General features: G+C 39.6%; 4 protein-coding genes and 1 long non-coding RNA gene across 8 annotated transcripts; 3 read left to right on the forward strand and 2 right to left on the reverse strand.

The window, feature by feature from the left end:
* Positions 1-42,489: 42,489 nt before the first annotated feature.
* On the reverse strand, positions 42,490-52,546 carry LOC147645166 (uncharacterized). The gene is made up of 2 exons (XM_086841063.1): positions 52,483-52,546; positions 42,490-43,460 (listed from the first exon to the last, which is right to left on the reverse strand). The coding sequence occupies exon 2, from the start codon at positions 43,309-43,311 to the stop codon at positions 42,754-42,756; it is 558 nt and encodes a 185-aa protein (XP_086697189.1). The 5' UTR covers positions 43,312-43,460; positions 52,483-52,546; the 3' UTR covers positions 42,490-42,753.
* On the forward strand, positions 51,656-58,732 carry LOC110176797 (glutamate receptor 2-like). 4 transcript variants are annotated; one of them, XM_086841050.1, is made up of 7 exons: positions 51,656-51,711; positions 51,927-52,016; positions 54,064-54,311; positions 54,796-54,931; positions 56,982-57,601; positions 57,668-57,782; positions 57,835-58,732. In XM_086841050.1, exons 2-7 carry the CDS (start codon positions 51,974-51,976, stop codon positions 58,254-58,256), a joined length of 1,584 nt encoding a protein of 527 aa, XP_086697176.1. In that variant the 5' UTR covers positions 51,656-51,711; positions 51,927-51,973; the 3' UTR covers positions 58,257-58,732. The 4 variants fall into 4 exon arrangements, with proteins under 4 accessions (XP_086697176.1, XP_086697178.1, XP_086697180.1 ...); XM_086841058.1 differs by lacking the exons at positions 51,656-51,711; positions 51,927-52,016 and adding exons at positions 53,554-53,788; positions 53,857-54,013; XM_086841052.1 differs by lacking the exon at positions 51,656-51,711 and having other exon boundaries at positions 51,921-52,016.
* Positions 58,733-73,427: 14,695 nt separating this feature from the next.
* Positions 73,428-74,116, forward strand: LOC110189681 (uncharacterized). Its single transcript, XR_015273520.1, has 2 exons — positions 73,428-73,637; positions 73,714-74,116. It is a non-coding gene; the product is annotated as an uncharacterized LOC110189681 (long non-coding RNA).
* A 10,830-nt stretch (positions 74,117-84,946) lies between these two features.
* LOC110189553 (guanine nucleotide exchange factor DBS-like) lies at positions 84,947-108,786 on the reverse strand. Its single transcript, XM_086841070.1, has 8 exons — positions 108,690-108,786; positions 99,121-99,216; positions 95,764-95,949; positions 95,387-95,704; positions 95,127-95,324; positions 94,612-95,073; positions 85,388-85,514; positions 84,947-85,285 (listed from the first exon to the last, which is right to left on the reverse strand). The coding sequence occupies exons 1-8, from the start codon at positions 108,756-108,758 to the stop codon at positions 85,218-85,220; spliced, it is 1,524 nt and encodes a 507-aa protein (XP_086697196.1). The 5' UTR covers positions 108,759-108,786; the 3' UTR covers positions 84,947-85,217.
* Positions 108,787-134,540: 25,754 nt separating this feature from the next.
* Positions 134,541-142,286, forward strand: LOC147645167 (uncharacterized). The gene is made up of 6 exons (XM_086841080.1): positions 134,541-134,637; positions 134,688-134,935; positions 138,983-139,094; positions 141,144-141,631; positions 141,698-141,812; positions 141,865-142,286. Exons 1-6 carry the CDS (start codon positions 134,541-134,543, stop codon positions 142,284-142,286), a joined length of 1,482 nt encoding a protein of 493 aa, XP_086697206.1.
* Positions 142,287-144,179: the final 1,893 nt, after the last annotated feature.

A 144,179-nucleotide genomic window follows, 5' to 3' on the forward strand; every position in this document is an offset into this window, starting at 1 on the left:
AAGTCGTCTCTGATTTGTCCACCAAGGTATTTCTTGCACCACTCAAACGGATGATCGCCCGGCGGTCAATTGCAACAGACAACTACTACTATCGGAACCAACATCGTCGGAGCTGCCAACCATCTTCAAGAACTACGAAACTTCCTTGAAAGTCATTTCATCTTATTTGTCAACCGATTTCATAACCTTCCGTTTCATCCCTCTCAGAGTTGCTCATTTTGGAGGTCTTTGTGAAGCGGCAGTAAAAAGCGCAAAAGGCCTGCTCTACAGAACGTTAATGAATTCAAGACTCAACTTCGAGAAAGTCTGCACCATAACTGCCGAAATTAAAGCGATTTTTAACTCGCGTTCGTTGTCTCCGTTATATCCACATCTGAACGAGTTTTGTGCACTAACCCCAGGGCACTTTCTGGTTGAGAAATCTCTTTGCGCCCTTCCAGAAAGGCCTGTCTCGTCAACACATGCGTCCAGTCTGGAACGGTTCGACGCCGTGTCCGCAAGAAAACAAGAGTTTTGGCGACGGTGGTCATTCGACTACTTACAAAAACTGCGCTCAAACCAAATAGACAACACCATCGGCAAACATCAAGGCAAACACCATGATTATCATCTACGACAACAATCTTTTTCGTCAGTGATTGAAGATAGGGCGCATCGAGACCGTTATTCCCAGACAGAATGGGCTATTCCGAGAGGCCCACTTCGAACTGACACTGGTGTATGCTGTCTACCAGTGCAGAAGCTGGCAGTACTACCCACATCTCATTGTTGAAAAATAATACTTTCAAGGCGGCCGGGATGTTCGGTCAAACTCTTTAAGTTTGCATCTCCCGAACTGTTTCTCATTGACTGTACAATGTTATCAAAAGCTCATTAGCATGCATTTACTGCTGCTGTTAATAAAGAGCAACTGTTTATGTTAGATTCTTTGAAACGGTTGTCGTTTGGCCGTTGTTTAATGAATTGAAATTAGATTATGTACCTCCCAATCTGATATCTCATGCAGCACAAAAAACTCTTTGTGCATTAAACAGTTGCCTTTATATTGCTTCTAGGCAACCAATTAAAAAACTAATACACATTTTGTTTGCTATTGAAAACAGCCAAGCTATTTCTTTTAGCAGTAATCTATATATAAATTATGTTTAAGTGTGTTCCGGTGCTGTTCCCACGCAGCTGTCGCGGAGGGGACGGAGTGTGATAGGGCTTGCCGTCTTGTCTTCCAACTGGAGTTGTACAGAGTACGGAATATGATGAGAGAACTTCTCTCCGTTGTTATCTGCATTTAAAGGGAGATAACCAATTCGATATAAAGATTACAAACAGCGTTAGCTGGAGTTGGATTCGTGAGCTTCTGCTCTTTATTATAATTCAACCAAAACTAAAGGTTATTAGGTCAAGTTAAGCGTGACCGGCAAGTCGGCCGCTCGTCAGAGCAAAGTACTGCAATAGCAAAAAAAGCATATACCTCAATACCGGGAACTAATGGGATCTAGGCACGGCCCTTAAAGGCGTTCATGCTGAATTTGTATATAAATTACTAGGGTGATTCAATAATCACCCAAGACATATACCATCTCATAGCTACTTGTTAATTGTGTTAACTACACTCCCCTCAGAAGTATGATCGTCCTCGGTCATCTGAAACTTGTCAATGAGGATGAGGATGCTGATTCCCAATCCAACCGCGAATCAGATCTCTGTAGTTCCAGCCGATTTTACTTCCTTAAGCCCTTGAATAAGTTTTTTTTTTTAGTTAGGGCTGATCATGTTTAGCAACGGGGATGCCTCCATGCTCGGGTTTTTCTTAATATTTTTACGCTGGTTGGAATACTTCGGTGTTATTGATGAAAGCCACTCGCTCAAATGTTATTAGAAGTAAGCCGTTGGTAAATATTTCGGAGCCATCGTCAGTGCTAGCTTTTAGCGGGGGCACTCGTTGATTATTATTACCCCATCGTCTACCAATGTGATGGGGCTTAAACGACTGGCTTGTGTTTTACATATTGCTGTACCCCCAGCATGAAGTCCTCGGGGGCAAATATCGTGGTCTGCCAGATTGCAGAACGATGCGATACTTGTTAAAACGCAATCCGTTACTGCTACGCCATCATTTTTACATTCGGTTACTACATTGTCCTGTAGTTGCAGGATGGTGTGTTGGTGTGATACGGGAAAGATTGTGACCTAGCACATGAATGATAGTATCGGACTGAAAAACTAATATTGGATGCCTCAATTAGGCTTATGATAGTAACTTATGTGGGGTGATCAATTAATACAGACTTCAAAACATTGTTATTAAAAATAGCTGCGTTTAAAATATTGGCTTTTGCAAAAGTGTCAGTAAGCATTTGAAGGTCAGATGCATCGGGGGTCCCCGATTTTAAGCTCCTGGAAATTATAAGGTGTACTTTTAATACGGACAATAAATCTCTAATATAGTCTGTGTCAACGTCCAACAGCTTTCGCATATGCGATTCTGGGAATTACTCGGACAACCTAGCAGTTTTTTCTATCATCATTGAAAACTCTGAGATTACTTAAGTATCGCAAGAATTTTCTGTTTCCACACAAGTGCGACTCCTTCAGTAATGGGGATGTATTGGGCGTACGAGTAGTCGATCACCCTAGCGTTGACTATGGCTAACCTTATCAATATGATTGCCGCAATCCTGTAAGAAAGCCAAAGATTAAATCTATTATGCACATAATAGGGTACGTATGCCCAAGTGTAAGATGCGTGTAAAAAATGGTAACAAAAATAATGGGGACCTTATCTGAGGTTGTCCTGATGGACCACCCTACCTCTAATGAGGACAGACGTTTCTATTCTACTGTTAGTTTATTCCCTAACCTTTTGTTATTTTTAAGGTACACCTTTTTGCCCATCTTAAAAATTCGGCTTTATCTAGTTGTTTTGTACTTTCCTAGATTAGGCTTTTGCGCCTTTTCAATACTTATTGCCAATTTTTGTTCATTGTGCATGGCCTCTTTTGTTGCAGGTTGGTGACTGAGTGCAATGTTTTATTAAACTACCATAGCTCTCATGACGAGCTCAACGGTGTCGACAACTTTTTTGTCAATTTTAATACATTTAGCCATCTCTGTTAGGGTGCTGTAAAATCGCTCCACCCGCACATTGTATAGAGGGTGAGTTAACAATGTCTATGTCATATTGGATATGCTTCCGTGTTCTGCCAGCTTCGAGCAGTGCTAGCTTTTCCATTTTCCTCATTCTCCGGCCAAATTAAATCAGCGGTATGACAAAATGTAAATCGCCGGTCAAAAATAATGCCTCGTTTCCAGCAATAATGCACTTAAATTATATACTGGTTAAAAAGTAGGGAAATGAGCCCCGTCCGAGTTGGCCTGAAGGAAGAGGCAGCAGGCGCGATCGCCATTTAATTTTCAATTCAACCTTTTATTTTGCATCATAATTATTTCTGAGATCCAATGTCAAAAAGTTATTGGCAGCTCACCAAACAATTTTTATTAACATTGGCTAACTAAATTTAAGCATTCAGGAAGAGGGCTAAAATTTCGGTAGGATAGGAGTAACATTTTTCTTTACAGCCTCCTCATCAACAGCTCTACGCAGGAAAGCGCTCTCTTCGATAATTACTGGGTGAGTTAGGAAGTGTTATGGCTCGACGCCATTAATTTGTAATTACGGCCCAAAGGCGCCTATAAAGCCCACCTAGAATTAGAGTCCCAGTTCCGTATAAAAGAAAAAAACCAAGAATGCAAGCTTAAAGTAAGAAAGGGAAAAAATATTCAAAAGCCTAAAATTGAAACCTAATTTAGAGGTTCACAACTCTTTGCGAGCCTCGATCTGTCCCCTAAGCTTTTGATCTCTACACTGGTGGAGCGACGAGATCGCCGATCTGAGATCCACCTGAGATCCACCACGAGCTCTGGAGTGTAGAGAGGCCTGCAAAATTGCGAGGAAGCTCCTCAAGACGGCCATAAGAGGCGCAAAGAGGAACCGCTTCCTGCAGCTCTGTGAAGAGGCGTAGGACGACCCCTGGGGCGGAGCGTTCCGGATGGTGGTCAAGGGCCTGAGAGCTGGGAGCACAGCTCCATCGGACCCGAGGAGCTGGATGGCATCGTGCGAGTGTCGTTCCCGAGTGGAGCTCCGGTGACCGTGGAGCCGAGTGCGGACCGCCACCTCAATGTCGCCCTCAAAGTCTCGGAAGAGGAGGTGATCCGGTTGGGAAGGAGCGTGCGCCATAAGAAGGCTCCGGGGCCGGATGCTATACCCAACAGGGCATTAAAGATATCCATCGCACTTCACCCGTAGGGGTGTACTCCAAGTGTCTGGAGAAGGGAAATCTTTCCGGAGAGGGGGAAAAGGCAGAAGCTACTTCTGCTCTCCAAGCCCGGCAAGCCGCCGGGGGAGTCATCCTCCTATAGGCCGATCTGCCTAACCGACACCACTGGCAAGGTGTTCGAGAAGATCGTGGCAGCCAGACTGGCTGTTGCCATCGAGGAGTCCGGAGGTCTTTTCCCGATCCAGTTCGGTTTCCGGAGAGGGAGGTCCACGCTCGATGCCATCGAGATGGTCAAGGACATAGCCCGTTCGGCCATCCCGGGCAAGAGGTGGAAAGGCGGCTCCAAGAGTTACTGTCTTGTGGTAACGCTGGACATAAGGAACGCCTTCAACACCGCGGACTGGAACCGAACACTGGAGTCTCTCGTCGCCCTAAATATCCCAGGGTACTTACTAAAAGTAGTAAGAAGCTACTTTAGTGACAGATTGTTCTCAGTGGCGTCAGCTATGGGTTCCAGAGCACACGAAGTCTCAGCCGGAGTCCCTCAGGGCTCCGTTTTGGGACCCCTGCTCTAGAACACCATGTACGACGGGGTTCTGCGACTCCCAATGCGACGCTGATGACATGGCAGTGGTCGTAACCGCCAGGGAGCGCACCGCATCGGGGGACTTGGCGAACGAATCGATCGAGGCATGGCTTACGAGCGCTGGCCTGGAACTAGCGGGGCACAAGACAGAATCAGTCCTGATCTCGAGCAGGAAAGCGGTGGAAACGGGCGAGATCCGAGTCGGTGGAGCCGTGATTAGCGTGATTGGCGTTCTAATCGACATACGGCTGTCATTCCGGGAGCATCTGGAGTGTGCCCAGAAGAAGGCCAGTGGGACGGCAGGAAGTCTCGCCCGCATACTGCTCAACACAAGAAGTCCCAAGCAGATCATCAGGAAGCTGCTGACGAGCGTCGTAACTTCCCAGATTCTGTATGCGGCGCCGGTGTGGGCGGAAGCAGCCGAGACAGACTGTGCGCTGTTAGGGTGGCAAGCGCATTTAGGACGGTCTCGGACGACGCCGTTCTGGTGATAGCCGGCATGGTCCCCCTGAGAGAGCTAATCCGCGAGAAGGTAGAGATTCGGTGCGCGCTGCGAGGACACGAAGGACCAGGAGGCGGAGCTAAGGCCGAGGCGAAAAGCGCGGCTAGAAGAAGGAGCTATGAAGGGCGATGGACGCACAGGCTGGTCCCCAACATAGAGGCCTGGATGGAGAGGAAACATGGGCAAATGGATTTCTACTTGACCCAGGTATTGAGCGGACATGGCTGGTTCCGTAGCTAACTCAAGAGGCTCGGCCATGATGATGAGGATGGTTGCCCGGAGTGCGGATCTGGAGTTGCTGAGGATGTGCACCTCGTAGTGTTCGAGTGCCGCCGATTCGACGATGAGAGGGCCGCCCTAGAGGAGGTAGCACGAGCAGAGATCAGGGCGGATACCCTAGTGCCGCTGATGATCGAGACTCCCAGGATGTGGGAAGCGACAGCGGCTTTCTCTGCAAATGTGCTGAAGGCTTTAAGAGTACTGGAGAGGGGTAGAACGGAACGGATGGGCTAAGAGGCCTACAACTGCGCGAAGCATTGCCTTGCGGCCGTACCACACAATATGGTTCCTTGCCCCGTTCCTAGTTATAAGCATTTATGTTAATTTAGGTGTTTTTCCAATCTAACATAACATAAATAAAGTCAAATATAAAAAAAAGAACACATACACACTTCGTTGTTCTGTGTTTACTCATACATGCAAACGGAATCCTTTTTTAGATATTTACGCTCTCAACTTTGTGAGAGCTGGGAGAGCGCCATTGTCGTTTGAATCAAAAAATTAGACTCATATTACAAAACGAATGTATGGTCGTGAGGCATCTTGTAAATTGTATAGTCTTTGCTGGCACCCTCGCAAAAATTGCTTAGCTGTGACAAATTTAAGGACCTCAGTCCAATCGCGCGTTTTATTTCGTTTAATTACATCGTCTCTGCCTGAATTGCCTGTGTAGTGGTCACCAACTCTCGAGCTGCCCTTCAAAAAATAGCTGTCGCACTTGCCACAAGGCACATCATACCTTATTGTACAACATCCATTCACTGAACTTGTCTCACTCGCATTAACTCGTCCCAACCGCACCACCGTTGGAAGCAGCAGCCCACTCACATTCTGGCCCGAAATCACTGGTTTTACTTGCCACTTCTCGTAACGGATGCATTTGGAACCTATAGACCTGGGAAAGCTCTTCTTGATTCTCGTTAAGGAGGATTTCGCACAGCGGCTTCGTCTACGAAGAGAAAGACATGCAGTGCAAATCCGAAGCTTCCACTCGCAAACAGATATTAAATGTCTATCAAATCTCGCATATCATCTTTCGTACTCTCCGCAGATCTTTTTATTACGCCACAAATCTCATATCAGCCTGATCTCGCCATTGACGTTTCGTCTTGAAAGATGCCAGAAAACACGGCGCTCGCTGATGAAAAACTCTACCAGGCTCGTCACGTCGACATGCTACTTGAAACCGAAGCCTTCTTCGACGTCTTGTCATTAGGGCAAATAAGGCTGGGTCGTAACTAGACGACTTCAATAAATCGGGTCAATAGAAGCTTCCACGGGCATGGCTTTAAACGCAAGTTCAATTGATGCCAGTCTCAAACGTCTATGGGAGCTGGAAGCGGTCGACACGCCCCCTCTGCAGAAGCTGGAACATTCCAGTTAAGAGAAACAGTCCGAAAAGACCACTCGCCTAGACAGCACTGGTAGGATTGTCGTCCAACTCCCATTCAAGGTTGATTCAAGCAGATTGGGAAATTCTTTTGATATCGCCCATCGTCGGTTTCTGAGCATGGAACGTCGTCTTCGTCAGCAATATTGCGACTTTATGGAGAAGTATACAAAATGGGTCACATGTCTCCAGTTAGTTATCCTAAACTACACGAGCCGCACTACTACATTCCACGTCACTGCGTCCTTATACCCAGCATTGAGTCTACCAAGCTCAGAGTAGTATTTGACGCCTCATGCCGGACTTCAAATCAAACATCGCTTAACGATTTGCTATGCGTCGCCCAACACTCCAGGAGGAGTTGTACCAGCAGCTTCTTAAGTTCAGACTTTATCGTTACGTAATCATTGCAGATGTGACCAAGATGTGACCAAGATGTACAGGCAAGTAAATCTTGACATTATTGATCGCAAATACAACTACATCCTTTGGAGAGCATATCCAGAAACACGATGCGCACGTATCTATTAAATACAGTGACCTACGGCACTGCAAACTAAACCAAACTAAACCATCTCGCCGATGTTCACCGAATCGACTTTCCCATCGGCGCCACCATCATAATGTCGTCATTTTATGTTGATGACCTACTCACGGGTGCAGATGACCTAGTGACACTTCGCATTATCAAGGTTCTAGTCAAAAAAATTCTTCGTTGAGGACATTCCCGCTCAACAAATGGCATTCGAACCACGCTGGATTTATTGAAAATCACGCAACTAAGGAGCTCTGTTCGTGTGGTGATAGATTAGCCAGCGTTCTTGGCGTGAACTGGAATCAGCACATGGATACATCCGTCTTCAGGTTCATACCGAAGAACCAGTCATTGAGAATCACCAAAATAAGTATTTTGTTTATCGCATCCACCTTGTTCGACCCATTAGATTTCAAGCACCGCTTGTCGCAAAAATACTTCTTCAAGAACTTTTGCTCGCTGGCCTGCAATGGGACGTGCCAGAATACATTCACACGGCCTGGAGCAAATGCCTAGAGTCATTTCAGACAGTCTCAATTTTGTCGATTCCCTGCTACTGTCTCCAACACAAGATTTGATCACTTCAACTTTATGGATTTTGTGATTCATCAATCAAACCTTACGGATGCTGCTTTTATCTACGGTCTGCAACGTCGACGGGAGCTATCGTAATGCATCTACTGACTGGCAAGTCGAGAGTGACTCCTGTTGTGCGGAGCACATTTGCTAGGCCAATTGTATGCGAAACTGAAACCGCCATTAGCAAACAGAAAATATTTTTTGATGAACTCGCAAATTGTGCTGCACTGTCTAAAACAGCACTCAGTCACATTGTCGGCTTTCGTAGGAAACCGAATCTCAAAAATTCAAGAAAGGACCGCAGATGGCCAGTGGAAATTTGAGCCGGGTGTGAGATACTCGGCAGATATTGTTTCGCGTGGAACTACTACAGCCGAGCTGGCCTCTTCGATGTGATTCACAGGCCCACAGTTCTTGACCCAACCAACGTTCCAGTGGCCAACCACACCGCAAATCATCGATATCGATCCAGCTACTGTCAAGGCAGAGGAACGAAGGAACACATTCAGCACTACTGTGATCAACAATTATGTTCTCCAACGCAGGACCGAAAGCTCTAGTGGTGCTCACCCGTCTGGAGTACTGGATCATCAATGCCAGGGACCTAGCTTGTCGGGTGGTAGAACGAGTTCTACTGCAGCATCCGTTTCAGAAGTGTGGCGTCGACTTTTGCGGACCGTTCAAGACGTATCTTCGGATCAGAGAAAAGGGTCCAACAAAGTCATACCTCGCAGTCTTTACTTGTTTGGCATCTAAAGCAGTCCATATTAAGTCGTCTCTGATTTGTCCACCAAGGTATTTCTTGCACCACTCAAACGGATGATCGCCCGGCGGTCAATTGCAACAGACAACTACTACTATCGGAACCAACATCGTCGGAGCTGCCAACCATCTTCAAGAACTACGAAACTTCCTTGAAAGTCATTTCATCTTATTTGTCAACCGATTTCATAACCTTCCGTTTCATCCCTCTCAGAGTTGCTCATTTTGGAGGTCTTTGTGAAGCGGCAGTAAAAAGCGCAAAAGGCCTGCTCTACAGAACGTTAATGAATTCAAGATTCAACTTCGAGAAAGTCTGCACCATAACTGCCGAAATTAAAGCGATTTTTAACTCGCGTTCGTTGTCTCCGTTATATCCACATCTGAACGAGTTTTGTGCACTAACCCCAGGGCACTTTCTGGTTGAGAAATCTCTTTGCGCCCTTCCAGAAAGGCCTGTCTCGTCAACACATGCGTCCAGTCTGGAACGGTTCGACGCCGTGTCCGCAAGAAAACAAGAGTTTTGGCGACGGTGGTCATTCGACTACTTACAAAAACTGCGCTCAAACCAAATAGACAACACCATCGGCAAACATCAAGGCAAACACCATGATTATCATCTACGACAACAATCTTTTTCGTCAGTGATTGAAGATAGGGCGCATCGAGACCGTTATTCCCAGACAGAATGGGCTATTCCGAGAGGCCCACTTCGAACTGACACTGGTGTATGCTGTCTACCAGTGCAGAAGCTGGCAGTACTACCCACATCTCATTGTTGAAAAATAATACTTTCAAGGCGGCCGGGATGTTCGGTCAAACTCTTTAAGTTTGCATCTCCCGAACTGTTTCTCATTGACTGTACAATGTTATCAAAAGCTCATTAGCATGCATTTACTGCTGCTGTTAATAAAGAGCAACTGTTTATGTTAGATTCTTTGAAACGGTTTTCGTTTGGCCGTTGTTTAATGAATTGAAATTAGATTATGTACCTCCCAATCTGATATCTCATGCAGCACAAAAAACTCTTTGTGCATTAAACAGTTGCCTTTATATTGCTTCTAGGCAACCAATTAAAAAACTAATACACATTTTGTTTGCTATTGAAAACAGCCAAGCTATTTCTTTTAGCAGTAATCTATATATAAATTATGTTTAAGTGTGTTCCGGTGCTGTTCCCACGCAGCTGTCGCGGAGGGGACGGAGTGTGATAGGGCTTGCCGTCTTGTCTTCCAACTGGAGTTGTACAGAGTACGGAATATGATGAGAGAACTTCTCTCCGTTGTTATCTGCATTTAAAGGGAGATAACCAATTCGATATAAAGATTACAAACAGCGTTAGCTGGAGTTGGATTCGTGAGCTTCTGCTCTTTATTATAATTCAACCAAAACTAAAGGTTATTAGGTCAAGTTAAGCGTGACCGGCAAGTCGGCCGCTCGTCAGAGCAAAGTACTGCAATAGCAAAAAAAGCATATACCTCAATACCGGGAACTAATGGGATCTAGGCACGGCCCTTAAAGGCGTTCATGCTGAATTTGTATATAAATTACTAGGGTGATTCAATAATCACCCAAGACATATACCATCTCATAGCTACTTGTTAATTGTGTTAACTACACTCCCCTCAGAAGTATGATCGTCCTCGGTCATCTGAAACTTGTCAATGAGGATGAGGATGCTGATTCCCAATCCAACCGCGAATCAGATCTCTGTAGTTCCAGCCGATTTTACTTCCTTAAGCCCTTGAATAAGTTTTTTTTTTTAGTTAGGGCTGATCATGTTTAGCAACGGGGATGCCTCCATGCTCGGGTTTTTCTTAATATTTTTACGCTGGTTGGAATACTTCGGTGTTATTGATGAAAGCCACTCGCTCAAATGTTATTAGAAGTAAGCCGTTGGTAAATATTTCGGAGCCATCGTCAGTGCTAGCTTTTAGCGGGGGCACTCGTTGATTATTATTACCCCATCGTCTACCAATGTGATGGGGCTTAAACGACTGGCTTGTGTTTTACATATTGCTGTACCCCCAGCATGAAGTCCTCGGGGGCAAATATCGTGGTCTGCCAGATTGCAGAACGATGCGATACTTGTTAAAACGCAATCCGTTACTGCTACGCCATCATTTTTACATTCGGTTACTACATTGTCCTGTAGTTGCAGGATGGTGTGTTGGTGTGATACGGGAAAGATTGTGACCTAGCACATGAATGATAGTATCGGACTGAAAAACTAATATTGGATGCCTCAATTAGGCTTATGATAGTAACTTATGTGGGGTGATCAATTAATACAGACTTCAAAACATTGTTATTAAAAATAGCTGCGTTTAAAATATTGGCTTTTGCAAAAGTGTCAGTAAGCATTTGAAGGTCAGATGCATCGGGGGTCCCCGATTTAAAGCTCCTGGAAATTATAAGGTGTACTTTTAATACGGACAATAAATCTCTAATATAGTCTGTGTCAACGTCCAACAGCTTTCGCATATGCGATTCTGGGAATTACTCGGACAACCTAGCAGTTTTTTCTATCATCATTGAAAACTCTGAGATTACTTAAGTATCGCAAGAATTTTCTGTTTCCACACAAGTGCGACTCCTTCAGTAATGGGGATGTATTGGGCGTACGAGTAGTCGATCACCCTAGCGTTGACTATGGCTAACCTTATCAATATGATTGCCGCAATCCTGTAAGAAAGCCAAAGATTAAATCTATTATGCACATAATAGGGTACGTATGCCCAAGTGTAAGATGCGTGTAAAAAATGGTAACAAAAATAATGGGGACCTTATCTGAGGTTGTCCTGATGGACCACCCTACCTCTAATGAGGACAGACGTTTCTATTCTACTGTTAGTTTATTCCCTAACCTTTTGTTATTTTTAAGGTACACCTTTTTGCCCATCTTAAAAATTCGGCTTTATCTAGTTGTTTTGTACTTTCCTAGATTAGGCTTTTGCGCCTTTTCAATACTTATTGCCAATTTTTGTTCATTGTGCATGGCCTCTTTTGTTGCAGGTTGGTGACTGAGTGCAATGTTTTATTAAACTACCATAGCTCTCATGACGAGCTCAACGGTGTCGACAACTTTTTTGTCAATTTTAATACATTTAGCCATCTCTGTTAGGGTGCTGTAAAATCGCTCCACCCGCACATTGTATAGAGGGTGAGTTAACAATGTCTATGTCATATTGGATATGCTTCCGTGTTCTGCCAGCTTCGAGCAGTGCTAGCTTTTCCATTTTCCTCATTCTCCGGCCAAATTAAATCAGCGGTATGACAAAATGTAAATCGCCGGTCAAAAATAATGCCTCGTTTCCAGCAATAATGCACTTAAATTATATACTGGTTAAAAAGTAGGGAAATGAGCCCCGTCCGAGTTGGCCTGAAGGAAGAGGCAGCAGGCGCGATCGCCATTTAATTTTCAATTCAACCTTTTATTTTGCATCATAATTATTTCTGAGATCCAATGTCAAAAAGTTATTGGCAGCTCACCAAACAATTTTTATTAACATTGGCTAACTAAATTTAAGCATTCAGGAAGAGGGCTAAAATTTCGGTAGGATAGGAGTAACATTTTTCTTTACAGCCTCCTCATCAACAGCTCTACGCAGGAAAGCGCTCTCTTCGATAATTACTGGGTGAGTTAGGAAGTGTTATGGCTCGACGCCATTAATTTGTAATTACGGCCCAAAGGCGCCTATAAAGCCCACCTAGAATTAGAGTCCCAGTTCCGTATAAAAGAAAAAAACCAAGAATGCAAGCTTAAAGTAAGAAAGGGAAAAAATATTCAAAAGCCTAAAATTGAAACCTAATTTAGAGGTTCACAACTCTTTGCGAGCCTCGATCTGTCCCCTAAGCTTTTGATCTCTACACTGAGAGAATTAGTGTTTTTGTTCACAAATGCGAATGTTTGCAGAAGATACATTTTTTTTTTATATTTATATCGCTTCACGTGTAAAACACCATCATTGTCGCTCAATTTCTAAATAGTTTAAGTTTTGATATAAGTTTTATGGAGAATGTTTAATAAGGACTTTAGAGTTTTGAATTTGATGTCAGTTTTAGATCGTAAGGAATAAACTTTTAATGAGGTAAACAGCAGTTTTCAATTTGTCTTCAGCAAGCCAACCTTCCTTAGGGATGCCTTTAGCCGACGAGCCCGAGCGGGGACAAGAAGCGTGCGCCGACCTAAGTACAACTACATTCGCCACGATCGTTACTATTATAATTTATTTATCTGTTTGATAATTTAGAATCTTATAGTTTCTGGCGCCCAACGCATGTGTATGTATATATGTATGTGGCCAAATAAGTTTGCAAAAGCTGCATTCAGATGCGGTCTGCAAAAAAATTCACATTTACACACTCAACACACTTAGTTACTTTTAGCGGCATAGGCTCTGGAGTGGGCTTTAGAAGCTAGTACGTTTGTATACGCTTATGCAAGCCACGGTGGCTCCATCGCGCGTAGCTAGTTAGTATCTAGTTTCATTAGCCAGCTTTGAATAAGAATTAGCCGCATAGGAAATACGGGATATCAAGCTGCCAGCAGCGATAACCCGGCCACGGCTTAGCATTAGTCAGAAGTGGGCGACTGTAGCGATCCTACAGTTGAGGGATCGGCAGTTACGACTTGGATATTGCTTTATAAATACAGGGATGCTCGGCTATTAGTAGTCTATCTCTTGGCCACGGTCATTAAGTCTCAACGAGGGTCCATCAGTAATACTGATTCAGTATCCATAATATGATCAGGGAAAAATTTTTGACATTAAACGCTTGGATTTACAGATCAGTCTTTTTAGAAGGGTTGACTGGCCAGTCATGATGTGATGGACAAAGTAATAGGCCCGATCACAATAGTGGAGGGTGCAGAGGAGAATGAAAGAATACCGAAAAAACTGAGGAGCGTTTTGGTTAGCCATAAGCGCTGCAGAGCAGATAGACCTTCGATGACTAGGAATCCATACGGTATAAATTATATATGTATATTTATGTTAAAAACAATGAAGTAATACTAGCTTTCATTTCATTCACCTATACATATTATATTTGCAGTTTTATATTCACAGATTTGCAATTTTCCTCCACATCTAATGATCGTTTGTGTATATGATATAATCGTTCGATTTTCATTAAAGTTGAGCTATGGGAGCTATATGATATAGTAGTCCGATATTAATAATTTTACATAAAATTTTAAAGTAATATAAAAAGGCTATATCTCCAATTTGATGAAATTCTCTTGAAAACTGAAAATGTTATAATTTTTTTGTAAAAAATTTCCGATCACTCTTATGGCAGCTGTATGATATAGTCGTCCGATCCGGCCCGTTTCGACATATATACGAGTGAGAGTATATAGAAGGGTAACTGCAAAGTTTCATTCAGATAGTTTCAAAACTGAGAGACTAGTTTGCGTAGCAACGGACAGACCGACAGACGGACAGAAGGACAGACGGACATGGCTAGATCGACTCGACTGTTGATTCTGATCAAGAATATATATACTTTATATGTTCGGAGGTGCCTCCTGCACTGCGTTGCAAACTTTTGACTGAAATTATAATACTCTGCAAGGGTATAAAAATAATAAGAAAATTTTAAGTTCATAATAAATATATATTGGCTTAAATCATTTCTACACCACTATAGAGGTAGACTTTCTGACCCGTTTTATATATTATGTTATCCCCAATAGGCCTAGTCCACATTCATTTATCAAATTTTCAAAATCGTTTCCGTTTATTATCAGCAATCACAGTCCACTTACAATGCTTAAAAAGTAAAACTTTTCCAAGTTTATTTAAGAGATCTATCATACGTACATAACATTAATTATTTATATCAAACCATAATGAGTAATCAATACTTTCATTTTCTAATATTAATTTGTTGTTTATTATTTTTGAAAATATTTTCAAAGACCTTTATGTGGATTTTACAGACATTAAAAAATATATCAGATGGTGCTTTTAATTTTCCAAAGTCCGAGTCGCTCGAGTAGTATTATGTCAATTACGTCAACTGAGAATTGTATGTTAAATTTTTTTTATTGCAACTTCATCACAAGATATTATGGTTTTTTTTTTCCAGATTCTGTCATTTCCTTCATAGTGTCTTTAAGGGCTGAGTACAAACATTCGTTGTCTCCCGGTTGTAATTTTTTTATGCTGTTCCAGATGTCTTGCTGTTCTTGATGTCTCCTGCCAGTCGGACTTACAAACAAATTTCAATAATTTTCAAACTTGGTGCCGTGTATTTATGTTATTAAACTTAAGCGGTTCGAAATGCAAGCTAATGACATTTTCTTGTGTCGTTCCTAGGCATACTTACACGCTGAACTGCTGCTCTTTGGAAAGAATTAACTCAGTTGATGATTTGGGAGTCTGCTTGGACCCAAAACTTGACTTTATTGGTCATACTTCGTCTATGGGGAATAGAGCTTGTGTGTGTGCTTGGATTTATTAAACGGTGGTCAAAGGAATGCCACTAAATCCTTATATACCTCTTTAGTTCGTCCTAGCCTAAAATATGAATGTTGCGTTTGGAGCCCTCAGTACGGCGTCCGTAGTAAACGCAACGAGTCGGTTCAAAAGAACTTTTTACTATTACCTCTACGCGTCTTAAATTGGGATGCAACCCAAAGATTGCCTTCCTATTCAAATAGACTCCTTTTAAGGGGGTAGACCCCCTGTTATTAACTTATTAAGAACACAACTTTTAATTTATTAGTACATAAAAGTACATTTGTTTAACTAAAAGAATACTTATTAAAAGATAAAAAAATTTACGAGTGACAGAGATATAGCCAGTATGTACAAAAACAAAAACAAAACAACCAAAGGAACAGCTTTAAAGCAACAACAAATGAGTTTACACATTTTTGGCACTGTCAAGAAACTCTTTACACACTTTAGTTTTTCATCCTGTTTTGATGTTGAAAAAAAACGGTACTTTATTGTTACCTATGCTTTTGCTCGCATCGACATGGATGCATTCTTTTCATTTTATTGTGAAATTTGCAAAGCACAGACCAAAAGGCGACAATATCAATTTTTAAAAATGCCTGGAGCTAGGTTGACCTTTGACGTGGTCTATTTGGTGTATTATAACCACCAACTTGGAAAATCTGCAACTGAGTTGGCCGACATGTTTCGGGTATCCCGGAAAACTATATACAATGTTTTAAATCGGACTAAAATTGAAGGAAGGCTGGAAGAAAAGTCTGGAGGAGGTAGGAAGTTGAAGAAAGACAAACGGGCAGAACGCCTTATCATGCGTAAGGTGCGTCATAACCCCCAAATCTGGAGCAGAACCCTTGCCAAGGAGTTGGGGGAAGAATGTGGCGTAGTCGTTTCGCACGAAACCGTGCGCCAATTGATTCTATGGAACAAATACTCATCAAGAGTTGCGCGAAAAAAACCGCTGCTATCCGTAGTGAACATTCAGAAGCGGTATTCTCTCGCTATGGAGATGATCAGCAAGCCGGAAAATTACTGGGATGACGTCATCTTTTGCGACGAAACTAAAATTATGCTGTATTCCAGAGTATGGCGCAGGCCGTTAACCGCATTAAGCCAGCGCAACATTGTGCCTACCGTAAAATTTGGCAAATTATCGGTTATGGTTTGGGGGTGTATTAGCAGCAAGAAAGTCGGGGAGCTCGCATTCATAGAAAGCACTATGAATGCTGAGCAGTATCTCTCCATACTCCAATCAAATTTGAGGCAGAGTGCTAAAAAATTTGGCTTAATGGACGAAAAAAAGCCGAAATTCAAATTTTACCAAGATAATGACCCCAAACATAAGGAGCAAACTGTGCGGACATGGCTCCTGTATAACATCCAAAAGGTTATAGATATACCTCCACAGGAACCCCATTGAAAATTTGTGGGTTTATTTAAAGAAAAAAGTGGCTAAAAGGCAACCGAGGAATCGAGCTGACCTCAAAACTGCAGTGCTAGAAGAGTGGCAGAGGATTCCATTGGAATATGACATGGAAAAGCTAATCAATTCCATGAAAAAAACGCATCCAGTATGTAGTAAATGCTAAGGGGGGGCACACAAAGTAATAAAATTAATAAACTATTGTTTAAGTTGTTAAATATATCATTTTAGCTGTAAGTTTTGTATATTGTGTAAAAAGTTTATTGACAGTGTCAAAAATGTGAAAAGTTATTTTTTGTTAATTTTTTGTTAGATCTTATATATATTTTTTTTTATGTTTTTAAATATTATCATTAAGAATTATCCAATAAATAGATATCCATTGAAAAAAAAAAAACCTTACTAAAAGCGTTACATTTGCATGCAGTCAAAAAATATTTTAAATTTTCAGTGTGTAAACAGTTTCTTGACATACTGTATAGTCGTCCGATTTTCATAAAATTTGACACAAAATTGTTGAGTAATATAAAATGGTTATATCTCACCTTTTTTTTAAATCTGTTGAAAACTAAAAAAGTTATAATTTTTAATTGTATTAATTTCTCGATCGTTCCTATGGGAGCTATATGATATATGATAGTAGTCCGATTTTTATAAAATTATACACAAAACTATTAAGTATTATAAAACGGCTATATATCAAATTTGATCAAATTCTGGTAAAAACTGAAAATGTTATACATTTTTTTTTTTAATTTTCCGATCATTCCTATGGAAGCTATATGATATAGTCGTCCGATCCGGCCCGTTCCGACTAATATACGAGTGAGAGTACATAAAAGACTAACTAAAAAGTTTCATTCAGATAGCTTCAAAACTGAGAGACTAGTTTGCGTAGAAACGGACAAACTGGCAGACGGACTGTCGGACAGAAGGACAGACGGACAGACGGACATGGCTAGATCGACTAGGCTTTTGATCCTGATCAAGAATATATACACTTTATATGGTCGGAGGTGCCTCCTTCACTGCGTTGCAAACTTCTGACTGAAATTATTAAACCCTGCAAGGGTATAAAAATAAAATAAAATAAATGTAAAAATATGTAATGAACTCAATCGCAAAATCGGTATTTTATAGCACGCCATGTCGCTGTATGCACGAGAGAGCGGCTGGCTCTAGAGCGATCTCTCGCTGGCTTTTGAACGAAATGTGAGAAAGGCTTAAGCCAGTTCAAAAGCCAGCAAGAAAAAATCGTGTGCAAAAAAATCGTATCCTTTAATTTGGTTTTTAATACGCTTTTATTAGTTCGGGATGTATGTATGTATATTTTTGTCTCGCGGCTCTCCCCCGATCAAACATCGGAATATGTTCTCGCCTTTATACATGGCAAAACCAGAGCCGAAAAAATTAAGATAAAGGTGGAAAAGTTTAAATTTTCTTACGCTAGGGACATTTCATCTTTCAAAATAAATGTCCCTAACGAGCTCTTTAACACTATTTGCTCTCCCAACTTCTGGCCAGAGTACATCGTTGTTAAGGAGTTCGAGGCGAAGAAAAAGAAAAAGCGGCCTGTAGGAATAACTCTTCCCAGGCCTGATCATACCACTGCGCCTTCTACGTCTTCCAATCCCGACCCAAAAAACTAACCTAATCTCTAGGTCTTTCCTATCAGACGCGGGGGTGGAGTTCTTATAGCGGTGGACTCCTCACTCATGTCAGAATTATTAACCTTCAAAGAATGCAACGATGTTGAATTCCTCTGTGTGAAGCTATCTATCAAAGGTAGCTCCATTTTTATTACCTGTTCCTACATACCTCTACTGTCGGAACTTCATATTTATTGGAATCACCTTTCCGCTATTCAGATTGTTTCTAGTAAACTTTTAGGTAGGGACCAGTTGGTAGTCCTAGGAGATTTTAATATCCCTGGTGCTATTTGGTGCTCAAATAATTCCAACAATACTCTCCATACCTACACAACATGACTTTATCGCTGGCTTGTTGGACATTTCGCTGTCTCAAGTCAACCATGTGCGAAATTCCTTACAGCGCTTGCTTGATCCTTGCTTCGTCTCTGATCCTGCGAGAGTCAGTTTAGCAATGGTGGCGCCTCTGACGTAGCCCGAAGATCCTTATCATCCGACTTTCGATGTGACTCTTGATATTGGGTGTGACGTACAGAATATTTCTGACCGTCCAGCCAATAAAGTCCTATGTTTTAGCAAAACGGACTTTGAACGGCTGAATAATTTTATAAACGAGTTCAATTGATCCGATCTATACATGTGCACTGACATGGCAGTTGCCGTGGACATTTTTTACAGTGCCATGAATTCATTTTTTACTGGATATGTTCCGTTATATTATTCGCCAAGCTCGAATAAACCGCCGTGGTTTACTAAAGAGTTGAACCGACTTAAAAATAAAAAATCTAGACTGTATTCTAAAATTAAAGTCACCGGTTCTCAATCTGCCCTTTCATCTTATTTAACAGCTCGGTTAAACTTTACCGTGTTAAACGCGCAGTGTTATGAAAACTATTTAACTCGTTGTAGGGCCCAGTTCTCACAGGACCCAAAACAGTTTTATAATTTCGTCAACACTAAACGTAAGCCTAAAACAAATCGCTTTCATTTGAAAATACTACCGAAAATAATGATCAGGCAATAGCCGATCTATTTTTGCAGTTTTTTCAAACAACCTATTCAAATTTAATTTTCTGTCCTATCCTAAATGAAAGCTCTCTTCTTTTAGATCTTCATCGTGTCAAGCCAGTTTATTCGCCAGGCCCCGACGGAATTCCTGGCTGTGTGCTCAGGTATTGTGCCGACGCCCTGTGCTATCCCCTTCTGAAATTGTTTACCTTGTCCTTAGACAAGTCCACTTTCCCCTTATTTGGAAGGAATCGTTTATTATTCCTCTCCACAAAAAAGGTAGCAAATTGGTTGCCAGCAATTATAGAAGAATCTCTAAGTTGTCGGCTATACCTAAATTATTTGAAAACATTATCACCCCTCACTTACAGCACCTTTGTAGATCGGTTATTTCTCCATGTCAACATGGTTTTATTAAGCGAAGATCAACAACAACAAATCTTTTGGAGCTCTCTTCCTATATTAAAAAGGGCTTCCATAATAATTGCCAGACAGATGTAATCTATACTGATTTCAGTAAAGCATTTGACTCTGTTAACCATTCTCTCCTCGTTAGAAAACTCGATTCAATGGGTTTTCCAAGTGATCTTCCTAATTGGATCTCAAGATATTTGAATGGCAGGACGCAAAAGGTCCTCTTTAAGAATAATTTATCCAATGTTCTAAGGGTTACATCTGGCGTCCCGCAAAGAAGAAATTTGGGACCCTTATTGTTTACATTATTTATAAATGACCTGCCCAAAGTCTTGACTAACTCCAGAGTGCTTATGTACGCGGATGAGGTCAAGCTTTGCGTGCAATACAATGACGTTGCCTGCCAGTCGGATTACCAAACAGATCTTAATAATTTTTAAACTTGGTGCCGTGTAAACTTATTAAACTTAAATGGCTCGAAATGCAAGCTAATGACATTCTCTCGTGCCGTTCCTAAGCTTGCTACTTAGACGCTGAACTGCTGCTCTTTGAAAAGAATTAATTCTGTTGACGATTTGGGCGTTTGCTTGGACCCAAAACTTGACTTTATTGATCATATTTCGTCTATGATGAATGCACCAGGGGTGTGCTTTAACCAAAATTTGCAAGAAGCTCAAAGAAATAATCCACTTAATTATAATCATAACAGTAATATACCAAACCAGCCTTACAAACGTGTACGGGAAAGTAAAAGCGATTCACAAAAAATGCAGGTTGATGAAAATTATCAACAAATAGAAAACAATGGCCAGTTCTACTATGAACAACGTGGTTTTAATAACAATAGCGAGTATCAAAATGCTCAACAAAACGAACCAATGTTACATGAAAATTTTCCAATGAGAGCCTACGAACAAATCAATACAAAGAAATCATGAATAATAATCGACTATACAGGTGTTTAGTTGACACGGGGTCCTCAATAAATTTAATGAGGGAACATTTTTTTTATTTACCAAATTTAGTGAAACAAATTTCTGTAAGAACTATGGAAGGAGTTACAAAATTAAAGGAGCGTGTATCTATTGCACCAAGTAATCTTTTTAGACAAGATCAGATATTCTACATACATGACTTTTCACCCCACTATGACATGCTTTTAGGTAGAAACCTGTTATTGGTAAACAATGCCATTATCGATTATTCCTTGAGAACAGTATTAATAAATAAAAAAACATTTAAAATAAGAGAATTTTTGAGGGATCCAAATGCAGAAAAAACATGTGAATCATTTTTAAAACCAGAAAACTATACAGAAGAAATTAATCACGCAATAAAAAATGAGATAGAAGGGGGACAGAAATATCGACTCGATCATTTAAATAAAGAAGAAAAAATTTAACTACTTAATTTACTAAAAAGTTTCAATGACACTCAATATCGTGAAGGAGACAATTTGACTTTCACGAGTGTCGTTAAGCATGAAACTAATACACAACACGAAAACCCAATTTACAGAAAACAATATGGTTACTCTTTTGCTTTCGAACAGGAAGTTGAGAAACAAAGAAAAAAAATGTGGGGTCAGAAAATTATTCGGCACAGCCAATCACCCTACAGTAGTCCATTGTGTTTAGAATCGTAATCGACTATAGAGGACTATATGAGATAACTATAAGCGATAGATTTCCCATCCCTAATATGGATTAAATACTCGGCAAACTAGGACATTGCCAATATTTTACAACAATTGATTTATCCAAAGGCTTTCATAAAATTGAAATAGACGAGAAATCCATAAAAAAAACCGTATTTTCGACTAAATATGGTCATTTTGAGTACCCACGTATGCCGTTCGGAGTGAAAAATGCCCCAGCCCAAGATGTATGAATCACATACTTAAAGATTTAATAAATAAACATTGTTTAGTATATCTCGATGATATCATAATATTTTCTGCGTCACTTGACGAACATTTAAACTCTTTATGGGAAGTATTTAACAAATTAAGAGATGCAAATCTTAAACTACAATTGAATAAATGCGAATTTATGAGAAGAGAGGCAGTTTTTCTTGGTCACAAAATTGGACCAGATGGTGTCAAACCAAATCCAGACAAGGTCCAGGCCATAATAAAATTTCCCATTCCAAAAACACAAAAGCATATAAAATAATTTCTTGGCCTTTGTGGCTATAGCCAAACCAAAGTCACAGTGTTTGAAAAAAGGAGCTAAAATAAAAGCATTCAATAAATTAAAACAATTAATAATTAATGATCCTCTACTTATTTGCCCAGATTTCAATAACAAGTTTCAACTAACTACTGACGCTAGCAATGTTGCTTTAGGAGCAGTGCTTTCTCAAGAAAACAAACTCATTAGTTATATTAGCCGCACATTAAATGAACCCGAAGAAAACTACAGCACAATTAAGAAAGAGTTATTGGCCATAGTATGGGCAACAAAGGTGTTGAGGCCCCACCTTTACGGACGAAAATTTGAGATATTAAGTGATCATAAACCATTGGTTTGGCTCAGCAACATTAAAGAACGCTATATGAAGTTGCAAAGGTGGAAAATAAAATTGTGTGATTTTGACTTTGACGGCCGTCAGCCGATAGGGTGCACAGGGGGATCAACGGATGACTGTGTCATTTGCCGTTACTGTGTACATCATCGGTAGTGCGACTATACTCTCCAAGGGAGGGCGGCTGGAAGCAGGTCCCTAATTTAGGTTCGACCAGGGATGCTGACCAATTGTAGTCGGGCGGACTTAGGCAAGTCTTTAATCAGCCTCAGTGTGACGCGACCCGTGCACACTGACTTCCAGGTCCGCAGCTGAGGGGTTAATCCAGCTGTTTCTGCACGGAGCCTTCCCAGGGCCGGGCAACCCTGGATCGTAAGTGGCCTTGCTCAGTTTTGGGGCGAAGCTGCGGTCGACCTGACTTCAAAGCCCCAAACCTCTCTGGCCCTCGAGCAAAGCGGGCGTTCATAAAATGAAATGAATACTACAAACCGAGCTTCGGAACTCCCGGGAGAGGATAAACCCTAAAAACTGTCAACAACGACAGGTTGGTTAGCATGCCGACCTGTCCCATCCCCTCCTTCGACTCCTCAGACGTGGTCAGAGGCACCCGGTTATCAGGTGTGACGGGTTCTTCGAAGCCCGAAGCTTCCTGGCGGAGTATGTGGCTAAGATCAGCGACACATGGGCTGGCCTTAAGATTAGGCTAGTCCACGCCAGGGAGATCCCAAGGAGACCCAGAGCTCGCATCTGGTTACCAAAGGGGCAAACTGACCATGATGATTTCCTGTCTGAGGGCCCAGAACCCAGACGTCCATACAGAGGACTGGACCATCCTCAGAGCGTAGCAGGAAATGAAGGCGAGATAGTCTTTTCTCCTGCTGATGAACCAGCGCTGCCTGCCTCAGCTGGAGGCCAATGACCACAAGGTCCGGTACGGCATCAGGAAATCCAAGATAAAGGTCTTCATGGCCGAGCCGGACGAGATATTGGAGGAGGTCGATGACACCAACAAACTGTTGGACGACATGGTCATCGACAAGAAATCTCCCCCACCAACATCGATGTCGAAAATCGTGCAGATTAATCTAAAGCGCAGCTCGCACGCTTCAGCTAATCTCACGATCCTTCTAAGGGAGAGGGATATCGACATCATTGATACAGGAGCCTTGGACCAGGGACGGGCAAGTCGCTGGACTGAGAATCCAAAGATTCACACTACTGTGCACAATCTCGAATGGTAGGTCGAGAGCTTGCATAGTAATTTAAAATCATTTTAATGCTTTTCTCTGTCCCAATCTCAGCACACCTGACCTAGCAGTGGCCAGATTCGTAGCGGCGAATGGGAGCGGAGTCACCATTGCATCGGCATACATGGCCAATGACGAACCGGCCCCGCCTGAGCCGGTAGTCAAGCTGCTGCAATGGGCGGAAGTGATAAAGACGACCCTGGTGCTCGGGTGTGATGCGAATGCGAGGCACACGCTCTGGGGGAGTTCGGAGACTAACGAAAGAGGTGAGTCACTCTTTGACAATATTATTTGTAAAAATGTTACGATATGTAATAAGGAAGCACGGAAAATTTTCAAGGTTGGGAAGAGGTGTTAGACCTCACCTTACATATAGAACAGAACAATTACAGGGTCGAGAACTGGAGGGTATCGACAGAACACTCCTTCTCAGACCATTGATAAATTTTCTTTGAAATAACGACACCAGTTAAGAAACAGGTGCCAAGAAGAAACCCCCGTGGAACAATTTTCAGCGAAAAGGCACTCGATAGGGAGGTGAAGGAGCCTAACAAATATTCTAAACAATGCCTTCAAAAAGTCTTTTAAGCTAACATTCTCGAAGAAGCAATACCCACCAGGATGGACAAAATAACTAAGCGAGCTCAGAAAGAGCGCGAGAAACTCTTTCAACAACAGCTACTATGTAACCCGGGATTAGGGAACATACAAAGAACCACAAAAAATTTACAAGAAAGCAGAATACAAGGCCAAGAAAGAGTTCTGGCAAAACTATTGCGAGTCACTAGAAGGCATTAAGGACACGGCGAGAGTAAGCAAAATTCTCGCCAAAGGGCACATAAGCTCTACCGTGATCAACAGAGCAGACGGATCTCCTACGACGACAATTGAGGAGTTACAAGAGCTACTAGTTGACACCCACTTCCCAGGAAGCCTAAGAGTGAGCTCGGAACCCGAGGAGGAAACAATCGCTCAAATGAACACGCAAAAGAAAGACATCATTGCCACTGAGCGAATTCAGTGGGCAATAGATTCTTTCGATAAGTACAAAAACCTGGGCCCAGACGGCTTAATACCGGCAATGCTACAATCAGTCAAGGATAGTATTTGCAAATGACTAAAAGCCAATTACGATGCTTGTATAAGACTGACGCACACCCCACTCATATTTATACCGAAACCGGACCGAAGGGGGTATATCCTAGCAAAGGATTATAGATAAACAGCGCTACACGTAGTTGTACACCATGTCGAGAAGAAATTACAACACAAGCAATACACAATGGCCGCCTTCGATGCCATGCCAGGTATAAACGGCATGGCTCTCACGGAAAGAAAACATTGCAGAAAGAGTAAGGAAAGCAAGCATTGCATTCTACTCCTGCAGGAAAATGTTACAACAGAACGAAGCTCACACGGATACAACGGGCAGCGAGTTCGGAGGCCGTGGGTGCAATGCGCTCATGCCCCGCGGCTGCCCTCAACGATATCCTAAATATAATGCCGAAAGAACTGTTCGTGAAGGATATTGCAGCACAGAGCGCAATAAGACTGAAGGCAAGCAATTGCTGGAGGGAATACGGCGCCGGGAAAGGCAAGATTCTTGGGAGCAGCGGCATAAATACAAACGTTAAGACCGACTACATTATTGCAGAGATGACATTCAGGAACGCATTCTCGACCTCATACCCATCAAGGGAAGACTAGAGTAGGGACAGTGTAATAGTGGAGAACGAGGTGTCCCTCTACACCGATGGCTCAAAAATGAGCTGCGGCGTAGGGGCTGGGATCTACGCTGAAAATTGGGGAATTGAAAAGACTTTCAATCTCTCTAACTCAGCGACGGTCCTTCAGGCTGAGTTACTAGCCATAAGGGAAGCAGTCGAACTTTCCTTACGGCAGGACCTTAGGGGCAACAGAGTGCGAATCTACTCGGATAGCCAAGCGGCTATAAAATCCCTATCTGCCGTGAAAACGAACTCACGACTAGTGGCAGAATGCAAGAAGGCCCTTAACAGACTTGCTGACAAAAATAATGTACAAGTAACATGGGTACCGAGACACAATTAGATCCCAGGAAATGAGAAGGCAGATCAACTAGCCCATGCAGGCTCGGCAGGGCTAAGTACAGACTTCGAATTACCGATCTCCCTAAACGCGATCCAGACAAGGATTCATGACCTCTTTAAGCAGATAGCTATCAAAGAATGGCTAAGTGAGAGCGATCACAGAAGGTCAAGGGAATGTTGGCCGAGGTACGATAAAAAACGAACCGGTGGACTGCTATCCAACAGCGAGCGGGATATTAGCAGGATCACGGAACATTCAAAGAAATCATTAATTCAAAAAGAACTCAGTTATTAAAAACTAATATAAAACTAAGAAACATTGAAAGTTACGGAGAATTCAAGGAATTTATTTTAAGCAACCATAGAAAATTGTTGCATTTAGGAATCGAGAAAATGGTCAGGCTTTTCAAAGAAACCTATTACTACCCAGATTTTCAAAAACTTAATATCGCTCTACCCGGTTTAAATTGGAATGCAAACCAAAGATTACCTTCCTGCTCTAGTAGACTCCTATTAATAAATTTGCCGTCCTTACACCAATCGTAGAACGATGCTAGGGATAACCTTTATTTTTAACATACATGGTGATGTGGAAAGTGCTGACTTGTTGAGTCAGCTTAATTTCCATGAACCATGTAGAACTACTATATTCTATATCCCATTAGTGTTGCGCCACTGTAGATCCTCCTTTGAACTGCATGAACTTTTTAGAGTGTTATGTGCAAATTATAATGATTTGTACACACTAATTTCTAACGTAGATACCCTTCCCAAATTAAAATCTTTAATACTAACACACTTAGTTAGCATGCAAGCTAACAATCTGTCAGAACGCCGGTAGTCAATTTCCTCGTATTCTGTCCTATATTTTCCATCGCGCCTACTAACACTTAACCCAAACAGGCACGTGCCTGGTGTCATACGGGCCACTTGAATGTACTGACCTTAGTGCTTCAACGTCCATATTAAAACATAATTAACGAATGTGATGTTTGTAATCATGCCAAGATCTAGCACAGAGATACATCACACACATTGAACATTACACCAGAAGTGGAAAATTTCTATATTTACACAATAAGAAATCAAAATTATCTGACATGCATTGACCTGTACTAAAAATTTGCTAGTGCAGTTGAATTAGATGGCAAGGATTGGATGGAAGTCCGAAGAGGACTCATCTGAATATTTAATAATATGGAAAAACCAATAATACTAAAAACAGAAAGAGATAGCGCTTTTATGAGTATTGCACTTAATGAATGGTTAGATAAAGAGGGCGTTGAACTGCAATTAACAACAAGCAAGAATGGTATAGCAGAGGTAGAACGGTTTCACAAAACTCTTAATGAGAAAATTCGCATAATCAATACCGATGAAAATTAAGAAAATCGTCTAATGAAGATGGAAATAATAATGTACACATATAACCATAAAATAAAACACAATTTCACTGGCAGAACTCCAGCTGACATTTTTATTTACGCAGGTACACCCAGTTATGATAATCAACAAATAAAAGAATCTAGAATTCAAAATATCAATAGAAATAGAAAAGAATTCGAAGTAAATACTAAATTCAGAAAGGCACCCCTAATTCATGGTAAACTCGATAACCCATTTAAGCCTACTGGCCGAATAGAGCAGATTAATAGAGACCATTTTGAAGAAACTTACAGAGGTCGTAAGATAGAACACTACAAATCAAACTTCCAAAAACAAAAGAAATTCAATAAAAGTAAATACTTGCAGGAGGATCGAATTTAAAAATAGGCTCCTTAAGTCTCGTATTTTTTATACTATTGACATCAGCGCTATTACCAGGAGGCGATCCCCAGTTCATGGACGTTAACCCAATAAAATCTAATAACGGCTACCTATTATTTAAGATTGGTGCGATTAATTTTCCCAATGACTATGAATACCATTGTCTTACAATAAATTTAACTAAAACTGAAGATACATACGATAAATTACTACAAGAAGCAGGTAACTTTCGTGAAATAATTCAAATCCAATATTTAATTGAAAAATTACAAAGAGAAATGTATGTAATTAGAATAGTCAGAAGAAACAAACTTTGTAAGAACAATGTATAAGTACTTATTCGGAACCCTAGATAATAATGACAAAGAAGAACTTGAACAAAAAATAAATTCAAAATAGTGTCCAGATGAATGAAATCAATCACGTAATTGAAACAATCAAGCAGGGCCTGGAAATTATAAACAGAGGACCAGTAAATACAGAGAAATCTAAACTACTTCAATAACTAGTGTTCAATTTGGAACATTTTACAGAGTACATAGAAGATTTGGAAATGGGTATGCAAATGAGCAGACTAGGAATCTTTAATCCAAACTATACAGTAAGGATACAAAACAACTAAATACTAATACATGCTAATTTGGCATCATTAAACAAGCTAACACTACCTGTAGGTATACTAAAACACATTCAACTTCACAAACTAATTACATTGAACCAAATATAATAATAACTTGGAATTTACCGAAAGACAATATTATAATTGAGGGAAACAATCTATTAAGAATTCACAACTGTTCTGTAATTTTGAATGAAATATCAGTATCTAGTACAAGCCTAGAATACGCACAAAATGTTTACGTAAGCAATAATGTCACAAAATTAAAATCCTTTATCGTATATTGAAACGAAAGAAATTATTTTTGAACACAACCATGAACACAGAGTTTACAAAATAACAGTTGTTATAACATGTTCCATTTTAATTTTAAGTATAATAACAATTTTAATGTGTAAATTTAAGATACTGGAAACGAAAAGAAAACATTGTAACAAAAGAAGAACAACCACAAGAACAACTACAAGAATTACCACAACTATACCCTGTGCTGTCATGAGGACATGACTTTATCTTAAGCGGGGAGGAATGACATTTCCATCTTCCGACACCCCAGCCTCCTTACTTAATTACACAGCACTTGATATTTAAGAAATTCTACCCAAGCACTTAACGTAAACATAAACAGTCATAGCACTTTGCAGCGCTTTGATACAAACAAAAGATCCAGCTCAATATTGTAAGCAAAGATTGGTAGCTGATGCAATGAGGGCAAAATTCTCAAAATTATTCAGTGCCGCCGAGGCTTCATACAGAATTGTAAAAAACTTAGATTTTAGTCTTAAACGAATATCCATTTTGAGCAGAATAAAAATCTTGTGAAATATAAACCCAAATAATTTTATTCAAACGAGAAGCTTGTTAATATATAACTATAAACAAGATCAATAATTCAGAGTAAAAAGCGTGGTGTGCATCTATAATAAATGCATTGAAATTTGAACTTTAAGGGCTTAAAACTAAAAAACTACTGCATTTAATGCAACAAATTTATTTTTTCAACTAAAATCAATCAAAAAATTTATTTTAGAAGTTACAGAATTTTGGCCAAAATATGAACTTTCTGGCCCATAGTGCAATGTTACAATTATTCTAAGGGCAACCATCTGTAAGGGCAACTATGAGAATGTAGAAAAAACCTACAAATAACAGTTTCACTGTACAATGTCTCGCCAAGTACATGTTTAACTATTGTTACAAACAATGATAAATGTATTTCTGTAAACATATAAAAAAAAATATAAAAGAAAATCTCTGATATTTACAAAAAAATTATTAGATTAACAAAAACAGTGTGGGGTATCTCGTCACGTATTTATTTAAACGCTGTGCTTACTGACAGCATTATGTATATCAGTCAAATGACAAATCCATAGCAATAGTCGATTGATTGATATAATTAATAATTAATGTCTCAGGATGCACCCCACGCTTTTAAATCTGAATTTAGTGATCTTGTTTATAATTATATACTACTAGCTGTACCCTGCCACGTTTCTCTGTGGCATATTGTGGTTGCACGCATGCGTGATGAAATTTTTCCGTTGAGATTTTTCAAATACTGGAAAGACCTGGGACCGGCCACATTCACCAACAGCATGCGAAGGAAGAAACATTCATCTTGATTAGGATGCACTGTATAGGGTCTACCGATTGTATTCTCTTTGAAGATGCCAGGTTGTCCTTCGACGGGCTCGTCTCGTTATCGTCGCGCGAACACTAATAAGAGGGCACTTCTGAATACATCAAGGTTCTGGCAAAAGCATCTTCCTGGCATAAGGTGAAGAAGGCAGTCAGAGTTGTCGCAGGCGGATTCAGGACTCTTTCTTGCACATTTAGTTCTGTAAAATAGACACGTTGACCATTCTCCAAATGGACTGCCAAGTGAACTACAGCTGGATAGCGTTCATGAATTGGGAACGAAAAAATTCGCCATGCAGCCTCGTTGCTGCTTATGTATCTTTCAGCCTGGTATTGAGAGATTTCATCGACAACTCGTACTGCATTGCTGTCACCATTTTCTGCCTGAACACCAAAAACTGCCATATCGCTGCCTTTATTCACGTACTTGCAGATATATTTAATCGATTTCACGGAATTGCAATATTCTACGTTGATGTGCGCTTTGTATGATTTTGACAATAGGGGTGAGTATGGAACCACCCAACGATTGTCTACCTCAATATCACCAATTCTCATGTTTAAAGTTGTCGAAGTCCCGCCATCTTCAGTTGACCGTCTCCTATACAGAGGATATCCATCGTCCCCTGTTACGGTGTTGGCTGCAAATGCTCGAGGATATCGCTTGGACCACTTCCTGTCTACCATACATGGTGAACTTGGGTTGAGGGTACCACATGGGCCATGGATTATGTTCTTGATGACAACTGCATGCAAATCCGTATCAACCTCTGCCCGTGGAATCTCAGCGCATATCACATCGTCAATTTCGTCTTGAGTAATTTTATCATACAGCCAAATCAGTATGTGCGCATGCGGCAATCCTCTCTTCTGCCATTCTACTGAATACATCCGCACAGATCCAAAAACTCCATGTTTCACATTGAAATCCATCAGTGACTTGAGCTTTTGTCTGAAAACACGGGCTGTGATGTCATGCCTATCCTTAGACGATTGTCCAAGAAATATCAGCTGCACTATCTCGTCCCAAGCTGGATTGCAGGTGATAAATAAGTCTGAACGGCCGTAGCAACGAATATATGCAATGGAATCTTGGGCATATTCCTGCATGTGGCGTGGACTACCTATGTATGAGGATGGCAAAATCGTGAGCTTTCCAACGTTGGTTGTATTACGGTCATTCATCACAGCATCCCGCAAATGGATATATTCCTCGGACCGAAGTTTCGTCTGATTCAATCGGAGGAACAGCAAACGTTCTGTTGCAATTTTTGTATACATATCGACAATGTACTGATTAAACAACTGACGACATTTCAATATATGATTGTCATCGGTCCTAAGAACCATTAATCGGTATGAGTAAAAGTTCATCGCGCTGCACTTTTTATTCGTTTCTACACCATTGACTGGATCTACCATCCTCACATTGAAATGGTATCCATCGGCACCATCCCAGAAGATGAGTGGATACTGCAAAGCATCGTAACAACGGTAAGTTTCTGCGACGTTTACCAATCGATCGTTTCGTCGATGGAGAATAATATCTCGAGGTTGGAACTTATCCCCGACTATGACAATTGCCACTTCGTCTATAGTTGGAGCATTATATCTCCTGATATGTTATCTGATATGTTTGTCTGCATGAATGACAATTTTATGGGTGTCCGAAGGCATCATATCGATTGCTGTTTTGAACAAACTTACCAAATTGTTCCTTTCGTGAAAAAGCTTCTGTAGCTGCGAAATAATGTGCCTCTTCAGCGAGGTATTGATTCCATAACGTGCATCTACTTCATCTCCATCATCACCAATGTAGTACATTTGAAGAAATTTGTGTTCGCTGTCTGGGAACGGAAGCAGGGAACCTGCTTTGTGATAGATTTGTGCTTTGATTTTAAAAGTTGGCATGAATTGCGCATTTATAATTTCCGCACCAACTGACGTCGTTTGGAAGCAAGAGTTGTATTTCCTAATGTTCGACAGGAAATGCTTTGATTCAGCAGTAGATCCAGCGAATAGAGAGTGCAGAGGCTCTGGTGGTGCTTCAAGTTGAGGCAATTTCACTTTCCCGAAAGCGCAACACAATCCTTTTGGTTCGTTTTTGAATTTGAGAGCCTGACAGTATGTGCACACCTGATGCATCCGGCCAATAACGACATTGCGATTCGAGCTATAATCAACAGTTGTATTATATCGGAATGCAAGACGATTGTATTGCAGGTTTTGATCTTCTGCAAGCTTTAAACGCGCTTCAGCTACCCTTGCCCTGTCGCGTTCATTATTTTGAGAGTGAATCAAATCGATTGCTGCAGAACGCGACTGCCTAACTTTCAATCGTTTTCTCTTAAGCCTATCTGCTCGTCTTTCTGCTGATTCCGCTTTGTGCATCTGCATTGCTCTCAGCCGCTCTCGGATGGAGGCCCGCTCTTCGTCAGTCATATTCGTAATCGTACGTCTTTTTGCTTCTGTATTGCGAGTACGACGACCCAAACTAGACTTCGTGGGTGGCATGACTTCGTTTCTTACTAAAACTGAACAAAAAAAAAAATTGTAATCTCCTATTTCTTCTTTCAATATTTTTGGGATGTTTGACAGGAAATGCTACGATTCAGCTGGCTGCCTGTAGAGGGCGCAGCAGTAGGGGCACGGGGAAACGCGAAAAAAAACTGATATATTCGCAAACGCAGATAAGCTATCAACATCAAAACTAGACAATAACCGAGCTGGAACCTTAACGCATGTTGTGTCAAAATTTCGGCTTAAACGGTTCAGAACTTTTCAAGTCTATAAAGGAAGTAGACACGAACAGAGCATTTATATATATATAGATTGATCTGAATTTAATAATTATTAAAAATTAAATTAATAAAATCGTGTTTTTTTAGTTTTTTTTTAAGCTATTATTTATTTATATATTATTATTATTATTATTATTATTATTATTATTATTTATTTATAATAGTGACCGCTTGGAATTTAGCGGTAATGCTCGGATATGGTTTAAATAATTCATAGGCATCAGTCGCAGATTGCTTCCATGCCACGTTTTCGTCTTGTATGCCCGTAAAATATGGTATGCCACAGTGTTTTACATTCGGCACTACCCTTACCCTCTTATAGGGTTCAATTTCTGGCGCCTCTACGCCCAAACTTTTTAATTGTTCGTTAACTGCTGATTTTCCCTTCAAATTAAGCTTTTCTGCCTGATGAGCCGCGTTCATTGTGCACAAATAATGTACTTTTGGCTGCACTGACTGATACCTTTGGGGCTATTGGTCCCGGTCGGCTTTACTATCACTTTCGAATTCGCGTCTAATACCTGGGCCTGGAAAATTCATAGGGCCACAGAATGATTAACAATTTATTGCATGGCCGAACATTTTTTTTTTTTTTTTTTGAAAGCTTTCCATCGTATGTCATCGTTTACAATGAAACTTTAATTTGGAATATTAAATGCACTTGTTGTTCGTTTTAATTTATGGTGTTTAGGGATTTTTATTTTATTTCTCCGTGCGTTTATTTCTCCGTATGTATTGAAGTTTGTATTAGAATTGACAAAACCATTTACATATTTTTCTCTGTGGGGATTCTATCTATATTGGCTGTCGCGGAGGGGATGAGTTTTCTAGAGTAAGGTTTATGATGAGGGGAGTTCTGTCTGTTATTAACTGCTCTTAAGGCGAGAAACTCAATTCAGGATAAAGATTACAAACTGCGTTAGCTGAAGTTGGTTTAAGTTATTAAGTGCACGGATACAGGCACGGTCCAAAAGGCGTTTATGATAAATTTGCATATATAACACTAGTGTGGTTAAATAATCACTTACGACATATACCGACTAATAGCTACTCATTAAGTGGTAACTTATAAACAATTGTGTCAATTCTTACATTAGTTGAGAGCGACTGATTCAATTTGAGTGAATTTTTTTTTGCAATTGTTTAAAATTGTTGCTAAACAAAGTTGATAAACTTTCCAGAAAACTTTTTAGGGCCTCAACTTTTCTTTTTCTTTTCTTTCTTCGGACGATATCTAATCTCTCGAATACAGTCATTTCGAGGAAACGGGGACATATATGTATGTATATATGGACGTTGATGCACTACGGTCAGTACATACAAGTGTCCCGTATGAAACCAGGCACGTACCGGTTGAGTTAAGTGTTAGTAGGCGCGATAGGAAATATAAAAAAGAGGACGAGGAAATTATCTACTGGCGACCTGCCAAATTGCTTGCCTGCATGTCTACTAAGTGGGTTTGAATTAAAGTTTTTAGTTTTGGAAGGCTATCTACGTTTGAGATTAATGTGTAAAAATCATTATAATTTGCACATAATACTCTTAAAGGCTCATAAAATTCAAAGGAGGTTCGACACTGGAACACTAAAGAAATATAGGATCTAGTATTTATTTCTACATGAGAGCTACGTGAGCTGACTTAAGTCAGCACTTTCCACGTCACCATGAAAGAGGCTATAGATAAAGGTATTGCCAAGCATAGTTCTACGGTTGGCTAAGGATGGTAAGTTAATTAGGCGGAGTCTATTAGTTTAAGAAGGTAATCTTTGGTTTGCATCCCAATTTAAGACACGTAGAGGTAAAAGAAAAAAGTTCTTTTGAACCGACTCGTTGCGTTTACTATGGACGAAATACTGAGGGCTCCAAACGCAGCATCCATATTCTAAGATAGGACAAACTAAAGATGTACATAAGGATTTAGTGACATAGGGGTCATTGAATTCCTTCGACCACCGTTTAATAAATCCAAGCACACCCCTATCTCTATTCACCCTAGACGAAATATGATCGATAAAATCATATTTAGGGTCCAAGCGGACGCCCAAATCATTAACTGAATTAATTCTTTCCAAAGAGCAGCAGTTCAGCGAGTACAAAGGTAGTCAAAATTATTTACACATCGACCATTTTCATAGCCAAATTTCTTTAAGTTGTTATTCTTGTTGTTGTTGACCGTTTTCCCTGAAATTTTCTTTATTGTGTAGATTGAGTTATGCAGGAGCAAGCCAAATAGGAATTCGAAAGTTAACGGTTAATAGAAAAATGGTATAAGTAAAATAATAGATGAACCTACAGTGTTATATTTACACATAATTTGTTTTCGTCTTAGGTTATGATATTAAATTTTAATATTATTAAGTGACAATCTCATAAGTTACTTTATTAATAGTTAAAATTTGCTTAGGTATAGATGAAGGCTTTCAATTGGTTGCAATTGAGTTTATTAAGCTATATCCAAAATAAATAGACATATTTTCTTTTGCTTTTAACATCGTCATATGAACCGTTATCTTTTGTTTTCGTTTCGTGCTTGTTTCTGAATAGATCAATTAATGCGACAATTTAATTCAACACGTTTTCCTTTGTGATTCCTGTCTGATTCTACTCAGAATTCCGCTACGATTACTACCTGATTCCGTCTGGAGTTCCTGGCTGATTCCGCTCAGAATTTTGTTTTAAATTCTCTTCTGAATCAGGGGTAATTCGTGTCGAAATTCACAACAAATACCTGATAGAATTCCAGATGGGTTGTATGAAAATTCCTTTAAGATTCAGAATGGAGGCGTCTCCAATTCAACTTGGTTCAGAGCTAAATCCAAAAGGAATGGAACAGAACATTGGTCACGATTTGTGGATGTATCCCGCAATAAATAATTAATTATTTAATTACTGATTTAGGAAATTATTAGTCGCAAGTAATTAATTATTGTCAAATTTATTTATTACGGATTCGAAATGGTCGAAATAAACCCTTGACTTTAGTTCGGGAGAAAAAAACTCAGTGGGTTATGTGGGGGACTCAAGAGAACCAAACGGCAAGAACAACAATACTGCCGCTGCTGCCGTTGTGTTGAAAAATTGGCTTAAATTGAAACTTTGGATCTATTGGCGGGTGTTGAATTTTTCAATTAAGAAAATTATAAGCCGCAGATATTTAATTATTTTAGTGCAGTCAGAAAGGTGGAATTAAAAACCTCGGCTTTTTTTCGCGAAGAAAAAGCCTACTACTACAAAGAACTAAACGGCATCAACAACAACATGGCCGCTGCGGCGGCTAAGTTTAAAACAATTTAAAACACTTTCTTTTGCGTTTGTGTTATATCGCTGTTTTTTTTTCTCACTTAAATATTTTAAATTATATTTTCAGAGGTTAGTTTCTAGAATCGGAAGCAGAAAAAAATGGGAAAATATATGGGCTTGCATGTATATATGAACAAATATGTTGGTGGTTAGGCCATGTATTGGCACAGTGGAGCAGAGAGGGGTGGACTTACACCAGAAACAAATATCGCGGCAGCGGTGTTCTGTTCGACGAACACGAAAACCTCGCGAAGTACATATGTATGTATGTGCACACCTGCTGGCTGATATTAATGATTTCCCACAACACAATTTCTCTCTTAACGGCGAATTTTTTCTGCACGGAAATATATGTATGTACAACTTTAGAAGGCGTGTGTGTATGGTGTTGCACATTAGGCCTCGACCATTGGCAAGTGGTTGAACATTGAGAAACCGAAAGAAACGGCGAGGAATCTGGCGGCGAACACAAAATGGACACTGATGGAAATTTTTGACAATCGAAGACCATGAGAAATATGAAATTCTATACTGCCGTTGTGTCAGAAAAACTCGGACTTGCAGTTGGCACGAACAAAAAAGTAAACCCGTAGAGGTTAAAAAAAAGAAGTCGGGGGAATCGTGGGGTAATTCGAGACAAAAAAAAATTCCAATACCATAACGCATTGCATTCCATAATGAAAACAGCAGCAGTTAAAAATGAAAAAAAAAAGAAAAATCATATTGCAATAGAATGTTGATTTTTCGTTTGGAGTCCTCAGTATGCCGTCTGTTTGTCGCTTAAAGGTCTTAAATCAAAGGATACCTTTTTAACACCTTCTAATTAACTTACCTTTCCTTTCCAACCGAAGAAAACAAAGATATAACCTTATTTATTGCACCGCTGTAGGAAATCTATTAAATTGCATTGTTTAGGTGAGGGGTCACCTTGTTTGCCGAAGATTTTTTATTCAAATTTTTTTTTGCTGTATCCATACAAATTTTGTGGTTCGAGGAATTCAAGACAGTCCACGTCCCTTACATATACACCGATTAACTTGTGTATGCATTCCCATATATTGTGTGATATTTTCTGCCTCCGTTTCCTATTATAAGATTATTAAAAGGAAAGCTAAAGTGAGCAAAACAATCACCAACAAAACCCAAAAGCAAACGCTAGTGTTTTAAATTATTTTCAACTTAGCCGTCGTGTTGTTGTTGTTTTTGCCGTTTAATTCTTTGGTCATATGCATCGCTCGCCGTCGGCATAACTCAGCAAGCTTTTTCTCGGTCAGCTACACAAATGGCTAAAAATTCGATACATGCGCTCTCGAATGCTTCATTGCCACATCAGACCGGGTTAGTCAATTCGAGGCTAATATCCACACTCCGGGCCCCCCGGAGACTGAAAGATTCTCCCTCTATATGTGCCAGGTTCATAGGGCCCTGTGGGAAAAGATGGAGAATAGTTATGTGAGCTGCTCCGACGGCACGGCCAGAGTCGCGCTGAGTTGCAAGGCACCAACCAAAGCTGCCTGACAGCTCTAGAGATGTCCTCTTTTCAAGTTGGAACTTGGCTTGTCTTTCGATATATATGGTTTCCCCAAAGCTTCCCAAAACATCTCTTTCTCTGTGCGAGCATTTCATCCACAACAAGGCCGAAATTCAAACCTGGAAGGAGTTAGAAGCCTTTTTTACAGAGCGTCATTGTACTCTGCAGGCCACCGACCTGAGTGGTTCCAGCCCCCAAGGGGCGCGATCTCTGTTCCCTTGAGAACCACCCCGTCCTCTTATGTCCGCGAGAGAGCAGCTTTGCCTGAACTGTTTTCCACGAGGGCATCAGCAACGGGACTGCTCCAGTGCCCACAGCTGCTCCATCAGCGATAGCCGGCATCGCACCCTCCTACACCCTAGTTTTCCTTCCCCAATCGCTCCAAGTTCGTTGGAGTCGATAAGGGCCCGACCCGCTCCTATTCCCAGAGGCACGGGTGCTTTAGAGGAACACTTAGATATGCAAGTGTGTTTCGCTTCCGGCTCCGTCCTGTTGGGCACCGCCCTCATTAACGCGTGCTATCTGGGGTGCAGTTTCCAAGCGCGACCCTTAATAGACTCGGGGGCCGAGGCGACCTTTATCACTGAGCGGTTGTTCAACCTGGTCCGTATCGGTTCAGTCTACTTAATTGTTCAATTTTTCTATTTGATTCTGCGGGAGCTTCCCAAGGGGCTTCCCGACGTCCTCCTGGCTAACCCCAAGTTTTTTGAGAGCTCCCGAATCGACGTATTGATAGGAGCTGATATTTTCCCGTCGGTCCATACTTAGCAACTCCAAAGCTAACATCTACGGGTTGCTACTTGGCCAGGAGACCATTTTTGGATGGGTATTGATAGGGCCTTTGTCTCCAGCGACTCCCCGCACTGTGTCTGCCTTCTCCACCCGAGTGACCTGAGGCCTCGGCGACTTGCTGGATCAGCTCCTAACCAAATTCTGGGAGGTGGAGGAAGTGCCCACACGGATGGGCCCAGAATCCGAGGAAGTCTGCGAACACAATTTTGTCTAGACTACCTGAAGGTTAATATGGCAAGTATGTCGTGTCGATCCCCTTGCGTGACCACGAGCACAATGGTTCCTAACTAGCGTTTTTACGATCCTTAGCTCTTAATGAGCAGCGCCTAAAAAAGGATCCGCCATTTAAGGCCAGGTATGATTTGGTGATTCCGGAATACCTCGACTTGGGACACATGACCGAAGTCTCTCCGACCAGCCAATCCACAACTTACTACCTTCCGCACCACGCGGCTCTCAAGTACAACCACCAAAGTGCGGGTGGTCTTTAATGCATCAAGCCGTTCCGTAAACGGGACCAGCCTGAATGAAATCCTTTATGCAGACCCGGTCTTGCAGTTCTACCTAACCATTCAGATCTGAAAGTGGCGGTACTTTAAATATGTTTTCAACGCTGACATCGAGAAGATGTATCGGCAAATTTGCGTAGACGCTAAACATACTCCTCTCCAACATATCCTATTTTGCAATTCCGATGGGTAAGTCCGCGACTATGAGTTAAGAACTCGCCGAAGACGAAGAGTCGAGTTATCCACTGGCCAGTCAAATTATTCGACGATTTATGTATGTCTAGCGGGGGCAGACTCCAAAACTGAAGCGCAGAATGCAGTCTGCGAGCTGGAGGGGGCCCTGGGTTCAACAGGGACCTCTAATAGCAAGGTGATACTTTCCGGCATTCAGAGCGACCATACCATTCGGGCTGATTTCCTGAAAATAGACGCAGAGAGCATGGCTAAGACTCTGGGTGTGTGATGGGACATTTGGCTCCAGGATTTAGGGTGGGACGACGTACTTCCTTAGGATTTTTCTTAACGGTCGCGTTCCGCCCTCATTTGAAAATCGAGCACCACAGGTTCAGCGACGCTTTGCAGAAGGCGTACGGCGCCGCCATTTATGACTGTTATGGCAAACTTGCTAACGGTAAAGACGCGAGTATTCCCAGTCAAAACGGTGTCGCTCTCTCGGTTGAAGTTTTGCGGAGCTTTATTGTTGTCCAAAATGGCCAGTGCCGTTCTTCCTAAAATGCCAGGGCCGGCGTTCACCCTTCACTGTTGGACATACTCGACGATTGTTCTCGGGTGGCCAAGATTACCCAGATTACCGCGGTGGAGAAATGGGCACATGTCCGCTCCCAGCGGATCACGCTAGCCGGGGGGCAACGCTTAAGGACCTTGCGGGCAGTCAGCTGTGGTGGCATGGCCCTCCCTGGATGCAGAAGCCTCGTTGCGAATGGCTGACCCCGTGACTGAGCTCGAGAAGCGAACAGCCAAGGTTCATGTCGTGAAGGATCCCTAGGAAGATATTCTTCAGCGGTTCTCCACATTTGACAAGGCGTCCTCGGGTCCTCGTTTATGTCCCCTGGCGCCTGCCCACTCAACGCAGCATTTTCGCCGCTGAGATTAGCTGTTTAAGCTACGAGTGACCACTACCGACATCCAGTCCCATTCAAAATTTGAACCCGTTCGTTGATTCACAGGGGCTCAAGAGAGCCTGCGTGCGGGTAACGGCCTCCGACCATCTCCAATATGACGAACGGCATCCTATAGTCCTCCCGTACAACTACCATCAGTCTCGACTTCTCATCCACTGTATGCATCGCATAACGCTGCACGGCGGTAATCCGCCTGATCCGTCTGATCCGTTAAAATTCTGGATTCCGAGGGTGAGGATTCTGGTCAAGTGTCATCTATTCTTGTAAGGTATGTGTCATCTATTTGTGTAAGGTATGTGTCATCCACAAGAAGAAGTATCAGACGCAACTCATGGGAGAGTTGCCCAAGGAATGGACGTCGCTCTCGCGTCCCTTCACATACACCGGTATGGCCAACGCCGGTCCTTATAACATTAAGAACTACACGGGCCGAGCCTGTCTCTTTACAAAGGGATATGTTTTGGTGTTCGTGTTCTTCTCCGCTAAGGCCATCCTTTTACGACAGAGAAATTTCTCGCCGCTTTCACCCGTTTTGTCTCCCGAAGAGAAGAGGTGCGTTCTTTGCACCTTGAAATTCTGACATCTGGTTTAAGATTAATAATTCTAAGTCAGGTTTAAGATTAGAGCAGCGAAGGAACCAAGCGGCTGTTCGTGGAAGTAATGCTCAGCGTTCGGCGAGGTAAGACTTAGTTCTTCCTGAAATCCTATGCGACAAAGAGGACGAATATTTCGGCGATACGCCTTACGAAGAGAATGTCTCACCTCTTCCTGGAATCCCAAAGATCAACGAGGACACTATAGGTATTTTGGATAAGGGTTGACGAACCAAATAAGAAGTGCATGATAATTCTTTCTAGATATTTCGCTGAGGGACGACGAACCAAAAAAGGAGTACATAGAAGTTTTATCTGAATCCCAAGGACCAATAAAGAAACTATGAGAATTTTGGCGGAGTATTCCAAGGATCAGCGAGATAACTATGAATATTTCAGCGAGGGTGACGACCAGAAGATTTAAAGATCGCTGCGATTTATGAGGTTGAACCGAAACATAACGTAGACGTAACGTCTTTGCCCTTTACCATCAGTGAGCAGTAAGAGAACTACCGTACGAAAGGGAGTCCATACTAAGTTTATGTCTTTATAAATCTTCAACGGCAGAGCAAGAGAGACTTTGGTAGAAGTCATCCGGGGGAACTGGCTTCAGGCTCTCTCACAATTCGTTTAAAAGCCACGCATATAGCGATGTTTTTGTGCTGGCTTTAGAGCCAGCAGCTCTCTCATATATACTATACATATATAACTATGGATTAACATTATCTTTTTTTTTCAAAGACGGACATTGAACGGCTAAATAATTTTATATACGAGTTCAATTGGTCCGATGGCAGATGTCGTGGATATTTTTTATAATGCCATGAATTCATTTTTTACTGAACGTGTTCTTTCAACTTAAAAAATAAAAAATCTAGGTTGTATGCTAAATTTAAATTCACCGGTTCTCAATCTGCCCTTTCATCTTAGTTATCAGCTCGGTCAAACTTTACCGTGCTGAACGCGCAGTGTTATAAAAACTATTTAACTCGTGTTATGGGCCAGTTCTCACAGGACCCAAAACGTAAGCCTTAAACAAATCCTTCCTCGTTTTCATTTGAAAATACTACCGCAAATAATAATCAGGCAAACAACATATTCAAACTCTTCGAATTTACACCAGACATTCCTACGACATACCCAAATCAAACTTAATTTTCTGTCCTAGCCTAAACAAAAGTTCTCTTCTTTAAGATCTTCATCGTGTCAAGCCAGTTTATTCGCCTGGTCCCTACGGAACGCCTGGCTGTGTGCTCAGGTATTGTGACGACGCCCTGTGATATCCCCTTCTGAAATTGTTTACCTTATCCTTAGAAACCTTCCACTTTCCCATTATTTGGAAGGAATCGTTTATTATTCCTCCCCACAGAAAAGGTAGCAAATTGGATGCTAGCAATTATTGAGGAATCTCGAAGTTGTCGGCTATCTCTAAACTATTCGAAAATTTTATTACTCCAAACTTGTTGCACCTTTGTAGATCAGTTATTTCTCCATGTCAACATGGTTTTATTACCCGAAGATCAACAACCACAAATATTATGGAGCTCTCTTCCTATATTATAAAGGGCTTCCATAATAATTAAGTAAAGCATTTCTGTTAACCATTCTCTCCTCGTAAGAAAACTCTATTTAATGGGTTTTCCAAGTGATCTTCTTAATTGAATCTCAAGTTATCTGAATGGCAGGGTTACATTTGGCGTCCCGCAAGGAAGCCAATTGTGACCCTTCTTGTTTACATCATTTATAAATGACCTGCCCAAAGTCTTGACTAACTACAGAGTGCTTATGTAAATTTTGCGTGGAATACAATGACGTCGCCTGCCAGTCGGATTTACAAACAGTCTCGATAATTTTCAAACTTAGTGCCGTGTAAACTTATTAAGCTTAAACGGCTTGAAATGCAAGCTAATGACATTTTCTCGTGTCGTTCCTAAGCTCTTTGAAGAGATTTAATTCAGTTGATGATTTGGGCGTCCGCTTGGACCCAAAACTTGACTTTATTGATCATATTTCGTCTATGGTGAATACAGCCAGGGGTGTGATCAGATTTATTAACCGATGGTTGAAGGAATTCAATGACCCCTATGTCACTAAATCTGAATTTTATTAATTAGTTTATTAAAAATTAAAATTTTAACTAGGCCGAGATGTGGTGGCAAGAATTTGGCACGGACGAAAAAATGATACGATGCTTCGAATTCAAAGTATGCGAATAATCTCTATTTCTTAGCTTAGCCTATCTTATGTTAAGGTTGGCGAAGGCGAGGCGAATTCCCGAATAGCGCGAGAGAGCTTTATTGCGCTCTCGCCTTCGCCCTAAACTAACTACACTAAACTTCAAAATTATCATCTCAGCCAACACCGGCCCCGTTGAACGTCTCCACGGCTTCAACATCCTGGAAGCGGCGCCAGCTTGTGGATCGCCCTTCGGAAGATGGCTCCATCGCTCCTTCTAAGATCGACGACCCTGACCATGCCGTCCTTCCCTGCGTGCATCGCGACGATCCGCCCCAGTAGCCACTGTTGAGGCGGCAGGTTGTCCTCTGCCACGATGACGAGCTGTTCCTCCTTGATGTTTTCTTGCTCGTTGTGCCACTTTCCTCGAATTTGGAGGCCCAGCACATACTCCCGGGACCATCGCCGCCAAAACGTTTGCTTGACTGACGAGACAAGCCGCCATTGCCATTGCTGGTGTTGCGACGAGGGGCCCGCCTGTCAGCAGGTGTCCGGGAGTGAGTGGCCGCGAGTTCATTATGGCCTCGATTCCGACGAGGTCTGTCCCCAGCTCTTCTGCGTTGAGGAGTGCGCTGCCCACCGCTCGTAGGAGTAGGTGCTTGGCAGTTTTCACACCTGCCTCCCATAGTCCGCCCATGTGCGGAGCCCGAGGTGGTGTGAACGCAAATTCGCATCTGCTTTTTGATGCGAATTCGCGAATCGCGTCCGCCAGCTCCTCGAGCCTCTAGCGAAGAGCCTGGAAGTGGCGACTCGCTCCGACGAAGTTCGTCGCGTTGTCCCAATGTCCTAACATTGCTGGGGACATCCTCGGCGACCAATAAACCTTTGAAAAGCCAATAAAAAAGAGTCAGTACTTAGGTCTGAAACAATTTCTAAATGAACCGCCTTGGACGCGAAACAAACAAATAAGGCAATGTAGGACTTATATGGGGGCCTTCCTCGTATTTTCAAAGTCGTATAAACAGGGCCACAAAAATCTACGCCACATATTGCAAATGGGCGGAGACCACGGAGTCTTTCTGCGGGAAGATTTTCCATAATTTGAGTCATCAGTCGGGGCTTATATTTAAAACAGCGCACACACGATCGAACTGTCTGACTGCAGAGTTCCTGAGCGTTTATGGTCCAAATACGCTGTCGTAGGATGCTCACAAGTGCTCGAGGACCGACATGAAAATTTGTGTGGTGCAGTTGCCGGACGTAGCTCTGCACAAATTGGGAGCGTTTCGTCAACAGCAAGGGAAACTTGGCATCGTAAGATATAGGAGCGTTTGCTAGTCGCCCCCCAACTCGCAACAACAAAAAATTGCACCAAGTGCCGGCGTCTTCATGGATGAATGGGTTCAATCGCTGAAGACTTGGTCCGACCTTGGAACCTTTACGAATTTTTACTATTTCTATTTGATACTCGTGATTCTAAATTATTTCGACGATCTTGTTAAATGCTTCAGTATATTCAGTCGGTGACAGAGTTTTTTCGAAAACTATACTCTTGTCTTTACATTTTCTTATAAAGCGGAACATATAAGCAGTTTCAGGTGTGACGAGAATCCCTCGATGACGTCTAGCAAATCGGAAGTTTGCACCCCAGCGGTCAGTCCGACCACTGTCTTTCTTGATTCCTGACGCAAGACTTCCTCATCCAGTTCAAAATGAACATTTTTGGGCCAGTTCTCCTCCTCGTCCTTCAGAAACTGAGGTCCCGTGAACCAGATCGACTGTCCAATTTCGTCGACGTCACAACCTCTAGACACTATATCTGCTGGGTTCTGCTTCGTTGGAACATGCCGCCATGTAGCCTGTCCTGACCATTCTTGAATCTCTGCAACCCTGTTCGAAACGAATGCCGACAACGACGATGGATGAGATCGGATCCAATGGAGAGTGACTTCCGAATCCGACCAGTAAACGATTCGTTCGATAGGGACATTTATTAGCGGTTTGATTCTCTGGCAGAGATCTGCGAGAAGGTGAGCGGCACATAACTCAAGCCTTGGGAGCGTTTTTGTCTTGAGCGGCGCTACTTTCGACTTTGAAGTCAACAACGATAATTTGTAACCTTCAGCAGATTTGCTACGAATGTAGACGCAAGCTCCATAGGCTCTCATGGATGCGTCGGCAAAGGCATGTAATTGCACCGGTGACATCGGATCAGTATGCACAAACCGAGGAATAGCTATCTTATCCAATTGAGACAAGGTGTTTTTTAGCATATTCCATGCAGTTTCTAAATGCAGCGGAATTGACTCATCCCAGTCTAACTTCTTAAGCCACAGTTCCAGCAATAGGATCTTTCCTTTTATTACAATGGGACTTAATAAGCCGAGGGGGTCAAACAGCTTGGATGTTACCGATAAAATGTTCAGTTTTGTCGCTCGGAGACCCATGACAGAATCGTCAATTTTAAATTTGAAGGCATCTTCGCTAGGCAACCAAGATATTCCTAACGCCTTAGTTGACTCTGAGTCCGAGATAGGCAGTGGCCTCAGGTGAGTTTGAAATCCACTTTGTCAAATCAAAACCTGCTGTTTGAAGAACCTGAGACACTTCAGACTTGATTGTCCGTAGCTCCTCTACGCATGCAGCACCAGTTAGCATGTAATCGACGTAAAAATCGGATCCAATTACGTCGGCAGCTCTAGGTAATGAAAGTTTCGCAGATTCACTCTACCTTTTTAAACACCGAATAGCAAGAAAAGGGGCTGGTCCAGTACCATATGTAACGGTGTTGAGCTCGTATAATCTCAAGGATTCAGAGGGGTCTCTTCTCCACACTATGAGTTGAAACTGCCTATCCGCTTCGTTAACCATCACTTGGCGATACATCTTTTTTACATCGGCAGTCAGGGCATACCTGTGCAGCCGGAAGCGGAGTAGAGTGGAGTACAACTCTTCTTGGATTGTCGGTCCCACCATCAAGATGTCATTTAAGGCCACCTGAGTCGATGTTTTGCATGATGCATCGAAAACAACGCGCAACTTTGTTGACGTACTCTGGGGTCTCAACACACATTGATGCGGAATGACATAATGTGGAGTGGAAGGAATTTTGTTGTCTGTAGGCGACATATGACCTAAGGCGAGATATTCTTCCATAAATTTCAAGTACATGGTCTTTAAGTCAGGATCTCGAGACAACCTTCTCTCAAGCGACAAAAACCGCCGTTTTGCAACTTCAAAAGAATTGCCTAACCCCTTATGGTCAGATTTAAACGGCAGCCTTACTTCAAACCGACCTGATGGCAATACCTGAGTAGTCTTCCTGTAGTACTCTTCACATAACTTGTGCTCAGGCGACAGAATTTTCTTTGGATTTGGCATTTCCTCTAGTAACCAAAATTTCTGTAGCGTGGTATCGATCGACACTAACGATTCTTCACTACAACTGAAACTATTCACAACTTGCTTCGGGACTGTAGATTTATATCTCCCCGAGACAACACAACCAAGGAGGGTCTTTTGAAGAGTTGGATAGTCAGGACCTTGTTTAATTTGACCAACAGCTAGCAATTCGAAAAATGATTCGGCTCCGATTAGCATATCAATTTTTTGGGACTTGTAAAAGTAGGGGTCTGCTAATGGGAGGTTCTTTGGGATCTTCCAATCGTTGACGTTCACCGATTGATCGGGATGATAACCGGTGATCGATTTCAAGATCCAGAAATCAAACGAGAACTCACTCCCATTGATTCGTGACTTCACCACGGTGTGTATCTTTTTCTTGACTTGAGAATTGGACTCGCCAATACCAAGTAAGTTGATACACGAGTCCTCTACGAATCTGTAAGCGGTTCGCTCATTTTTCTGTTATAAAATTCGTTTGAGACCCAGAGTCCAGAAGTGCTCGGACTAAAACGTATTCACCGCTTTTCGTGCGCACGCTTACGATTGACGTAGCCAAGATTACCCTGTCCAATGACGTAGCATGCATAACATGTGACGTGGAAGGCTGCTCTTGGTTAAAGGGAGGAGAAATATTCTCTTGAAGGGGTGGCAACGCTAAACTTTTATCAGGCACTGTGTATCTGTGGAGCAGAATGTGATGTGAGCGGTCACAAGCTCTACCCTTTTTTCCTTTGCATTTTGACACAGTATGGCCTTTTCGCAGACAAATGATACATAAGGAGGCTGATTTGACAAACTCAAACCTTGGCATTACAGAGAGACGCCCAAACGGGCTGCAATTCTGTAGTGAATGATCTTCTGCATTGCAATAGCTACAAGTTTGCTGAGGCTTGCTGTTGGAGGAGGAACACGAAAATGAGCTTCGATTATGTGGTTTGCCTGACGGTAATTTTTCCAGCTTTGGTTTTGTCGATTTTTCAGCCGATAAATGCTGGTATCAGCGATTTAACATTTTCTCACAATCGGACACAATCGACAGCTCATAATCGAACTGTTCCTCCCATTTTTGTTTGGTCACTGGGTCGACTCTATTTAATATCAAATATATATATCAACATTGCGTTCGAAATTTTTGTATCATCTCCTATCGATAGCAGAGAACCGTAAAACGACGAAACAGTGTCGATAAGATTTCTCAAGGAGGATGCGGATTGATGCGATATTTTTGGAAGACTAAACAATGTTGAAATATTATTCATAAAGATGAGGCATTCGTTGTCCTAAACCTTTTTCAAACTGGCCATCGCCTTTTCGTAATTACTCTCAGTGACTTGGTAAGCTTTAATTGTTTCTAAAGCTTCACCAGAGAGACATGAAATTAAATGGTTAAATTTTTCGATATTTGAAATGCTGGCATCTTTATGAACCAAAGTTTCGAAGATGCTAATAAAATTTTTAAATTCCGAATAATTTTCACTAAATTTGGCAATGCCAAATTCGGAAGTCGCGCACGAGTTGGTTCTACAGCAGCTGATCCTGGAGTTTCGCTGCTGGCTGCTGTCCTTATGGCATATAATAATGACATTAATTTTGCCTTGGTCACGATGCTAAGTTCTTCCAACTCGTCGCCATATTCATCGCCACTATTTATTTCTTCTATCTGTTCTTGTATTTGATTTGCCTTGTTAATTGAAGCATTTAAGTTTTCGAGTCGACATTTCAATTCTTCTTCTAAAATCGGAATCGAACCCTGTTCCAGCCGCTCGTTTAATCGGCGAATGGTTCTGACCCTACTTTGGAGCTTGCTTTTTAACTCCTCCAGAAGAGATTTATTTTTTGTATCCTGGCTCATTTTTACAAATTAATTTAATTAATTTTCCCAAGAATGATAATAATGGTCGAAAATTATTGTTTAAATCAGAAAGACGACGAAAGTATTAATTATAGCTATCGAATCAAATATAAATAATATCAAAATAATATCAAATAAACACTCAATTAAAAGAATAAAAAAAATATATATAAATATACTTTTTAATTTAATAATTATTAATTAATTAATTAATATTACAAATTTATAATTTTTTTTTGTTCGAAAAGTCTATTAAATATTTTTTCTGATGACAAATAATTTATTTAATTGAAACGAGTCACGCAGTATCAATATTAATAGTGGGTGCAAGTGACGCCGAAAAGTGTATACCCGACAAAAATAGGGTAGCGCGTCACTTGGCGGTCCGCTAATCTAAGCGCGCCAAACTAAGAGAGCCCAACAACAACAATGACTGCACCGGCACACAAGCGAAAGCGAAAACGAAAAAGTTCACCGCTGCAGCTGCTAGTATATAAGGCTTTATGTATTGGTGCGCAAGCTTGGATTAACTTCCCAACTATTAAAGCGAGTTCTAACGAGAGAGGAGGGGAAGGGGGCGGGGGTGATTGCAATATTATACAATAAATAACATAAATAAATGTTGCGTCCAAGTGCGATTCAATATTATGTATGTATATATGTTAATTTTAGTTAATATATAATTGAATAAATAAAACATGCAATGTTGCTCTACTATAAATACGTACATACATATGTGCCAAGAATTGAAAGCGAGGTGCAATATTTCAGCACAAGACAATAAACAATTATTTTTTTTTACTCCAGCTTTCAATTTTTTGCACAAATACCTCTGATTGGCGATATATATGTATGTATATATAGAAATATATTCCAGCTGCCACTTTCCTGTACTTGTTGATCCCTCGTTGATGGCAGTAGTTGGCGCAGCAGAGTATTTTCGCGACCGACACGGTAAATTTATTTTAATTATTTAAATTAAATTTATTATACACAGCGCGTCGCGGGCAACAATTTTTTACTAGCAATAATAACACTTGCTTGTTGAACTGCACTAATGTATAATTTTTTATATATATGTATATATATGTATATATGTGTCACTGTCACTATTATATTGTTTTTTAATATGTTGCCAATTTTATTCTTGTCCACCCGGGGACGACATGAATTTTTTAATTAGTTTATTAAAAATTAAAATTTTAACTAGACCGAGATGTGGTGGCAAGAATTTGGCACTAAATTTGGCAATGCCAAATTCGGAAGTCGCGCACGAGTTGGTTCTACAGCAGCTGATCCTGGAGTTTCGCTGCTGGCTGCTGTCCTTATGGCATATAATAATGACATTAATTTTGCCTTGGTCACGATGCTAAGTTCTTCCAACTCGTCGCCATATTCATCGCCACTATTTATTTCTTCTATCTGTTCTTGTATTTGATTTGCCTTGTTAATTGAAGCATTTAAGTTTTCGAGTCGACATTTCAATTCTTCTTCTAAAATCGGAATCGAACCCTGTTCCAGCCGCTCGTTTAATCGGCGAATGGTTCTGACCCTACTTTGGAGCTTGCTTTTTAACTCCTCCAGAAGAGATTTATTTTTTGTATCCTGGCTCATTTTTACAAATTAATTTAATTAATTTTCCCAAGAATGATAATAATGGTCGAAAATTATTGTTTAAATCAGAAAGACGACGAAAGTATTAATTATAGCTATCGAATCAAATATAAATAATATCAAAATAATATCAAATAAACACTCAATTAAAAGAATAAAAAAAATATATATAAATATACTTTTTAATTTAATAATTATTAATTAATTAATTAATATTACAAATTTATAATTTTTTTTTGTTCGAAAAGTCTATTAAATATTTTTTCTGATGACAAATAATTTATTTAATTGAAACGAGTCACGCAGTATCAATATTAATAGTGGGTGCAAGTGACGCCGAAAAGTGTATACCCGACAAAAATAGGGTAGCGCGTCACTTGGCGGTCCGCTAATCTAAGCGCGCCAAACTAAGAGAGCCCAACAACAACAATGACTGCACCGGCACACAAGCGAAAGCGAAAACGAAAAAGTTCACCGCTGCAGCTGCTAGTATATAAGGCTTTATGTATTGGTGCGCAAGCTTGGATTAACTTCCCAACTATTAAAGCGAGTTCTAACGAGAGAGGAGGGGAAGGGGGCGGGGGTGATTGCAATATTATACAATAAATAACATAAATAAATGTTGCGTCCAAGTGCGATTCAATATTATGTATGTATATATGTTAATTTTAGTTAATATATAATTGAATAAATAAAACATGCAATGTTGCTCTACTATAAATACGTACATACATATGTGCCAAGAATTGAAAGCGAGGTGCAATATTTCAGCACAAGACAATAAACAATTATTTTTTTTTACTCCAGCTTTCAATTTTTTGCACAAATACCTCTGATTGGCGATATATATGTATGTATATATAGAAATATATTCCAGCTGCCACTTTCCTGTACTTGTTGATCCCTCGTTGATGGCAGTAGTTGGCGCAGCAGAGTATTTTCGCGACCGACACGGTAAATTTATTTTAATTATTTAAATTAAATTTATTATACACAGCGCGTCGCGGGCAACAATTTTTTACTAGCAATAATAACACTTGCTTGTTGAACTGCACTAATGTATAATTTTTTATATATATGTATATATATGTATATATGTGTCACTGTCACTATTATATTGTTTTTTAATATGTTGCCAATTTTATTCTTGTCCACCCGGGGACGACATGAATTTTTTAATTAGTTTATTAAAAATTAAAATTTTAACTAGACCGAGATGTGGTGGCAAGAATTTGGCACTAAATTTGGCAATGCCAAATTCGGAAGTCGCGCACGAGTTGGTTCTACAGCAGCTGATCCTGGAGTTTCGCTGCTGGCTGCTGTCCTTATGGCATATAATAATGACATTAATTTTGCCTTGGTCACGATGCTAAGTTCTTCCAACTCGTCGCCATATTCATCGCCACTATTTATTTCTTCTATCTGTTCTTGTATTTGATTTGCCTTGTTAATTGAAGCATTTAAGTTTTCGAGTCGACATTTCAATTCTTCTTCTAAAATCGGAATCGAACCCTGTTCCAGCCGCTCGTTTAATCGGCGAATGGTTCTGACCCTACTTTGGAGCTTGCTTTTTAACTCCTCCAGAAGAGATTTATTTTTTGTATCCTGGCTCATTTTTACAAATTAATTTAATTAATTTTCCCAAGAATGATAATAATGGTCGAAAATTATTGTTTAAATCAGAAAGACGACGAAAGTATTAATTATAGCTATCGAATCAAATATAAATAATATCAAAATAATATCAAATAAACACTCAATTAAAAGAATAAAAAAAATATATATAAATATACTTTTTAATTTAATAATTATTAATTAATTAATTAATATTACAAATTTATAATTTTTTTTTGTTCGAAAAGTCTATTAAATATTTTTTCTGATGACAAATAATTTATTTAATTGAAACGAGTCACGCAGTATCAATATTAATAGTGGGTGCAAGTGACGCCGAAAAGTGTATACCCGACAAAAATAGGGTAGCGCGTCACTTGGCGGTCCGCTAATCTAAGCGCGCCAAACTAAGAGAGCCCAACAACAACAATGACTGCACCGGCACACAAGCGAAAGCGAAAACGAAAAAGTTCACCGCTGCAGCTGCTAGTATATAAGGCTTTATGTATTGGTGCGCAAGCTTGGATTAACTTCCCAACTATTAAAGCGAGTTCTAACGAGAGAGGAGGGGAAGGGGGCGGGAGTGATTGCAATATTATACAATAAATAACATAAATAAATGTTGCGTCCAAGTGCGATTCAATATTATGTATGTATATATGTTAATTTTAGTTAATATATAATTGAATAAATAAAACATGCAATGTTGCTCTACTATAAATACGTACATACATATGTGCCAAGAATTGAAAGCGAGGTGCAATATTTCAGCACAAGACAATAAACAATTATTTTTTTTTACTCCAGCTTTCAATTTTTTGCACAAATACCTCTGATTGGCGATATATATGTATGTATATATAGAAATATATTCCAGCTGCCACTTTCCTGTACTTGTTGATCCCTCGTTGATGGCAGTAGTTGGCGCAGCAGAGTATTTTCGCGACCGACACGGTAAATTTATTTTAATTATTTAAATTAAATTTATTATACACAGCGCGTCGCGGGCAACAATTTTTTACTAGCAATAATAACACTTGCTTGTTGAACTGCACTAATGTATAATTTTTTATATATATGTATATATATGTATATATGTGTCACTGTCACTATTATATTGTTTTTTAATATGTTGCCAATTTTATTCTTGTCCACCCGGGGACGACATGAATTTTTTAATTAGTTTATTAAAAATTAAAATTTTAACTAGACCGAGATGTGGTGGCAAGAATTTGGCACGGACGAAAAAATGATACGATGCTTCGAATTCAAAGAATGCGAGTAATCTCTATTTCTTAGCTTAGCCTAGCTTATGCTACGGTTGGCGAAGGTTATCGCCTTCGCCCTAAACTAACTGCACTAAACTTCAAAATTATCATCTCAGCCAACAAAATCCTTATACATGCGAACCAAAGAATACCTTCATATTCAAAAAGACTCCCCTGAATGAAGTTACCGTCCTTAGCCAATCGTAGAACGATACTAGGAATAACCTTTATTTAGAACCTTATCCATAGATATGTACATATGTGGAAAGTTCTCACTTCTTGTGTCAGCTCAATTTCCACGTACCATGTAGAAGTACTAGATCTTATATACCATTAGTGTTGCGCCACTGTAGAAGCTCCTTCGAACTGCATAAACCTTTTAGAGTCTTATGTGCAAATTATACTCTCACACTTAGTAAACATGCATACTCACACTTAGTAAAAATGCAAGCAAACCACCTGGCAGCACGCCGGTAGTCAATTTCCTCGTATTCCGTCCTATATTTTTCATCGAGACTACAAACACCTAACCCAAAAAGGCACGTGCCTGGTGTCATACGGGCCACTTGAGTTTACTGACCGTAGTGCATCAACGTCCATATTAAATAAAAGGCAAGCTTTTAGAAATCTTGAGTTTATGGTTAGATATTTTGTAATTTGGTGCCGAAAACGAATCTTGTTGAATTATTTATTTTTTAATGTTAATGTTTATTTTTTTGTTAATGTTAATTGTCACAAAATTAATCATTTAACATTTTTTGATTTTTTTAACCTAATATAAACTACAAGGTATGGTTTTAAGTTTATTCAGCTTTAGACTCAATCTTTTATTTCAATATATACATTTCTCTGAGTGCATGTAATTTTTACTCAAAGATACAACATGCTTATCTCCATATGCATGTACATATGTATGTGTGTATGTATACGTGCACTATGTAATAATTTATTACAGGAGAATTTTTAAAGTTGTTTACATGTCAATTATCCTATTGGCTAATTTATTTGCCATGGAATCAAAAATTGGCATTGGTCTAATGCTTAGCCTCAATTTAGGCTTCACTTTTTTATTGAAGCTAGTCGTTTTAATATCAACTGCGGCATTGTAAAACAAAAATGATTATAATCGACCAGGGTTGGTCTCTGGTTATAAATGCTATAAGTAAATATATAAAAATTAATAATAGTAAAAGCAAAATTTTATAATAAATAGATAAATAATTTTTTTTTAATCATATTTTTTATTTAGTAGGAAACTATCTAAATGATAGTACAGTGTGCATCTTTTTGAATGAGAGATTTGTGATCCAGCTGCAACAATTTGAACATTATTCTAGTTTAGTATTAATTAATGTAAAATTATTAAATGAAACGTTTAAGAAAGATCAGTTAGAAAAGGAAAATGGTAACCAGCTTCTACGGAAAATTACAATATCCATTGAGGTTACACACTGCCAGGTAAAATTATAAAATATGTTTTTGGGATTACTTTTTGGGCATCGATTGAAATTAATGTCATTGGTTAGTCTTTTGTTGTATTTGGTCCAGATGTCATTCGTTTTGTGGATACATTTACAAAGGCTTCAATGCATTCAATATGGCGTTCCTTACATAACAAATTCGTTTTCGCATACATTGCAACGGAGTTCAAGGAAGAGCTGTTGAAAAGATCATTTTTCGAAGGTACCTTTTATAAATGTTTTTCTGCCTCGCCTCTATTAAATTAATTTCAGATCAAGCAAACCTTCTTTTTGTTGTACGAGACTATGCAACCGGCAATATTTTCGACATGAAGACCAACAAATATGTGGGGCCTAGAGCAGAAAACCCAGCCCAGCTTAGACTTCTTGATAGGTACCATGTCTCCGAAAAACGATTTCAGGAGGGCAAATCTCTTTTCCCGGACAAACTTAGAGATTTGAAGGGTCGCGAAGTCACTATAGCTGGGTTCAACTACCCTCCATACACTGTTATTAAACAAGTAAGATTCACTTTATATAATATATTATTAAGTTATTAAATGGATTTTGAAAAGTATTAGAGGACCTATAAATCACTTGCAATGAAATTCAGTTTATCCATCTACTCTGTGTCGCTTTTTGTGGCAATTAAAATAAAAATGAAAACTTACTTCGGCACGCCGAAATATGTATACCATTGCAGATGGCAATTCGATCATTAATATTTTATACAATTTAAATTATATATATTTGTGTTAAAAAACATCGAAGTAATGTCTATTTGCATTACAGTCCTCTATACACTGATAAAAAAGAAAATCTTTATTTAAAATTTTGTGCATTCTTAATAAAATCTTAATAGAGGAACAAAAAATGTTATTCCTTAAAACTTTTAATCGTTACACACCTAGAAAATACATTCTTCGTAATATCTAAGAAATAAATGCTATGTAAATTAAAAAATTAATCTCTTCATCCGTTTTTTATAATTATATACATACACAGGGTACTAAAGCCAATGCTCTGGACATAAGTGTACCAGAGGATTCCGACCTCAAAAATGTTTATATCGATGGCACTGAAACTCGCATTGTCTTAACTTTCTGTGAACGATACAACTGCAGAGTCCAAATCGACACATGTAAGTACACAAGTAATAAAGATGGAATGCATCATCAAAAACATTTTTTGTCGGGAAATGTCAAAGTGCTTCAAATCAATTTTCGTACTGCCAAAAACCTCTTATTTTTAAAAAATGGCAACTGTCCTAAATAATAATAAAAACAAGAAAGGAAGCTTGTAGATTGAAATTCAATTACTAGGAATTAATACAGTTATAAAAAACATTGAAGTAATGACTGCTTTCATTTCCTTCACATATACATATTATATTTACAGTTTAACATTCAAAGTTTTGAATTACCTCTTTATCTAACGATCGTTTGTATGGCAGCTATATGATCTAGTAGTCCGATTATCATAAAATTTAAACCAAAGTTTAAGAAGAATATAAACGAGCTATATCCCACATTTGAAAGAAAAAATTAAAATTGAAAATTTGTTGAAAACTGAAAAAGTTAAAATAGTTTAATTGTAATAATATCTCGATCGTCCCTATGACAGCTTAAAGATATAGTAGTAGGACTTTATTAAGTTTTAAGAAAAATTGTAAAAAAAATTGTTAAAAACTGAAAAAGTTATATATATATCTATAATTTTTTTTTTTTTAATTTTCCGATGTTCCGTTCCGGCCCGTTCCGACTTATATATGAGTCAGAGTATATAGAGGGCTAACTTCCAAGTTTCATTCAGATAAAAACTGAGAGACTAGTTTGCGTAGAAACGGAAAGTCGGACGGACATCACTAGTTCGACTAGGCTGTTGATGCTGGTCAAGAATATATATATATATACATAGTTTATATGGTCGGAGATGACTCTTTCACTGCGTTGCAAACTTCTGACTGAAATTATAGCACCCTGCAAGGGTATAAGATTTGGCGAAAGTTTCACACCACCTTCGCAGTTTCGATAAACTCCCCATCTGACCGGTTGTCTTTCGTCTTTGTGCAGGAACTTCATCTGCAGCTCATTTAGCCTTGATCGTTATTCCCTGCTTGACTTCGTCTCCATTTCCGTGAGAAGTGCCTTAGGCACCTTAGGCACCCTTAACCTTGTTGAAGGGGAAGGGACTGTTACTTTAACACGTCGTGTATATCAGGGAGCTGCGATTAACGGGGTTCCGGGAAGTTTCCCTCCAATATGCACGTATAGACTCTAACAACCGAGTCGTCGATTTAAAAGGGTATTCTGCCTGGCGTAGGGTTTGGCTTGGGCAAATCCGCGGCCAATCTTTCTTCAAATCGCCGTATCCTAGCTTCGCTACTTTGCAGTATTAGTAGCTCTGGAGAGCTACGTAAGCTATACCTTAAGCTATTTTAAAGTCGTCCTAGATTTGCATTTGTGTATCACTGAGTTTTCAACCCGTGTACACTGATGATGGCAGAATGTGGCGATTGTAGGGTACAGGGATCAGCTAGGCAGTGCCTCTGGATAGCCACACTGCCCAAACAACTGAGGGTGACGCCCCGTGCAAAGAGTCATGTGACAGCTTAATGAAAAAAAGTACCAACAATTAGAGTACACTGCTGTAAGAAAGAAATATTACAGGGGAAAAGCGTGGGACTGGCTTAAGTGACAACTGTAGGAAGGGACCGGACGAGGCCTTCACTGGAGTGGCCAGGTGAGCCTTGTGACCGTTCGCGAGTGACTCTACAATCTGGTAAATGGCGCCTGTTTGCATCGCTGTCGACTATAGCGCTACCAGATTCCCTACAGTAAACTCCGCTCGATCGTGAATCTCCTGCAGGCGAACTGCACGTGCTCGACAGTCTCCAGTTCCATCAATGCACCAAATGCAGGCTGCGCTGTCCTCCTGTTTTTCTTATTTTTTCTACAGTAGCTAAAATGTACTCAAAAACTGAATTCTTTTTACATATGAGTATAAAGATATCGAATTTTAGTTCATTGTATCGAAATCTAAAACAAAAGTATATTTATTTTACATTACCTTCCTAACGCTACAAGTTAGTCACAATCGGTTTGTAAATCACTTTTCTTGTTTAAATCTACAACTACAATATAAATACAATATTCAAAATAATTTTTTACTTAATAATTTATCTTTTATAGCTGACGCCAACGATTGGGGTACCATTTACGCAAATATATCTGGAGATGGTGCACTAGGTATGGTTATTAATAATAAAGCGGATATCTGCATTGGAGCCATGTACTCGTGGTTCGAGGACTACAAATTTCTAGACCTCTCTATGTACCTTGTACGATCTGGCATAACATGCCTAGTTCCGATGCCGTTGCGGGTAGCCGGTTGGTATATTCCACTTGAACCTTTTCAAGCAACTCTTTGGTCTGCGGTATTTGTGTGCTTATGTATAGAAACCATGGGATTGATTATAGCATATTGGAGCGAGCAGAAATTATTTTTGACACCCAGCGAACGGGTTGGATGGTGGAGTTGTGCAAAATACGGACTGTCCACGACTTTTAAACTTTTAATATCACAATCAGGAAATAGCAAAGCACATTCAATTACAGTTCGTGTGCTCCTGTTTGCCTGTTTCCTTAACGACCTAATTATTACCAGTATATATGGGGGCGGCCTTGCCAGTATATTAACAATACCCAGCTTGGACGAGGCAGCTGACAATGTGCAACGTTTACGCTCTCACCAATTACAATGGGCCGCCAATTCTGAGGCATGGGTGTCAGCCATACGTGGTTCTGATGACGTGAGTTCTTTTAACATTTAAAAATACTGAAATAAAGTTATATTACTTACGGAAATCATTTGGCAGCCCCTAGTTCAGGATCTGTTAAATAAATTTCGGATCTATGGCGATGAAAAACTTCTTCGGCTTGCAGAGGATCCGCGAGTAAACATTGGTTTTGCTGTTGAACGTTTGCCCTTTGGTAAGAAATCTCTCCTCAAAATAATTTGGATCTTATTTTATTAATCTCACAGGTCACTTTGCCATCGGGGACTATTTGGTGCCACAAGCAATTGACCAGCTAATTATAATGCGGGATGATCTCTATTATCAATACACAGTAGCTTTTGTGCCGAGACTTTGGCCACTCCTAAAACAGTTCAATTCCCTAATATACAATTGGCACTCTTCCGGGTTCGATAAATATTGGGAGTATCGTGTGGTAGCCGATAACTTAAACCTAAAAATACAACAACAAGTCGAGAGCACTATGTCTGGTAGTCAAGAAGACGTTGGTCCAGTCACCTTAGGAATGTCGAACTTTGCTGGAATCATTCTTGTTTGGCTATTGGGCTCTATTTTAGGCACGTTTACTTTCCTTGTCGAGTTGATTTTAACAAATGTTCCTCAACTTAATTTAAACACTTCGTTGTTGGATAGATTTAGTTATATCTGATATTTTTCTTTTCCCAGCTCATAAGGTTATTGTTGGATTGATAGATTTCATTTATTTTTTCACAATGATAATTTTAATTTAATTACAATTATAACTATAAATTTCTTGACGTAAAACTAAATATTTTATGTTACAAAATTTGGTAGTTTAAGTTAATCTATTAGTCAGTTTATGCAGAATAATGTTGAAGTTACTGCTGATTTACTGGAGATGATATTTTACTTATAAAGGCGATCACAAAGCACAATGTTTTTGATGGCGAGGTTGAGACCCGCGTAATCCAAGTCAGAATTATGGCATAACCTATACCAAAGACATTACAGTTTATAAGATACCTTATGACCACACATTCGTTTTGCAATATGGGGCTAATTTTTTGATTCTAACACAATGGCGTTCTCCCTGCTTTCACAAAGTTGAGAGCGTACAAAACTAAAAATAAATATGTTTGCTTGTTTGAGAAAACACAACAACAACCCTTCAGTACCATTCATCAGTAATTAATCAACGATTCATAAACAGTCAAGGCGGTGTTGTTGATGATTCATCGGTTGACGGCCATACAAATTGTTGATGAATTTAACATGGGCATGTCCTAGGCAGTCATTAACAACAATTCATTAACAATTAATAAATGAATCATCAACATTTATCAATAATTCATCGATGAATCATCAACAAATTCATCAACAATTCATCAACTGTTAATCAACAATTCATTAACAATTTACAACAATTCATCAACAAATTCAGCAACACCCATCAACAATTCATCAACTGCCGCGCCATGATACTGCCGACGACTGCCATCGTAACTGTATTGTGGGCAGAGCGTCGACTCGGTAGAAGTCTCAGCCGGCAGAGCGTCGGGTCGGTATAAGTCGCAGTCGAAGCGTTGATGACTGTTGATGACAGTGGCCTATAAATACATGGACGTTGATGCACTAAGGTCAGTACATACAAGTGGCCCGTATGACACCAGGCACGTGCCTGTTTGGGTTAGGTGTTAGTAGGCGCGATGGAAAATATAGGACAGAATACGAGGAAAATTGACTACCGGCGTGCTGCCAGATTGTTAGCTTGCATGCTTACTAAGTATGTTAATATCAAAGATTTTAATTTGGGAAGGGAATCTACGTTAGAGATTAGTGTGTACAAATCATTATAATTTGCACATAACACTCTAAAAGGTTCATGCAGTTCAAAGGAGGTCCTACAGTGGCGCAACACTAATGGGATATAGGATCTAGTGGTTCTACATGGTACATGGAAATTAAGCTGACCCAACAAGTCAGCACTTTCCACATCACCATGGATAAGGTTAAAAATAAAGGTTATCCCTAGCATCGTTCTACGATTGGCTAAGGACGGCAAGTTTATTAATAGGAGTCTACTAGAGTAGGAAGGTAATCTTTGGTTTGCATCCCAATTTAAACCGCGTAGAGCGAAAAGTAAAAAGTTCTTTTGAACCGACTCAATGCGTTTACTATGGACGCCGTACTGAGGGCTCCAAACGCAGCATCCATATTCTAGGATAGGACGAACTAAGGAAGTATATAAGGATTTAGTAACATAGGGGTCATTGAATTCCTTCGACCACCGTTTAATAAATCCAAGCACACCCCTGGCCCTATTCACCATAGACGAAATATGATCAATAAAGTCAAGTTTTGGGTCCAAGCGGACGCCCAAATCGTCAACTGTATTAATTCTTTCCAAAGAGCAGCCGTTCAGCGTGTAAGTAGCAAGCTTAGGAGCGACACGAGAGAATGTCATTAGCTTGCATTTCGAGCCATTTCCGACTGGCAGGCAACGTCATTGTATTGCACGCAAAGCTTGACGTCATCCGCGTACATAAGTACTCTGGAGTTAGTCAAGACTTTGGGCAGGTCATTTATGAACAATGTAAACAATAAGGGTCCCAAATGGCTTCCTTGCGGGACACCAGATGTAACCCTTAGAATATTGGATAAATTATTCTTAAAGAGGACCTTTTGCGTCCTGCCATTCAAATAACTAGAGATCCAATTAAGAAGATCACTTGGAAAACCCATTGAATCGAGTTTTCTAACGAGGAGAGAATGATTAACAGAGTCAAATGCTTTACTGAAATCAGTATAGATTACATCTGTCTGACAATTATTATGGAAGCCCTTTATAATATAGGAAGAGAGCTCCAAAAGATTTGTTGTTGTTGATCTTCGCTTAATAAAACCATGTTGACATGGAGAAATAACCGATCTACAAAGGTGCTGTAAATGAGGGGTGATAATATTTTCAAATAATTTTGGGATGGCCGACAACTTAGAGATTCCTCTATAATTGCTGGCATCCAATTTGCTACCTTTTTTGTGGAGAGGAATAATAAACGATTCCTTCCAAATAATGGGAAAGTGGGAGGTTGCTAAGGACAAGGTAAACAATTTCAGAAGGGGATAGCACAGGGCGTCGGCACAATACCTGAGCACACAGCCAGGAATTCCGTCGGGACCTGGCGAATAAACTGGCTTGACACGATGAAGATCTAAAAGGAGAGAGCTTTCGTTTAGGCTAGGACAGAAAATTAAGTTCGATTTGGGTATGTCGTAGGAATAAGTCTGGTATATATACGAAGAGCTAGAATAGGTTGTTTGAAAAAACTGCGAAAATAGATCGGCTATTGCCTGATCATTATTTGCGGTAGTATTTTCAAATGAAAGCGAGGAAGGATTTGTTTTAGGTTTACGTTTAGTGTTAACGAAATTATAAAACTGTTTTGGGTCCTGTGAGAACTGGGCCCTACAACGAGTTAAATAGTTTTTGTAACACTGCGCGTTCAGCACGGAAAAGTTTGACCGAGCTGATAAATAAAATGAAAGGGCAGATTGAGAACCGGTGATTTTAAATTTAGCATACAGTCTAGATTTTTTATTTTTAAGTCGGCTCAACTCTTTAGTAAACCACGGCGGTTTATTCGAGCTTGGCAGATAATATAACGGAACACATTCAGTAAAAAATGAATTCATGGCACTGTAAAAAATATCAACGGCAACTGCCATGTCAGTGCACATGTATAGATCGGACCAATTGAACTCGTTTATAAAATTATTCAGCCGTTCAAAGTCCGTTTTGCGAAAACATAGGACTTTATTGGCTGGACGGTCAGAAATATGCTGTACGTCACACCCAATATCAAGAGTCACATCGAAAGTTGGATGATAAGGATCTTCGGGTTGCGTCAGAGGCGCCACCCTTGCTAAACTGACTCTCGCAGGATCAGAGACGAAGCAAAGATCGAGCAAGCGCTGTAAGGAATTTCGAACATGGTTGACTTGAGACAGCGAAATGTCAAACAAGCCAGCGATAAAGTCATGTTGTGTAGGTGTATTGAGAGTATTGGTGGAATTATTCGAGCACCAAATAGCACCAGGGATATTAAAATCTCCAAGAACTACCAACTGGTCTCTATCCAAAAGTCTACTGGAAACCATCTGAATAGCGGAAAGGTGATTCCAATAAATAGGAAGTTCCGACAGTGGAGGTATGTAGGAACAGGTAATAAAAATTGAGCTACCTTTGATAGATAGCTTCACACAGAGGAATTCAACATCGTTGCATTCCTCGAAGGTTAATAATTCTGACGTGAGTGAGGAGTCCACCGCTATAAGAACTCCACCCCCGCGTCTGATAGGGCGATCTAGCCGATATACCGTGAACACAGCTGGAAAAACTTCGGAGCTCAGAATCTCCGGCTTTAACCAGGTTTCTGTGAGCACAATAACCTGAGATGCAAACGAAAGGCTATCAGAATACAAGTTAGGAAGCTTACTACGTAAACCTCTTGCATTCTGATAGGAAATACCTAAGGAGTGGGTTAGTTTTTTAGGTCGGGATTGGAAGACGTAGAAGGCGCAGTGGTAACATCAGGCCTGGGAAGAGTTATTCCTACAGGCCGCTATTGATGATATGTGTATGTGTGTGCTTCTGTTCACAAGCGCAACGACGAAAAATGTACATTTTATATCTTGAGATATTGACCACTTCTTATGTAGAGAGGGGCGCGAACGGCAGGACAAAAACAGCTGATCTCAAACATGTACTGCAATGTTTTTATATACATGTGAAAGTTAACTGTGGTCAGCCAGACCAGAGTCGTTGACCGTAGTCACGTTGACAACAAAGCTCCGGCCAAATTGCTGACCTAGCAATGGGCCGGATGCTCGTGCACAGACGGAAGACACTGCATATTTGCGTGGCCGCTCTGAGCTTTGTTAGCTATAAGTTTGTTTCTTAACTTAAGTCTTGTTTCCAATTCACTTGAATAAAGAGCTAATGCTCACGAACATTACTCAGGCCATCACCTCTTTTATTATTTTGAAATACGCCTACTGAGCTTAAGACTAGAGGCATAGGAGGGCAGTTACGCTCCTCACCTCGCAGCAGCAGCCAGCCACTCGGCTAGAAGGAAAACAAACTTACTGATTCGGCAGCCAACCGGCTACGGACTTGGAAAGTAAATATTTACCCTACCGAACATATTAATATCTAATTGGTCAGATCTATACATGTGCACTGACATGTCAGTTGCGGTGGATGTATTTTTTTTCAAACAACTTATTCAAACTCTTCGAATTTACACCAGACTTTTTCCTATATTTTTATTTTTTTGTTCAGGTTCAGTAAGAAACGAAGTCCTGCCACCCAAGAAGTAGAGTTTGGGTCGTCGTAAGCGTAATACAGAAGCAAAAAGACGTAAGATTACGAATATAACTGACGAAGAACGGGCCTCCATCCGAGAGACTGAGCGGCTGAGAGCAATGCAGATGCACAAAGAAGAATCAGCAGAAAGACGAGCAGATAGGCTTGAGAGAAAACGATTAAGAGTTAGACAGTCGCGTTCTGCAGCAATTTGATTCACTCTCAAAATAATGAACGCGACAGGGCAAGGGTAGCTGAAGCGCGTTTACAGCTTGCAGAAGATCAGATATAATCCAACTATTGATTACAGCTCGAATCGAATGTCGTTATTGGCCGGATGCATCAGGTCTGCATATACTGTCACGCCTCTTAGATTGAATCAGACGAAACTTCGGTCCGAGGAATATATCCATTTGCGGGATGCTGTGATGAATGCTGCAACTCTTTTGAAGGATGGCAAAACTGCACATTCTACTTTTAAACTTCCACTATCCGTCAATCTTGAACAACAATCTACATGTTCCATCCGCAAAAATGGACCTATTGGTAAATTACTATAAGAGCGCCTCATTGATTATGTGGGACGAATGCACGATGAGCCATAAAGAGCACATATAGAGGCCGTGAACAGAACCTTACAGGATCTAAGGAACTTCTCTGCAGTCATGGGCGGGATTACTTTTGTATTTGCTGGAGATTTTCAACAGACGCTCCCCGTTATTAACAGAGGCACGCGAGCAGATACCATCGAACAGCTTGCTGAAGATCAGATATAATCCAATATTGATTATCGAATCGAATTCTAACATTGGGATTAAGGACAAATATGAGAGCTCATCTTCATGGAATCACTGATAGCGATTTCCCACAGCAACTGCTAAAACTTGGGGAAGGAATTTTTCCAACTCCAAATTTAAGCGGTCATTGTGACATTCTTCTGGATGAGTCTCTAGGCCAAATACTCCATAATTTGGAAAATTTAATAGATTCTGTATACCCTGATATCAAGAATTTGCACGAAAGAGACGTATATTGGCTGTGTTCTCGGGCTATAGTATCACCTAAGAATGATACTGTCAATGAAATAAATAATCTGATTGTTCAAAAAGTCCCCGGCCAAACAAAAACATACAAATCGATCGACACTGTAACGAATATTGAAGATGCAGTCCATTATCCACAGGAATTTTTAAATTCGTTGAACCCTTCTGGACTGCCACCCCATGAATTGACGTTAAAAATCGGAATCCCAATCATGCTTTTAAGAAATTTAAACCCTCCAAGCATGTGTAATGGGAGGAGGCTGCTTATTAAGGAGTTAAAGGACAATTTAATTGTAGCAACTATTATCACTGGCCCAGCAAGTGGTCAACTAGCTCATATACCGAGGATACCGATGATCCCAACTGATCTGCCAATCCCATTTAAACGGCTTCAATTTCCGGTAAAAACATCTTTCGCATTAACAATTAACAAGTCCCAAGGCCAAACCTTCGAATTAATAGGGATCGATCTGCAATATATATATATATTCCCATACCCAAATCAATCTTAATATTCTGTCCTAGCCTAAACGAAAATTCTCTTCTTTTAGATCTTCATCGTGTCAAGCCAGTTTATTCGCCAGGTCCCGACGGAACTCCAGGCTGTGTGTTCAGGTATTATCTCAAGTTATCTTATGTTCTAAGGGTTACATCTGGCGTCCCGCAAGAAAGCCATTTGTGATCCTTCTTGTTTACATCATTTATAAATGACCTGCCCAAAGTCTTGACTAACTCCAGAGTGCTTATGTAAGTTTTGCGGGCAATACAATGACGTTGCCTGCCAGTAGGATTTACAAACAGATCTCGATAATTTTCAAACTTGGTGCCGTGTAAACTTATTAAACTTAAACGGCATGAAATGCAAACTAATGACATTCTCTCGTGTCGTTCCTAAGCTTGCTACTTACACGCTGAACTGCTGCTCTTTAGAAAGAATTAATTCAGTTGATGACTTGGGCGTCCGCTTGGACCCATTGGTGAATAGAGCCAGGGGTGTGTTTGGATTTATTAAACGGTGGTCGAAGGAATTCAATCACCCATATGGCACTAAATCCTTATATTCTTAGTTCGTCCTATCTTAGAATATGGATGCTGCATTTGGAGCCCTCAGTACGGCGTACAGACGGTAAGGAATTTTGGGGCAGAACGGGTTCGAATTGACCTGCTTGAGCAGAGATCGTATTGATCTGTTCCATAAGCTGCGCGGCACTCCTTTCGTAAATAAAATATCAATCCTCATATTTTGCCTTGAGAGTACGCAAGGAAGCCAAAATAAATTTATTCAAAACGGATGGAGCGATAATTATTTTATATCTTATATATTTATACCTTAGCAGAGTATTTTAATTTCAGTCAGAATTTTTCTACGCAGTGAAGAAGGCACATTCGACTATATAATGTATATATATTATTGATCAGCATCAACAGCCGAGTCGATCTAGCCATGTCCGTCTGTCCGTTTTGCAGCTATCTGAATGAAACTTTTTAGTTAGTCTTCTTTATACTCTCACTCGTATATATGTATGTAGGAACGGGCCGACGCGATTAGACGACTACATCATATAGCTGACATAGAAACGACCGGGAAATCAAAAAAAAAATTTTTAACTTTTTCCGTTTTCAACAGAATTTTATCAAATTTGACATATATCCATTTAAAATTATTATACAATTTTGTGTTATCTTTTATAAAAATTGGACTACTCCCATGGGATCGATCGAGAATTTAATACAATTAAATATCATAACTTTTTCAGTTTTTAAAAGATTTTCAGCACATTTAAGTTATAGCCATTTCATATAATTCTACAATTTTTTTTTTTAACTTTTATGAAAATCGGACTAATCATATAGCTCCCATAGGATCGATCAGGAAATTTATGGTAGGTAGGTTACAGTGGTGAGGCCCATTGCTGGGGCCTCCAATTAGAGCTAAGCTCCTTTTTGTTCCACTCCCTCTGTTTGTTGTTGTTGTTCACTATCAGTACCACCCAGAGTCAGTAAGGAAACCTAGCTTTCCTATACTTCCCAGTGACTCCATCTGGTAGGCACAAAAGTGGCGAAATCTGATGTGGTCTAGCGCTGGGCAGAAGAAGAGCAGATGTTCCGGTGTCTCTTGCTCTGTAGGTTGCTTACAGCTTCTACAGATTGCATTGTATGGCAGTCTCAACTTAATTGCGTGCAAACCGATCGCCCAATGTCCCGTGGTGAGTGCCGTGAACCTGCTAATATCCCGCTTGCCGTTGGATAGCAGTTCACTGGTTCGTTTCTTGTCGTACCTCGGCCAACATTCCCTTGACCTTCTGTGATCGCTCTTGCTTTGCCATTCTTTATTAGCTATCTGCCTAAAGTGGTCATGGATCCTTGTCTGGATCGCGTTTAGGGAGATCGGTAATTCGAAGTCAGAACTTAGCCCTGCCGAGCCTGCACGGGCTAGTTCGTCTGCCTTCTCATTTCCTGGGATCTCGTTGTGTCCCGGTACCCATGTTACTTGTACCTTATTTTTGCCGGAAAGTCTATTAAGGGCCTTCTTGCATTCTGACACTAGTCGTGAGTTCGTTTTCACGGCAGCTTGGGATTTTATAGCCGCTTGAGGTCCTGCCTTAAGGAAAGTTGGACTGCTTCCCTTATGGCTAGTAACTCAGCCTGAAAGACCGTCTCTGAGTTAGAGAGATTGAAAGCCTGTTCAATTCTCCAATTTTCTGCGAAGATCCCAGCCCCTACGCCGCAGCTCATTTTTGAGCCATTGGTGTAGAGGGACACCTCGTTCTCCACTACTACTTTGTCCCTACTCCAGTCTTCCCTTGATGGGAATGAGGTCGAGAATGCGTTCCCGAATTTTATCTCCGCGATCATATAGCCGGTGCTAACGTTTGTGTTTATGCCGCTGCTTCCAAGGATCTTGCCGTGCCTGGCGCCGTAATCCCTCCAGCAATTGCTCGCCTTCAGTCTTACTGCGCTCTGTGCTGCAATGTCCTTCACGAACAGCTCTATCGCATTATATACAGGATAGCGTTGAGGGCAGCCGTGGGGCATGAGCGCATTGCACCCACGGCCCCCGCACTCGCTGCCCGTTGTATCCTTGTCAGCTTCGTTCTGTTGTAAGCCCTAGTTAGTGCCGGCCACCATACTAGGGCTCCGTAAGTTAGTATTGGCCGTACCACTGCTGAGTAGAGCCATAACATTATCTTTGGGTGCAGTCCCCAATTGTTCCCAAACATTTTTCTGCAGGAGTAGAATGCAATGCTTGCTTTCCTTTTTATCCAGAATTACTCCTAGATACTTCGGTCGCTCCGCTAGTTTTAGCTCCATGCCGTTTATACTGGGCATGTTGAAGGGTGGTATCTTAGTTCTTCGTGTGAAGAGCATAAGCTCCGTTTTAGTGGGGTTGATACCAAGTCCGCAGGTTTTTGCCTAATGCTAATAATGTCAGGGTATGGTCCTGATACTAGCAGTACTACGTCGTCTGCGTATGCAACTGCTTTAACTCCACCCGTATTGAGATCTGTCAATATGGTGTTCATATTTGTGAGCCAGAGTAGGGGCGATAATACCCCGCCCTGAGGTGTGCCTCTCTTCACAGTCCGCGTGAGGTGAGTGCCACTCAGTTCGGCTGTGATCGTCATGCTCTTTAGCATGACCCCGATCCACTCTCTGATGTCTCTCGCAATACCTAACAAGTTGGGGGAGCCCAGGATAGAGTCGGGGTTCACGTTATTGAACGCGCCTTCGATGTCTAGGAAGGCTGCCATTGTGTATAGCTTGTGTTGTAATGTCTTCTCGACATGATGTACAACTACGTGTAGCGCTGTTTCCGCTGACTTTCCCTTGCGGTACGAATGCTGCGCATCCGAGAGTTGATGTCCCTCTAGAGACTCCCGGATGTGGACGTCCAAGAGTCTCTCTAGTGTCTTCAGGGCGAAGGAGGTGAGACTTATCGGTCTATAATCCTTTGCTAGGATATGCCCCCTTCTTCCCGGTTTCGGTATAAAAATGACTTTTGCCTCCCTCCATAGGAGTGGGATGTGCGTCAGTCTTAAACAAGCTTCGTAAATGGCTTTTAGCCATTTGCAAATGTTATCCTTGGCTGACTGTAGCATTGCCACTGAATTCGCTCAGTGGTGATGATGTCTTTTATAGGCGTGTTCATTTGAGTGTTCGTTCCCTCCTCGGGTTCCGCGCTCACTCTTAGGCTTCCTGGTGTGAAGTGAAGTGGGTGTCAACTAGTAGCTCTTGTAACTCCTCAATTGTCGTCGTAGGAGATCCGTCTGCTCTGTTGATCACGGTAGAGCTTATGTGCCCTTTGGCGAGAATTTTGCTTACTCTCGCCGTGCCCTTAATGCCTTCTAGTGACTCGCAATAGTTTTGCCAGAACTCTTTCTTGGCCTTGTATTCTGCTTTCTTGTAAATTTTTTGTGGTTCTTTGTATGTTCCCTAATCCCGGGTTACATAGTAGCTGTTGTTGAAAGAGTTTCTCGCGCTCTTTCTGAGCTCGCTTAGTTATTTTGTCCATCCTGGTGGGTATTGCTTCTTCGAGAATGTTAGCTTAAAAGACTTTTTGAAGGCATTGTTTAGAATATTTGTTAGGTCCTTCACCTCCCTATCGAGTGCCTTTTCGCTGAAAATTGTTCCACGGGGGTTTCTTCTTGGCACCTGTTTCTTAACTGGTGTCGTTATTTCAAAGAAAATTTATCAATGGTCTGAGAAGGAGTGTTCTGTCGATACCCTCCAGTTCTCGACCCTGTAATTGTTCTGTTCTATATGTAAGGTGAGGTCTAACACCTCTTCCCAACCTTGAAAATTTTCCGTGCTTCCTTATTACATATCGTAACATTTTTACAAATAATATTGTCAAAGAGTGACTCACCTCTTTCGTTAGTCTCCGAACTCCCCCAGAGCGTGTGCCTCGCATTCGCATCACACCCGAGCACCAGGGTCGTCTTTATCACTTCCGCCCATTGCAGCAGCTTGACTTCCGGCTCAGGCGGGGCCTGTTCGTCATTGGCCATGTATGCCGATGCAATGGTGACTCCGCTCCCATTCGCCGCCACGAATCTGGCCACTGCTAGGTCATGTGTGCTGAGATATAGCACAGTAGTGTGTATCCTTGGATTCTCAGTCCAGCGACTTGCCAGTCCCTGGTCCAAGGCTCCTGTATCAAACCGATGTCGATATCCCTCTCCCTTAGAAGGATCGTGAGATTAGCTGAAGCGTGCGAGCTGCGCTTCAGATTAATCTGCACGATGTTGGTGGGGGTGGCGTCAGGAGATTGTTCGTCGATGACCATGTCATCCAACAATTTGTTGGTGTCATCGACCTCCTCCAAAATCTCGTCCGGCTCGGCCAAGAAGACCTTTATCTTGGCCTTCCTGATGCCATACCGGACCTTGTGGTCATTGGCCTCCAGCTGAGGCAGACAGCGCTTGTCTATCAGCAGGAGGAAAGGCTGACTCGCCTTCATTTCCTGCTCTGCTCTGAGAATGGTCCAGTCCTCTGTATGAATGTCTGGGTTCGAATTGCCCCTTTGGTAACCAGATGCGAGCTCTGGGTCTCCGTGGGATCTCCCTGGCGTGGGCTAGCCTAATCTTAAGGCCAGCCCATGTGCCGCTAATCTTAGCCACACACTCCACCAGGAAGCTTCGGGAGAACCCGTCGTCGCACCTGATGACCCGGTGCCCTCTGACCACGTCTGAGGAGTCGAAGGAGGGGATGGGGCCGGTCGGCATGCTAACCAACCTGTCGGTCACCATGTCGGCCAAATTGGCCTCCATCTCCTCCCACTTCTCCGACAGCAGGCGACCGTCGTCATGGAGCTCGTCTACCAGTGCCATAGCCAGACTGTCTCTGGCCACCTCGCTAAATTTCTTTGCCTTGCTGACAAAGTTAGTCGCACGCGGCTTACCCTGTGGGTCCTTCGCTCTCTTAGGTGCGCATTCGATCACTTTCTGTGAGCGAATTCGCTTCGCCTTCGAGGGCTGGAACGCCGCCGGGTTTGCCGCTTTGTATTGCTCAAATTCCGCGATCTCCGCAAGGAATTTGGCCTTGTCCTCGGCATCCCGATGGTCTGTCTTGCCCTCAGCCTCGTTCTTGGCTATCTTGCCGTTTTATCCGGGTTTATCCTCTCCTGGGAGTTCCGAAGCTCGGTTTGATGTATTCATTGCATTTCATGAACGCCCGCTTTGCTCGTCCTGGCAAGCGCAGCGGGCCAGAGGGGGTTTGGGGCTTTAAATAAAGAATGACCGCAGCTTCGCCCCAAAGCTGCGGCAAGGCCACTTACTTACGGGTTGCCTGGCCCTGGGAAGGCTCCGTGCAGACACAGCTGGATTAACCCCTCAGCTGCGATATTGATATTACTTCATTGTTTTTTTAAATAAATAAATATAATTTATATTGTATTGATTCCTAGTCATCGGATAAGTGGATAACTTAGCTTTTGTCTTTGGAACACCAGAAAAATTCGAAATAATTGTGTAAAAAAAACCGCCCAATTCTGTCTCGTCTGCACTGTATTACCGTTCTTTGCCATATGAGTGCAGGTGGATGTGCACGGTGTATGAGCAAAAAGGAGACGAAATAAATTTCACGACATCGCTGACTCTTGGGACTGTATGTGTGCCCTTATGTAGCAATATCTTATCTTCTTAATATATATAAATCTCGTGTCACAAAGTTTGTCATCAATAGACTCCTAAACCACTTAGCCGATTATAATAAAATTCGCACACCATGTGCAGTTCGATCCAACTTGAGAGATAGTATAGTTTAAATCTCTATTTATAGTCCCAATTTTAATATTGCTAATTATTTGTCTGTTATTATTTGACAGTCACAATTATCCGTTAACTCCAAATGAAATGAAATGAAATGATGAACAGATGTCGATACCTTTCGAATGGGTTGAGTAAGTAGTCAATAGATGGCGCTGCTATGGTAAATCTACGAACGTATCATATAATCTACATTTTAACAGCTTAAAATTAATTAAATTTATTTTGTTGTGAACGAAATACCGTATAATTCAATTATTTCCACTTTTTAAATTTTTGGTGCTAGCATAGCCGGGCGAACAGCACATTCAACATTCAAGCTGCCATTGGACGTTCATAATAAATCAGATGCAATGTGTACCATCAAAAAGAATAGTGGAATAGCTGCAGTGTTGCGGAAGAGTTCAATAATAATTTGGGATGAGTGCACAATGGCACACAAATATTCACTTGAAGCATTAAACAGAACTATGCAAGATTTAAACAGCAATAATAAACTTTTCGGTGGTGCTATCTTACTTTTGTCTGGTGACTTCCGGCACACCTTACCGGTTATACCTCGCTCTACTTTCGCGGATGAGATTAATGCATGTTTGAGACAATCATTCTTATGGCGAAGTGTTGAAACACTTCGATTGACCATAAATATGCGAGTACAATTGCAAAATGTTCCATCAGCACAAATATTTTCCGAACAACTACTAGATATTGGGAACGGTAAAATAGAACTGCAACCAAATACGCAATGCATTAAACTATTAGACAATTTTTGCACTGTTGTTCAGGATAAAAATGTATTGATTCAGAGTATTTTCCCGGATATACAGAATAATTATTTGAATCATTAATGTCTTAGTCAACTGGCGATTTTGGCTGCCAAAATTAAATTGACGAAATTAACTTCCAGATACAAAAGTTGTTACCAGGCGATCTGATGTCTTTTAAATCAATCGAAACTGTTGTTGATGAAAATGAAAGTGTAAATTTTCCGATTGAATTTTTAAATTCATTATTCATTCATTAAATTCATTCCCTGGAATGCCACCACATAATCTTCGATTAAAAATATATTATTCTCCTCCGTAATTTGAATCCACCTCAATTATGAAACGGTACGCGTTTGGTCATCAAAAAGATAATCGGAAACATTCTTGAAGCAACCATTTTGGCTGGGAAGTTTAAGGGAAAAGTGGTCCTGCTCTCACGTACATATTCCGATAATACCATCAGATTCTACCATACCCTTCAAAAGGCTACTGTTCCCAATTCGTTTAGCTTTCACCATGTCTATAAATAAATCTCAAGGTCAAACAATGTGCATTTGTGATTTAGATTTGGAAAATCCATGTTTTTCTCATGGGCAACTATATGTTGAGTGTTCAAGTGTTGGGAAACCGTCAAATCTATTTGTGTTTGCTAAAGACAGGTTAACCAAAAACAATGTGCACCGATTGGTGTTAAATTAAATTGAAATTGAAAGTATTTATAATTCAGAAAAATAGATATTAATGTTTAAAAGTTTAAGACTGTCTGCCTGTCAGCTAGTATATGAAAAAATGTTAACTGGCGTCCAGAGCAGAATACCCTGCAGTACCCCTTGCTTAAAGAACGCGGCATCCGTCCGTGTGTGAACAACGGCCGAGCTCCCCCGGCACCTCTTTGCACCTGTGACATTGACCGCGGCGTGGGATATCCATATTTATTCAATTTGGGATAACCATATACCTTTTAATAATTGGCGCTCAACGTTAAAAAAATCGGGATCATGTAAGTGAGCTAAACCATACACACATCCACTCCCTATATCTGCGTTTATTTCCTTTTATTTATATGCGCTGCAGCTCCACTGCTTATTAATATCATAATTAATTGCCTCATTAATTGATTGAACTTATATTACATAATTGAGGGTTAAATATCTCAGCCGAGGCTGAAAGTTTAACACGGATATATACCCAAATATTCGAATACCCATTCGGCATAATTTATTTAAAAAAAATAAATAACAAGAAAGGAAGCTAACTTCGGCACGCCGACGTTTATATACCCTTGCAGATTGAACTTCTATGTATAGGAATAGGAATAAATTATATATATTTGTGCTAAAAAACAATGAAGTAATACCTGCTTTCATTTCATTCACCTATACATATTATATTTGGAGCTTTACATTCACAGATTTTCATTTTTCTTCTACATCAAACGATCGTTTTTATGGCACCTAAATAATATTGTCGTCCGATTTTCATGGTGTTTGACATAAAATTTAAGACTAATATAAAATGGCTAGACCTCAAATTTGATGAAAATCTTTTGAAAACTGAAAAAGTTATAATTTTTAATTGTATTAATTTCTCGATCGTTCCTATGGAATCTATATGATATAGTAGTCCGATTTTCATAAAATTTTTCACAAAATTGAAGAGTATATTTTAAATTTGATCCAATTCTATTGAAAACTGAAAATGTTAAAATTTTTTTTCTGAAACTTTTCCGATCATTCTTATGGCAGCTATATGATAGTTGTCCGATCCGGCCCGTTTCGATATATATACGAGTGAGAGTATTGTAAAGGAACTGCCTTTCTTTGGGCAACGCCGGGCTAGCTCAGGGTGCCCAGGGCTGGGTCCGACCCAAGGCCCGCAGTCCGCACAATTTAAAATACCGAATTAATCGGACGTCTCGGACTAAACTACAAGTGTCATCACTAACAATACAAAAAGGTAAACAAACAACAAAAATTAAGCTGCTGGGTTGAATTTGTGGCTTGGCTGGTTCCGCCACGACGCGCCCACCCATCCAGTGATGCCTCCTCCACATTTCGGGGCATCACCCATCTCCGGCATGCCGGAGCTTACTCCAGGCGGTCTAGCGACTGGCCCATCTCCTCCCAGGTAAAACTTACTCCATTTTCATTTTAATCTTTTACTGGCTATTGATTATAAATTTTTGGCATCTTACATCTAACAGAGTTACAAATATGGTTTTAGGCGCCAACTCGTCCACGGAGAGAACGTGGCCTCAGCCAGGGATGCGCTTGCACCAAGGCTGCCTTTTATTGGGGACCGACAACGTTGGCGGAGGAGAAGCTTTTTGGCCACCAATTGGCCACGATTGGCTAACAAGAAATTTTCCCTCTTCCACCTACTATCCCTGCTGGAGGTCCATGAGAAATAGCCTAGGGTCGGGGTTCAAACAAAACTGAGAGCTTCTTAATGGCTTCTTCCCCGTTCCCCTATTGGTCGCAGCGCATGGGTTGCACCAATCCCGGACCCAGGAAACGATCAATCCGGATGGCGAGACAAACACACTAATACCTTACATCTAACACTAACTAACAATAACACTAATATCTTACACCTAACAACAACAACTTAAATTTTTTTCTTTTATCCCAGCTCGCCCTGGTTTGGCGCCGGGTGGTTAGGGCTGCCCGCAGGTCGGCGGCAGCTGCCTGGGCAGAAATTAATACGCAATTCGCCCCTTATTTCGTCCCATCCGGAACGGACTCACCGGATGGCAGCAGCTGAAGTGAATTTCCTGCAGTGGCTCAGCCGGCTGCTCTGGGTGGCGGAACTGTGTTGCGGCGGCGGCTCAGCGGATCTGGGGTCGTCTTTGGACTGCGGCGGCGGCGACGGCTCCGAAGTTGGCTCCGGCCAGCGGACTTGGCTGCGCCGGTCACTCTGGCCGGTGGTTGTTGGTTGCGGCAGCTCTGGCCGGTAGGTGTTGGTTGCGGCAGCTCTGGCCGGTGGTTGTTGGTTGCGGCAGCGGCGGCGACGTTTGCGTTTGCCGGCGGACTTGGCTTGCGGCGGCGGCGACGCGGTGGCCAGCAGCTCGGGCGACGGCTCTGGAAAAACGGCATTGGGTGGCTCTGAGGCGACGGCTCAGGAAAACGGCACTGGGTGGCTCTGAGGCGACGGCTCAGGCAAACGGCACTGGGTGGCGATCGGTCACGTCTCCAACTTGATTCCGGGATCACGTTTTTTTCTTTCCGAAGTTAACCGCCCGAAAATCACGCATCACGTTATCCATCCAGATTTTTTCTCCCCTTTTTTTTCCGCTCGCACCTCCCTTTATAGCCCGGTTCCTTTCCTCTGTTCCAGACTCTAGCCGTTACTTTTCGTTGCCCTTGCCGAGAGAAAGGGCAAGAACCCTTTCTCTTAGGCCGCATTCGAACTTCCCGGTTCGCTCATTTTCCTCGCCCCCTCCTGGTCCTACCAATTCCACCTATCCATATCGATATATCGATAGTCCTTCAGCCCGTTCCCTCCCGAAATGCAACAGTATAAAGAAGGCTAACTACAAAGTTTCATTCAGATAGCTTTAAAACTGAAAGACTAGTTTGCGTAGAAACGGACAGACGAACATGGTTAGATCGACTCGGCTGTTGATCCTGATCAAGAATATATATACTTTATACGGTCGGAGGTGCCTACTTCTCTGCGGTGCAAGCTTCTGACTGAAATAATAAAAATAAAAAAATAAGAAAAAATAATACCCAGCAAGGGTATAAAAAAACGAAAAAAAAACTCCGTCTTACTGCTCTGTTGTTTTTTTTTTTGTGGACATTTAATTCAGTTTTTAAATGTCTCTTAGCTTAGTCCCCGCGTACCCCTGGCCCTGTCACTGCTTGAAAATTGAGCAGATCGGTTCGACGAGCTCACATACGTTTTGAGCTTGAGCAAGCATTTTTTTTTCAAGTGGGATTTAACTTGGCCATATATGAGCTCTCCATTCCAACAGTATAGAAAAAGCAAACGATACGATAGTGACTCAGAGTCTGATAGTGAAGCCCCCCCGCGTACTTCCACCCCAATACGGGCACCCGCTAGTAGTAATTATGGATCCAGATCAGCTTAAAGCTGTAATTCAGGCCGCAGTTATCCATGCCCTAGTGGACAGGGTCGGCAAAGAAGAGGAAATGCGCCAAGCCATACAGCAGTTGGCCGCTCAAGTGGCGGCGGTGCAAGTCGCATCTACACAGGCGGAAGCTCTAAAAATCAAAGTTTATGAGCCCATTGACAGCTAAGGCAATGTTCAATGCAACGAGCCTCTAGATGCCTTTAAATGCCTGTCCGAATTTACGGGGGCACAAGAAGCTGTCTCTTGGCAAGCGGCAGTTGCCGCATATCACATATTTAGGAAATATTTTCATAGCTCACGCCATTACCATTCGGTGGTCATAATTAGGAGTAAGATTAGACGCCCTGCCGATGCGGTGCTATCCTCATTTGGCACAATATTAAATTTCGATGCGATCGTAGACCGCGTCGATTTCACATAAAGTGACAAGCGACATATTCACATCATCGAGCAGCAGATGGGCACCCCAGACAGGGAAGCCTCACACTCCTACAATACTAAGACGAGGTTGAGAAAAAACTCACCTTGCTCACGAATAAGGCAACTATGTCGTACGAAGCATCGGCGGCAAGAATTTTGTGCTAAAAATTCCGGGATGATGCGCTCCGCATTTTTATTTCGGGCCTCAAGCGCAGCCTCTCCGATATCTTTTTCTCGGCAAAGTCGATAGACATGCCAACTGCGTTGGCATTGGCTCAAGAGGTGGAATCAAACCACGAAAGATACACTTTCGCAACATCGTTTGCAAAGAGCCAGGAGGATAGGAATAGGAAGCAAATTCCAAAGGCGCAAGATCGCCAACAAACTTCCTATCAAGGGCACCCCCAAGTAAGTGCGGGCAAAAACCCACAGTTCACTAGACAACACAAGGCTCAGGTGCACTCGGCTTCGCACAACGATAGGCGTCGTGAGAACACGCCAGAGCCCATGAGGGTTGACCCTACAATGTCTAGGATGCTCAAGCTATCTCAAGCGCCGGCCTACCAAAACAGGAAACCGGCCGATCCGATCGATCGATCCGGCCCGCATAAGAGGCAGAAATTGAAAAAAAATACACCGCCGTATATTTAAGGGCCGCCCAGAATATCAATGACGACGCCAGTCATGAATATGAATCAGACCCTGCTACCCGTCATCAAACGAAGAGTAGCGGGGGTAGATATGAAGCTTTTGGTAGACATGGACGCGGCAAAAAATTTCATCCGTCCAAAGGGGGGATTGAAAGGCGTCCGCCCGGTAGAATCGCCATTCTATCCATGGTATCACCACCATCACTAAGAAGTGCTTTCAAAACAGGCAGGGGTATCACCTTGTCTAGCTTCCGGCCACCTCAAATGGGGCTTCGGAGTAGAAAAGTTAGAATTCCAATCGTGCCCCGACGTCAATTTTACCAACAATGATTGCTCGGACGCGCCGCCTCTAGTTTTGCGAACGAAAAGCACGCTTTGCAAACCCCAACGAGGCCCTCCCTTGCAACACGTCGGTGGTAGCTACCATCAGGACGGTTAGTGAGGAGCCCATTTATACCAAGCTTTACCCGTACCCAATGGGGGCAGCGGATTGTGTCATTGGCGAAATCCAAGAGTTGCTAAAAAATGGCATAATACAAAGGTCAAAGTCCCCCTACAATAACCCAATATGGGCAGTAGACAAAAAGGGCACGAAGCGGGCAACCGCAAATTGCGGCATTAGACTTTCGCAAATTTAACGAGAGGACGATACCTGATCGGTATCCCATGCCAAAAATCTTTATTATACTATGGATTTTAGGCAAAGCCAATTACTTCCCAACACTCGATTTGAAGTCGGGCTACCACCAGATCACTCTGGCAGAGCGTGACTCTGAAAAAACTTCATTTTCCGCTAACGGAGCAAAATTCGAGTTTCGCCAACTACCGTTTGGTTTGAAGAATTCTTCCAAAGAACCATCTACGACATACTGCGAGAGCAGGTTTGAAAATTTTGTTGTCTATGTTGATGATATCATCGTTTTTTTCAGAAGACGAAAACGCCCATATACGGCACGTAGATTGGGTTCTAAAGAGCCTGCACGACGCCAACATGAGGGTGTCAACGCAAAAATCGCGATTTTTTTTTAAAGCGTTAGCTTATTGGGCTTTATTGTCACCAACAATGGTGCCACAACTGACCCAGAAAAAATCAAGACCATTCAGGAATTCCTCGAACCCAAAAATTTATTCGAGGTGAGATCGTTCCATGACCAGGCCAGTTATTACCGATGCTTCATCAAAGATTTTGCATCAATAGCTAGGCCCATCTCTGATATTCTTAAGGGGGAGGATGGAAGTGTCAGTAGGCACAGATCCAAAAATGTCCAGGTGCAATTAAGCGAACAGCAACGACTTGCTTTCCAAAAGTTGCGTAACATACTGGCTTCAGAGGATGTCATACTCGGCTATCCTGATTACAAGAAGGCATTCGATCTAACGACGGATGCCTCGGCATTTGGCATTGGGGCGATACTGTCCCAAGAGGGAAGACCTATTACCATGATATCTAGGACACTAAACGACCGAGAGTAGTTTCGGAATACTTTTTCCCAAAAATGGCCAAGTTAGCGAATGATATTTTCACTAACTGTAAAACCTGCGCTAAAGCAAAATATGACAGGAATCCTTAAAACCGCGAACTCGGCGAAACGCCAGTCCCGTCTTATGTGGGAGAAATGCTACACAAAGACATTTTCTCCACTGATAGGATATACTTCCACACATGCAGTGACAACTTTTCTAAATTTGCAATGGTCCAACCAATTCCCTCTAGAACCATAGAGGATCTCAAACCGGCTTTATTACAACTCCTCAACGTTTTCCCGAAAGCCAGAGCCAATTACTGCGACAATGAACCCTCATTGAACTCGCACACCATTCGGACCATGCTAGAAAATCACTTCGGTGTTAGCATTTCAAATGCACCGCCACTCCACAGCGTCTCGAACGGACAAGTGGAGCGATTCCACAGCGCTCTGGTGGAGCTGGCCAGAAGCCTTAAAATTGACAAAGGCATTAGCGACACTGTAGAGTTGATCATACTGGACACGTCCTCATTAAGGGGAGGTTGGTCTATAAGGACAACCTTAGGTAGGCGAAACACGAATTTGTTACCATTTTTTCCATTTTTTATCTCTAGTCACTTGGCATAAGTTTTTTATCATTACTAATTTTTATTATGCTTAATTTTTCATTCTTTGGTGGTGGGCTACCCCATTAGATTTATAAAATACTTCAGCAAATTAAAAATTAGAGGTTCAAACCCATACCTCTGCTATTCCTTTTTGCCCTGACATCGGCGCATGTCACAGACTACTCGTAAGCCAAATACATTCCCGTCATTAATGGACGGATTTTAGTATGGGAAGAATTCGCATCCTTGAGACACTCAGCGAATCTCTCAAAGTGTAGGCGCATGGTCGAGGAAACTGGTGGCATGATTAATATGTTTCCCCAGTCACACATGCAAAAGCTTTTGAGCGTAGATGTCACTCACCTGCGTGACCTGCTCGAGTCACTGCGCATCCACCACAGAGTAGCCAGGAGTATAGACTTCTTGGAAGTAGCGTTAAGAGTAGTGGCGGGAACGCCAGAGGACTTTGACAAAATTAAATTCAACGAGTTTCATATATTTTGCATATTTTTCCCATATCGCAACACGACACCATACTCAGGCTGGAAGACAACGTAATGGCAGAATGTAACGGGGAGATCCATGCGGTGAAAATTGCTCCACAGCACCAGAGGTTACCTTTTGCCAGCTGGCGCTAAGAAAACCGTGCGCCAAGGAGCTCCACGATGGAGGCACTGCGCATTGTGAAATCCAGCAAAGCAACCTGCATCCCGTTACCTACGTTGACGATGGGATTTTCATTGTAATTGATAGCCCGGCACGTGTGAGTGTGGACAATGGCACTCACGTCCACACACGAGGCTCTTACCTTATCACTTTTAACTACTGTACCACGGTCAACGAAATCCGATAAGTTAAGTATGACGTAGCCCAGAAGAGGGTAACAAGTGTGGCTAGCTCGCCTTCCCTGAACATCATCCTGGAACACAACATACTTAGCTTTCCGTACCTTCCCCGCTTGAGTGAGCGTAACGTGGAACACATTAAGAAATTCGGGAAAGATATCAACGGCTATCGATCACACTATATAGTGCTAATCGCAGGAGCAATCTGCTGCGCGTTGATTTGAGTCAGCCTCACTAATCGGCGAGTCACCCAGTCCAGGAGATCCGCGGCCCAACTAAGGGAAGTTATTGCCAAAATAGGGTCGGCCGAGGGCGGTCTTAATTCTGAAGGGGGAGTAGTTAACTAAGTTTACCGGGCGACAGAAATGACCGATCGTCCGAGCTCGCTCCGGCTAAAATGCTGACATAACTTCTGGCCGGATGCCCGTCATAGCCCGCAAACACACCATATCGGCACCCCTTGCTCGATGATCGCAGTATTGATCCGTGTGTGAACAACGGCCGAGCTCCCCACGGCACCCATTGCTCGAAGATCGCTGTATCCATCCGTGTATGAACTACGGCCGAGCTCCCCTCAGCACCCCTTGCTTGAAGAACGTAGCATCCGTCCGTATGTGAACAACGACCGAGCTCTCCTCGGCAGCCCTTGTTCAAAGATCGCGGCAACCGCCCAAAGTGAATAACAGCCGAGCTCCCCTCGAACAATATTTTTTACCAATTAAACAGAAAATAAATTCTAGAAATATAAGGACCTTCCAGTTCTCACCGATCAAAAGCAATTCTGCAAATGAATTTTTTAATTGAACAAAAATAAGCCACTTACGTTTTAACAACATTTAATAAATTACAAGTCAAAACACTAGTGAATACTGCAGCTGTCATTAGAGTTGCGAAAAAATCGATCGAAATTTAGGTACTGAAGGGTATTTACCTACATTTTGTAAATATATTTTGTAAGGAATGTACACATGTATTTGTATGTGGAGTGGACGCCCTGCAGCACCATTCAACAATAATTAATCAACGATTCATTAACAGTGAAGGTGTTGTTGATTATTCATCTATTAATGGACATACAAATTGTTGATGAATTTAATCAATCAAATCAATGAATCATCAACAAATTCTTCAACATTAATCAATAATTCATAGATTAATCATCAGCAAATTCATAAACAATTCATCAACAGTTCATCAACAATTCATCATCAAATTCCTCAACACTCATCAACAATTCATCAACGGCCGCGCCATGGTACTTCCGACGACTGCGGCCAAGACTACCGTCGTAACTGTATTGTGGTGAACGACTCGGCAGAAGTCACAGTCGACAGAGCAACGTTTCGGTAGAAGACGCAGTTGGCGTGACTGATGACTGTTGATGACAGTGGCCTATTGATGACATGTGGTATTGCAGGGCGGTATTGTAAATATGTGTATGCATACACATGTACATGTAAATAAATGTAAGAACACAGCCCTTTAGTACCATTCCTCTCGGATTCATGTCTGAATAAGGATGGATTGGCAATGCCTCCATCCTGAATCATACCGGAATTTGGATGCAACCCATGCTGAAATTAGAAAACCTAAATTTGGACTACCCGAGGAATCATCCGGGAATCCGACGGGATTGTGAATTTCGACACGAATTCCCCCCTGAATCAGAAGGGAATTCAGAACCAGATTTTGAGCGGAAACTGCCAGTAATTCCAGACGGAATTAGATAATAATCTTAGCTGAATTAAGAGCAGAAACAGACAGGAGAAGACAAGACAACGTGTTGACAAACCACGGAAACCCCTCACCACCCTTTATTTATTTAAATAAATGCAAGAGGAACACACTAAACAAAAGGAATTGGAAACTAATTTGAAACTTCAGAATTGTTTTTCTGCGGCTTGTTTATTAAGACAATTTTGGAACTCGAATAATTTCGGAAATGAATTGGAGAAGTTGAAGCAATTGGCAAAATCTCACTGTATGACTATATATCTCTCTTGTGCGGCCTTAAAGCCACCATCTGTGAGAGATGGAGTTATCCTGCTCGAAGAACCATGAAATGGAGAGGGGTGGCTCTAATTGCTGAAACAGCCGAACAATTTAAGTAGGTATGTTACAGTGGTGAGGCCCATTACTGGGGCCTCCTTTTTGCTCCTTTTGTTCCACTCCCTCTGTTTGTCGTTGTTGTTCACTATCAGTACCACCGAGAGTCAGTAAGGAAACCTAGGATTGCTGAAACTTTTAGCTTTCCTATACTTCCCGTGACTCCATCTGGTAGGCACCAAAGTGGTGAAATCTGATGTGGTTTAGCGCTGGGCAGAAGCAGAGCAGATGTTCCGGTGTCTCTTGCTCTGTAGGTTGCTTACAGCTTCTAGTGCCGTAAACCTGCTAATATCCCGCTTGCTGTTGGATAGCAGTTCACTGGTTCGTTTCTTGTCGTACCTCGGCCATCATTCCCTTGACCTTCTGTGATCGCTCTTGCTTTGCCATTTTTTCTTAGCTATCTGCTTAAAGAGGTCATGGATCCTTGTCTGGATCGTGTTTAGGGAGATCGGTAATTCGAAGTCAGAACTTGGTCCTGCCGAGCCTGCACGGGTAAGTTCGTCTGCCTTCTCATTTCCTGGGATCTCGTTGTGTCCCGGTACCCATGTTAGGTCCTGAGGTCCTGCCTTAAGGAAAGTTCGACTGCTTCCCTTACGGCTAGTAACTCAGCCTGAAAGACCGTCGCTGAGTTAGAGAGATTGAAAGTCTTTTCAATTCTCCAATTTTCAGCGAAGATCCCAGCCCCTACGCCGCAGCTAATTTTTGAGCCATCGGTGTAGAGGGACACCTCGTTCTCCACTACTACTTTGTCCCTACTACAATTAAAATACGGGAAACTTTTTGTGGTGCGTCTGATGTTTATTGTGATGTAGGTAAAATATAATTGATTACATAAAACTTAAACATAATTTGGCACGTGTTTAGGAAGCTCTTTGAACTGAGAGAGAGGGATAAAAGCTAGGACACTGCTCTACCCTCTTAATTAAAAAATGCAAACATTTAGTGCTACATAAAAGCGGGGAAGCCTACGTGAATGTGAAAAGTTATCGTCCGATCAGTCCACTTCCATCATTTAGCTAGATATTTGAGAGAAGCTTGAAGGATAGTCTTTTAATCTCTCAAAAATTTCGAGTGTCAATCCGTAACCCAATCAGTTCGGATTTTGTCGAAAACATGGGACTCCTCGACAGCGGGACAGAGTGGGTAAGTATGTCCTGGATGTATTCCAAAGGAATAAGTATACGGTGTCCACATTTCTGTACATTCAGCAAGCCCCTTGACAGGTTTACTCTGCGTAAGCTCTGCCGTCTCCCTGATGGCGAAGATTTCCGCCTGGAATTTGCTGAATTGGCTTGATAGCTTATACGACAGCCGTCTGTGTATATGTTGAGGTGTTGAACATGGTCTTGAGCCGTTTTCCAGTCTTCAGGTCCCATAAATTTTGTTGTTTTAACATCCGGGAAAGTTATAGGTGTCATGTAGTCAGATAGGCTGCTCATGTTTCGATCAATTGAACTTTGCCCAAATTCCTGTAGGCGTTGTACATCCTTTTCTGCAGTTAGTGCCGAGTGGATATAGAGGGGATCGATTCCGATTATTCGTCTAGTGCTTTTGTGGGGGTTGACCTCAGCGACCCTGATATGCAGAGAAGTGCCTGCCGCTAGAATCTCTCCATAAGCTTTTATGTATGTCTTTTTTTCCATGGCGTGCCACCACACTAAGACTCCGTACAGCAGTGTCGGACGCACCACCGATATATAGATCCAGTGCATCGGAGCGTGCGACAGACTCCATGTACTGTTAAGCATCTTCTTAGATGCTAATAGCGCAATGGTGGTCTTTTTCACCCTCTCTACTACATTGGATTTCATGCCAGCTTGCTGTCTAGTATACAGCCGCGGTATTTGATATGTGTTTTCGGGGTCAGCCTGGTTGTATTGATTTTTGGGGGGATCCATGGCGGTACCTTGTATCTCTTAGTGAAGATATTGAGGTCCGTCTTGTCTGCGTTGATATGAAGTCCTACATTGTCCGTCCACTCACATATCTCCACTAGTTTTGATTCCATAATCGAGCTAAGGGTCGATGGACAGACTAATTATGCTCATATCGTCAGCATAGGCTGACCTTTCGATTAGGTCGTCGACCACTAAATTTTATCTTGAGTAAAAGTCTTGAGTCTTGGGTAATAATGAGGTGAGGCTTCTTTGGAAGCCTGCAGCATGGCTTTTATCCAGCGAAGGAGGCTATAGCCCAGTAGATTCTTCTATAGCCCTCAGTCCACTGTCCGTGACCACGCTTGAGCTAACTCAGTATGGTGGGTTGCTTTGAAAGAAACTTCCGCAGTATAGCCGTTTCTGGGGCCTTCTCTATGTTGGGGCAGAAGTTTCTCCAACAGCTTCTTTGTGCTTTGCGTATATTCTCCTTGTAATCTTTTCACAGTATTTTATATTCCTCGTTGATTATAGCATCCTTCGCATGCTTGGCAATTTAGAATTTTTCCTGACCCAGCTAAAAGCCAGCTTAATGTGCTTTGGTTCAGTTCAGTAGCTTGCGACGGACGATTTAACATCGACGGACCGATGCAATCTTTATTGTGGAACTTCGACAAAAGAAGACTGGTCCAGATACGCCTTTACGAATCTGGATACAGTGACGACTAAGTGACAGCGCCGCCCTAGCAGATAGTGGCTCAAAGTCTGCATCACCAAGTCCGATAGTTCAAAGGGTGGCAAAATGAAGCGAATAGCCACTTGAAAGTCAGTTTTTCGGAAAAAGATAACTCACAGGAAGCCTTCGCATCGATACCTAATTTATATTGCAAAACAAAAAAAAACGTTAACCGGGTCGGCTAGTATATATATAAGTTAGTAGATTATGTTAGCCATTCAGCATAGCCTTAAATGTGAATTATGTTCTTAGAATTAAAAAACTCAACCAGTAGCACCTTCGTCGACCATGTTTCTGAAATCGAGCTTCACATCTCTGAGCGCTTCCCAAGGCACAACAGCGTCAAGCATGATAACCCTTAATGTCGAGTCGAACTCAGGGAAAGGCTCTGGGAGGAGTCTTAACCAGCGTCGATATGGGAAACTAGGAATACTTCACTACGTCGACGTTATACAGCAATTAAGAACGTTGCCACATGGATAATTCCAAACAGAAAATAATTAGCAAAACAAAAATAGGTGAGGAGTTATTTATTCTGACTGTACTTTAAAAAGTGTTTCTTCTCGTATTAACTCAAAGAAACTTTCACCCGCCGCTCTGCCTGGTAGTCGTCTGATTTCAATTTCAACTCGAAAAACAGTTTCAGAGTTTTATATTTATAGCTTTCATGGTATATAAGCCTTTGATTTTCGAAGTTAGCTTTCTATATCATATATTTATATTAAAAATAAAGCATTATATTTTAATTCGAAAAATTACAATTATATACATTTTTGCAGAAATTTTTTTTTAAATATATTGAATTAAATAATAAATAAATATTAATTTTTACAATTTTATCTGGTGACTAAAATGACGTAACATATTTCATTCTTTTTAATGTATTCTTTTCTAATTAAGATTCAATTACTGTGACGATTTTCGGTTGATTGATTGTGTATATGCTCCTGGAGCCCAACCTTCAGCACATGTATCTGCAAAACATTAAAAATATTACATATATTAATAAATTCGTCAAAAATATAAAATGAAATAAAAACAATTATATATAACTTGGTTGAATGCCATTCATTTACCTAGGACTCGAACATACCACCATCCAGCACAGCCCACTTTCAGTAGTTCAATAGTATCACCTTCATGCAACGAGACTTCCGAGTTTCCCATAGCTGTATAATCTGCAAGGGCTATAAATTTACTGCCCTGTTTACAAAAGAATAAAAAATGATATTGTTAATTACACATACATGTATACGTGATATATTTATAATTTACGAATTAAGTTTCATGTTAAAAAAAAAAACTAAAAAATAAATAATAATACATTGATCAAACTGCCAGAAATGAATAATATTAATTTAATATTAATATGCCAACTGAGCCTTGGAACTTGTTGTGTATTTTGAAAAAACCATAGGCTCTATGGGACAAGAAGAGAAAGGCGTTTGTACGTCCTGTCTTAAACCAGGTGCTAACATTAGATAGATATTCTTCATGCGATCAAACTTTATATAAGAAAAAAGGTAGCGAATAGAAAAGTTTTCTTAGGTTATGTCCGGGCGGGTACTAACATAAGATAAATGTTCCGAGCGAAAAATGTAAAGCGTTCCTGTATGAAAAAACTAAGCAACTGTGATTTAGCGAGCGAAATAATGAATCGTATACATTTTTAAAGCCAAGATGTAACGATTTTCTATCCGTAATGGCAAGGCCCATAATTTGAAATTGAATTCACAAAAGGCATTTAAAGCGCAAAAATTATGTGTGGTGCTGTGGGTTTTTACATTTTTAAATAGTATTTCAATATGCAATCCATTCGAATTCATTTTCATTTCACTTTATAAAGTTTGTTTTAAAAAAACGCTGGCTTCAGCTGTTAGTGTGACCATTTTCGCACCCTTTCTTCAATTTTCTTTGACACACCGGTTGCCGAGAGTAATACATGTACATATATAGCCATTTCGTTGCCAACATTCTTCAAGCGCATTTATCTTATCGTAGTAACATGTTTTTTGTTTGAACCCTGCAGTACCGCATGTCATCAATAGACTGTCATCAACGCGTTGACTGCGACTTCTTCCGAGGCGACGGTCTGCGGACTGCGACTTCTACCGAGTCGACGCTCTTCCGACTGCGACTTCTACTACGACGCTCTGCTCAAGATACAGTTACTGCGGTACTCTAGATGGTAGTACCATGGCCCGGCCGTTGAGAAATTTGTTGATGAAACATCGATGAATTGTTGATGAATCATAGATGAATTGATGATGTTGATAAATTACTGATGACAGGTACTGCAGGGAACTTACTAACAATTATGGTCTCTTAGTTTTTGTGCATGCACTTTTTTTAAACAAACAACAACAACACTTAGTTTATGTCGTAAGCTTTTGTTTTCTAAGATTGTTTTAAGTGTCTAACTATTTCTAACTATTTAAAAATTCAGCTCTTATCCAAAGTTATACCAACTTGAAGTTAGCGCCAGACAAGTCTTGTAATATTTTGATCTTTCAAAATATTTATATAATAATAATATTAAAATATATAACGTGACTTCGAATAGGTGTTTATCAGAACTCAAACATATGACGGAGGAGTTCTTCGATTTTTATTCACGAAAAAATTATATATTTATTTTAGCAAAATTGGCAACTTTTGGTTTAAGCATACATATGTCATTTCTATATAAACCCTGCAGTACCTGTCATCAATAAAAAATCAACGTTTCATCAACAGTCAAGGGGGTGCTGTTGATTTTTCATCGATGACAGCCCATATAAACTGCTGATTTATTTAACATGGGCACGTCTTACGCTGTCATCAATAAAAATTCATCAACAATAAATCGATGATTCATCAAAAAAATCATCTACAATTCATCATCAATTCATCGATGTTTTGTTAATGACACATCGATGAAACATCGATGCAGAGCGTCGTTGTAGAAGTCGCAGTCGGCAGAGGGTCGATTCGGTAGAAGTCGCAGTCGGCGCGTTGATGACATGTTGATGACAGAGGCCTATTGATGACACGCGGTACTGCCGGGAATTAACAGTTACATATACATGTACATACATATACATACATATTATACCCTGCAGTACCACATCCCTGCAGTACCTGTCATCAGTAATTCATCAACGTTTCATCAAAAGTCAAAGGGTTACCATACAAACTGTTTTAAATTTAACATGGGCATTTCCTAGGCTGTCATCAATTATTAATCGATGATTCATCAACAATGCTTCAACAAATTCATCAACAATTCATCATCAATTCATCGATGATTCATAAACAATTCATCGATGTTTTATTAACAATTCATCGAACGTTGACTCTATAGAAGTCGCAGTCGGCGCGTTGCTGACAGTTGACAGTCATTAACAGACATCAACGCGCCGACTGCGACTTCTACCGAGCCGGCGCTCTGCCGACTGCGACTTCTACCGAGTCAACGCTCTGCCCACGATACAGTTACGACGGCAGTTGTCAACAGTACCAACAGATGAATATGTTGATTATTTGTTGTTAATGAATTGTTGATGAATGTTTATGAATTATTTATTAATTGTTGATGAACTTTTGATGAATTGTTGATGATTCATCGATGAATTGTTGATGAATGTTGATGAATTTGTTGATGATTCATTGATTAATTGTTGATGAATTGTTGTTGATTACAGCCTAGGACATGCCCATGTTAAATTCATCAGTAATTTGTATGGTCATTAATCGATGAATCGTCAAAAACACCGCCTTGACTGTTGATGAATCGTTGATTAATTACTAATGATAATCACTACGTTGCAAACTTCAAATTAAAATTATAAAACCCTGCAAGCGTATAAAATTACAATAACAAATTTATGTACGTTAACCAAAATATTTTTATATTTTCATGACTGCAGACTGACGTATGTATATTGGTAAATAAATTCGGCGGTTGATGCTAATCTTAAATATACATATACACCTAAAAGGCTTCAAATAGTTTCGTTCTTATGTTACAAAATTGTGACTAAAATTGGGATCAGTAAAAATATATATCTAATATTATATACATATGTACATATGTATATACTAAGTGCGTGGTATTTGCAGAACTTCTACCATGTAGCATACAAAATAAAAGACTCACGGAGCACAGTAGCGCATTTAGAGCACAGTAGCGCATTACCGTTGAAATATCAAAAAAGTAATAGCCGCAAAAATCGTTTCTAACCATACCTTTCCGACAAAAAATTTCACAAGAATTCCAAATCTATAATTAAAATAATTTTTGTCGGTTTTTGCAACATACAAAAAAAATTGTATTTTTCGTCATGGTTTTTACTTTAAATGAATAATACAATCCTAAACTGTAAGTCGAGCTAAAAAACGACGGTTTGGTTTGGGTTTGTACAGGTAAATTTCTGGCTAAAGAAGTCTATAAATTCTGAAGCTGCCAAAAGCCGTCATTTACACTGTCTATATTTCCTGAACTTTTTTTTTATACCCTTGCAGGGTATTATAATTTCAGTCAGAAGTTTGCAACGCAGTGAAGGAGGCACCTCCGACCATATAAAGTATATATATTCTTGATCAGGATCAACAGCCGAGTCGATCTAGCCATGTCCGTCTGTCCGTCAGTCCGTCTGTCCGTTTCTACGCAAACTAGTCTCTCAGTTTTGAAGCTATTTGAATGAAACTTTGCAGTTAGCCTTCTATATACTCTCACTCGTATATATGTCGGAACGGGCCGGATCGGACGACTATATCATATAGCTGCCATAGGAATGATCCGATAATTTAAAAAAAAAAAATTATAACAATTTCAGTTTTCAATAGAATTGGATCAAATTTGAGATATAGCCAATTTACTATACTCTAAAATTTTGCACTAAATTACTACTACTACTATATCATATAGCTCCCATAGGAACGATCGAGAAATTAATACAATTAAATTTATAACTTTTTCAGTTTTCAGCTGATTTTCATCAAATTTTAGGTATAACCATTTTATATAAGTCTTAAATTTTGTGTAAAATTTTATGAAAATCGGACGACTATATCATATAGGTGCCATACAAACGATCGTTTGACGTAGAGGAAAAATGCAAATCTGTGACTGTAAAACTGCAAATATAATATGTAAAGGTGAATGAAATGAAAGCAGGTATTACTTCATTGTTTTTTAATACAAATAAATATAATTTATATTGTTGGGATTCCAAGTCATAGAAGTTCTATCTGCAAGGGTATATAAACTTCGGCGTGCCGAAGTTAGCTTCCTTTCTTGTTTTAATTTTATTTAATAATAAGTGTAGAAGCAGTACAACAAAATATACATTGACAACACATGAATGAATTTTATAATGAAGGCCAAACTCTGTATCATCGTACAAGGAATACAACAGTTAAGGACTACTTCACTGACGTGTCATGGTGTTAGTGGACGGGCAGGTCTTGCTCAGCCTCTTATTTGCCCAAGTGCCCGGTTTTGCAGAGTTTGGATGCGTTTATGGTTTATATGATTTAGCCGCAATCCCTTATATTTGTATGCCGTATAACCACATTGGGGCTATGCAATGGACATACACAGCCCTCTTAGAACTAAGTGACTTGGTGCTCCTTTTGCTCATTGGCCACACTTTTTCTTCGTGGCTATGAGGTGTGGACCAAAAGTAAGGCGTTTGTCGAGTGTGATACCCAGGTACTTGGCTACATTCGGCTGCTCTAAGGTAACTCCTTCCAGCTGAATAGGGGGCGTGGTCGATCTTAGCATTGGCATTGGTAGCATGGGTTGACGGTTTTTAGTGGGTTTATCTTCAGATTCCATCTCCTACACCAATCTGCCAGAGTGACAAGACAGCCTTGCAATCCGTTAGCGACATAGGATAGGCATGGAAATCTCCTGTTGTTAGCAGAGTGTTCCGAGTCTCGCTTACATGCTGGAGTGAAGCAAACTCATGCGGAGTGAAACGATCCTCCAGGTGCTGAGCGAACGCGTTAGCTTGTTCCTCCTCATTTTTTGCCAGTTCTCCGCCTGCGCACCTGATTGGAACTTGTCTGAATGGCTGTCTTTTAAGTGATTTTGTACACTTCTATAGCGAATAATTTGCATCCATGGTGTAATCCATGATTGCCAACTTTTGTTCGAAAAAATCACTTCGAAGATCCTTCAGGATTTCGCGGAGTTGTTTCGCTTCTCTGTTCCACGGAATTGGTCGTCTACGAACGCGCCTTTTGATTTTGAGAAGCTCTCTGGCTTCTCCTGTGAGCACGATGCCATAGTTATTCTGGGCTGTCGGAGGGCATGGAGGCGTTGCCGCAGCAGCTGCCGTGTAAACTTTGGTGGTGAGTTTGTCTAAAACAGCTTCTATATCTTCCCCTGTGTTCGGAGATTCATTAAGGTGGAATGCCGTGTCTAGATACGGTTTGAAGACGGCCAAGTTTGTGTATTTAGTAACAAGACTAGGGCTGGAGTAATTGACTACTACTTCTGTTATTATTGTGGCTACCAGAGAAAGGTGGTCCGAGTCCAGATCCCAACAGTGGCTTATTCTGCTTCGATGGTCCGGTATACCGTGGTGCACAGCGAAGTCTATGCAGGACGGCGCGTGACTGGATACATATGGATACCTAGTGGGCGATCCTGTTGCGAGTATTTTGTTACCACAGACAGATATGGCGTCAACTAATTCTCTCCCTCTTGTCGAGTTGTAGGTGTCACCCCACAACCAGTGACGCGCATTCCAATCGCCTCTAATCAGGTATCTGTGGCCGCAATTGCTGAAGATGTCTGTAAAATCTCCCTCGAGTAGTCTATTTCCAGGAGGACAGTAGATGGCACTAACCTCCATATCACCGAGCCCGGTGACTACCTTAATTGAAGACATTTGAATAGTTAATGTCTCAATGACTTATTGTGGAAAATGTTTTTGTGAGATGGTTTAAAAGCTGGGTAAATGACATGGCCGTGTACTTTGATGGTGGTTCCCCTGTTTAGCCGTATTTCACTCAGAAGGATAATATCAACGTTATTGTTGTGCGCAAAGAGCTCAATTTCTTTAGCTTTCCCTGCAATGCCATTGACATTCCAAATTAATATCTTATGTGTACTCATTGTGTATTTGAGGCGTTGTTCGGGATGTGGGGGTTCGAGGAATCCCCATTCCTTTGCTTAATTGTTTTTATTAATTCATAAACCATACCTTTAAGCCGGTCTAGTCTTTGACTATTTTGCTCGGTCAGTTTATGCTGGTCATATTGCTGCTGTTGCAGAAACCGTAGTAGTTGCTGCTGTAGTTGTTGTTGTTGCTGTCATTCCAAGAATTGATGATTTTGTTGTTTAATTAGAGTTTGAACGTCAACTGGGAGCTGCTGCTGCGTTCTATTTCCATTGGACTTGTAAGACTGTAGTTGAGTCTGGAGGCCATGTAATCGGCGCTCGGCAGGAGCATAGCTAATTCTTGCAACAGATGCATAAGACAAGCCAGCAGTGTAAATTCCCGGAATGCTGGTTTGAGGGGGTTGTTGCTGTTGCTTTTGCTGTTGTACCTGTTGACCTAACCCCAATTTGCGTTGATGGTATCGCACGGGGTTGTTGTTTCCTAGAGAACCCCATTAATTTCTTTAGATATTCCTGGTACCACTGGCAGCCCCTGTAGCTGGCCATATGGCTGCCTCCACAGTGTAAACAAGTAGGTTGTTGATCCTGGGGACGAACACCCCCAGGCGGCAGTATTTCGCTGTGTTGCCATATTCCTGGCAACGAGTAAAGTGCGCCATTTCAAATCTTTCTCTTATCCTTTCAACAGATACTATTTGTCGGCAAAGCAAATGTCGGCAAAATATGTTTAGATTTTGTATTTATTTACTTTTGATCTCAGGTTATGAACCTGCACAGCTTCAAAACCGAGGTTTTTTAAGATTTCAACAGTTTGTCCGTGTGTGGTGCTATGATGAAGTCCCTTAACTACAATTTTGTGAGGCTTCTCTTCTTTTAATTGATAAGTATGAAATTGAATTCCAATATTATCGAAGTGATTTACTATGGCTCTGTAAGCGTTGCTATTCTTTGGGAAAATGCGGGATGTTACCCTTTGATTAACTTTGACAACCACGTTATCCAAACTCGTCGCCTCGCTAGTGATTTCAAACAAATCGTTGAGGTTGGTGATGCTGATTACAATTTGCGGTGGTTTAGGTGTGGGATGCAGTTGACTGTTGTCAATCTGCTGTGGGCTCGTTTATATAGTGAAGAGGCGATAGGAACATCATCTGGTTCACCTGTGTTCACTTTAATATTGTTAACACTCTCTTCATCGCACTCCATATCTAGAATGGCAAAACGGTTAGGTTTAACCACATTGTTAGTTACTGACGAGTTTAGTCTGTCTATATTTTCCCTTTTGGGGCTCATGTTCGGAGAGATCGGTTTCTTTCGTTTATTTAATTGAAGCATCTATTAATCTCGAAGCAGCTCCACATAGTGTTGGAGACGCATAGGTCGCAGCTCCACTTAAAATTGGAGTTGAGGTGATAGGTGATACAATACTTGCACCATGACGAGCACTGCTAGTTGTTGCAGTTGCTGTAGTAACTATGGAGCTTATAGTGGCGCTAGTGAAAGTGATTGTTGTTGTTATAGTTGTATTGAGAGCTTAGAAGCTCTGCTCTGGTTTCCGACTGAGTTTTACCCGCTACTCGAAGCATTTCTTTATAATCAATCTGCTTATTGCTAAGCTGAGAGTCAGAAAAAATGTTTTCATCCATTGCAGCTATAAAACTAAATTGCTAAATTGGTGTTTTAAGCAATCTATTATGCACATTTTCTGCAGATGCAAAAGTAGGTCCAATCAAAACAACTGATAACACAAAGCTTTGTCTCCCTTCTGTGCGGCTGAGCGCAGGGTGAGGGGAGATGCTTTGCCCAAATGGGCCGGTATGCAGTCTTATCAAACTGTTTTTTACTTTTTGTTATTGTCCAGCTGCCGACACTGTGCAATACAGCGTCCGAAAATTATCGCTTAATCTCTCTTACACACGTTAAGGAATAGATCAATACGAATTGTCCGCGACACAACCGATCTCAACGAGAGAAGATTACATACTCATCTCTTCTGAATTAAAATCACTTTTGATAGAGTGTGATGAGCTGCGACTCTGGAAACATAAGGATGTACACTGAACCAAATCAGGGAAAACAAACTGAAAAAAAGCAGGTTCAGTGATAACCGTAGCGTCCAACTTATTTGCAGCGTTAATATCTTCAAACTGCTAATGTTGTTTGTATTGAATGACAAAACATACCTTTACCATGTGATTATAGTCCAGAAATGCTTGATCTACTAGCAATTCCCTTAATATAGGTTTATTTTTAGAAAAGAAGTCAAAATTATTAAAAAATGAAAATAAAATAAATATAATCGAAATTAAAAATAAAATTATTAATTTAATTTTTTTATTAAAGAATTATCTTACAACAATTATCTGTCAAAAGCCGTTAAAATTATTAAATTATCTTATTTGGGTCCGTAATTTTGATTTTTGCAATATAAAATGAGAAATGGCGCTACTGTGCGACGGGGGCGATATTTTTAATTTGACCGCCTTGCCTCAAAAAGTCTGTATCCGCCCTACCTATAGCTGACATTGAAATGATTAGTCAATTTAAGCCTAGTAAGATCGCTTTAAGAGCTTTAGCGCAGTATAGTTTTAAAAATCAATTGTTGAAAAACAGCAAAAAGCGCTTCGTATTGTATACCATTTTTAAAATCTGTAATGAAAGCTCTTAGTAATGCAGTACTGCATTATTTTTTTTTTTTAAGTATTTAGAAGTACAGTTTGGCATTTTCATTCACATTCAACGATAATTTCTATGGCAGCTTTAAGATAAAACATTGTAGTGCAATTTTCATTAAATTTTAAACGAAATTCTAGAACAAAACAAAATAGACATATCTAAAAAAAATCTGTTGAGAACTGGAAAAAATATAATTTTTTCCTAAAAAATTTTCGATCTTTTCCGTTCAGACCTATATACTAGTGAGACTATACAGAAGACTATCTGAAAAGTTTCATTCAGATAGCTTTAAAACTAAGTAGAAACTAACGGCCAGATGAACATGGCTGTATCGACTTGGCGATGCTGATCAAGAAAATATATACATTATTTGATAGGAAATGACTTTTTCACTGTGTTGCAAACTTTTGACTGAAATTATAACACCATGCAAATGGTATAAGAATGCTTGATTCCTATTTGTTTGGGATAAATTTCAATTTAGGGTATACTATAGTTTATCATACTTACAGGGCTCTTATTTTCTTCGGTAAAAGAAAAATCATCTTCGCTATTTGAGCAGTCAGAGCTCCAGCCACAATTTTCCTGCTGATCTTTATTTGTGAGATCATGAACGCTATGACTAGAGGTAACAGGCTCGACACCATTGCTACTGCAGTTTGAATTTCTTTTGGTAGTATCTGCAGAAGTCTCAGATTTTAAAACGCAGTTTTGGGCGTCTAGAATAGTATTTGTGGTGTCCGAAGAAATGGTCTGCCTAAGACCCTGTTGATTTAAGCTGTATTGCTTTATTTTCTCGCCTTTAAGCTCCTCCAGCTGGTTGAGTAAGACACGTTTAATTTCTGCAACCCATTGTTTTTTTACGTCCTGTGTCGGTGCTTGTAGGATATGTACTTCCTGGCGCCCTTGAGTCCAAATTTCGAAACGTTTTGTATCACTTGGTACAGTCTCTGTTAGCCCAATAAGTGACATCTGTCGAAAATTAGGTCTAAAGTATACATTTTTATGCAATTAGTGTATATTACCTTAAAATGATGTTTAAATTGGTATGTGCTTTTGTTGGGACCTGGTTTTGATGTTAGCTTACAAAATAGAATAGATTTCTGATACAGAAATATATGTCGTTGTTGTGGTTTAATCCGGAGGCGAATATCCTTTTTAGATTCTGACCAGACTTGGAATGAGTCCTGCATCAAAAGTTCACCCTGCTCAGCTATATCAGCCTGAAAAGTATCAATTGTTTTATAGTTTTATCCCACACTATTTAATTAAAGTATCTTTCTACCGGAAATCCTGTTATCGCTACTTGATGCATTGAGTCGTTGACACATTTTAAAACGATTAACATACAGTCAAGCGCCCTTTGAAGCTCCTTGGTGCAGTTCCCACTATCGCTAAAGCGAAGCAAGTCCTTCAAAAGCAACTGGTATTTTGTAATCCTTTGAACTGGTTTTAGTAAATACGCAGCTAGCGGTAGCTTATGACCAAGTCTTTTTTGACACTCTTGAAAAAAAAAGTGTGTATCTACAAGCGTTTCACGGAACCGCTCAGAACGTGGGATGTTTTGACAATAGAATGAGTATAAGCGATAGAATGTGTCACGCTAAAAAAATTTTATTTTAATATTTACAGGTAAACATATGTGTATATGTAAATATTTACCCTTTGAACAAAACAAAGTGCGACGAGCTCAGTAGTCGAAATACAGTTTTCGAGATCTTTAAGAAAAATTTGATTGTGGAAAGTAAAGAGCTCATGTAGATTGCCAAACAATATATCTTCTTTTCCCTGTAGACTTGAGGGCGTGAGATGGGTAAACTCCTCGGATTTCATTCGATCATAGTAACCCTTAGGTAAAAACATGTTAAAATTGTTACTTGTTTTTTATATCATATCAAATTTATTTACAAGTTTCATATTTGTCGAAGATTTAAAGTTAAAAAATTGAAATGGTAAGCTTGATTTATCAAATTTTATAGGGTAAAGAGAGATCGGGAATTATTATTATATACCCTTGTAGGGTTTTATAATTGTAGTGATCAGCTTTTTGATAGCCAATGCAAACTAGACCTTAAGGTTTTAAATCTATCTGATTAAAACTCTGTAGTTAGTATTCTATATACATACTTCACACGTATATAAGACGGAACGGGCCAGATCGGACGACTATATCGTATAGCAATCGGAAAACTTTTTGCAATATTCTAGAATTTCAGTTTTAAATTTATAAAAGTCTGATTATTATATCATATATCCTACATTTAAAAAACCAAGAAATTAATACAAACAAAAAATTATAACTTTGATGCTTTTAGAAATATTTGCATCTATTTTGAGTTGTGTCTTTTTATATATTTAACAATTAAGGATTTATTTTTATAAAATTCGGACGACTGTGTCTTATAGCTGCCATTAAACGATCGTTAAATGGAGAGGAAAAACTGTGAATGTAAAACAATAACTCTAAAGCTATAAAAACAAAACGTATAGGTAAATATAATAAGAGTAACCATTACTTCTTCGACTTTTTAACAAAAATATATATATTTTGTTTATATTGTTTTATTTAATAATTATCTAATTGCAATATGCTAGGACATACAAAAATTAGGTGTGCCGAACTAAGCTTCCTTTGTTGTTTTTGAACATAAGTATATATTATATATAAATTATATTGTATTAATTATTAGTGTTGTAATTGCAATTGGCGCACTGTGGCGCCTTTAGGAGAAACAGCTTTGCAAAAATCAAATAAGTCATTGTCGCAAAATCGTTTCAATCCATGAGTATTCCAAGTTGAAATTTGTTTCGTTTTTACCAACATACAGAAAAAAAGTGTAAAAGTGTACAGATCATATAACACAAAAAACTTATTTCCTATCGTCATGGTATTTATTTTCAATCATACGTGAGCATGCCTTGGCTCCCAGAGCTCGGGCGGCTCATTCCGTTATGTTTTGTAATATCACACTGCCTGAGGCAGAGGCCTCAGCTCAAAGCTACATAAAAACAAAATACATGTTTATTTTTAGAAAACCAGCAAGTCATTCGTAAAGCTGTGTGATTGCTCAAGACCACAAAAAAACGAGACAAAAAATTAAAACTTGTAAGTCATTCGTGCTGGGATGCTGGTGGTTGTTTTTAAAATTTGTTGCCTGGCTAATTCCGTTATTTTTCGTGCCCATGTATGCTTTAAATGATTGATACATTAATAAACTGTAAGCCAAACAAAAAAAAACGACAGTTTGGTTTGGGATTGTAGAGGTAAATTTCTACCTAACAGGTGTTCATTATTTTAATCTATAATCTTCAAAGACTAGTCTATAACTTGTAAATCTGCCAAAAGCCGTCATCTACACTATGTCTATACTTCATGTCTTTCTTTTGCTGAACTAGAATGAGTTTTGAGAAAGTGTATTAAGCTGCGACTCTGGAAACACAAGGATGTACACTGAACCAACTCAGGGGAAAAAAAACGAAAAAATACATGCAAGCAGTTTAGTGATAACCGCAGCGCGCAACTTAATTGTAGCTTTAAGCTTGGTACTAACATAAGATAAATATTCTTCATGCGGCAAAACTTCACATTAAAAAAGGTAGCTAAGAGATGAAGCAGAACATTTTTCTTAGCTTTCGCTCGAGCGGGTACAAACAGAACATAAATGTTGGTAGCGAAAAATGTAAAGCGTTGCTGGATTATAAAATAAAACAGTTGAGATTTAGCAAGCGAAATAATGAATTATATATATTTTTGAAGCCAGCACGGACAAGGCCATTATTATGAGATTTAATTTAGAAAAGGCATTTAAAATTTAAAAAATCTTTTATTTGATTTTAGCTATATATCAGCGAATACATTTTTAAATAGTATTCCAATATCCAATCCGTTCGAATTCATATTAATTTCACTTTATAAATTTTGTTTACGAGAAACAGCTGGCGTCAGCTGCCATTGTGACCATTTTCGAGCCTTTTCTTAAATTTCTTTGATCACCGAGTTAAATATATAGATATAGCGATTTCGATACCTACTTTCTTCTAGCGTATTTTTCATATGTTAGTACCAAACTTTAATGCTTAACATCTGGGACAAAATCTGCTTATCTCTGGACATGTAAAGCTCCGAAATGATATGAAATTAAGAGTTTTTGGTCCAGATCTATTAGAAATTCCTTAATATACGTTTATTTTATGTAAAACAAGAAAGGAAGCTAACTTCGGCACGCCGAAGTTTATATACCCTTGCAGATTGAACTTCTATGAATAGGAATCCATACAATATAAATTATATTTATTTGTGTTAAAAACAATGAAGTAATACCTGCTTTCATTTCATTCACTTATACATATTATATTTGCAATTTTACATTCACTGATTTGCATTTTTCCTCCACATCAAACGATCGTTTGTATGGCACCTATATGATACAGTCGTCTGATTTTCATGAAATTTGACACAAAATTTAAGACTTATATTAAATGGCTATACCTCAAATTTGATAAAAATCAGCTGAAAACTGAAAAAGTTATAAATTTAATTGTATTAATTTCTCGATCGTTCCTATGGGAGCTATATGATATAGTAGTCAGGATTTTCATAAAATTTTATGCAAAATTGTAGAGTATAGAAAAATGGCTATATCTCAAATTTGAGCCAATTCTATTGAAAACTGAAAAAGTTAAAATTTTTTTTGTAAAAATTTTTCGATCATTCCAATGGCAGCTATATGATATAGTCGTCCGATCCGGCCCGTTCCGACATATATACGAGTGAGAGTATATAGAAGGCTAACTACAAAGTTTCATTTAGATTGCTTTAAAACGGAGAGACTAGTTTGCGTAGAAACGGACAGACGGCCTGTAGAACAGACGGACAGAAGAACAGACGGACATGGCTAGATCGACTCGGCTGTTCTGGAAACCTATTTTCATATAAGAAGATTCTTATTAAATATGTATAAGCTTTCTTTTAAGGAATGGGTTTACACAAACCTAATATTTAAATAGGAATATAATTACCTGCAAGATCGAACTCATTTCATTTACATAGATTCGCTCCGTCTCCAAAAGCTCTGTCAGCACGTGACCCCGCTTTAGACGCAACGATTCGAGGTCCTGAAATATACAAAAATTTATCATTAATAACAAAACAATAAAAGATAGTCCAGCGTGAATGACTATAAGATAAATGGTTGTTAGAAAAATTAAAAGAAACATGTCTGATTTGCAGAATGTAACGTTGACAAACGTCCTCATAAATGTTAAAAAATTATAACTTTTACAGACACTTTATTGTCTTATTAAGTCGAAATTATGTATCTGGTTTTACTACAAATTTTCACAAAACAACCAGCCCATATTATTTAAGCCGAAATTTAATTATTCTGCTTAGTTATAGTTCTTATGAGTTGAGAAGGCGAAAGGGGTGACTAAAATATTAAAACAAACTTTTTTTGTGAGCAATAGATATATGTATGTTAATGTTGTTAACATATTTTGAGCGTGTGGTTTTATAATACCTTCCGATCCTATACAAAAAAAAAAAAAAAGTAATGCGATTACCAATGTATTGTCTTAAAATTTTCAAGTACGATTCGAGGTTAAATGTTAAAATTAAGTCCGTATCTGCATTAAAATAAATTTAAATCTGTATCTGAATTTGAATCTCGCACGTGTGCTCATATGATTCCCAACTGATTCTAACATCCCTGGCATGAGGTTACGGTTGCCGGCCAACTCTTAGATACGTCGGTATGTATGTGCATATGTACGCAACAACATATGCAAGGAACAACAAATAACTCATAAATATGTTAAATATTAATATAGACAATAGACTTAAGACAATAGAAATAAGACTTAATATAATTAAAAACAAGAAAGGAAGCCATATTCGGCACGCCGAACATTATATACCCTTGCAGATAGAACTTCGATGAATTGGAATCAATACAATATAAATTATATATATTTATGTTAAAAAACAATGAAGTAATAATATGCTTTCATTTCTTTCACCTATACATGTAAAGTAGTGAGGAACTGGCGGACAACGAATACCTAGGGGTTTCGTTGTGAATGGCGTTTGAGCGATCGAGAGAGCAAAGGGAGCGTGGATCAGTTGCGGAAAAGAATTAAACAGAAGCAGTCGCAATTTTCGGGAGTATTTTGAATGTTGTTAAAGTCGATAAAGTTGTTAAAGTCGTTTAAGTTCTTATATTAATCTCAGCATACTAATTCTAAATAAACATTATAATACAAACTCTACATTTGGGGGCTCGTACCGGGTCTGAGATAAACAATTAAGAAAAGAGTTAAATTAACTAGTGCGTGACTAGAAGCTGTGAACAGAAGTTGTGAAATTCGGTTGAAAAAAGGAACTGCGTAGTAAAGCGATTCAGGTAGAAAATATCAAAGAAGACAGCTGCGCAGTTTAATTCTGTACTCTTATATTCCTTTCGCTGTGACTTGGATACGGGGAAAAAATAAAAAATGACGCGTAGAACGCCGGCAAAAAATAGAAGAGAAGTACAAGATATGGAAGAAGTCGAGGAGGAGCAGAAAGAAGCAGTGGAACTGAAAGAAAATGAGAATGTATTGGAAGTTTCGGATATGAAGAATAAAATCGACAATATATTGCAGTTGTTGTCATTAAAAATTCAAATTGATGAGAGCACAAATGGCCGCGCTAAGCCACAAATTGATAATTTTGAGAAAGTGGTAAACGATTTTGATGGTCAATTGGTGCAACAATGGTTTGAAATGTTCGAAAAAAATGCAGATGCATACGATCTCACACTTAAACAGATGTATGTACAAGCCAGAGGCAAGATGATAGGTGCAGCCAAATTGTTTCTACAGTCAGTGTGTGTGAGCGAATATAATGAGCTAAAGAGAGCACTGATAGAAGAGTTTTCAAGCAGTACCACCAGCGCCGACGTGCATCGCCAGTTGCAAAGCAGGAAGAAAAAGAAGAGCGAGACATTTCACGAATATATTTTACATTTACGTCAGATTGCCATGGCAGGAAAGGTTGAGGAATCAGCGGTGCTGCAGTACATCGTAAACGGACTAGATGTAAAAAATGAGTACAAAGCAATACTTTATTCGTGCAAGACCTTCAAATCCCTCAGAGAACAATATGAAATTATAATGCAACTGGACGATAAGCCTCGTAATTCGTGGAACAAGCGGAGTGCATCACCAAATAACCAACAGAAACGAAAGGAATTCTGTTTCAAGTGTGGTTCAGCAGAGCATAAAATCAAAGATTGTCAGTCTCTAACGAAGTGCTTCAAATGCAATGAGAACGGTCATATTGCTAAAAATTGCCCGTTTGTAGAAGCAAATGTTCGCAAGGTGGTTGACCAAAGCCGTTTCAAACTAATCTCCGTAAATGGTGCTGAAATAAATTGTTTGATCGATACAGGATTGGATGTTTCACTTGTCACGAAGAAGATTGCTGAAAAAATTGGAAACATTGATATTTATAAAAGTGCATCGTTGTTGAGTGGTCTGGGCCAGAAAAAAACAAAGCCTATTGGATTTTTCACCGCTGAAGTTGTTGCCGATCAGTTATTCACGCAGCAAAAGTTTCTAGTCGTGCCCAATGACGTCATCGATTGTGGAGCGTTGCTAGGTCATGATTTTACCAGAAAGTTCAACTTTTACTGCGACGACAATGGCTTCAAATTGACGGGTTTGAGAACTGAAGATAAAGAAGCAGATGGATTTGGCTCCGATGTTTATAATATTATAGAAGCATCTAATTTGGTTACTGTTTCACCCAGGTATAAAGAAGCAGTATCAAAACTCGTCGAAGAAGTCCAGAGAAGGCCATCAAACCCTTCTAACCAGTGTCCAGTCGAGCTGAAGATCACTCCAGATGGCGTAATAAAACCATTTCATCAGTCACCATCTCGTCTGTCTGCAAACGAAGCCGAGGCTGTTAAAAACCAAATAACAGAATGGTTGACCCAGGGAATAATACGTAAGTCATCATCGAACGTGGCCAGCAGAGTTGTAGTGGTCAAGAAGAAAGACGGTTCCCTTCGAGTCTGTATTGACTACAGAAAACTGAACAGCATGGTGTTGGCGGATTGTTTCTCTTGGACGTTGATGCACTAAGGTCAGTACATACAAGTGGCCCGTATGACACCAGGCACGTGCCTGTTTGGGTTAGGTGTTAGTAGGCGCGATGGAAAATATAGGACAGAATACGAGGAAAATTGACTACCGGCGTGCTGCCAGATTGTTAGCTTGCATGCTTACTAAGTATGTTAATATCAAAGATTTTAATTTGGGAAGGGAATCTACGTTAGAGATTAGTGTGTACAAATCATTATAATTTGCACATAACACTCTAAAAGGTTCATGCAGTTCAAAGGAGGTCCTACAGTGGCGCAACACTAATGGGATATAGGATCTAGTGGTTCTACATGGTACATGGAAATTAAGCTGACCCAACAAGTCAGCACTTTCCACATCACCATGGATAAGGTTAAAAATAAAGGTTATCCCTAGCATCGTTCTACGATTGGCTAAGGACGGCAAGTTTATTAATAGGAGTCTACTAGAGTAGGAAGGTAATCTTTGGTTTGCATCCCAATTTAAACCGCGTAGAGCGAAAAGTAAAAAGTTCTTTTGAACCGACTCAATGCGTTTACTATGGACGCCGTACTGAGGGCTCCAAACGCAGCATCCATATTCTAGGATAGGACGAACTAAGGAAGTATATAAGGATTTAGTAACATAGGGGTCATTGAATTCCTTCGACCACCGTTTAATAAATCCAAGCACACCCCTGGCCCTATTCACCATAGACGAAATATGATCAATAAAGTCAAGTTTTGGGTCCAAGCGGACGCCCAAATCGTCAACTGTATTAATTCTTTCCAAAGAGCAGCCGTTCAGCGTGTAAGTAGCAAGCTTAGGAGCGACACGAGAGAATGTCATTAGCTTGCATTTCGAGCCATTTAAGTTTAATAAGTTTACACGGCACCAAGTTTGAAAATTATTAAGATCTGTTTGTAAATCCGACTGGCAGGCAACGTCATTGTATTGCACGCAAAGCTTGACGTCATCCGCGTACATAAGTACTCTGGAGTTAGTCAAGACTTTGGGCAGGTCATTTATGAACAATGTAAACAATAAGGGTCCCAAATGGCTTCCTTGCGGGACACCAGATGTAACCCTTAGAATATTGGATAAATTATTCTTAAAGAGGACCTTTTGCGTCCTGCCATTCAAATAACTAGAGATCCAATTAAGAAGATCACTTGGAAAACCCATTGAATCGAGTTTTCTAACGAGGAGAGAATGATTAACAGAGTCAAATGCTTTACTGAAATCAGTATAGATTACATCTGTCTGACAATTATTATGGAAGCCCTTTATAATATAGGAAGAGAGCTCCAAAAGATTTGTTGTTGTTGATCTTCGCTTAATAAAACCATGTTGACATGGAGAAATAACCGATCTACAAAGGTGCTGTAAATGAGGGGTGATAATATTTTCAAATAATTTTGGGATGGCCGACAACTTAGAGATTCCTCTATAATTGCTGGCATCCAATTTGCTACCTTTTTTGTGGAGAGGAATAATAAACGATTCCTTCCAAATAATGGGAAAGTGGGAGGTTTCTAAGGACAAGGTAAACAATTTCAGAAGGGGATAGCACAGGGCGTCGGCACAATACCTGAGCACACAGCCAGGAATTCCGTCGGGACCTGGCGAATAAACTGGCTTGACACGATGAAGATCTAAAAGAAGAGAGCTTTCGTTTAGGATAGGACAGAAAATTAAATTTGAATAGGTTGTTTGAAAAAACTGCAAAAATAGATCGGCTATTGCCTGATCATTATTTGCGGTAGTATTTTCAAATGAAAGCGATTTGTTTTAGGCTTACGTTTAGTGTTGACGAAATTATAAAACTGTTTTGGGTCCTGTGAGAACTGGGCCCTACAACGAGTTAAATAGTTTTCATAACACTGCGCGTTTAACACGGTAAAGTTTAACCGAGCTGTTAAATAAGATGAAAGGGCAGATTGAGAACCGGTGACTTTAATTTTAGAATACAGTCTAGATTTTTTATTTTTAAGTCGGTTCAACTCTTTAGTAAACCACGGCGGTTTATTCGAGCTTGGCGGATAATATAACGGAACATATCCAGTAAAAAATGAATTCATGGCACTGTAAAAAATGTCCACGGCAACTGCCATGTCAGTGCACATGTATAGATCGGATCAATTGAACTCGTTTATAAAATTATTCAGCCGTTCAAAGTCCGTTTTGCTAAAACATAGGACTTTATTTGCTGGACGGTCAGAAATATGCTGTACGTCACACCCAATATCAAGAGTCACATCGAAAGTTGGATGATAAGGATCTTCGGGTTGCGTCAGAGGCGCCACCCTTGCTAAACTGACTCTCGCAGGATCAGAGACGAAGCAAAGATCGAGCAAGCGCTGTAAGGAATTTCGAACATGGTTGACTTGAGACAGCGAAATGTCCAACAAGCCAGCGATAAAGTCATGTTGTGTAGGTATGGAGAGTATTGTTGGAATTATTTGAGCACCAAATAGCACCAGGGATATTAAAATCTCCTAGGACTACCAACTGGTCTCTACCTAAAAGTTTACTAGAAACAATCTGAATAGCGGAAAGGTGATTCCAATAAATATGAAGTTCCGACAGTAGAGGTATGTAGGAACAGGTAATAAAAATGGAGCTACCTTTGATAGATAGCTTCACACAGAGGAATTCAACATCGTTGCATTCTTTGAAGGTTAATAATTCTGACATGAGTGAGGAGTCCACCGCTATAAGAACTCCACCCCCGCGTCTGATAGGAAAGACCTAGAGATTAGGTTAGTTTTTTGGGTCGGGATTGGAAGACGTAGAAGGCGCAGTGGTATGATCAGGCCTGGGAAGAGTTATTCCTACAGGCCGCTTTTTCTTTTTCTTCGCCTCGAACTCCTTAACAACGATGTACTCTGGCCAGAAGTTGGGAGAGCAAATAGTGTTAAAGAGCTCGTTAGGGACATTTATCTTGAAAGATGAAATGTCCCTTGCGTAAGAAAATTTAAACTTTTCCACCTTTATCTTAATTTTTTCGGCTCTGGTTTTGCCTTGTATAAAGGCGAGAACATCTTCCGATGTTTGATCAGGGGAGAGCCGCGAGACAAAAATATGTCTCGTTGGTGGAACAGCTATAAGGGCTTTTGGCAAGGCAGATTGGTTATCTGCCGTGCCATTGTCGGCCGGTATTCCGGGCCTAACACCCTGGGTAGATAATGGTGTGTGCACGGGACTTTGAGGGGTCAATATTTGCGACCCCCCAGGGGATACAACAGAAATCACCGGCGGTACGGACACTCCCGCTGCACATTCGGATACCGTTGATGGAAGAAGTATTGAAAAAACTTCAAGAGGCCGCATTTTTCTCAACTCTGGATCTGGAAAATGGGTTTTTTCACGTAGCTGTGGCGGAGGCTAGCAAGCCGCTTACGGCATTTGTAACAAAAGAAGGACTCTATGAATTTAACAAAGCTCCGTTCGGATTTAAAAATTCACCGGCTGCATTTATCAGATTTGTTAATCACATATTTCAAGACCTGATCAACGACAATGTGATGCAGTTATACATGGACGATATTATTGTATACGCATCCACAGCGGAGGAATGCATGAAAAAGACAAGACGTGTACTAGAAACAGCAATGCAGTTTGGACTGAAGATAAAGTGGAAGAAATGTAGCTTCATGCAGTCCCGTATACACTTTTTAGGACATACTGTGGAAAATGGAATGATATGGCCAGGCGAAGAAAAAACATCGGCTGTAAATAAATTTAAAACACCCAAAAATATACGAGCGGTGCAGTCATTTCTTGGTTTAACAGGTTTTTTCAGAAAGTTCATTCCAGGTTATGCTCATATTGCCCGACCGTTGACCAATCTCCTCAGAAAGGACGTCGAATTCCAAATAGGAAGCGCAGAACTGCAGTCCCTTCAAGAGCTTAAGCGAATTCTCTCCTGCGAACCGGTGCTACACATATACTCGCGAACAGCACAAACTGAGCTGCACACCGATGCATGTAAAGACGGATTTGGGGCAGTTTTACTGCAGGTATTTGATGGCCAACTGCACCCGGTTTATTTCTGGAGTAAGAAGACGTCAGCTTCAGAGGCCGAAAGACATAGCTACATCTTAGAGGCGAAGGCTATCTATTTAGCGCTCAGAAAGTTTCGTCATTACCTCATGGGCATTCACTTCAAGCTTGTCACAGATTGCTCCGCGTTCAAAGACACCACCAGAAAAGACGATATTCCGAGAGAAGTTGCAGCGTACGTAATGTATCTACAGGACTTTAGCTGCAATGTTGTTCACAAGCCAGGGAACAAGATGAAACACGTGGATCACCTGAGTCGCCATCCAGAGTCAGTTTGGATCGTAACAGCAGAAGTAGCAGCACGCATCAGGAACGCACAACAGAATGACGAATACAGTAAAGCAATTCTGGTCATTCTCCAGGATCGTCCATATCAAAATTTTAGGATGAAAGGCGATATTCTTTACCGAACAGTCGAAGGCAACGATCTTATTGTTGTGCCTAAATCGATGGAAAAAGATGTCATTCGAGAGTCTCATGAAGTCGGCCACTTTGCAGTTCAAAAAAGAATTCATTCCGTAAAGCAGCAGTTTTGGATCCCTCACCTAGACCGGAAGGTAACGAATTTTATAGCCAACTGTATTAAATGCATTATTTACAGTAAGAAGATGGGAAAGCAAGAAGGGCTATTGCACTGCATCGCCAAAGGAGATACCCCGTTGCATACACTACATATCGACCATCTGGGGCCAATGGATGCCACATCAAAGCATTACAAATATATACTGGCAATTGTCGATGGATTCGCCAAGTTTGTTTGGCTCTATCCCACCAAAACTACAGGGCAGGAAGAGGTTATCAGGAGATTCACTGAGTGGTCCAATGTGTTTGGATTTCCTAAACGTGTTGTCAGTGATCGTGGTTCCGCATTTACATCTGGAGCGTTTGAAGAGTGGCTGAACATCAACAAAGTGGAACATATTTGCTCAACTACTGGAGTAGCTCGTGGAAACGGCCAAGTTGAGCGTATTAACCGATCAATCATTGCTGTCATCGCCAAGGTATCGGCAGAAGAGCCTAGCAAGTGGTTTAAATATGTGCCTCAGGTGCAAAAAGCTATAAACTCACAAGTAAATTCCTCAACAAAAATGTCGCCATTTGAGCTGTTGTTTGGGACACGAATGTACAGCCATGCAGAAGAACGTTTGCAAGAAATCCTAAATGAAGAGTTTGTCTCTCAGTTTAACCTTGAGCGACAAGAAATGCGAGAGACAGCTAAAAAGAACATTGAAGAGGCGCAACAAATATATAAGCAAAACTACGACAAAAAGCGCAAGCGTGCTCACGACTACAGATTGGGTGATCTCGTCGCAATCAAGAGGACTCAGTTCGTCGCAGGAAGGAAACTGGCTAGCCCGTATTTAGGACCATATGAGGTCGTCCAAATTAAGCGAAATGGGCTACCGCGACGTGCGCAAAGCAGCCCAAGTGGAAGGACCAAACTTAACCAGTACTAGCTGCGATAACATGAAGCTGTGGAGGTTCGTAGCCGACAACGACGACGAGTTGGTTTCATCTGGGTCAGATGAAGATGAGCAGGAGGGCCGAGTGTAAAGTAGTGAGGAACTGGCGGACAACGAATACCTAGGGGTTTCGTTGTGAATGGCGTTTGAGCGATCGAGAGAGCAAAGGGAGCGTGGATCAGTTGCGGAAAAGAAGTAAACAGAAGCAGTCGCAATTTTCGGGAGTCATTTTGAAAGTTGTTAAAGTCGATAAAGTTGTTAAAGTCGTTTAAGTTCTTATATTAATCACAGCATACTAATTCTAAATAAACATTATAATACAAACTCTACATTCATATTATATTTACAGTTTTACATTCACAGATTAAAATTTTCCTCTATATCTAACTAGCGTTTGTATGGCACCTATTTTACATATCCGTCCGATTTTCATAAAATTTTACATAAAATTGTAGAAATGGCTATATCTCAAATTTGATGATAATCTGTTGAAAACTGAAAAAGTTATACTTTTCAATTGTATTAATTTCTCGATCGTTATTATGGGAGCTATATAATATAGTAGTCCGATTTTCATAAAAAATAAAAGGGGAATTTGATGCTAATCTGTTGAAAACTAAAAAGTTCTTATTTTTAATTGTATTAACTTCTCAATCGTTCCCATGGCAGCTACAAATATGAATGAAATGGTTGTCAGATTTTCTTAAAATTTTACACAAAATTTTAGAAAATTATAAAATGTCTATCTCTTAAATTTTATAAAAATCTGTTGAAAGCTGAAAAAGTTATAATATTTTTTGTACACATGGCTAGATTGACTCGGCTGTTGACACTTATTAGAATGTACATATGTACATACGTATATACTTTATATAGTCGGAGATGACTCCTTCACTGCGTTGCAGTTTATAATACTCTTCAAGGGTATAATAAACATGAGCATTCAAAATTTACCTCTTGATTCTGACTTTGTTCGGCGTTTTCTGTCGAGGCAATCAATTCAGAAAACCCTTCTTTACTCATTGGTCTGAGATCATGTGTACAGCTAGTCTGAAAATAAATTTGTCGAAAAATTGGTTACATATAATCATTTGTTATTAATATAAATATTAAAATCATACACTTAAGACCTTAGTTATCTGTACATACATACATATTTTAGCGACTATATGTATGCTTGAGTGTAGATATATGTAAATACATATATGTTTGGGGTCATTATCTTGATATTTGACATTTAAATTTCGGCCGATATTTTGCCAATAAACCAAATTTTTTTACACTCTTCTTCAAATTTGATTGGAGAATGGAGAGATACAGCTCAGTATACATAGGCTTTTAAAATTAATATTGGTGTGTGTCGTTACATAGGTAACGATAAAGTACCGTTTTTTTCTCAAGACGAAACAAAACAATGGAAAACTTAAGTGTGTAAAGAGTTTCTTGTTTTTGTTTTTGTACATACTCATTAAAACTAATAATAAAAATATACATTTTATACCCTGGAGTACCAGTCATCAGTAATTCATCAACAGTCAAGACGGTGTTGTTAATGATTCATCGATTAATGGCCATACAAATTACTGATGAATTTAACATCAACAATTCATCGATGATTCATCAACAATTCATCAACAAATTCCTCAACAATTCATCAACATTTTAGGTCGAAAAAAAATTTGTTTTGCCTTTTTTTTCTTGCTCGTGAAAAATGTAATATGTATAGGTGAATGAAATGAAAGCTGGTATTACTTTATTGTTTTTTATAGCCTTGCAGGGTATTATAATTTCAGTCAAAAGTTTGCACACAGTAAAGGAGGCACCTCCGACCATATCATATAAAGTATATATATTCTTGATCAGGATCAACAGCCGAGTCGATCTAGCCATGTCCGTCTGTCCGTTTCTACAAAACTAGTCTATCAGTTTTGAAGCTATCTGAATGAAACTTTGTAGTCCTCTATATATCTTACTTTATGTCGGTACAGGCCGGATCGGACGACTATATCATATAGCTGCCATAGGAACGATCAGAAAATGTTTATAACAAAAATTTGAATTTGATAAAATTTGAGATATAGCCGTTTTATATTTTATTCCACAATTTTGTGTTTATTTAAATGTAATCGAACTACTATATCATATAGCTGCCATAGAAACGATCGAGAATTAATACAATTAAAAATGATAGGTTTTCAAGTTTTCAACAGATTTTCATCAAATTTGAAATATAGTCGTTTTATATTATTTTGGCATTTCAATTTTAATTTTATGAAAATCGGATGACTATATCATGTAACTCCCGTACAAACGGATAGATATAGAGGACTATGCAAAACTGTGAGTGTAAAACTGTAAATATAATAAGTATAGGTGAATAAAATGAAGACAGGCATTACTTTATTGCTTTTTAATATATATAATTTATATATAATTAATTCATAGTGCTCGATATTCTATCTGCAAGGGTATGTAAACTTCGGCGTGCTGAAGTTAGCTTCATTTCTTGTTCAATATAAAAATGTTGTACCCCTCGAAAAATGTTTATAGATTGGGAAAGCTTGTTTTAAAATTCAAACTGCACGAACCTTCCTTTTAATGTTCGAAGTTGAATCAATTGACATTTTTATGTTGATTAGAACAGTCAAAGCCATGTAACCTAACGATGTATACAAAATGAATTAGTAGAATATTCTGTTAGTGTTCAAAACAGTTCTGGTTGTTTTTTTAAATTAAAGTTTAAAGTCGGTTGTTTACTATAAAATATAATAATAAACTATAATAATTTTATTTTTGTATTTTATTTAATACACCTATACATATTATATTTACAGTTTTACACTCACAATTTTTCATTTTCCTCTACATTTATATATGTACATATGTACATACATATATACATATGTATATACAGGGTTGCCCATATTCGACGGACCCATGTTTTTTTTTTTAAATCAAAGAAAAAAATAAAAATTTGGCGGTTGGCAATCTTAATCATTTAATTTGTTCCAAGTAGATTTGTTCACATCAATTTTTGAATATGATATCTTTCAAATGGCCGCCTCTGGCGTTGATGGCGTATTGTGCCCTTTTTGCAGCATTTTCCATCGTTTTTGCCAACATTTCGGCCGGAATAGCGGCTATTTCTTCACGAATGTTGTCCTTGAGCTCTTCTAGGGTCCTTGGCTTGTTAACGTAAACCTTTGACTTCAAATATCCCCACAAGAAGAAGTCAGGCGGCGTCAAATCGGGCGAACGCGGTGGCCAGTCCAAATCACCACTTTTCGACATCAAACGGCCCGGAAACAATTTCTTCAGAAAATCGATTGTTATGCGACTTGTGTGCGGTGGAGCGCCGTCTTGTTGAAACCAGAACTGCCTCATACGCTTTCGACGAATAATTGGCATCACAAAATTGGTCATCATGTCGCGATAACGCTCCTGGTTGATGGTAACAGCATGGCCATTTTCATTTTGGAAGAAAAACGGCCCAATGACCGTTTTCGAACTAACGCCGCACCAAACTGTGAAGAGGCACTTCTTTAATCTTCCCAGGATTTTCAGTGGCGTAAATACGGCAATTTTGCTTATTTACGGTCCCATTCAATGTGAAATGGGCTTCATCGGACATGATGGAAAATGCTGCAAAAAGGGCACAATACGCCATCAACGCCAGAGGCGGCCATTTGAAAGATATCATATTCAAAAATTGATGTGAACAAATCTACTTGGAACAAATTAAATGATTAAGATTGCCAACCGCCAAACTTTTTTTTTTTTCTTTGATTTAAAAAAAAAAAACATGTGTCCGTCGAATATGGGCAACCCTGTAGATACGCTGCAGTACCTGTCATCAACAAAAAATAAACGTTTCATCAACAGTCAAGCGGATGCTTTTAATTTTTCATCGATGACAGGCCATACAATCTGTTTATTTATTTAACATGGGCATGTCATTGGCTGTCATCAATAAAAATTCATCAACAATCCATCATCAATTCATCGATGTTTTGTTGATGGCACATCGATGTTTCATCAACAATTCATCGATGTTTCATCAACAAATTTCTTAACGGCCGGGCCATGGCACTGCCGACGACTGCCGTCTAGACTACCACCGTAACTGTATCGTGGGCAGAGAGAGAGTCGTAGTAGAAGTCGCAGTCGGCAGAGGGTCGATTCGGTAGAAGTCGCAGTCGGCAGAGCGTCGTCTCGGTAGAAGTCGCAGGCGGCGCTAGATAGCGGTAGTCTAGACGGCAGTACCATGGCCAGCGGGTTGAGAAATTTGTTGATGAATCATCGATGAATTGATGATGAATTGTTGATGAATCATCGATTAATTGTTGATGAATTTTTATTGAAGACTGCCTAGGACATGCCCATGTTAAATTCATCAACAGTTTGTATGGCCTGTCATCGATGAATCATCAACAGCACCCCCTTGACTGTTGATGAATTATTGATGACAGGTACTGCAGGGTTATTTTAAGTTTTTTTTTACAAATAAAACAGTATATAATGTTTAAAAAAGTGAAAGCATCTGTTAAAAATTCAAAAATAAAACAAGGCAAACAAGAAAGGAAGCTAACTTCTGAACGGTACTGCAGGGTTATTTTAAGTTTTTTTTACAAATAAAACAGTATATAATGTTTAACAAGAAAGGAAGCTAACTTCGGCACGCCGAAGTTTATATACCCTTGCAGATAGAACTTCTATGAATAGTAATACATTCAATATAAATTATATATATTTGTGTTAAAAAACAATGAAGTAATACCTGCTTTCATTGCATTCACCTATACATATTATATTTGCGGCTTACATTCACAGATTTGCATTTTTCCTCTACATCAAACGATCGTTTGTATGGCACCTATATGATATAGTCGTCCGATTTTCATGAAATTTGACACAAAATTTAAGACTAATATAAAATTGCTATACCTCAAATTTGATGAAAATCTGTTGAAAACCGAAAAAGTTATAATTTTTAATTGTTTTAATTTCTCGATCGTTCCTATGGGAGCTATATGATATAGTAGTCCGATTTTCATAAAATTTTATGCAAAATTGTAGAGTATAGTAAAATGGCTATATCTCAAATTTGATCCAATTCTATTGAAAACTGAAAAAGTTAAAATTTTTTTTGTAAACATTTTCCGATCATTCCTATGGCAGCTATGTATATGATATAGTCGTCCAATTCGGCCCGTTCCGACATATGTATATACGAGTGAGAGTATATAGAAGGCTAACTACAAAGTTTCATTCAGATAGCTTCAAAACTGAGAGACTAGTTTGCGTAGAAACGGACAGACGGAGAGACGGACAGACGGACAGACGGACATGGCTAGATCTACTCGGCTGTTGATCCTGATCAAGAATATATATACTTTATATAGTCGGAGGTGCCTCCTTCACTGCGTTGCAAACTTCTGACTGAAATTATAATACCCTGCAAGGGTATAAAAAAGTGAAAGCATCTGTTAAAAATTCAAAAATAAAACAAGGTAAACAAGAAAGGAACCTTATAAGAAGATTATAACCTTGCAAAAACGAACTTCGATCACTAGGAATTAATACAATATAATATAAAAATATTTATGTTAAAAAGCAATGAAGTAATAATATAATATAGTCGTCCTATTTTCATAAAATTAAAACCGAAATTCTGGGAATAATGAAAAATAACGACGTTTTTAATTTGATAAAAATCTGTTAGAAACTAAAAAAGTAATAAATTTTGTTTATAAAAATTTTCCGAATGAAACTGCAAAGTTTTATTCAGATAGATTTAAAACGGAATAACCACTGAACAGTCGGGCTTTTTAGCCAAATTTATGCGGCCGGACTGTTAAATATTAAGTAGGTTCAGTTCCCAGTTGGTCGTATACTATTCCAAAAAAAGTTTGTGAGTATGGTTCTAAGATTTACTTCAATTTAAATGTAACAAATGTAAAAAATCTGCATGTGAAAAAGGCGAAGCTTCATACTAATGTTTTTTTTTATCGAATTTTTTCCTTAATTTCATCCATACCGCTCATGATGAATTTGATCATGAGCCGAGAAGCGACGGCGGCACCATGAATTACCCCACTGAACGGTAAGGGTGAATTTGATTATGAGTCGAGCAGCGACGTCATCATCATGAATAAAATCGAATGAGAACTTTACATAAACGGTGGGTCCTACACACCAAACGGGTAAGCATAAAAGTCGGCAGGAATTTGGCAGAAAAGTCCGACTGGGCAGCTGATCTCAAACATGTACTGCACTGTTTTTGTATATATGTGCCTATCGATGTGTTTGTCTGTTTTGATTTTAGCTTGATTACATTTTTTAGTGCTTGAATCCCTTTATATTGTTTTTTTTTTTTTATATAAGTAATCCGAAAAAATATAAATACTAAGTGTTTAATTCCAATTTCAGAAAATCATTAAACTACATTTTATTTTCAAATCATATACTAAAAATAGGTTATTTACATAATATATACATACAGAATATATAAATATGTATGTATATAATATATTTGAATTATTAAATACAAATGTATATTAATTATTATTGTTATTATTATAACAAAAATAAAAGATAATTTAAATTCATAATTATATATGTATTTTCAATTATATTATTTAATTGACTCAGACATAATATATTATAACACATAAATTATAAAAACGAAATAAAATAAATGTAAAAATATGTAATAGGTTCAATCGCGAAATCGGTATTTTGAGGCACGACATGCCAGCCAGCCAGCACGAAAACATCGCTGTATGCGTAATAGAGAGCGGCTGGCTCTAGAGCGCACTCTCGTTGGTTTTTGAACGAAATGTGAAAATCGTGTCCAAAAAAATCGTATGACGTTACGGATCTTCAACACTGTAATGTCTTTGGTTCTTTGACGCCCCCGACTTCTCTTTTTAACCTCTACGGGTTATATATACACTACAGGATCTTTAGCGGCAGGATCGCCCCCCTACACACGGACAATAGAATAAGCTTTCATGAATGAGTCAAGGGACTTGATACTTCAAGACAATCTAAACCTTTATGAATCAAGGAAAAATATTTTATTTAAATATAGACAGTACTCAAAACATTGATGGCAAACAAATGTATCCCAAGCTTGACCATTTTGAGGAGCCAAACCGAAGGATTATCCTAACAATAAGGATTTTAAATGAAAAGAATTTATACAAGTTGTGATTGAATCAATGGATTAAGTTCATTTATTTGAATTCGTTTTGCATGCAATCTATAAATATCAAGGGCAAAAAATTGAAAATTTATATTTATTATTTAGTCGCTGATAGAAAATCCGGTATTTAAACTCCATGCTGCAATCAAATGGATCGATGGAATATACCTTCAACTGATATCAAATCTGAGGGCTATATTAGCTTGCCTTTCATGCCAGTTGTCCATTAACCACATTCTATGAAAAATAGCTTATAGGATAACTTTTCCCATGTGTTCCAAAGATTTTTTCATAAAACCTCAACACGCGAGTAAAGACAGGACGGAAGATATCTTCGGCACACCGAAATTGATATACCCTTACATTTTACAATTGGATCATTAAATAACCTATTAGGTTGGTACCAATTTAAAAACAGAAACATCACCTTTAACATTTGCCTATACAAATTAAATTTACAGTTTTCTATTTACATTTTATAATTTTCCTCTATATTTAACGATCATTTCTATGGTAGATAAAATGACTACATAAATGAAACTATGTTAAAAACGGGAATTTTTTTTCTAAAAATCTAAATTTTTATTCAGATAGCTTAAAAAATTAGAGAAACGGACAAAGGGGCAAACATACGGACAGAGTGAGTATGGATAGATAGGCTCGGATGTTGATTAATAATATATAAAATCAATGAAAATACCGGAAACTAAAAGAGTTGTTGCCATTCAAATGCTTCTACGATATTTTCATTCGTTCAGCAACACCGAAAACATCAACTATATTACTGAAAATCCAGTGCCTTTTTTTTAATAAGTTTTGCACAGCAACATCTTTCCCCATTTAATCAAATTCAAAATTATTACTAATAATGGAATACGATTTATTTTCATAAAAATTTAACATAATAATTTAATATTTACAGGAAATTTCTGGTCCGAGCGTTTTACGAGACTACTTGCATAAACTTCTTGATCTTCATAAATTGTTGGTAGAATTTCAAAGGGAATTATGTAAGATTTGGATACAGAAGTCGGTACATTCGGGTCACCATACTGATACGCTTCTGCAGAGAATAAATAAAAAATTAACTCTTTCAAAGCGCTTTTCTCGGTTGATTAGACTTGACCATTGAAACTTTTTAAATAAGCTGTTAACGAATTCAGTCGCTAACTTTTTTTTGGTCGTTCCCTATCCAGCTGAAAATATCGGCAAAGTATCGAGATACATCACCGATGTTTTCAGTAATTCAGTTTAATGGGGAATCCCTCAATAAATAAGTATGATATTCATCAGATTTTAATCGAAATTCTTGAATCACAATTTGTCAGGGCCATATCTATAAAGTATACATACATATCTATATAGAAAAGAAATAAGGATTTTTTTTTACATATTATGAGACATATCGCCCTGTCTGTGTCCGTCTGTCTATTTCTACGCAAAGAAGTCTCCCAGTTTTAAAGCTATCTGAAAGAAACTTTTCACTTAGTTTTCTAAATACTCTCTCTAGTATATAAGTATAATTAAAAAAAAAAAAACTTTTCAAAATATTTTCATTTTCAACTAAGTATATGCACAGGCAAATGTTGAAACCAAATTTGTATTATATGTATGTGTTTCATATATTTCCTGTAAGTCATTTTTTTTCATTTGAACGAATTGGATTTATTCCTAATGATCCAATTGCAATGTGTAAGAGTACAGAATCGGCCTGTCAAAGAGAGCATCTTTACTAATAGAGGTGCAAAAACATCGATGTATGGGCCATATCCATCTACTCTGAGAAAGCCAATTTTATATTCAAAGCTTGTTTCAAGATTTCGCTTTGTCAAATTGTAAAACTGTAAATATGAAATGAATAAAAGTTTAATGCTTATATACATATGTATATTAAGTGATGTACACCTCTCATATTATAAAAGTTTAGTTTTCATTTAAATTAATTAATTAATTTTTAAACATACAATTAACAACAAAGGTGTTCAAACTTTGTCGTATGTATATAAGTTAGCTTCCTAACTACTAATATTAAAAATAATAAATAAAAACAAGAAAATGTGGAGATCGGTATAAATATAATATACACTTTTAAAAGGAAATTTAAAACCTAATAATGTGATGAAAAAGAAAATAGAAGAAAACGGAAAGCTATTACGATAGGCTGTGGGAGCTATCTCGACTTCCGCCTCTTATTAGAGGTGAATAATTATTTATATGCTTTATAAGCTACCACCAGTCACGGTTCCTACGTTTTGTATTACCTTTTGGTACCTTTTTATATCTTCGGATAAGTCGCTTTGAAGTTGTACTCTTTCGGACTTTAAGACGTCGCTTAAGCTTCTCCCAAAGTATGGGCAGTCATCTTCATCACAGCTCGACAAGCTGCAACAACAGCTGGTAGATTTTCCTGGCGAAAGTTCGTTATATGCATTATTCCAGAAAACACCTCCAACGGCATTGCAGCTTAAGGAAGAAGTTGAATACTGCTGTCTATAACATTCACAGCAATCTTTTTCTGAGTCACACAGAGAATTATTATCTAGACAGGATTCTCCACAGTTGGACGATGCGTTAGACGACAACACAATAGGATCGACTCTAGAGAAGTTAATGAATTCATTGAAGAGTTTTATATTAGGCGTCTCCCTAACCCAACGGCTGTTGCATTTGGATTCCTCTGCCCTTACTTTCAAATTATTTAATTTACGCTCTTGTTCAATGTTACACTGCTTTATATTTTCTGTAGCGGCTTGTATCAATTCGTTAGTCGTTATCTTGGTCAGATTCTTCTTGGAAAAATTCTGTAAGTCGTTTGGATCACCAACAATAGCTTTCATCTGACTTGTAAGATTTTCTCTTGACTTGACAGAACCCTGCCTTTCCGATTTTTCTCCATTAGCTTCCTCGATATTATGAGAAAAATTCGATGGCTTTTGACTATTGCAATTATCGGAAGAAGCACCAGAATGAGACCATCTTTGTTGATTTACTCTATGGTGTCGATCATCTGGTACGACGTAATCATATCTTTTATCCAGATAATTTCTCTGCGAATTTTGATGTTGGTTGAATCGTTCTTTTTCATCCACCAAGCGATTAATGATATGCAGTGTTTCCCGTTTTTTGCGAAAGTGAACTCTCTCTAGTTTGTTTTTTTTTGTATAGCTAGAGTTACTCTCTTGTCCCCCGTCAAATGATATCCATAGATTTGAATGATGTTCGGTTTTCCGGTTTCGAACTAAATGCTCGGCTTTCAGAAGTGTATTACTCACTTCGGTGCTTTCGATCCGCGCGATTCGGTCGGAACGTGATTTTATACCGTTGGCCTCAAGCTGAAAGTCGCAAGGAGAGCTTCGATATTTCCAAGTATGTGAATTATTACAGTCACAACTAATTGCCTTGTTACAAGAATAATCATTCACATTTGGCTCCTGAAACGAGGCATTGGATTTTTGAGTTGACCAGGACTTGGTTTTGAATTGTGCTTGGGAGGCCAAAAGACTTTTTGAGTTTAGCAGTATGTTAGAACCGGTTTGGCAGGCAGTTCCGATATGTGCCGGACTTCTGAACTGTCTGCATATACCCTCGAAACGAGTGGGGTTGTTGGGCAGTCGGGCAGACTGTGGAGTCTCGTTTGACCTGTTTATTATAGCCTCCTTGCATTGATGCACATAGTTAACCTTGAGCAGCTTCATTTTTGGTATATCAGTACTGTTATTGGCAGGCTTTTTTGAGTCTGAAGTACTGTCTTCGCCGCACATATCGCTGGGCAACAGCTTTTGCGTTAGGGCCAGAGAAAGCTTGCAGAGAGGCATATTTGAGTTTATGGTAATTCACATTTAAATAAAATATAAACTATAGAAGAGTATGAAACATTTTTTTCATATAGTCTGACCATATTTTTTAAAATGTACTTTTCTGTTTTTTTATAGTTAAATGAATTAACGACTAATTTTGTTGTTGGTGAAAACTATGGCTGCCATCTAACATATGTGCATTTGTATAAATGTTTTACTATTTTTATTTCACTTTGAATAGTTTTCCGTCGGATCAGTACTAAGCGGCGTGTGACGTTGTTTCTGAATTGAACTCATAGAAAGCACTGCCTCGGCTGTTTTTCCACGAAGCCAGCAACCAGTTTTGACCTTCAACAAGTTTGATGCAACTTGTTTGATATTGTTGTGCTTTAGCACGCCGGTTTGAAACCTACCGTGAACCGTTTATTGACCGTAATCTCTTCTGTTGTTGCGCTTTCTCCTCTAAAATTGTGTATATCATGCTCTTATTCTAAGCGTCCAGTATTAATGCGTTAATAACTACATATGTATGTACATACATACATATTTGTATACTGTTTGCCGAGGGTATACCAATTTGGGAAGAAGTTGGCTGCCTATCTAAGGAGACATTTTCTAAAAAGTATTTACTTAGGGTTCATTTGATTACCTGTAGTATAAAAGTCGAAACTATATTCACCGAAGATAATATTAAATAGCTGCAATAATAATTTGGATAAACCGTCAAAATCTCTATTTTTATACCCTTGCAGGGTATTATAATTTCAGTCAGAAGTTTGAAACGCAGAGAAGGAGTCACCTCCGACCATATAATATATACATATATATTCTTGATCAGCATCAACAGCCGAGTCCATCTAGCCACGTCCGTCTGTCCGCTTCTACAAAACTAGTCTCTCAGTTTTGAAGCTAGCTGAATTAAAATTTTGTACTTAGTCTTCTATATACTCTTACTCGTATATATGTCGGAACGGACTAAATCATAAAACTGCCATAGAAACGATCGGAAAACTAAAAAATAAATGTTTTACCTTTATCAGTTTTCAACCGAATTTGATAAAATTTAAGATATAGTCATTTTATATTATTCCACAATTTTGTGTTTAATTATAAAAAATCGAACTACTATATCATAGGGCTGCCATAGGAACGATCGAGAATTAAAACAATTAAAAATTATAAGTTTTCCAGTTTTCAACAGATTTTTATCAAATTTGCGAATTTGGTTTTATATTATTCTGGAATCTCAATTTTAATATTATGAAAATCGGATGACTATATCATGTAGCTCCCGTACAAACGGTCGTTAGATATAGAGGAATATGCAAAACTGTGTGTGAATATATATAAAATATATTTAATTAATTCATAGTGGTCGATATTCTATAAGCAAGGGTATGTAAGCTTCGGCGTGCCGAAGTTAGCTTCCTTTCTTGTTCTATATAAAAATGTTGTACCCCTCCAAAATTGTTTATACATTGGGAAAGCCTGGCTTAAAATACAAAATGCACGGACCTTCCTTATTAGAACGGTCAAACTCATGTAAACTAACGATAAATGAATTAGTAGAATATTTTGTTTATCATCAAAATAGTTCTAGTTAATTATAGTGTTCATTTTTATTAGTTGACGACTGGCAAATGAAAGTATTATTTTTGTAATAATCAAATCCATTCACTATGGGGAGAAATTTCTAAAAGAGTGAGTTAAATATGTGAAACCTTTTGACTAAATAAATTTAGTCAGATTTTGTTCATATTTTTTAGTAAACAAATTCTATAAAATTAAAACATGAAAGGAAGCTAATATTGGCACGAAAAATGCCAGTGTTGCAAAAATTAATCTTTTCAAATGTTGTATTTTATTTTTTACGGGATATTTTATTAAATATTTTTTTCTAGGCTCTCCACAGTGTAATGGACAGAGCGCTGTAAGCACGTGTTACCGAATCAAAAGTAGATAGAGACAAAAGACGACCTTAACAGAAAGTTCAATTGAAATTTAAACTTCGTAAAAAATTAACAAAAACGCGACAAGAGAAAATATTCCATAGTAAAAATATTTTAAAATAATACAAGTGTAAACAATGTGAATCCATAATAAGAATCATATACATACTAAACGTATGTACATACTATATGTATCATGTATCATGTACCAGATACTACACTTTAGTACCAAAATTCCTTTCCTGTCCGATTCCTGGTGTCATGTTCTAAAAACAAACACAAATCTCATGGGTTTTCAGTAAAATAACTCCGAAACAAAGTAGGCAATGAAAATTCTACCTGTGTTCGGATACTGCCAAACAATTAATTGTTGTTTTCGAAGGGATTCGGAGCAGCGGTTATGAAATTAGATTGATATGATGAAAAATATTATTTAACGAAATAGATTTGTTCGCAGCTCTAAAGGCAGCTGAAGTATTCACAAGTGTTTTGCAATGTAATTTATTAAATATTGTTAAAGGATAAGTGACTTATTTGTATTCAGTTAATAAATTCATTTCCAGAATTGCGTTTGAACCTTTTTTAACCTAGACGGTGTGAACGGAAGGCCATTATATATCCAGTATTTGTTTTCTTCTTAATTGGTGTGTATATTTATGGAAAATATTGTCCATTTGATTCTAACATACATATGAATATACATATGTATTTTACTATTAGATTGACGAGGCAACAGCCGGAAGGAAAGACCCGTAACATATGTTTAGGGAAAATGCAAGAAGTTATGCTAAGAAAAATTGTGGTAATCATTGAACAAATTATAAAGTTTTTTACATGAATAAATAAATACAAAAATGTATACAAATTGCGTCAGATATTTACTATGGGGCGTGGGGTTCCGGGGATCTTCTACACGTTTTCCTCTGGGATTCCTATCTGATTCTACTCTAAATGGTGATTCCTCTTGGTGATTCCGCCTGGTACAACTTTGACAGTCCTACCTGATTCTACTCTAAATTCCCCTACGATTATGCCTGATTTCGTATCAAATTCCTGTATGATTCTGTTCAGAATCCCTTCCGAAATTCGAATTCGTGCCGAAATTCACGACAAATTCCTGGCAGGATTCCTTTATGATTCCCTGAAAATTCCTCGGGTATTCCGAATTCAGGTTTGCTAACGCCTACTATATGCAAATTGATGGATGGCTTGTATGAAAGCTCCCTAATGATTCAGGATGGAGTCCAGTCCATTCCAACCTGATTCAGACCTCAATCCCAAAGGATTGGTACTGAAGGGTATATACTATATCATATAACTGCCAAAAAAAAACAATCGGAAAATTAAAAAAAAAAGAAAGGAAGTTAACTTTGGCACGCCGAAGTTTATATACCCTTGCAGATAGAACTTCTATGAATTGGAATCCATACAATATAAATTATACATATTTGTGTTAAAAAACAATGAAGTAATACCTGCTTTCATTTCATTCACCTATACATATTATATTTGCAGTTTTACATTCACATTTTTCCTCTACATCAAACGATCGTTTGTATGGCACCCATATGATATGGTCGTCCGATTTTCATGAAATTTGACACAAAATTTAAGACTAAGATAAAATAGCTATACCTTAAGCTTGATGAAAATCAGCTGAAAACTGAAAAAGTTATAAATTTAATTGTATTAATTTCTCGATCGTTCCTATGGGAGCTATATGATATAGTAGTCCGATTTTCAAAAAATTTTATACAAAACTGTAGAGTATAGTTAAATGGCAATATCTCAAATTTGATCCAATTCTATTGAAAACTGAAAAAGTTACAATTTTGTTGTAAAAATTTTCTGATCATTCCTATGGCAGTGTTGAGGAATTAATCGGTCGTTAATTATTACTTCTTTATTTGTTCTTATTTTGCATATTATCGTACCTAGTTTAATGAACATAATTGTCTTGTTTACAACATAAAGCTTTAAGCTCACACTCATAGCCAAAATGCAGTATATGTGCATGAGTATTGGGACATCACGCGATCTTTATTTTTCTTCTGCACGTTTCTATATTTTCGCCAGTTAGATCTAGTTGGAATTTACCCGCAACCGCTCGTTTATCGCACCCGCTTATAAAACTTATTCTAAAACGCTACATGAATTAATAAACATAAAACATCTAAGACAAAAACAATACAGTCCACTGCATTTATAAACATAAAAAATTTTGGTCCGTTTGAGTAGCCGGGTAACCGCGATTGCTTTTGTGTTTATTTTCGTGAATAATAAACCACAGATAAAGACTTTCTTCGTAGTCAATGCATCGGACGATTCACCAATGCGGTGCCTGCAAGGGGCAAATAACTCGCACCCTTAACAGCACTACAGAGTTTTCACAGAGATGTGATAATGTTGAAACATTGCAGGTGAAGCTGAATCGTTTAGTAGCAACTTTCGACCACTTTATGGAGCTCTCTGAGGACTTAGTAGCATTCAACATGGAGGAGGGATATGAAGACCCTGGCTTGGATATACCGGAATACGAAGACAAGTTCTACAGCGCGCGCGCTATTTTTAGTAAAGCCATAAAGGAGATGGGAGGGCAAGATTATGGCCAAGACCAGTCTAACATTTTGCTCTCAAGTACAGTGGAACGTCTATTCGAGGGACAAAACCAACTATTGGAACAAATTCATTCCTCATCGGGAGCAACTGATTTAAGGTTTGAGAAAATTCGGATTCCCACATTTTCTGGAAAATACGAGGATTGGAGCCAGTTTAGTGATCTGTTTCTAAGCTCAGTAGACAATAACAACAAGCTTTCCAAGTGCCAAAAGTTTCATTATCTGAAATCATATTTGGATGGTGAAGCTCTGTCCCTAATTAAACATATTGCCGTTTGTAATGATAATTACCAAGACGCATGGGAGAAATTGGAAAATCGTTATAACAAGAAAACGCTCATCGCTCGAACTTTTGTTCAGAAGTTTCTGTCGTTGCCTACCGCTAACAATTCGAATATCGCTGAGTTACGTAACGTAATTGACTCTGCCGACGAATGCATTCGTGGCCTACACGCGCTGAACTGCGACATATTTTGCTCTCAAAATTAAGTTCTGAAATCAAACAGGCTTGGGCCAACTGTAATATGTCGGTCAAAGAAGAGGTCACCATAAATGATTTATTTAGTTTCCTTTTTGCTCATTGTGATACTTTGGAGTCTTGTCAGGAGTTACACGTAATACAACCGTCAAGACCAGCCCAGAGTAAACGCCGCCAAGTCACCTATCATGCAAGTGGATTAAATCAGCAGTCCCGCGAATGTATTTATTGTCAAGGGCAGCACAATATATATGAATGTGCTGAATTCAAAGCTCTAGATGTACTAGACCACCGCACCTTCGCCAGGGACACTAAGCTATGCTTCAATTGCCTGAGTCGATCTCATCAAGTCAGGGATTGTAACTCATCGAACACTTGTCGTCAGTGCTATGCTAAGCACTACACTTTAGTTCATCCGGTTGAGTCAAGATCGGTTCCTTTGGCTCCCGCTCATCTGTCTACTGCTGAATTCAATACGATTGATCAAGTTGCTGATACTGCCGCTGTTAGTCATCACACTCTGGAGAGGGCTTACAATCAAACCATACTACCAACTATTCTGGCCAATGTAATCGACACATGGGGCAACAGGACCACATGTCGGTTATTGCTCGATATTGGATCGACAATAACTATGGTAGCCGAGTCGTTCATCCAAAGGATAGAAATTTCACGCACGCATGCTCGCATCTCAGTGATTGGATTATTTGCTAACCCGGCTGGTGTTAGCCAAGGACGTACCAGCTTCACCCTGCTCTCAAGAACCACTACTGCAACCCTGGAGGTCTCTGGTCTTATTATGAGTTCTCTGACTTCTTTGATTCCAGGTCAACAGGTCAAGTCCAGCTCTCCTATCTGGAAAACGATTTGCAGTCTTCCATTGGCTGATCCCACGTTTGGAGCTCCGGGAAAAATCGACGTTATTCTGGGCGCTGATCAACTGTGGAGCATATATACTGGAAATCGTCGAGAGTTTGGTATTGAATACCCCATCGCACTACACACTAATTTTGGTTGGGTTATTACAGGCAGCTTAAACGATTGCACCGAATCATGGACGCACGCACAAGCCCACCACGCGTACGAAGATTTGGATTCGTTAGTTCGATCATTCATGGATATGGAACAAGTTCATCCAAGTAAAGCAACGATAGACTCCAGTGATCCTGCAGAACAACACTTTCTGGCAACGCATGCTCGCAGAGATGATGGTGTATACATTGTTCAGTACCCATTTAAGGAGCCCATTACGCCAATTGGCTCAACGTTGCCACAGGCTTTAAACCGCTTCGCCGCTTTGGAGCGGAAATTTTGGAAATTCCCTGGACTCAAACAACAATACGTAGATTTTATGGATGACTATTTGAAAAGAGGACACATGGAATTGATGCCTGCAGCTGCAGCGGCTGAGGATTCAGCACATTGTAACTATTTGGCGCACCACGCAGTGTTTAAACCAGATAGTACTACCACACGTTGCCGAGCGGTATTTGACGGCTTAGGAAAGGATTCCACGGGTCAGTCGCTCAATTCGCGGCTTTACATAGGCCCACCTATTCAAAGGGATTTAATTGGAGTATGTCTTCGTTTCCGTCAGCATCTTTATGCGTTTTGTGCTGACATCGAAAAGATGTTCAGAGGAATTTTGGTCTCAGACGAGCATACGCAATACCAACGTATAATTTGGAGAAAGGAGGTGAACGCTCCAGTGGATCACTATCGATTGCTGACCGTCACATACGGATTAGCATCATCGCAGTTCTTAGCCGTCAGGGTTCTTAAGCAGCTTGCGATCGACTATGCAGATTTGTATCCGAACGCTGCTGTCATTCTTAACAGAGACGCTTTGCGATAAAATTAAGGATCTCATTGCACTTAAAGATGGACTAATTCTACTTCTGAGCGATGCTCAATTCAAACTTCGAAAGTGGAGCTCAAACTGTTACGCTCACTTAAAGTCATTACCACAGGAGAATTGTGAGTATCCTCCTGACGCTTTCGAGCAGGAAACTTCTGATCGAGTTATTAAAGTTTTGGGACTATGCTGGAAACCAAGAAATGACTATATCTCCTTCAAGTTAGAAACCCCTAGAATCACAACAACTTTAACCAAACGCATTTTGCTTTCGGAACTAGCCAAGATCTACGATCCGCTGGGTTTGATCGCGCCCACAACTGTGTTGTTGAAGATTCTCTTTCAAGATAGCTGGCTGAGTTCTGTCGAATGGAATGAGGTATTGCCTTCGCAATTATGCACACGGTGGCAACAGTTCGTATTTCAAATGCACGTATTGGAAACTTGTCGTGTGCCTCGTTACATAGCAGCGCCACACCAATCAATTGAACTGCATGGATTTGCGGATGCCTCATCTCAGGCATATTCAGCCGTCAGTTATAGTCGCGTCGAGGTCAATAATGGATATGCAGTGAAGCTGATAATGGCAAAAACTCGCGTGGCTCCTATTAAGCCTATTTCCATTCCTCGACTTGAGTTAAACGCAGCCCACTTACTCTTGAAATTGATTTCACTGGTTAAGCAATCACTAACTATTTTCAAAATCAATTGTTGGTCAGACTCTGAAATAGTCTTACATTGGCTATCATCATCTCCACGGACTTGGAACACATATGTTTGCAATCGCACTGCTGAGATTTTGGAGGCATGTCCACGAAGCTGCTGGCAGCATATTAGAAGTGGCGATAATCAAGCTGACTGCGCATCGCGAGGACTATTTCCGAAGGACCTCGTTGATCATAAAATCTGATGGAATGGACCAGCTTGGTTATCTCAGTCACGTTCAACTTGGCCACCCGTTAAGGCTAAGTTTGTTTTGTCGACAGAAGAACAGGCATGCTTAGAGGTAAAGGCCTAACCAAAAGTTAATCTACACATTTCCGATGACGGAAATGAGCTAACCTGTATGATCAACAAAGCCTCCTCATGGTCTCGTTTATTGCGGACTCTGAGCTACTGCATTCGTTTCGTCCATCGTCTTCGTAGAAGGAATCAACTTTCGGTGTTCCTGTCGGCGTGGGAACTACAATACGAACGATCTAGGTTATTCACCCACGTTGTGAAGGAGTTTTTTAAAGTGGAATACAAGCAGCACCGAACACCCATTATCAAAGTGGAATACAAGCAGCACCGAACAGCCATTGTCAAAGAAATCTAAGTTGATTCGATACAACCCTTTTTTAGACGAGCAGAACGTAATGCGTGTTAGTGGTCGCATAGACAATTCTATGGCTAATTATGATGCAAAACATCCCATAATTCTGCCTAAGGAATCTCCCATTGCTGCTCTACTTGTTCGATATCAACATGCTGCCTCGCTACACGCTGGAGTAGAATACACGTTTCACAGTCTACGACAACGATATTGGATTCTAGGAGCCCGAAAACTCGTCCGCAAAACCGTATTTAATTGCAGAACTTGCTTCATGGAGCGAAGACACACGAGTTCTCAACTTATGGCTGATTTTCCCAACTTCCAAGTTCAAATCGGCCGTTGTTTTCTTCACACTGGCTTGGATTATGCTGGACGTGTAACAAAATTTATATTCGGACAATGGTACTACGTTTCATGGGGCTAAACGAGAATTAGATGAGATGCAACGGATCGCAATTGCCCAAAGTCAAAATAAAGAGATTTCAAGCTTCTTCTCGACTCATGAAATTAATTGGCATTTCATCCCGCCTTCTGCACCCCATTTTTTAGGGATTTGGGAAACTGGAGTGCGATCTATAAAGCTGCACCTAAAGCGAGTTACTGGCAGCAGTGCATTAACATTCGAGGAATCTTCGACCCTTTTAATTCAGATAGAAGGGCTTCTGAATTCTCGTCCTTTGTGCGCACCCAGCGATCACAGCCTTAACCCGCTAACCCCTTCTCATTTTCTAACAGGTCAGCCTGTTACTTCGGTACCGGAGCCATCTTTCCTGGATGCACACATTAACAGACTGCAGCGCTGGAGACGTGCAGGCCAAGGTTCAAGGGTTCTGGAAACGCTGGAACTTAGAGTATCTCAGCACCCTTCAAACTCGCACGAAATGGCAACAAGATGCTCCAAATGTTGCATTGGACACCCTTGGGGTTTTAAAGGAGCCAAATCAGCCGCCAAGCAATTGGCTGTTGGGAAGAGTTATTGAGGTTTATCCTGGCCAGGATCAGAGGGTTCGTGTGGCCACAGTTAAAACTGCCAGAGGAATTTACAAGCGCCCCATTACAAAAATTGATGTGCTTCCATTGAACTGAACCGTCGTTCAGGGGGGCCGGTATATTGAGGAATTAATCGGTCGTTAATTATTACTTCTTTAATTGTTATTATTTTGCATATTATCGTACCTAGTTTAATGAATATAATTGTCTTGTTTATAACATAAAGCTTTAAGCTCACACTCATAGCCAAAATGCAGTATATGTGCATGAGTATTGGGACATCACGCGATCTTTATTTTTCTTCAGCATGTTTCTATATTTTCGCCAGTTAGATCTAGTTGGAATTTACCCGCAACCGCTCGCTTATCGCACCCGCTTATAAAACTTATTCTAAAACGCTACATGAATTAATAAACATAAAACACCTGAGACAAAAACAATACAGTACACTGCATTTATAAACAGGCAGCTATATGATATAGTCGTCAGATCCGGCCCGTTCCGGAGAGACTAGCTTTCGTAGAAACGGACAGACGGACAGACGGACAGAAGGATAGACGGACAGACGGACATGACTAGATCGACTCATCTGTTGATCCTGATCAAGAATATATATACTTTATATAGTCGGAGGTGCCTCCTTCACTGCGTTGCAAACTTCTGACTGAAATTATAATACCCTGCAAGGGTATAAAAATGTTTGAACTTTATCAATTTTCGAGAGAATTTGATCAAATTTAAGATATAGCCATTTCATTTTATTCTACAAGTTTGTGTTAAATTTCATGAAAATCATATATATATCATATAGCTCCCATAGAAACGCTCGAGAAATTAATGCAATTAAAAAGTATAACTTTTTTAGTTTTCAATAAATTTTCATCCAATTTGATATATAGCCGTTTTATATTATTCTACAATTTTGTGTTTAATAATAAGAAATGGAACTACTATATCATAAAGCTGCCATAGGAACGATCGATAATTAATACAATTAAAAATTATAAGTTTTCAACAGATTTTCATCAAATTTGCGATATAGCCGGTTTATATTATTCTGGAATCTCAATTTTAATATGAAAATCGGATGACTATATCATATAGCTCCCGTACAAAGGGTCGTTAGATATAGAGGAATATGTAAAACTGTGAATGTAAAACTGTAAATATAATAAGTATAGGCGAATAAAATGAAGACAGGCAATACTTTATTGCTTTTAAATATATATAAAATATATTTAATAATTTCATAGTGGTCGATATTCTATCTGCAAGGGTATGTAAACTTCGGCGTGCCGAAGTTAGCTTCCTTTCTTGTTCTACATAAAAAGGTTGTACCCCTCCAAAAATGTTTATAGATTGGGAAAGCTGGGCTTAAAATACAAACTGCAGGGACCTTACTTTTTATGTTCGAAGTTGAAACAATTGACATTTTTATGTTTATTAGAACTGTCAAAGCCATGTAAACTAACGATGTATACAAAATGAATTAGTAGAATATTTTGTTTGTGTTCAAAATAGTTCCGGTTGTTTTTTTAAATTAAAGTTTAAAGTCGGTTGTTTACTATAAAATATAATAATAAACTATAATAATTTTAAAGATATAAGAATTTATGTCAAAATAATGTATATCAAATATTAACAAGAAATGATGCTAACTTCGCACACCGAAGTTTATAAACCCTTGCAGATAGAACTTCGATAACTAGGAATTAATACAATATATATGTTATATATTTATGTTAAAAACAATTAAGTAATTCCTGCTTTCATTACATTCACCATTACATATTATATTTACAGTTTTGCATTCACAGTTTTGCAGTTTTTCTCTATATCTAATGATCGTTTGTATGGCATTTTCAGCAAATGGCCCTGTTGGACTTTTCTGCCAAATTCCTGCCGACTTTCTGCTTATCCGCTTGGTGGGTAGGGTATGTAAAGTTCTCATTTGTTTTTATTCATACGTGAGCGGTGTAATTCATGATGCCGAAAGCTTCGACTTTCTTACAAGTTGATTTTTTTACATTTCTTATAATTAAATTTACATTTACTTACATTTAGTAAATCATTTAAGCATACTCACAAACTATTTTAGAATATTATACGACCAAGTGGGAATTGAACGTCTTAATGTTTAACAGTCCGGCCGCTTACACATATCGCCACGCAGGCAACTAAAATTGTGTCGCGTGAGAGGGACAAAAACTTGCAACCCTTTTGGGACATTTATTTTTATGCTCGCTTGATATTTGTCTTTGTCGTCGCGAAGCGATCGAGGTGCGTGGCTCTGGGGTTAGAACATCCGTCTTCCATATAGAGCCCTATCTAATCCCGCGCGTGGCAACCCCTTTTCTTAATATATTTTTGATTTTTTTAATTCAATGAATTTTCTTTAAAAAATTTTTGTTTCAGTAAAAGATCGACGAACAAAATTAAAATAAATCAATAACTGTGGTTAAATAAGAAAACAAAATTATACTCCATATAAAGTACACAAACTCTTGAAAATACAATACTAAGTTCATATTAATAGGATTCTATTCCCTAGATATTTTCCAATTTTCATTTAGAGGAATTCTACGTAGTTTAAAAAGCAAAACGTAAAATAATTGCTAAGTTTTTCGTTTTTTTATTGGCGCACTTCGTGTTAAATAAAATATCCCGATTCCCGTACATGAATGCCGCGCTTCCACTTTGCTGAAGTGAACATAAGGCTCGACATAGTTTTCTATCCAGATAGTTCACCGCATGAAGCAAAGTCCGACTGGGTGTACACAAAATTGTATAATAATATAAAATGGCTATATCTCAAATTGTAAAATTCTGTTAAGAACTGAAAATAATAATTTTTTTTTATAAAAATTTTCCGATCGTTCCTTTGGCAGCTTCATTCAAATAGACTCAAAACTGAGATACTAGTTTGCGTGGAAACGGACAGAACGACATGACTAGATCGACTCGGCTGTTGATGCTGATCAGGAATATATATAGATTATATGGTCGGAAATGACTCCTTCCTGAAATTTGAATACCCTGCATGAAACTCCACAAAAATTCAGTATGTATCGAAATGTATTGACTTTCAATGATCCAAGCTTTCTTTGTTGTTAGCCTTTGACGAGGTGAGTTAAAAGTGACGCTAGCAGCTTATAAGTTAATATCTCTTGATATCAAATTTAGTAACGATTAATATTAACGCTAACACAAATAAATAAGAAATAATTTGCGCTCTCGTTTTGTGTTAAAGTTTGCAGTTAACCACTGAGGTTAACTTAAATTTTCTATTTTGTGCCAAAATCTTCCTTTTTGCATTCCTTTTTGTGCCTTCTTCGTTTTGCTTTTGTTTGCGCCGTCGCAACAGGTTAGTTATTTATCTCCCACGCTTACCCTCTCTCTTGCACTTCTTATCTTATCTGATCTCCCACGCTCTCTCGCTCTTTCGCTGTGACTTTTCACTTCTTATCTTCATTCCGATCTGTTGCTTTTTTCCTCTATTTTTTTCAAGTACAAGTACGGTTCTAAGTCTTAATAATGTCTGGATCGATCGAACAAGTTGTAACGATGCGCTGTGTAACGTTTTGATCGGCTTGAGCGTTGTTGATTGAACCGGACCGATCATACTTAATGCAGTTCTCTGGTCTGAATCAGACCAGTCAGTCTGAATTTCCATACAGTAGGCGTTAGCAAACCTGAATTCGAACTACCCGAATTATTTACAGGGAATCATAAAGGAATCCTGCTAGGAATTTGTCGCGAATTTCAGCACGAATTACCCCCTGAATCAAAAGGGAATTTCGGAAGGGATTCTGAACAGAATCATACAGGAATTTGATACGGAATCAGGCATAATCGTAGGGGAATTTAGAGTAGAATCAGATTTAAAAAACTTTATAATTTGTTCAATGATTACCACAATTTTTCTTAGCATAACTTCTTGCATTTTCCCTAAACGTATGTTACGGGTCTTTCCTTCCGGCTGTTGCCTCGTCAATCTAATAGTAAAATACATATGTATATTCATATGTATGTTAGAATCAAATGGACAATATTTTCCATAAATATACACACCAATTAAGAAGAAAACAAATACTGGATATATAATGCCCTTCCGTTCACACCGTCCAGGTTCAAAAGCAATTCTGGAAATGAATTTATTAACTGAATACAAATAAGTCACTTACCCTTTAAAAATATTTAATAAATTACATTGCAAAACACTTGTGAATACTTCAGCTGTTATTAGAGCTGTGAAAAAATCGATTTCAACAACGAGATTATCGATTTCTTTTTTTCGTTAAATAATATTTTTCATCATCTCAATCTAATTTCGGAACCGCTGCTCCGAAAATGTTATGAAAATAACAATTAATTGTTTAGCAGTATCCGAACACAGGTAGAATTTTCATTGCCTACTTTGTTTCGGAGCTCTCTTACCGAAACCCATGAGATTTGTTTTTGTTTTTAGAACATGACACCAGGAAACAGGAAAGGAATTTTGGGACTGAAGGGAGCCTTACGCTATTAAATGAGTCTCCCAAGCGCAAAAAAACTGCTATTGGTGGGCAGTATGTTGACGGACTCCAATTACCTGCAACGGGCTCTTAGCAGCAGCCTCCCTCGGCACAGTGCTCGACCTCAGCATTAATTCCAAGAGTGCGCAGATCGAGCGCGGCTCGAAAAATGTTTAAATTTTCTTCTCTAGGGATATTTAATGTTTTAAAATAAATGTCCTTAACGAACTCTTTAACACTATTTGCTCTACTAACTTCTGGCCAAGGAGTTCGAAACGAAGAAAAAGAAAAAGCGGCCTGATCATACCACTGCGCCTTTTACGTCTTCCAATCCCGACCAAAACAACTAACCTAATCCCTAGGTCTTTCCTATCAGAATGCAAGAGGCTTACGTAGTAAGCTTTCTAACTTGTATTCTGATAGCCTTTCGATTGCATCTCAGGATATTGTGCTCACACAAACCTGGTTAAAGCCGGAGATTCTGAGCTCCGAAGTTTTTCCAGCTGTGCTCACAGTATATCGGCTAGATCGCCCTGTCAAGTGCGAGGGTTGAGTTCTTATAGCGGTGGACTCCTCACTTACGTCAGAATTATTAACCTTCGAGGAATGTAACGATGGTTACATGGTTTCCAGTAAACTTTAAGGTAGAGACCAGTTGGTAGTCCTAGGTGATTTTAATATCCCTGGTGCTATTTGGTGCTCAAATAATTTCTCCAATAGTCGGATTTACAAACAGATCTCAATAATTTTCAAACTTGGTGCCGTGTAAACTTATTAAACTTAAACGGCTCGAAATGTAAGCTAATGACATTCTCTCGTGTCGTTCCTAAGCTTGCTACTTACACGCTAAACTTCTGCTCTTTGGAAATAATTAATTCAGTTGATGTTTTGGGCGACCGCTTGGACCCAAAACTTGACTTTATTGACATGCATACTGACATTTAGTAAACATGCAAGCAAACCACCTGGCAGCACGCCGGTAGTCAATTTCCTCGTATTCTGTCCTATATTTTTCATCGAGACTACAAACACCTAACCCAAACAGGCACCTGCCTGGTGTCATACGGGCCACTTGAGTGTACTGACCGTAGTGCATCGACGTCCAAATTAAATAAAAGGCAAGCTTTTAGAAATCTTGAGTTTATGGTTAGATATTTTGTAATTTGGTGCCGAAAACGAATCTTGTTGAATTATTTATTTTTTAATGTTAATGTTTATTTTTTTTTTTTAATGTTAATTGTCACAAAATTAATCATTTAACATTTTTTTATTTTTTTAAACCTAATATCAACTACGAGATATGGTTTTAAGTTTATCCAGCTTTAGATTCAATCTTTTATTTCTATAAATACATTTCTCTAAGTGCTTGTAATAAGATACAACATGCTTATCTCCATATGCATGTATGTACGTATGTATGTATACGTGCACTATGTAATAATTTATTACAGAAGAATTTTTAAAGTGGTTTACATGTCAATTATCCTATTGGCTAATTTATTTGCCATGGAATCAAAAATTGGCATTGGTCTAATGCTTAGCCTCAATTTAGGCTTCACTTTTATATTGAAGCTAGTCGTTTTAATATCAACTGCGGCATCGTAAAACAAAAATGATTATAATCGACCAGGGTTGGTCTCTTGTTATAAATGCTATAAGTAAATATATAAAAATTAATAATAGTAAAAACAAAATTTAATAATAAATAGATAAATAATTTTTTTTTTATCATATTTTTTATTTAGTAGGAAACTATCTAAATGATAGTACAGTGTGCATCTTTTTGAATGAGAGATTTGTGATCCAGCTGCAACAATTTGAACATTATTCTAGTTTAGTATTTATTAATGTAAAATTATTAAATGAAACGTTTAAGAAAGATCAGTTAGAAAAGGAAAATGGTAACCAGCTTCTACAGAAAATTACAATATCCATTGAGGTTACACACTGACAGGTAAAATTATAAAATATGTTTTTGGGATTACTTTTTGGCCATCGATTGAAATTAATGTCATTGGTTAGTCTTTTATTGTATTTGGTCCAGATGTCATTCGTTTTGTGGATACCTTTACAAAGGCTTCAATGCATTCAATATGGCGTTCCTTACATAACAAATTCGTTTTCGCATACATTGCAACGGAGTTCAAGGAAGAGCTGTTGAAAAGATCATTTTTCGAAGGTAACTTTTATAAATGTTTTTCTGCCTCGCCTTTATTAAATTAATTTCAGATCAAGCAAACCTTCTTTTTGTTGTACGAGACTATGCAACCGGCAATATTTTCGACATGAAGACCAACAAATATGTGGGGCCTAGATCAGAAAACCCAGCCCAGCTTAGACTTTTTGATAGGTACCATGTCTCCGAAAACCGATTTCAGGAGGCCAAATCTCTTTTCCCGGACAAATTTAGAGATTTGAAGGGTCGCGAAGTCACTATAGCTGGGTTCAACTACCCTCCATACACTGTTATTAAACAAGTAAGATTCACTTTATATAATATACTAGCTGTACCCTGCCACGTTTCTCTGTGGCATATTGTGGTTGCACGCATAAGAAATAACTCAAACAAAAAAGAATAATTTTCATATACATTTAATTCTGTAATACTTGTGGGTATGCAATATTCTTCGTTTCTCCATTCTCCGCGTAAAATATAAAGACTTTCTGGTTTTCCGACACGGGAACACGCAACATATAATTGTCCGTGTGAAAAACAATCTGCATCCAAATCAAGACCACACAACTCCAGAGATTGACTTTGAGCTTTATTAATAGTCATTGCGAACGCTAAACGAATGGGAAACTGCAATCTCTTGAACTGAAACGGTGTTTCAGTCGAGATCAGAGTAATTCTAGGAATGAGGACATCTTCACCTTTGAAAGGACCTGTTATGATCGTTGCTTCTACTACGTTATTCATCAATTTCTTGACTGCGAGTCGCGTACCGTTGCAAAGTTTCGGCTGATTTATATTTCGGAGCATGATAATCGGCACACCTATTTTTAATTTCAATATGTGTGGTGGCATTCCAGGCAGATCAAGTGAGTTTAGAAATTCCGTAGGGTTATTAACTGCTTCCTCTGCCTCCACAACGGGGTCTATCGACTTATATGTAATTTCGTCAGTTTCTATGCTGGACTGGATAACATGATTGAGCTGGTATACATCTTTGTTCTTGGCAGCGAGAATCGCTCGTCCACTGAGCCAATCGTGATTCCTATAATTTATTCGGATATCGGGGAACACTTTTTGGATAAGTCCTTCCTTTGATGTAACTAAATTACAGAAATTCTCGGGCAATACTATTTTGCTCGACGTCTCATTGACTGGCAGCTTTCCGTTCTCCGTGTTCAGTAGCTGTCGTGAGAATACGTCGGCTGAGTCATCGTTCTGTAACTGGACACGCATATTCGTCTTCAACTGTAATGTACGTACATGTTGCCACAATATAGAATATTTTAGGCAAGCATTTATCTCGTCAGCTGGTGTCGATCGGGAAATCACAGGCACCGTTTGCCTGAAATCCCCTGCGAGCAATATTAACGCATTCCCGATTGTTTGGACAGCTCCATGCAAATCCCGCAATGATCGGTCGAGAGCCTCCAGCGATTTTTTGTGTGCTATTGTGCACTCATCCCAAACAATGAGTTTACATCTTTGCAATACTTTTCCCATGCCAGATGCTCTGGAAATGTTGCACGTAGCAGTCTCGATGATTTGCATGTTCAACTGCAATTTCAGCGCTGAATGAGCAGTCCTTCCACCAGGTAACAATGTCGCAGCGATTCCAGATGAAGCAAGAGCTAAAGCTATGTCCTTGTTAGCTCGAACCGAAACCAGAATCAATGTAATGAGGAATATTTTCCCCGTTCCTCCTGGAGCATCCAAGCTTCAGCAACCCTTGCCCTGTCGCGTTCATTATTTTGAGAGTGAATCAAATCGATTGCTGCAGAACGCGACTGCCTAACTCTCAATCGTTTTCTCTCAAGCCTATCTGCTCGTCTTTCTGCTGATTCCGCGTTGTGCATCTGCATTGCTCTCAGCCGCTCAGTCTCTCGGATGGAGGCCCGCTCTTCGTCAGTCATATTCGTAATCTTACGTCTTTTTGCTTCTGTATTGCGCGTACGACGACCCAAACTCGACTTCTTGGGTGGCATGACTTTCTAAAACTGAATAAAAGAATAAAATTTTAATCTCCAATTTCTTCTTTCAATATTTTTGGGATGTTTGACAGGAAATGCTTCGATTCAGCTGGCTGCCTGTAGAGGGCGCAGCAGTAGGGGCACGGGGAAACGCGAAAAAAAACTGATATATTCGCAAACGCAGATAAGCTATCAACATCAAAAGTAGACAATAACCGAGCTGGAACCTCAACGCATGTTGTGTAAAAATTTGGGCTTAAACGGTTGAGAAATTTTCAAGTCTATGAAGGAAGTAGATACAAACAGAGCATTTTTATATATATAGATTATTAAGTTATTAAATGGATTTTGAAAAGTATTAGAGGACCTTTAAATCACTTGCAATGAAATTTAGTTTATCTATCTACTCTGTGTCGCTTTTTTGGCAATTAAAATAAAAATGAAAACTTACTTCGGCACGCCGAAATATGTATACCATTACAATTGGCAATTCGATCACTAATATTTTTATAAAATTTAAATATATAAATATATTTGTGTTAAAAAACATCGAAGTAATGTCTAATTGCATTACAGTCCTCTATACACTGATAAAAAAAGAAAATCTTTATTTAAAATTTTGTGCATCTATCATAAAGCCGGTTCCCTGCTTCCGTTCCCAGACAGCGAACACAAATTTCTTTTTCTTGGTGATGATGGAAATGAAGTAGATGCACGTTATGGAAGACGTAGACGAAGTGGCAATTGTCATAGTCGGGGATCAGTTTCAACCTCGAGATATTGTTCTCCATCGACGAAACGATCGATTGGTAAACGTCGCAGAAACTCACCGTTTTTACGATGCTTTGCAGTATCCACTAATCTTCTGGGATGGTGCCGATGGATACCATTTCAATGTGAAGATGGTAGATCCAGTCAATGGTGTAGAAACGAATAAAAAGTGCAGCGCGATGAACTTTTACTCATACAGGTTAATGGTTCGGAGGACCGATTGCAATCATATATTGAAATGTCGTCAGTTGTTTCATCAGTACATTGTCGATATGTATGCAAAAATTGAAACAGAACGTTTGCTGTTCCTCCGATTGAATCAGACGAAACTTCGGTCCGATGAATATATACATTTGCGGGATGCTGTGATGAATGACCGTAATACAACCAACGTTGGAAAGCTCACGATTTTGCCATCCTCATACATAGGTAGTCCACGCCACATGCATGAATATGCTCAAAATGCCATGGCATATGTTCGTTGCCACGGCCGTCCAGACTTATTTATCACCTTCACATGCAATCCAGCATAGGCCGAAATAGTGCAGCTGTTATTTCCTGGACAATCGTATAGGGATAGGCATGACATCACAGCCCGTGTTTTCAGATAAAAGCTCAAGTCACTGATGGATTTCATTGTGAAACATGGAGTTTTTGGATCTGTGCGGTGCTGGATGTATTCAGTAGAATGGCAGAAGAGAGGATTGCCGCATGCGCACATACTGATTTGGCTGGAAGTTGTCATCAAGAACATGATCCATGGCCCATGTGGTACCCTCAACCCATGTTCACCATGCATGGTAGACGGGAAGTGTTCCAAGCGATATCGTCGAGCATTTACAGCCAACACCGTAACAGGGGACGATGGATATCCTCTGTATGGGAGACGGTCAACTGAAGATGGAGGGACTTCGGCAAATTTAAACATGAGAATTGGTGATATTGAGGTAGACAATCGTTGGGTGGTTCCATACTCACCACTATTGTCAAAATCATACAAAGCGCACATAAACGTAGAATATTGCAATTCCGTGAAATCGATTAAATATATCTGCAAGTACGTGAGTAAAGGCAGCGATATGGCAGTTTTTGGTGTTCAGGCAGAAAATGGTGACAACAATGCAGTACGAGTAGTCGATGAAATATCTCAATACCAGGCTGGAAGATACATAAGCAGCAACGAGGCTGCATGGAGAATTTTTTCGTTCCCTATTCATGAACGCTATCCAGCTTTAGTTCACTTGGCTGTCCATTTGGAGAATGGTCAACGTGTCTATTTCACAGAAAGAAATGTGCAAGAAAGAGTCCTGAATCCGCCAGCGACAACTCTGACTGCCTTCTTCACCTTATGCCAGGAAGATGATTTTGCCAGAACCTTGATGTATTCAGAAGTGCCCTCTTAACCATAATATGCCACAGAGAAACGTGGCAGGGTACAGCTAGTTCTTAATAAAATCTTAAAAGGGGAACAAAAAATGTTATTCCTTAAAACTTTTGATCGTTACATACCTAGAAAATACATTCTTCGTAATATCTAAGAAATAAATGCTATGTAAATTAAAAAATTAATCTCTTCATCGGTTTTTTATAATTTTATGGTACATACAAAGGGTACTAAAGCCAATGCTCTTGACAGAAGTGTACCAGAGGATTCCGACCTCAGAAATGTTTATATCGATGGTACTGAAACTCGATATAACTGCAGAGTCCAAATCGACACATGTAAGTACACAAGTAATAAAGATGGAATGCATCATCAAAAACATTTTTTGTCGGGAAATGTCAAAGTGCTTCAAATCAATTTTCGTACTGCCAAAAACCTCTTATTTTAAAAAAATGGCAACTGTCCTAAATAATAATAAAAACAAGAAAGGAAGCTTGTAGATTGAAATTCAATTACTAGGAATTAATACAGTTATAAAAAACATTGAAGTAATGACTGCTTTCATTTCCTTCACATATACATATTATATTTACAGTTTAACATTCAAAGTTTTGAATTACCTCTTTATCTAACGATCGTTTGTATGGCAGCTATATGATCTAGTAGTCCGATTATCATAAAATTTAAACCAAAGTTTTAGAAGAATATAAACGAGCTATATCCCACATTTGAAAGAAAAAATTAAAATTGAAAATTTGTTGAAAACTGAAAAAGTTAAAATAGTTTAATTGTAATAATATCTCGATCGTCCCTATGACAGCTTAAAGATATAGTAGTAGGACTTTATTAAGTTTTAAGAAAAATTGTAAAAAAAATTGTTAAAAACTGAAAAAGTTATATATATATCTATATTTTTTTTTTTTTAATTTTCCGATGTTCCGTTCCGGCCCGTTCCGACTTATATATGAGTCAGAGTATATAGAGGGCTAACTTCCAAGTTTCATTCAGATAAAAACTGAGAGACTAGTTTGCGTAGAAACGGAAAGTCGGACGGACATCACTAGTTCGACTAGGCTGTTGATGCTGGTCAAGAATATATATATATATACATAGTTTATATGGTCGGAGATGACTCTTTCACTGCGTTGCAAACTTCTGACTGAAATTATAGCACCCTGCAAGGGTATAAGATTTGGCGAAAGTTTCACACCACCTTCGCAGTTTCGATAAACTCCCCATCTGACCGGTTGTCTTTCGTCTTTGTGCAGGAACTTCATCTGCAGCTCATTTAGCCTTGATCGTTATTCCCTGCTTGACTTCGTCTCCATTTCCGTGAGAAGTGCCTTAGGCACCTTAGGCACCCTTAACCTTGTTGAAGGGGAAGGGACTGTTACTATAACACGTCGTGTATATCAGGGAGCTGCGATTAACGGGGTTCCGGGAAGTTTCCCTCCAATATGCACGTATAGACTCTAACAACCGAGTCGTCGATTTAAAAGGGTATTCTGCCTGGCGTAGGGTTTGGCTTGGGCAAATCCGCGGCCAATCTTTCTTCAAATCGCCGTATCCTAGCTTCGCTACTTTGCAGTATTAGTAGCTCTGGAGAGCTACGTAAGCTATACCTTAAGCTATTTTAAAGTCGTCCTAGATTTGCATTTGTGTATCACTGAGTTTTCAACCCGTGTACACTGATGATGGCAGAATGTGGCGATTGTAGGGTACAGGGATCAGCTAGGCAGTGCCTCTGGATAGCCACACTGCCCAAACAACTGAGGGTAACGCCCCGTGCAAAGAGTCATGTGACAGCTTAATGAAAAAAAGTACCAACAATTAGAGTACACTGCTGTAAGAAAGAAATATTACAGGGGAAAAGCGTGGGACTGGCTTAAGTGACAACTGTAGGAAGGGACCGGACGAGGCCTTCATTGGAGTGGCCAGGTGAGCCTTGTGACCGTTCGCGAGTGACTCTACAATCTGGTAAATGGCGCCTGTTTGCATCGCTGTCGACTATAGCGCTACCAGATTCCCTACAGTAAACTCCGCTCGATCGTGAATCTCCTGCAGGCGAACTGCACGTGCTCGACAGTCTCCAGTTCCATCAATGCACCAAATGCAGGCTGCGCTGTCCTCCTGTTTTTCTTATTTTTTCTACAGTAGCTAAAATGTACTCAAAAACTGAATTCTTTTTACATATGAGTATAAAGATATCGAATTTTAGTTCATTGTATCGAAATCTAAAACAAAAGTATATTTATTTTACATTACCTTCCTAACGCTACAAGTTAGTCACAATCTGTTTGTAAATCACTTTTCTTGTTTAAATCTACAACTACAATATAAATACAACATTCAAAATAATTTTTTACTTAATAATTTATCTTTTATAGCTGACGCCAACGATTGGGGTACCATTTACGCAAATATATCTGGAGATGGTGCACTAGGTATGGTTATTAATAATAAAGCGGATATCTGCATTGGAGCCATGTACTCGTGGTTCGAGGACTACAAATTTCTAGACCTCTCTATGTACCTTGTACGATCTGGCATAACATGCCTAGTTCCGATGCCGTTGCGGGTAGCCGGTTGGTATATTACACTTGAACCTTTTCAAGCAACTCTTTGGTCTGCGGTATTTGTGTGCTTATGTATAGAAACCATGGGATTGATTATAGCATATTGGAGCGAGCAGAAATTATTTTTGACACCCAGCGACCTAATTATTACCAGTATATATGGGGGCGGCCTTGCCAGTATATTAACAATACCCAGCTTGGACGAGGCAGCTGACAATGTGCAACGTTTACGCTCTCACCAATTACAATGGGCCGCCAATTCTGAGGCATGGGTGTCAGCCATACGTGGTTCTGATGACGTGAGTTCTTTTTACATTTAAAAATACTGAAATAAAGTTATATTACTTACGGAAATCATTTGGCAGCCCCTAGTTCAGGATCTGTTAAATAAATTTCGGATCTATGGCGATGAAAAACTTCTTCGGCTTGCAGAGGATCCGCGAGTAAACATTGGTTTTGCTGTTGAACGTTTGCCCTTTGGTAAGAAATCTCTCCTCAAAATAATTTGGATCTTATTTTATTGATCTCACAGGTCACTTTGCCATCGGGGACTATTTGGTGCCACAAGCAATTGACCAGCTAATTATAATGCGGGATGATCTCTATTATCAATACACAGTAGCTTTTGTGCCGAGACTTTGGCCACTCCTAAAACAGTTCAATTCCCTAATATACAATTGGCACTCTTCCGGGTTCGATAAATATTGGGAGTATCGTGTGGTAGCCGATAACTTAAACCTAAAAATACAACAACAAGTCGAGAGCACTATGTCTGGTAGTCAAGAAGACGTTGGTCCAGTCACCTTAGGAATGTCGAACTTTGCTGGAATCATTCTTGTTTGGCTATTGGGCTCTATTTTAGGCACGTTTACTTTCCTTGTCGAGCTTATTTTAACAAGTATTCCTCAACTTAATTTAAACATTTCGTTGTTGGATAGATTCAGTTATATCTGATATTTTTCTTTTCCCAGCTCATAAGGTTATTGTTGGATTGATAGATTTCATTTATTTTGTCAACTAATGGGTAATAGTATAGTGAAAAAGCTGTCATAAAGTGTGGGAATAAAATGACGAGCAACTATAAAAAATAATAGACGCGGTGAAATTCAAAGTAAATGAAATACTATTTCTTATCATTCTACTTACGTAAAACTGTTAAATAAACCTATTACACCATAATCCAATTCACAATGATAATTTTAATATAATTACAATTATAACTATGTATTTCTTGACGTAAAACTAAATATATTATGTTGTTACCAAATTTGGTAGTTTAAGTTAATCTAGTTCACACCGAATAGGAACTTATTTATTTAAAAAAAAACTTTACTATTTGTCAGTTTATGCAGAATAATGTTGGAGTTACTGCTGATTTACTGGAGATGATATTTTAAATATAAAAGTGCATGAAGGCGATCACAAAGCACAATGTTTTTGATGGCGAGGTTGAGACCCGCGTAATCCAAGTCAGAATTATGGCATAACCTATACCAAAGACATTACAGTTTTTAAGATGCCTTACGACCACACATTCGTTTTGCAATATGGGGCTAATTTTTTGATTCTAACACAATGGCGTTCTTCCTGCTTTCACATAGTTGAAAGCGTACAAATCTAAAAATAAATATGTTTGCTTGTTGTAACGGAACAGCCTTTCTTTGGGCAACGCCGGGCTAGCTCAGGGTGCCCAGGGCTGGGTCCGACCCAAGGCCCGCAGTCCGCACAAATTAAAATACCGAATTAATCGGACGTCTCGGACTAAACTACAAGTGTCATCACTAACAATACAAAAAGGTAAATAAACAACAAAAATTAAGCTGCTGGGTTAAATTTGTGGCTTGGCTGGTTCCGCCACGACGCGCCCACCAATCCAGTGATGCCTCCTCCACATTTCGGGGCATCACCCATCTCCGGCATGCCGGAGCTTACTCCAGGCGGTCTAGCGACTGGCCCGTCTCCCCCTAGGTAAAACTTACTCCATTTTCATTTTAATCTTTTACTGGCTATTGATTATAAATTTTTGGCATCTTACATCTAACAGAGTTACAAATATGGTTTTAAGCACCAACTTGTCCACGGCGAGAACGTGGCCTCAGCCAGGGATGCGCTTGCACCAAGGCTGCCTTTTATTGGGGACCGACAACGTTGGCGGAGGAGAAGCTTTTTGGCCACCAATTGGCCACGATTGGCTAACAAGAAATTTTCCCTCTTTCACCTACTATCCCTGCTGGAGCTCCATGAGAAATAGCCTAGGGTCGGGGTTCAAACAAAACTGAGAGCTTCTTAATGGCTTCTTCCCCGTTCCCCTATTAGTCGCAGCGCATGGGTTGCACCAATCCCGGTCCCAGGATACGATCAATCCGGAGGGCGAGACAAACACACTAATACCTTACATCTAACACTAACTAACAATAACACTAATATCTTACACCTAACAACAACAACTTTAATTTTTTTTCTTTTATCCCAGCTCGCCCTGGTTTGGCGCCGGGTGGTAAGGGCTGCCCGCAGGTCGGCGGCAGCTGCCTGGGCAGAAATTAATACGCAATTCGCCCCTTATTTCGTCCCATCCGGAACGGACTCACCGGAAGGTAGCAGCTGAAGTGAATTTCCTGCAGTGGCTCAGCCGGCTGCTCTGGGTGGCGGAACTGTGTTGCGGCGGCGGCGACGGCTCCGAAGTTGGCTCCGGCCGGCGGACTTGGCTGCGCCGGTCACTCTGGCCGGTGGTTGTTGGTTGCGGCAGTTCTGGCCGGTGGTTGTTGATTGCGGCAGCGGCGGCGACGGCTCCGACGTTTACGTGGGCCGGCGGACTTGGCTTGCGGCGGCGGGGACGCGGTGGCCAGC

This window comes from Drosophila serrata, unplaced genomic scaffold (assembly GCF_035046125.1).
Source record: "Drosophila serrata isolate PLE 108 unplaced genomic scaffold, ASM3504612v1 contig_4, whole genome shotgun sequence".
Lineage (NCBI taxonomy): Eukaryota > Metazoa > Arthropoda > Insecta > Diptera > Drosophilidae > Drosophila > Drosophila serrata.

Bases quoted from the DNA above. Each gene is read 5' to 3' on its own strand.
- LOC147645166 (XM_086841063.1), bottom strand. From the start codon at position 43,311: ATGCGAATTTGCGTTCACACCACCTCGGGCTCCGCACATGGGCGGACT.
- LOC110176797 (XM_086841058.1), top strand. From the start codon at position 53,917: ATGCATTCAATATGGCGTTCCTTACATAACAAATTCGTTTTCGCATAC. The intron at 54,014-54,063 runs GTACCTTTTATA...AATTAATTTCAG, and splicing joins GAAAAGATCATTTTTCGAAG to ATCAAGCAAACCTTCTTTTT. The intron at 54,312-54,795 runs GTAAGATTCACT...ATACATACACAG, and splicing joins CATACACTGTTATTAAACAA to GGTACTAAAGCCAATGCTCT.
- LOC110189553 (XM_086841070.1), bottom strand. From the start codon at position 108,758: ATGAGTAAAGAAGGGTTTTCTGAATTGATTGCCTCGACAGAAAACGCC. The intron at 95,074-95,126 runs GTAATATACACT...AATTTTCGACAG, and splicing joins AATTTAAACATCATTTTAAG to ATGTCACTTATTGGGCTAAC. The intron at 85,286-85,387 runs GTAAATGAATGG...AATGTTTTGCAG, and splicing joins GTGGTATGTTCGAGTCCTAG to ATACATGTGCTGAAGGTTGG.
- LOC147645167 (XM_086841080.1), top strand. From the start codon at position 134,541: ATGCATTCAATATGGCGTTCCTTACATAACAAATTCGTTTTCGCATAC. The intron at 134,936-138,982 runs GTAAGATTCACT...GTACATACAAAG, and splicing joins CATACACTGTTATTAAACAA to GGTACTAAAGCCAATGCTCT. The intron at 139,095-141,143 runs GTAAGTACACAA...TATCTTTTATAG, and splicing joins CAGAGTCCAAATCGACACAT to CTGACGCCAACGATTGGGGT.